We start from the raw sequence: 144,179 nt of genomic DNA, 5'->3' as shown, positions 1-144,179 counted from the left end.
ACAAGCCCATCAGTTCCTGTCATTAGCTTTCTCAATGAGAACATTTAAGGTCTATTTACTGGATAAATGTAAAGCAGAGAGTTCATTGTCATTAACACTGTATTTTGCCACAGATCTTGAGAACTCTGTTACCTCATATCTGAATGAATACATGTGCCATTAGCACACAATTCTGATTTCTAAGCCTTCAGGCCCTTGTAGCAACTGCTTTGTGCTCTCTTTCTGTGTTTGAGCCTATGTAGAGTCATCACTTCTGTGAAAAGTAATACAGTATTTGTTTTCCTATCCCTGGCCTGTTTCATTTAGCACAATTTCCTCTCAGATAATCCATACTTCACATGTATGCATAGCCCTTCTTAACAGGATTGAACAGCTCACAGCATGTATATGCTTTTACATGCATGATGTGCACATGTGCACGTATGAAAAGTCATGTGGACCATTTCTTTGTTTGGGCTGTCTTTGGTAGATAGGTCTGCAGTATGGATGTCTTTTAGATATACTGACATCTCCTTTCTGCTGAGTGTATGCTCACCAATTGAGTTATATAGTACTTCTACTTTTAGCTTTCAAAAAGTATTAAAACTTCTTTACATAATGACAGCATTGATTTACATATAACAGTTTTCACTCCCTTTCCTCTGCATCCTCTCCAGTGTTTCTCATGCTTTGACTTTTTCCTCGTAGCCATCCTAAGGCAAGGGACGATAGGTCAGCATGGCTCTAATCTACATTTCCTTGGCAATTGAGGATGGTAGACATTTCTTTATGTATGTTACATTTTAAAATTTCAAACAAGTTTGAGTCCGTTGCCTGCCTTTTGTTCAGGCCTATAATTTTGCTATTGATTTATATGTTGTTTGCATGATTAGGATTTTAGCTGTCATCTGACAAATGACAGGTGAGTATTTCCTCAAATCTTCAAGACTGTCCTTGGATGCTGCTGGATTTGTTGCTTGTGCTTTTGCTGACCCTCTTTGGTCCCACTGGAGTTCTCTCACTCTCACTTTGTCATATAAATATCAGTTACTTCATCTGATGCCTGCAGTTGTTCTCTCAGGTTTCTCACAGGTTGATCATATGTTGCCTTAATGAAGATAATTTGTACATTGTAACCTTCAGATATCACAGAATGTGGTACTTCCTATACATACAGGAAATACCTGTTGCATAGGACAGTCTGTGCACAACTGAATTGAATGATATGCATTGATTTAAAATAGCTTATTGCAACAGCCAGCACACATGGGCTCTCATGCACACATACCTTCCTCCCACACACACACCCAAGTCAAACCTTTAAGAGACTCACCAAAACCACAGAGCAGAAACCACATGGAAAATACTTTAAAAAATTTGAAATATGCATTTAAAAATATACCTGTGTCATGGATTAGTGCCCCCAAATGTTGCAAATAATGAGTCCTAGGAAGTAAAGAGAAGTACCTGCAGGTGGTGGACTGATAAAGTAGGGAATTCAGGGGGCCAAAACTTTAGGGAGGAGTGGAATTCAATTATATAAGAACCCTGTGCTGAAGAGTTTTGCATCAACCTGACACAAGCTAAAGTTATCTGAGAGAAAGGAATCTCAACTGAGAAAATATATCCATAAGATTGACTTATAGGCAGATCTGTAAGGCATTTCCTTAATTAGTGATTGACGAAAAAGGGCCCAGCCCATTATAGGTACTTCCATCCACTGGCTGGTGGCCCTAATGCCATAAAAAAGCAGGCTGGAACAATCTTGAGAAGTAAGTCAGTAAGCAGCAAGCCTCTGTATCATCTCCTGCCTCCACGTTCCTGCCCAGGTAGAGAACCTGTCTTGGCTTCCCTCAGCAGACTGTGATTCAGGATGTAAACCAAATAGAATTTTTTCTCCCTCTGTTACTTTTGTCATGGTTTTTAATCACAGCAATAGGAAGCTTAAATAAGTAAAGTCCAGCATAGGAAAACACATCAGCTTCTAAAAGATTCATCATCACAGAGCACAGCTTGGACTCATTCTCTTGTGTAGGGTCTTTCCTATTCAACTGTACAGCTTGCACCTTCCAAGCTACACATCCCTGGAGCAAGCACTTCGCAGTGTTTCTATCCCAGAGTCATCTGTTATGTTGCAGATGCAGCAGTGACACCGACTTACAGAAACGTTGTGCTTCCATGGTCTGGGAAGGTGGCAATGAAATGAATAAATAGAGGTGGTGAAGAACAAACACTGAGTAGCTAGCGTGGGATGCTGTGAAGAAAACTTGGTTTTCTCTGAGAAGGCATTGATGTTCTAAATTGGTGGGAAGAAGACATTCATCTCAGGAAAGGAATGAACCCTGGGTGATGACAAGCAGGCCTGAATTTTGCCCTTCTTCAAGAGTGCAGATCGACGACTGTGGCAGGCACTAGATGAATGGCCGATGCATCCAATGAATCCAAGGCAGTGCCTCACCCTGCATGCCTAGGATGGAGTTAAGGAAAGACCTTTACATTCATAACCCAACTTGATTTTTATTTCAGCTAATGATTATGCAATTTTTGAGCTGGAAATTGTTAGGATTGTGTCTAAACTCCACCCCACAATTACCTGGCAACAGCCAGGTAGGCCTGGCCTACTATAAAGGAGGCTGCTCACCCCCTCCTCTCTCTCTTATCTCTCTCACCTCTCTCACTCACAGCTTCTCTCTTGCCCCCTCTTGAGCTCTCCTCCCCTCCCCCCTCTCTCCACATGGTCATGGCTGGCCTCTGCTTCTCTACTCTCTCCCTCTCTTTGCCTTTCTCTGCCTCCACTACCCCCCCCCCTTAACCCTCATCCCATGCCCTGAATAAACTTTATTATATACTATACCAGTGTGTGTCTGGTCCTTCAGTGGGAAGGGATGTCTTGGCATGGGCCCACTGAGGTGCCTCCTTCCTCCACAGCACCCCAGAACATATTCTCTAGCCTCTTTCTCTTTTTATGATCACAATATTAGTGCCTTATGAATCAGATCCAGAAACTGTAGGTTTGCATTTCAACCACAACCACACTCGCTAGCCCTGGACCAGTAAGCTCCCCACTCCACACTGGTCAGAGCGACCATCTGCATGGTCTAAGTATGTCTTGAGCTTGGAGCTACACCTGTATTATCCTTGAAAATGGGAGACATTCAATTTCTCACTGACCCTCATTTCTTTCTCGCAGCTGAAAACTTCAGGTTGGGCGAGGTTACCCTCAAGTGTCTCCCCGTGGGTCAATTTGTTATTTTTCCCTCTTTCCCTTCTCTCATTTGCAGCCTGCTGTTTCAACCGGTTTTCCTGAAATGAAGGTTTGGCTTCTGGCTCCACGATGCCTGTGGCTCTGCCTCCCTCTCCCCCACCCTACCCCAGTTCTCCTATTCTCTGGACAAGCAGTTTCTACTCTCTCAGCATGCGCGGCAGGGTTGTTCTACACAGCTGCAAGAGCATTGCTAGGATACTAAACAAGCTACTTTAGGGTCCTCCTTTCCCTTCCCCCCTCCTGCCCACTGTGAGCCTCAACTTCTGCAACTGGCAGAAAGTTCCGCCCTGCAGCCGTGTAGACCTGTGGTGCCAGCTCCCATGGGCAGGCATGCCACCTCTGTCAGACAGGTTCACATTTCTGCTACAAGACTGCAAATTTCTACAAACACTAAGATTCTTATTCCTATCCTATCTTGACTACTGCTATTCTATCTTGCACTCAATTTTGTTAGAAGTTTGTTGATTATTAAATTTATGACAGACACGATTCCCAAAGGCCTCTAACAGTTTCTCCCATGAGGTCTCAGAAGAAAGATGTGGACACCGCTACAGGATGCTGCCTATATTGTGTGTGATATGATGATCACTAAAGAACACAGTGGACAAGACTGGATACCTTGAGTTAAATGACTTAGCGAAACCAAGGTAAGCCATTTCTCATGTCATGCATATCCATTCCATAGAGAAAAAGTCCGCATCTCCTATGCTTGAAAACCAGATTGAAAATCCAAGTCCCCGTGGAGACCAGAGACCACAGAGAACTGCTGGCTACTGGAATCATTTATTTTTTAATATATCACTGCTAAATTATTGTTTATTCCTCAGACTTCTTGCTATATTGACAGTTAGACAGTTATCTCATTACCTAAACTCTATTTACATTCAATGCTTCATATTTCCTCTTCTTGCTATGTCACTGTCCTAACATTATCTGAGTTCCTATAAATTTGCCTAACTCTAATAATAAATATTGTACTATACAATCCAAAATTTTTATCCTGTTCCTTCTGCTCTACTAAAGACTCATCTTAAAGACTGTTCATGTGGTTAACTCATGTTGTTATCTCTTTAGTAAACTTGTTAGCTACAGGAAACCTACCCAGATCTACCTCTCATGGACCAAATAGGCTCCATTCAGGTAAGTAGATCTGCCCAAAGTTCCCACTTACTACCTATTCCAAAGGGTGGGATTCCTCTGAGTTTCAATTGTACATTTAAGAAGATTGTCTCCCAAATGTACTTAATCTTATTCCCTACCTATACTAATGTGTTTCAACATCTTTTCAAGTCCAGACACTTACTACATCCAGGACAGCTCCAGAGAAGCAACCTTCAGATCCTCCAATCTCCTCTCAGCTTCTCTAGACACAGACAGCTTCTACTGGACCCGTTCTTCTGACCTATCCTCAGAGGGCTCCATAGACCATAGACAGCAAGGAAGCAGCCAATTCCCCTGAGACTTGGAGGCACAAACATCCTCCATACCCATTTTTCTAGGCTCCCCAGAGACATGTCATCCCCAATGTCAGAATGAAGCAGCCAGTTATTACAATGACCCTATTTTTACTTCATCGTCACCTCTTTTTAATTTTTTTCTTTTTTTAACTAAACCAAAAAACTGGGGAATGTTAGGATTCTGTCTCAGATCCACACCACAATTACCTGGCTACAGTCAGGTAGGCCTGGCCTACTATAAAGGGGGTTGCTCACCCCCTCCTCTCTCTCTTTCTTCTCTTACTCTCAGCTTCTCTCTTGCCCCCTCTTGTGCTCTCCTTCCCTTGCCCCTCTCTCCACGTGGTCATGGCTGGCCTCTGCTTCTCTACTCTCTCCCTCTCTCTGCCTTTCTCTGCCTCTACTACCCCTCTTAACTCCCATCCAATGCCCTGAATAAACTTTATTCTATACTAAGCCAGTGTGTGTCTGGTCCCTCAGGGGAAAGGGATGCCTTGGCATGGGCCTGCTGATGTACCCTCTTCCCCCACACCACCGCAGAACATATTCTCTATCCTCTTTCTCTTTTTAAGATCACAACAGAAATAAAAGCAAATTTGTGAGAATAAAGGATTCTGGGAAGCTTTTGCATCTAGCAGTGGACTGTACTAGGCCAAACTTTATTAATGGCAATGGTAGATAAATGATGATAGATAAAACACCCTCACCCCAACCTAGACCACTCAAAATGCATGAACCTCCCTTCCATTCTGGAGACCCATCAGATACAGATTCCCCAAAGATTTCCCACAGCATTCATTCAAATCTGTCCCAATTCCTGCCATCCTTTCTTATTGTACACCTCTAGCCATTGTGACAATTGGCACTAAGTGGAGTTATTAATAAACACTGCCTCTAGTTTGGAGCAGATGCAGCTGAGCATCTTTTGCTATTATTTTAGGTGCAGAAGGCGCTGAGTAAGAGTCACTCCCACTGAATTAAAGTAACTGAGGTAAAGAGTAGAGAGCTCCAGTTGTTCCGCTTGGAGAAGCTCTCCTCGCCTAATGCTGATCACAATGATATTGATCCCAGCTACTGCTTATTAAACATGTAGGTTGAATGCTGTGCTGACTACCATAAGCAATCCAGACTTACAATACTGTGAAGCAAGCCTTGCTGCTCTTCCCATTTGATCATTCTTCAGCATCATTCAGAAGCTGAGAACCACAGAAGCCCAAGTATACTGCATTGCTTATGACATTGCACAAGAACTATAAAACCCTCACTTTGTCCCCATAATATCAACACATTAAGAAATAATTTGATTCATAGGTGAAACCTGCTCAGAGGGTCACACCAAACCTCTGGCGGAAGCCCCCCTGGTTTCTGTCACCAGCTTGGGTCCATCCTCTGGCTCAGCGTGTCATACCCAAGTGGCATAAAGAGGCAGCATAACCACCCAGGTGAGCAGAGAAACCGGCCTGCATAGGTGAAACCAAGCCTCTGCTCAAAGGTTTACACCTGGGAAACCTCTGGAGGAAGCACTCCTGGTTTCTGTCTCTGGCTTGGGTCCATCCTCTGGCACAGCACACCATACCCAGTTGGTGCAAAGAGGCAGCTCAAACCCCCAGGAATGCAGATAAACCAGCCTGAACAGGTAAAAGCGTGCCTGCTGCTCAGAGGTTCATGCCTGGAAAACTCTGGCAGAAGCTCCCTACCTGCGCCACCCCGTTCAGTCTCCAGCTTGGGTCCGTCCTTTGACATAGTGCACCATACCCAGGTGGCACAATGAGACAGCTTAACCACCCAGGATTGTGGAGAAACCAGCCTGCACAGGTAGAACCACTGTTGCCAGAGGATCACACCCAGAACCCTCTGGCAGAAATCCTCCAGTTTCCTTCTCCAGCTTGGGACCACCCTCTGCCACCACGTTTCATATCCAAGTGACACACAGAGGTAGCTAACCCCATGGGAGTGCAGACAGGCGGAGGAGCACAGGTAGGACCACCCCTGATGCCCAGAAGAAACAGCCGGAAACCCTGACGACACAGAGCCTAAGAACAGTATGGGACAGAAGTCTTCCAATTAGCGCCTGTACCCAGAGTTGATCAAGTTGTACATACCGAAATACAACCACAAGAGAATGGGTCTCACAGGAGTACCTACATACCAGTGTACACAGAAAGAACAGGTCTCCCAGGAGCACAGATAAGCCACAGTCAGAGACAGCAACACCAGCTAACACCAGAGATAACCAGATGGCAAAAGGCAAATGCAAGAACATCATCAACAAAAATTAAGGCAACATGGCACCATCTGACCCAAGTTCTCCCAAAACAGCAAGTCCTGGATACCCTAACAAACCAGAAAAGCACGACCTGGATTTAAAATCCCATCTCATGATGCTGATAGAGGATTTCAAGAAGGACATAAATAATTACCTTAAAGAAGTACAAGAGACCATGAGTCAACAGGTAGAAGCCCTTAAAAAAGAAACACAAAAATCGCTTAAAGAAATACAGAAGAACATGGGTCAACAGATAGGATCCCATAAAGAGGAAACACAAAAATCCCTTAAAGAATTAAAGGAAAATGCAAGCAAACAAGAGAATGAACTGAACAAAACCATCAAGGATGTAAAATTAGAAGTAGAATCAACTAAGAAATCACAAAGGGAGACAACCTTTGAGAAAGAAAACCTTGAAAAGAAACCAGGAGTCATAGATGCAAACTTCAATGATAGAATACAAGAGATAGAAGAAAGAATTACAGATGCTGAAGATACCATAGAAAGCATTGATTCAGCAGTCAAAGAAAATACAAAATGCAAAAAGCATTTACATTACAACATAAAGGGCCAGTAAATGTCTTCAATAAAATTATAAAAGAAAACTTCCTTACCTAAAGAAAGAGATGCCCATAAACAAACAAGAAGCCTACAGAATTCCAAACAGACTGGACCAGAACAGAAATACCTCGTCACTTAATAATCCAAACACCAAATGTACTAAACAAAGAAAGAATATTAAAAGCCGTAAGAGAAAAAGGCCAAGTAACATATAAAGGAAGACCTATCAAAATTACACCAGACTTCTCACCAGAAACCATGAAAGATAGAAGATCCTGTGCAGATCTCATGCAGACTCTAAGAGAAAACAAATGCCAGCCCAGACTACTATACCCAGCAGAAATCTCAATCACCATAGATGGAGACACCAAGATATTCCATGAATAAAACAAATTTACACAATATCTTTTGACAAATCCAGCCCTACAAAAGATAATAGATGGAAAACACCAATACAATGAGGGCAGTTACATCCTAGAAAAAGCAAGATATTAATCTTCAATCAACAAGCCCCAAAGAAGATAAAGACTCAAACATAAAAATAACATCAAAAATAACAGCAAACAACAATCACTATTACTTAATATCTCTTAACATCAATGGACTCAATTCCCCAATAAAAAGGCATAGACAACAAACTGGATACGTAAACAGGACCCAGTGTTTTGCTGCATACAGGAAATGTACCCCAGTGTCAAAGGCAAACACTACCTCAGAGTAAAAGGCTGGAAAAATTTTCTAAGCAAATGGTTCCAGGGAAAAAGCTGGAGTAGCTATTCTAATGTCGGATAAAATTGACTTTCAACCAAAAGTCATCAAAAAAGACACAGAAGTACACTTCATACTCATCAAACGAAAAATCCACCAAAAAGAATTCTCAATTCTGAACATCTATGCTCCAAATGCAAGGGCACCCTCATTTGAAAAAGAAATTTTACTAAAGCTCAAAGCACACATTGCGCCTCACAATAATTGTGGGTAACTTCAACACCCCACTTTCCTCAATGGACCAATCAAGGAAACACAAACTAAACAGAGACACTGAGAAACTAACTGAAGTTTTAGAACAAATGGAATATATATATATGTGTGTGTGTGTGTGTGTGTGTGTGTGTGTGTGTGTGTGTGTCTGTGTATAACATTTTATCCTAAATCAAAAGAATATATGTTCTTCTCAGCACCTCATGGTACTTCTCCAAAATTGACCATATAATTGGTCATAAAACAGACCTCAACAGATAGAGGATTGAAATAATACCATGTCTCCTATCAGATCACTATGCAGTAGTAAGGGTGGCCTTCAATCGCAGCAAAAACAACAGAAAGCCCACATACACATGGAAGCTGGACAATGCTCTACTCAATGATACCTTGGTCAAGTAAGCAATAAGGAAAGAAATCAAAGACTTTTTAGAATGTAATGAAAATGAAGGCACAACATACCCAATTTATAGGACACAATGAAAGCAGTGCTAAGAGAAAAACTCATAGGCCCGAGTGCCTCCAAAAAAACAAAACAAACAAACAAGAAAACTGGAGAGAACATAAACTAGCAGCTTAAAGGCACACCTGAAAGTGCTAGAACAGAAAGAAGCTAATACACCCAAGAGGAATAGAAGGCAGGAAATCATCAAATTCAGAGTTGAAATCAACCAAGTAGAAACAAAAAGAACCATACAAAGAATCAGCAAAACCAGAAGCTGTTTCTTTGAGAAAATTACAAGATAGATAGCCAGAGGGCACAAAGACAGTATCCAAATTAACAAAATCAGAAATGAAAAGGGAGATATAACAACAGAAATGAGGAAATTAAAAAAAAAAAAAAAACATTAGATCATACTACAAAAGCCTATACTCAACACAACTGGAAAATCTGGAGAAAATGGAGAATTTCCTAGACAGATACCAAATACCAAAATTAACTCAGGATCAAATAGACCATCTAAACAGTACCATAACCCCTAAAGAAATAGAAGCAGTCATTGAAAGTCTTCCAACCAAAAAAAGCACAGGACCAGATGGTTTTAGTGCAGAATTCTATCAGATCTTCAAAAAAGATGTAACAATACTTGTCAAAATATTCCACAAAATAAAAACAGAAAGGAACACTACCCAACTCATTCTATGAGGCCACAATTACGCTAATACCAAAACCACACAAAGATCAAAGAAAGAACGAGGACTTCAGACCAATTTCCCTTATGAATATTGATGCAAAAATACTCAATAAAATTCTTGCCAACAGAATCCAAGAACACATCAAAATGTCCATTCATCATGATCAATTAGGTTTCATCCCAGGGATGCAGGAATGGTTCAATATATGAAAATCCATTAATATAATCTACTACATAAACATACTCAAAGAAAAAAAACCACATGGTCATTTCATTAGATGCTGAAAAAGCATTTGACAAAATCCAGCATCCTTTCATACTAAAAGACTTGGGAAGATCAGGAATTCAAGGCCCATATCTAATAATAGTAAAAGCAATATAAAGCAAACCAATAGCCAACAGCAAACTAAATGGAGAGAAACTCCACATAAAATCAGAGGCACTGAAACTAAAAGAAAGAAACTGGGGAAGAGCCTTGAACACATGGGCACAGGGGGAAATTTCCTGAACAGAACACCAATAGCCTATGTCCTAAGATCAAGAAGTGACAAATAGTACCTCATAAAATTACAAAGTTTCTATACTGCAAAGAACTCTGTCAATAGGAAAAATGGCAACCAACAAATTAGGAAATAATCTTTATCAACCCTACATCTGACAGAGGGTTAATATCCAATATATACAAAGAACTCAAGAAGTTAGACTCCAGAGAACCAAATAACCCTATTAAAAATGGGGTACAGAGCTAAACAAAGAATTTTCACTTGAATATTAAATGGCTGAGAAGCACCTAAAGAAATGTTCAACATACTTAGTCATCAGGAAAATGCAAATCAAAACAACCCTGAGATTTCAGGGTTTACCCATGGATCCAGACTCATATGCAGCAGAGGATGGTCTTATTAGACACCCAAGAGGCCCTTGGTCCTAGAAAGACTTGTTGCTGTAGTGTAGAGGAATACCAGGTCAGGGAAGCAGGGGAGGGTTGATTGGGGAAGGGGAGATGGCTTATGGGATTTTCAGGGGATGGGAGAACTAGGAAAGGGGACAACATTTGAAATGTAAATAAAGAACATATCTAATAAAAAAGTCATTTGTTCCTGGGAATAAGTTTGCCTCTGCATATAAAGCACTAGAATGCAGGAAGTGACCTTACCTGCATCAGGCCACACAAAATAAGAGATCTCGGATATTCAAAAAACTGCAATCCTTCTCTGATGTGAGTCACACCCATCCCCCAATGACTAATGCTGCAACTTTCTGACAGACATCACCGGAACTCACAGTATGCAGCTACTCAGAGACATATTGCTAGGAACATACCCCAGATTTCCTCAGGGCCTTATAAGTAGACTTCTGTTATTTTCATGGTTATTCAACATTTGTTATAATCATGATACTTCTTAATCCAGCTTGCTTCTTTTTCTGTTTGGCATTGGCTTGACCTAATTAGGCAACTATGACAGAGCAAAAACTTGGTAGTTCATGAAGAAGATAATTTATTTCTCATAGTTATGGAAGATCAAGCCTCCATTAGGTTCAACATTTTGTCAGGACCACCTTCCTCACAGGCAGCCATCACATCTTTAGAACCTCAGTGTCCTACCCTTGTGGTCTAACTACCTCCTGATGCCACTACAGCGCCATCACCTCAGGTCTTATAGTTTCAGCCTGAGAATATGGAACATACACATTTAGTCCATCACAACTATTGATGGGATTTAGGATTGATTTTTTTCAGGAATCTTTATTTTGTCAGAATGTTCTGTCCCTTTATAGCAGAGCTCACAGTGGTCGATTGGTTGGTTAGGGAGTTTGAGACATAGATTTTTCAATCATGAGTGGGTTGGTGATGTCAATGTCACAGAAGTGGCTGAGAGTTACTGGAATAAACTTGTGGGGAAGAGGAAAGAGCATTTAGCACAGGCCCTGATACACAGACATAGTACCTACAAAGGTAAAGAGCTACAGAGTTGAACTAGTGAGCCAAGTGAGAGGAAGAATTTAGAAACCACAGAGGAAGGAAGTTTCTAGAAGGGGAATGTGGTTATAAATAGTTAAGGTCAGGTGTATTTGTTGGTAAAAGAAAGTGAGATTAAGAAATAGCTGCAGGTATCTGCTATTTAGTTATTGGCCTTTCAGTTAAAATTACAACCAGATGAGAAGACCCTTCAACTAGCTGAGGAAAAAAGATATCAGAGTTGCCTCACACTAAACTCAATAATACAGGATTATAGAAGCATTTTATTCAAACTTAAGGAAAACTGAGATTGAGGCAAGGTGAAGGAAGAGGACTCTTCTGGAAATCCTAAGCTGTCACTCTCAGATCCAGAACTTCTCAGTTCTTCTTCTTTTTTATTAATCATTTTATTTGTTTACATTTCAAATGGTATCCCCTTCTAGATTATCCCTCCACAAACCCCTCACATCCCATTCCTCTTCTCTCCCCTCTCCTTTGGATATACGAGGGTGCTCCTTCACCCACTCACCCACTCCTCCCTCACCATCCACATTCTATGGGGCATCAAGCCTCCAGAGGACCAATGGCCTCCCCTCCCATTGATGTCAGATAAGGCCATCCTCTGCTACATATGTATCTGAAGACATGGCTCCCTCCATGTATACTCTGCGGTTGTTGGATTAATCTTTGGGAGATCTGGGTGGTCCAGTTAATTGATAGTGTTCTTCCTATGGGGTTGTAATCTTCTTTAGCTCCTCACTCCTTCCCCTAGCTTTTCCATTGAGGTCCCTGGGCTAAGTCTGATGGTTGACTGTGAGTATCTGCATCTGTATTGGTCAGGTTCTGGTAGAGTGTTTCAGGGAACAGCCACACCAAGCTCTTCTCAGCAAGCACTTCTTGGCATCAGCAATAGTGTCAGGGTCTGGTGTCTGCAGATGGGATGGATCCCTAAGTGGGGTGGTCTCTGGAAGGCCTTTCCTTCAGTCTCTGTTCCATTTTTTGTTATTTTTTTCCTTTGGACAGGAGCATTTCTAGGTTAACTATTTTGAGATGCCATAGTCTAAGCATGTCTAAATACTATTCTCTAGAATTCACCCTTGCATTAGAATTCATCAACTGTGTAATTTCTGCATCTAGCCAGAGAATTGATTGCCTTGTCGTTTTTACAATTACTTGGCACACCTAATGGGATACCCACTTTTGTGTAAGCCAAGCTATTCAGACCACAGTGCCAAAATGAAACTTCATTGACTTGGCAACAGTGTCATCTAACTTCTGGCAAATTGCTGGGTTACAGCACTGTAACCAGTGTAAAAGCACTGTTACGAGAGAGATAACTGGTAGTGGAGTAGTTAGACACAGAAAACAAGATCCTAAACCATAAACTATCGACTGAAAACCAAATCTTGCCTGTTGCCTATTTTTGTGAATTTTTGTGAATATTTTGTAAAATTTTGTGAAATTTTATAGGGATGTAGCTATGTCAGTGTCTACAGTTACCTTTGAATCATAGTGGTAGATTTTTAGCAGAGACCTCATTGGGTAAAATGCCTAACATATTTTCCATCTGTGTAGCTTGTAGAAAAAGGTCATCCAACATCTCTTCCAGGGAAAGAATGCAGAACCTAGCAATAGAGTTGCCCACAACAGGTTCAAAGTAAAGACAGGATTTCCACTCTTGGCCATGAGCTATTCATTTTAGGATCAAGACCAAGGTCACTTATTCAGATACTTTCAAGAAGATGAAAGAATTCAGCATAATCTGCACCTCTATATAAGAGACAGAAGAAGATACATTTTTGAGCAACTATAATTTTGCTACTTCAGAAAAGTCTTCACAATATTAATGGTAAGAATAATACTGATCTTTCTTGTGATTTTGTAAATTGATTCAATGTTTTTCTGTGTCTTGATTTGAATTGCCCATGATATGAATGGGAAGACAGAGGTAACACCTTCCCCTCTATGATCAGTGTCTCCAAGGTTGTAGTTTAGCACAGGAAGAATTCTACATGCAGGAGTGGAAGGAAGACACTAGCCAGGAGTTTATGTTTTAGACTGGGATGCCATAGACAGCAAGGAAAAAGCTGGAAAAAGCTGAGGAGGAGGGTGACCCTGTAGGAAGACCAGTAGTCTCAATTACCCTGGATCCCCAAGATCTCTCAGACACTGGAGCAATAACCAGGCAGCATACACCAGCTGATATGAGGTCCCCAACACACATACATCAGAGGTTTGCTGTATTAGTCAGAGAAGATGCACATAACCCTCAAGAGACTGGTGTCCCCAGGGAGTGGAGAGGCCTGGAGGGGTGCAGGAGTGGGGACATCATTGTGGAGACAGGGGGTTTGGGGAAGAGGTATAGGTTGTGGAATAGTAGTAGGGTCTACCAGGATGGGAATGAAATCTAGAGTGTAAAAAATACTAAATAAAAAGAAGGAATATATAAAAATAAAATAATAATGCAAAAAAAGAAAACCTAATAAGGATACCATGATATTCACTAAAAAAAAAAAAAAGATAACTAAACATGGTCAAGATATAACTATGAACACCATTTGCAATCACCAGAAAGACCTTTAGCTTCTCAACCAAGATAAATTGAACTTCCAGAAGATGTTTGACAATGTAAGGGCAAAACAGGTGCATGGACCACTGAAAGCTACTTAAATACACTGCTAAATACCCTGCAATGCAAAGAACAGCTAAAAAAATTTTCAGCCTCAAACATGAATAAGCTGAGGTTGAAAAATACAGTGCAAGATCATGTTTCTTCAGAGAAATAAATAAAAAAATTAGTGAAAAATATATAAATGCAAATTAGATTTCAGAGGGATTTGCTGAAATGGCTTCATTTAATTATTATTCAAAGTTGGTAATAAAACAACATCTTCTCATCTTTAGATCAGATGTTTTATCATCTTTCTTGAGCCCTTCCACTGTTTCCTGAGACTTGTTAAAATGCTTCTTTACAAAGCACTCACAGCTTCAAGGAGAAAGAGTTATTTGGGAGTGCAAACGCTCTATATACATTGCCTTGTAGCACAAGAACTTTCTCAAAACAAATTCAGGATGCCAGCCATGATGTTCAAGGGACTGTAAATTACACTGTGCCAAGTAGCAACCCCTTTGAAAGATGATTGGGGTATTAAAAATGGCTGAAACTGTGATCCCTGAGGCTTTGAGATTGGTAAACCAGAGGAAATACTATAGGTGCCATGCCCTAGTCTCCCTCACCTGTGAAGGGGGAGCACATCACCACACCTCTACTGGTCAATATAGATTTCTGCAACCTCTGGTTGTTGTGCAACAGTATGGGATAGGAGCTTATTGCCTATGAGGTCATGGTGCATGTACATACTACTCTACCGAGCAAACAAAGGCAAGGACCTTTCCCTTTAGAAGGACAGTTCAGTGCCACACCTCATATTCCCAGATGGAAGACAGTTCAGTTAAGATTGCATCTCTACTTAGATTCCTTCTCTTTCCTGATTCTGCTTCCTACATTTCCCTTCTGAGAGCCACTCCTAACCAACTACTTTCATAAAACTTCCTGCTGTGGCCGCTGAGTCTGTGGAAGATGACTCACAAATTCATGGAGTTCACAGATACAAGTGCTATGCAGATGCTTGCGAGGTCATACAATGGTCCTTGTATTTCAGCTACATCTCCAGGGTGGATTCAGAAAGCAAGAGGAGGAGCAGGGACAGTCAGAGCTCAAAAAAGTGTAGAAAGAACTGACATCATATCCTTTCTGATTATCAAAAAGAGTGTGGTGAACCTTTTGAGCTATGTGGACTTCTGCATAGTGGGAGTAATTTGTCTCATTGGCTTGAAACCAGACTCCCAGGTCAGTAAGGTGCTGTCAGACTCCAAGAGTGCAACTCAGTTAACAGAAAGGAATTTTCTCTTCTTCACCATTCATGTTTAGTTTACGCACTTCATATTGTCAGTATCAAACAGTCTAATTGAGAGTCCCTTAATCAGACCATTAATTGTGTCTTACAAGAATAAAAACAATTAGAGACTTCTCCTTCTATACATGACTCAGAGAATTATCTTTACTTATAGGTCATGTTCAGGCCACAAAAATAGATGTTAATCCTTTTAAAGTATAATTTTGTAAGCAGTCTTTAGTGAACTTCGAAATTATTGGGAGACTACAATTCTAAGTCCATAGTCATCAAGTTAAAGGGGAATTTGGGTTTTCTATGTGGTCTGAGAACATTGTACACTTCCAATTTTAGACATAATCAGTTTGAAAATGAACCTAGCCAATCTCATCTCGATGTTGTGGGCTGTTCTTGGTACTAAACACAAAGGAGAAAAAAAATCCTGTTCCCTCAATGCTTTCTTTCTAATAAACATATGATGCCCTGATGTCAGATATTCATATACAAGAGTAAATATATCAGAATATTCCTCTCACCTATTAGGAGGTCAGAGTTTTCTTAAGACACAGTTTAGTCTAGTGAACTGATGATGTTTCTTGGATGATATCAATAGCTAGGTGAGACTGAAATGAAGTAAAGGAGCAAGATACAGGTGCTCAGTGTAGAACTTTCAGGTGAAATCAACTAGCTCCATGTTCTGGAATTTGAAACATGATGGATTGGCAGATCCTGGTCACCCTGGTCAGAGAATGGAACCCAGGGAGCACACAGAGGAGAAAGCATTTTCTGCACCCCAGCTCGGGAGCAGAAATAGCTTAGGTTAATCACCTTTACAATGTTTCAGCTGTAGAAAAATCATTCCCTTTTTCTCCAGATACCCAGCACCTGCAACATGCAACTGCATATATGTCCCCCACATGTCCTTTGTGCATTGGACAACTGAGAAAGGAAAGGGGACTGGGACTGAGAAGCAGAACATAGACTGTATGAGTATGGCGGTAAAAATAGAGAAGCCCAGACTGTAATTTAGTTGTTGGTATGCTTTCCTGCTATGCATGAAGCCCTGACTTTTATCCCGAGGGTTCCTTAAATCAGGAATGGCAGCACAATATACCCAGTCCCAAAACTCAGGCTTGGAAGCAGGAGCGTCAGAAGCCCAGGGTAACCAACCTGACATAAGGTAGAGTCTGTTGGGAAGAGGAACCTCAATTGAGACAATGCCTCCATCAGATGACCTCTGGGCAAGTATGTAGTGCATTTTCTTGATTCATAATTGATGTAAGAGGGAGCAGCCCACTGGGGACAGGACAGTGGCACCCCTGGACGGATGGCCCTGGGTGGTAGGAGAAAGGTTAAGTAAGCCATTAAGAAGCACAAGTCAGTAAACAGCATTTCTCCTTGTTTTCTGCTTCCATTCCTGCAGACTTCATTCAGTGATGGAATGTTATTTAGGAGTTGTAAGATAAAATAAAACCTTTTCTCCCCAAGTTGGTTTTGATAATGATATTTTATCACAGCAAAAGAAAATTCTGACAGAAAAACCAGTGTTGTTGGTGCTATCTCTAAGTATGTGAACTTGGGAAAACTGTTGAACCTCTCAGAGTTCCATGGCTTCTTGGGTCAGGAATATAAGACTGAGTCTTGAGTCTTGATCATGAATGTCAGATTCTGTTAACACACATTAGAAACTATAACTCAATTATCCATCTTTATGGATAATTTTCTTCTACTGAATTTCAAATGGCTAATGATTTCAAAACAACCTATTAATATTAACATAAAGTTGGTTTTTCTTCTAGCAATGCACCTGTTTCACAGGTTTCACAGGTTGAGGGTCCAGACTCCTACTGTATGGACATAATTTCTCTGAGGGCCTTTTTTGTTAGGCAGCATGGTTCCAGAGAGTTCCACTTGACATCAGGAGGTCGTTTGCACTGCTAGGGATGGTGTCACCATGGCACATCTGTTTCTCTGTACAATTAGAGCTGTGATACACAGAAATCCCCTTGTCACAGCAGTGATAGGCAGATCTGACAGCCAGCTTCTCTAAATGAGCTCATATAATTTCCAAGGCACTTTAACACCACTTTTTCTTGATCATTTGAGAATCTATGGTCTTCTTAACAGGGTCACTCCTAATGTGAAGTCAAAGCTTTTTCAGAGACATCAGTTCTCGAGGCTGACATGATGATGTGTCTTCACAGCTCCCAGTAGAATGGAATCTGGACTGAAGCCTTTTACAATTCTTTCAAGTTGAGTTTTACCATCACAGAGTCTAGACATAAGATATAGAAGATGTGGGCCAACACACAGTTATAAGCAAATTATTATAGCATATTTAGAAAAATATGAAAAATAGTATAGTAAGCCAAATGAAATTCCATACTTTGATGTAAATGTTATTAGATGACTAATCTCTCTCTCTCTCTCTCTCTCTCTCTCTCTCTCTCTCTCTCTCTCTCTCTCTCCATTTGTTATCACCCCTCCCCACCATGTCTGTATGTGTGTGTGGGTATATGTCCCCTTTATTTGAATGACCTATATTACATGCAGAGTTTCTACTTTATTAAATTTTTAGATGCTTTTTATTAAATAAAATAGTTAAATAAATTTTCTTTTTTCATCCTTGCATTCCAGCTTCTGTAGACTTGGCTCATGCCAGCACCTTTTAAGGAAGGCAGAGTCAGCTGGAAGGAAGCTTCCACTTTGGGGATTTCCTGAGTTCTATGAGACAAGGGATTTCCTTTCTGGTCTTATTCAGCAAACAGTGTTTGATGCTAAATCCTGAATTGATTTGTGGCATTGATTACTTTCAATTAAGCACTTTATATACAGAACAGTCCCCAGGGGGCTAGACCTTGTGGCTTTGACAGAAGTAACCTTGTAATGACTTTCATTATTCTACTGTGAAATAAGCAATTGAGCCTTAGGAAGACACCAGCTATGTGGAGCCCTGGAAAAGACCCCAAATCCATCAAACATATTAGGTCAGGGAGAACTCTTCCTGTAAAGATGGTTTCACAAGAATATAGAATATATTTGTAGCCCAAGGCAGGCAAGGAATAGCATACTTTAGAATCCTTTGTGCCTAGTTACTAGAAATTCTAATTTTTTTTCATTGGCCAAAGTAATAGGAAAATTTTTAGTGTTTACTGTTTTAATCATCCAACATTTAAATGTTTAATTTTTAAGTAATGTAAGTTTTTATGAAGCTTAATGATAGTTAAAAATGGACATGCAGCAGTAGACAGGATAATCCATGCAGGATAGAAGGATAGTCAATGGTGCTGCCTATCCTTCAGACATTCATGCAGCAGAGGGCTAGTTTCTATGGTGCTATGTATATAGTGTACCATAAGTGACAACATTATGTACGATTTGTGTTATAGAGGGTGGTCAGATAATATGGAATAACAAAATATACACACTAAAAATGATGATGATTTTAAAAAGAATGTCATCACAGGTTGAGTTCTTATTGGCCTCATCGTTTCCATCCCTCCTCAGACATCTTCCATCCACCCCAAGCTCAGAGGCAGAGATGTCCAGCGTGCAAGCATGAAGGAGACACACCCTGTCCAAACTCCATATTGAGATTCTCCCACAGTCTCCCTGACAAGCTTAGCTCCACCATGTACTTGTACATTGATTATAATTTTCTTTATATGTTTTCCCCAATCTTATATTCCATTCTTCCCCCCAATGAAAATGACAGTGACATTCTTCAATATTTAAGAGAATCAATAACACTTTTCTACAATCTGTGGATACAATTTCTTATTTAAAAATTCCTTTCAATATCTCTCCAGCTCATGGATTCCAGGATTCCCCTGCCTCATATGCAACACCTACATTTCCAGTCCAGTTCACCAGATAGATGCTTCATCAATATTGTCTTTAAATTAGTTTCTACACAGATCAGAGTTTTCCTGGCTTATTGACTTTTCAGTACGTATAATTTTTGTTACTAGTATATCTGTCCATTCTCTCATTGCTTTTATTATTCTTCCTGATTCATTGTGTAGATTATTCACTTTCTCATCTTCTAAATCCCAATATGAACCCTTTAGTGAAAACTACAAGTGCATACCCATTAATATACTTTAGTACTTCATAAGTACCTTTTTCAATTTCATTTTTAGGCATTTTGAACATCTGTATCTTAGTTAGTGTTTTACTGTTGTGGACAGACACTATAACCAAGTCAACTCTTCAAGGACAAATTTCATTAGGCCTGGCTTACAGGTTCAGAGGTCCATTATCATCAAGGCAGGAACATGGCAGCATCCAAGTATGCATGGTGCAGGAGGAGCTGAGAGTTCTACATAATCTGAAGGCTACTAGGAAAAGACTGGCTTCCAAACAGGTAGGATGAGGATCTTAATGCCTAAGTCTACAATTACACACTTCCTCCATAAAGGCCATAACTTATAACAGTGCCACTCCCTAGGGCAGGTATTTTCAAACCACCATAATCTGTTTTGATTATTGGGAGATAGAAGTGCAATGCATGGTCAATAGTTTCAGGTAATTATGTTAAAAATTAGCATGAAAACTCTATCTAGTCTCATGATTGCTATGTTGGAAGTATATAGATAGAACATTGATTATACAGACAATTCCATCTTTAGAGGTATAAAAACTAACTCAAGTCTAGGAACTGAACTGAAAAGGATGTTGGTAGGAAATGCCTAAAGGGGATAAGGAAGGTGCCTGTGTGAGGAGTTCCAACCCGAAAGCTTTCCCCTGAGAGATACTACTATGAACATCTGAATTTGACTGGATCACAGGTGAAGGAAGCCCAGCTATGAATGAAGCTAGTGGAACAGGTCAGTGCAGTTGTAATTCAACTTGTTGACTGATTAATGAAGTTAAAATTTTATCATGTGCCACTGAATATAATTTTGTACAAAGTATGTCAGTCATGCTGCAGGCTTACAGCTGATGTGCACAGAATAGGTGTGGCAGGCAAAAGAGGCCAAGATTAGGGAGGGACCTCTTATGGTAATGAAATGATGATGTTCAACTGAGGTAGGGTAATGTTGCCAATCAATAGCAATGTAGGAGGGGAGAAGATTAATGTGATGTGGATCAAGAACTTAATCTGGGTTCTAGTTTAGGGTGTGGAGTGAAGGGAAGAGTATAGAGAGAAAGAAAACTGGATCTTCTAGAGCTTTTGTCATGCATGAGAAAGTCCTTCTTTGTTCAAGTGCTTCCTTGGCTCCTAACATACAGAGTATGGGCCAGCCCTACTCAATAACCTGCGTCACAATAGCCCATCTCATTCTGACCAAGCCAGCCAGCTGCTTTTCCTGTTTAAACAATGTGGTATAAGGACAGTGGCTCATAGAAGCAGCATATTGTCCACATGTGACTATTGTGTTTTTTTCCTCTTGAAATATTATCTCAAATTTCATTGTACAGCTGTCAGTAGGCCATGCTGCATTGCTAGCAACTCCCTGAAAATAGAATGAAGGCAATTACCTCAGGAAAGATTATCGTGGAGTATGATTATGCTTATATAATACTCAGCCTCCAGGTACTGGGAAAACCTTGAGGAAGTCTCACCATAGCTGTGTGGGTATCAAATGGTGTAGGTAAACCTTACTGGAGGGGGTGTCTGTGTGGGAGTCTCCTCTTGCAGAATAGCATACAGGCCCACACTGGAAAGGATGTCTTTGGTGGTGTCTTCTAACAGTATAAAACCAGGCCCACACTTAAGAGGTAGCAGTGTAGGTGCCTTGAAACCTACCACATGGCCCATACTAGAGGGAATACCTGTGTGTGTACCCTGACACAACACACCATCTAAGCCTATGCTGGAGTGTTGTCTGTATAGGAATCTTCTGACACAGCAGACCACCCAGGCCCACAGTGCAGTGGGTATCTGTGTGGGTGTTCCACAGAATCGACTACCCAAGTCCATGCTGGACGAATATCTGTATAGGAGCATCCTGATAGAACATACTGTCCAGGCAAGGCTCAAGGAGGAATCTGTGGGTATACTCACAGAGTGCACCACTCTGGTCTACACTGGAGAAAGTGTCTGAGGGGACAAATCCTGACATAAAGCACTTCTGAGGCCCATGTTGGATAGACATCCTGACACAGCACTCTACCCAGGACCAGGCTGGATCGGTAATCTGTGTGAATATTTTGCCAGAACACACTACCAGGCCCACATTGGAGAGAATGTCTGTGTGAAATATCCTGGTAGAACATACCACCCAAACAGTGTCTGTCTAGACAGTACATCACTAAGGTTCATGTTTTGGGGTCCTTCACTGTAGCCCTCTGTTTATATGTTTGCTAACTCTCTTGGAAGAAACCAGAGCCACCTCAAGGGCTGATGTTCCACCAATACGCTATGCAGACGAGACTTCATTAGCCAACAAGACATAGGACACTATGCTATTGTCTTTGTCAGCTTCTCGCCTGCAAACTTAAACAGAGGCTTGTGTTTGAAGATCATTAAATCTGTTTGGGGATACCTACCCTAAAAGGAACTTTGGAGACATTGGCACAATTCTCTGCTTTTTAGCAAAGAAAACCAAAGTCTGGGAAGTCCTATGGCTTTGCTAGGGCTTCCTGTGTCCCTTCAGTTTACATAAAAGACTGAAACCCCATCCTGTAATATAGGGAGGGCTCTTCCCTCATGCCCTTGGGTTCTTACAATAAAATGTGATAGGCCAGAATGGTTTCCTGTCAGATCCTTCAAACACCCCCAGTGGGCGGAGAAAGCATTAGTACAAAAGAAGGAAATCAACCCCATAATTAAATACTGTACTGACTCCAGACCAACTAGCAGGAATATTGTGCTGGCTTCCCTAAGCATGACAGAGAGAGGAAGGGCCGCCTGCCTCAGCCAGTTACAGCTTACACAGAGGCATAGAGCAAAAGTGGTATGTCTGTAGTACCTTACTGAAGATGCAAACATCATTGATGGGATGCAGAAATATCAAGAAAAAATGACTGCTAGTGAGGACCTCTTCAGTGCCTTTCTTTAATGCCACTCTGCTTTCTTTGTTCCATTCCTTGAAAACCTCTGGCATTCTAACTGAGTTTGCTTGCTCTCCTAAATGATATTCTACTAAACAATACAGATATTAATTCATCACTGAAACTCCAAAAAGTCCTTGTACCCAGCCAAATCTCCATGTGAAGAATAACAAGGAGACATGGTGGATAAGAGAGACCTAAGGAAGAAATACTGAGGTGCTTTTAGGCTATGCTCTAAGATCCATATATAGTTTGAAAGAGAGAGAATATGAGTCTTCATCTGTCCAAATATTAACTTTGCCATCACATGAATTTAACCATCCACCTTAGCTTTGCTTTAATGGAACTCATATGCACATGTTTCTGTGACTTTTGGTGTACCGGCAGATCACTACAGGTGAAGCTCTTGGTGATCCTAAAACACAGCCATCCCTTCCCAAGAAACTTTATTCCAAGGACTAGCCCCTAACAACCACCAATGTACTTGTGGCTTTGCAGATCTCCCTGATATAGTTCTTTTATATGATGGAGTCATACAATATGCAATCTTTGTGAAGTAGTTTCCTTCACAGACAGCACTGCTTTCAAGGTTCATTCATGGGCTTCATATTTTAAAATATATTTCTATATTCAATAGACATACATAGTTGGGGTACAGTATGATAAAACACAGCTATACAATATGAGATGTTCAATCAAGGTAACTAGTACACTTCTCTTTCTAACCATACATCATTTCTTGGTATGGGAAAAATGATCACTGCTTTGGGCTACCCCAGAACTAAAAGGTAAGATTCTATAGATGAAGAGAATATACACTTTAGTTGTAATATACAAAGAAGCCTGCAGAAACTAAGCTGAAAACTTCCTTCAGAGTTGTTATATGGACAGTGGGGGCAGAAGGTCAGTGATAATTTTTGTCAGCTTTAGAGTCTGCATTTGATGATAACAACTTGCTAGGCGAGATAGGCCTTCTTGTTCAGTAGTGGCATAGTTGTTATGGAGATAATCAACTGATTTCCAATTGGATCTGAGGCCTGCCTTTTGGAAAGAAGAGTATACAAGATATAGTAGATCTGGTCAAAAGCCCATGACTGGGGAGGTCAAAAGCAATAGGTTATTGTATTATTGAAAGATCTTGTTATCAAACTGCCTTTTAAATATCAATTGTTTATAACCATAGAATAGCCTTATCATTAGCCTTAGTCATAGAAATGTCTCATTGTAGTGAATGCAGTTACTATGAAGACTGTGGCTAGTAAAGGTGATAAGCACAAGTGACTACTGAGTCAGACTTAAACAGAATACCCATATCATATTTCCAAAGTTCAGAGAACATCACAGAAGAGTGGATGGGAAAACATGAAACAGTGATAGAAAAGAGAAGTGTGAAACACTGTTTTATAGAAATGACGTAGCATTCATAAACAACTGTTGTGTGGACATTCAGTCATATATTGGAGAGAATATTCAGGCTCCATCTCATCCGGGTTAGCTAATAGCAGTTGAGGATGTGGGGAGTCTATAGAAAGTCATCTATAATCGCTGGCAAGCTACGCATGCTACCGCATATAGCATCATACCTATGCCCACAAAGGTAGCCCTGATAAAACCCAATGGGCCACAAAGAAAAGCAAAACAAAATGGTATGGAGTAGAGAGAGATTTGTTTGAGAGGGTTGGTGGGTATGAGAGGAGAATAATAGAGTGAGTGTTAATGAGTATAACCAGAATATATACATGTAAGACATTGTTAAAGAGTAAATCAAAATAAATAAAATACATTTAAGTGTTCCAGTCATATAAAAATACCAAATAGGAGAAGATTCAAAGGCTTAGAGGATGAAATAAATGAGTAAATGGATGAATAAATGAATGAATGAATTACAAATTCAGAGGCTTTAATTCAGAGAAAAGATGTGTTAATGATGGAAGAGGATTCTAGAAAAAAGAAAGAGCCTAGGTCCTTCAGAGACTTACAAGTCAAAGTGTAGAGGCCACTAAACAATCAGAGTCTAATTAAATTCCAGAGGAAGATAATTTTTATCATGAATAAAGTAGTACCATTTACTTTTTCAAACATCCTCTCTACCAGACAAATTGAAATAGTTAATTAACTTCAATCCTTCATCTGCCCAAACCATATTCTACTGTACAGATATATTTGGTCTTTCTCCCAGTTGGCCAGTATTGGGGTAGTTTCTACCTTTTCACCATTATGAGCCATGTGTACCAAAGCTTGACAGAGATTTTTAAAAAAATGCCCCTTCTAGTGTATTTGAGCCTTATAAAAAATGTAGTCTAGGATCTTTGAGGTAAGCTGACTTCTGTTCAGACACTAAGACATTCTTAGGAGGGAAGTCCAGCACACAGCCTGGGGCACTCCGAATCTTATGCTTTGTTTACTAGCCAATTCCTAAAAGGAGGAATCAAATTCATCAATATTGGCCTCTTCTTTAAAAACACATGACAATCTGACCCTTTCGATTGGGGATAAATAGACCAGAGAGATGCTCAGTTTATCTCGGCAGTAGAATGTTGGGTTAAGATTGTGGATTCCAGAGATTTGTTAAGTTCTTAGTTGGGTAGTGAGACACAGAATGGAAGAAAGCTAGCTCCTTTTTTTTTTTAATATTTTTATTTTCTATATTCTTTGTTTACATTCCAAATGATTTCCCCTTTCCAGGATACCCCCTCCCCATATGTCCCATAAACCTTCTTCTCTCTATCCCTTCTCCAATCACCTCCATCCTTTTTCTCTGTCCTTATATTCCCTTCCCATGCTAGATCAATCCTTTCCAGGATCAGGACCCTCTCCATACTTCTTCATGGGAGTCATTTTTTTTTTAATTTTTTTTTATTCGATATAATTTATTTACATTTCAAATGATTTCCCCTTTTCTAGCCCCCCACTCCCCGAAAGTCCCGTAAGCCCCCTTCTTTTCCCCTGTCCTCCCACCCACCCCTTCCCACTTCCCCATTCTGATTTTACCGAATACTGCTTTACTGAGTCTTTCCAGAACCAGGGGCCACTCCTCCTTTCTTCTTGTACCTTATTTGATGTGTGGATTATGTTTTGGGTATTCCAGTTTTCTAGGTTAATAACCACTTATTAGTGAGTGCATACCATAATTCACCTTTTGAGTCTGGGTTACCTCACTTAGTATGATGTTCTCTAGTTCCATCCATTTGCCTAAGAATTTCATGAATTCATTGTTTCTAATGGCTGAATAGTACTCCATTGTGTAGATATACCACATTTTTTGCATCCACTCTTCTGTTGAGGGATACCTGGGTTCTTTCCAGCATCTGGCAATTATAAATAGGGCTGCTATGAACATAGTAGAGCATGTATTCTTATTACATGGTGGGGAATCCTCTGGGTATATGCCCAGGAGTGGTATAGCAGGATCTTCTGGAAGTGAGGTGCCCAGTTTTCGGAGGAACCGCCAGACTGATTTCCAGAGTGTTTGTTCTGTGTAACTGATCCTCTCCAGACATAGCTTCTGGGCATTCTGGAAATGGACAACTACAGGTAATGTTCTCTTTCAACATTCATATATTTTATTGTCTGAGGAGAGAAATGTAATCTAATGAAGGGATTCAAGGCCCATACCTAAACATTAAAAAAACCAATATACAGCAAACCAGTAACAAAGATCAAACTAAATGGAGAAAAACTTGAAGTAATTCCACTAAAATCAGGGACAAGACAAGGCTGCCCTCTCTCTCCATATTTATTCAATGTAGTACTTGAAGTTCTAGCTAGAGCAATTAGACAAAAAAGGAGGTCAAAGGGATACAAATTTGAAAGGAAGAAGTCAAAATATCACTATTTGCAGATGATATGATAGTATACTTAAGTGACCCCAAAATTCCACCAGACAATTCCTACAGCTGATATGCAGCTTCAGCAAAGTGACTGGATATACATTTAACTCAAACAAATCAGCAGCCTTTCTCAACTTAAAAGCTAAACAGGAAGAGAAAGAAATTAGGGGAATGAAACTCTTCACAATAGTCACAAATAATATAAAATACCTTGCTGTGACTCTAACCAAGCAAGTGAAAGATCTGCATGATAAAAACTTTAAGTCTCTGAAGAAAGAAATCGAGGAAGTCCTCAGAAGATTGAAAGATCTCCCATGCTCATGGATTGGCAGGATTAATATAGTAAAAATAGCCATCTTGCCAAAAGCAATCTATAGATTCAAAGCAATCCCCACTAAAATCCCAACTCAATTTTTCATAGAGTTAGAAAGAGCAATTTTCAAATTCATCTGGAATAACAAAAATCCCAGGATAGCAAAAACTATTCTCAACAATAAAAGAATTTCTGGGGGAATCATAATCTATGACCTCAAGCTATATTACAGAGCAATCGTGATAAATTGTACTGTATGGTACTGATACAGGGACAGGCAGGAAGATCAATGGAATAGAATTGAAGACCCAGAAATGAACCCACACACCTATGGTCACTTGATCTTTGACAAAAGAGCTAAAGCCATCCAGTGGAAGAAAAGATAGCATTTTCCACTAATGGTGCTGGCTAATTTGCTAGTCAGCATGTAGAAGAATGCAAATCAACCCATTCTTATCTCCCTGTACAAAGCTCAAGTACAAGTGGATCAAGGACTGCCACATAAAACCAGATACACTGACACCAACAGAGGAAAAAGTAGAGAAAAGACTTGAATACATGGGCACTGGGGAAAATTTCCTAAACAGAACACCAATGGCTTATACTCTAAGATCAAGAATTGACAAATGAGACCTCATAAAATTACAAAATTTCTGTAAGGCAAAGGACAGTGTCAAAAGGACAAAATGGCAGCCAGCAAATCAGGAAAAGATCTTCACCAACCCTACATCCAACAGAGGGCTAATATCCAATATACACAAAGAACTCAAGAAGTTAGACCCCAGGGAACCAAATAACCCTATTAAAAATGGGGTACAGATCTAAACAAAGAATTTTCACCTGAAGAAATTCGGATGGCCTAGAAGCACCTTAAGAAATGCTCAACATCTTTAGTCATTAGGGAAATGCAAATCAAAACAACCCTGAGATTTCACCTCATACCAGTCAGAATGGCTTTAACAACTCAGGAGAGAGCAGGTGTTGATGAGGATGTGGAGAAAGAGGAACACTCCACCACTGCTGGTGGGATTGCAAGATGGTACAACCACTATGGAAATCAGTCTGGCGGTTCCTCAGAAAACTGGACATGACACTTCCGGAGGACCCTGCTATACCTCTCCTGGGCATATACCCAGAGGATTCCCCAGCACGCAATAAGGACACATGCTCCATTATGTTCATAGCTGTCTTATTTATAATAGCCAGAAGCTGGAAAGAACCCAGATGTCCCTCAATGGAGGAATGTATACAGAAAATGTGGTATATTTACACAATGGAATACTACTCAGCAATTAAAAACAATGAATTCAGGAATATTTTAGGCAAATGGTTGGAACTGGAAAATATCATCCTAAGTGAGGTAACCCAATCACAAAAGAATACACATGGAATGTAATCACTGATCAGTGGATATTAATTAGCCCAGAAGCTCTGAATATCCAAGACACAATTAGCATAACAAAATGACTCCCATGAAGAAGTAAGGAGAGGGCCCTGATTTGGGAAAGGCTTGATCTAGCATTGTAGGGGAAGATGAGGACAGAGAAAAAGGAGGGAGGTGATTGGAGAATGGGTGCAGAGAAGAGGCTTATGGGACATATGGGGAGGGGGGAACAGAGAAAGGGGAAATCATTTGAAATGTAAACAAAGAATATGGAAAATAAAAGAAGAGAAAAGAAAAGAATTGACAAATGGGACCTCATAAAATTTCAAAGCTTCTGTAAGGCAAAGGACACTGCCAATAGGACCAAATGGCAACAAAGAGATTGGGAGGAATTTCTTAAATCTTTCCTCAGTGCTGTGCAATCTACAGATCCACCTGTTCATGCTTTTGCTGCTTGGTGACAGAAATATGAAGTACTTTGAGAAGTAAGGTAAATTTGTTTAACCAAGAAGATGAATAAAATGCAGAAAAATGGTTTCAATGGCTTGGGCAGGGTAGAAGGTCATCCAGAGAGCCCCTGCCTCTGACATCATCCCAGCTTTACAGTTAAGAGTCATCCGGTAGATGGTGTGTATGTCATGGCGGGTTTGCGCATGGTAGATTCAGCTGCCATAGGCTCACCCCAATCTCACAGTTTACTCTTCAATTTCTTCCCAGAAAAAATCAGTGAGACTAAGATCTCTCGTGGACTGTGTAAGTTGGGAGCAAAATAACAGTTTATGGCCAGAGCACTTCAAGCACCTATAGATACTCATACTGCCTAAAAAGGCAGAACCATAGATGGCCGATGTCATGGCCACCCTTCTGACAGGAAAGCCACATAAATGGAAGTTCTCAACACTGAAGACATGAGCAAACAGTAGAGTGAGAAGAAACCACATCTTGTTCAGCCCACATAAGGGTTCCCTAAAGAAATGAGCCAGCAATACATTAATGTGCATTGTAGAATCAGTTGAGTATATTCAAAAAAAGACATTAATAGGAAATTACTTGCCATTTATATGCCAGCGAAGTAATAATACTGCTTTTATTGCACATGCTAGTGTTCTTGAGTGCTTTTAAAGTACCTTGGAACTTCAAAATATTTCCCAGTTTCGGAGGATTAATTAGCTTCCCTATGGAGTAGCTCAGAAATGATGTTGCTGTTTTGGAGATGAGAAAGGCAAGGGGGTTTGAATTATTCATCCTTTCAATAAGTTTGCAGCAAGCGTATACTTTCTACATGGATCTGGCCATGGGGCAGTGAACTGATTGGCACAAAACAAGAGGTATTTGTGAGACAACAGGCAGAGAAGTAAATTTCAGAGGCACTTAAAACCATGCTAAGGAATTCAGTCTTTGCCATCTAAAATCATTATTAAAATCAAATATATAATATTGTCAATATATTTAACTAGCTCTCCAATTCTTCACAAATTTAGCCCCATACTTGGGGAAAAATAAAGATGACTCACTTGTCAACATCATTCAAATGATTACGTTGTTCTCTTGTTTGTGTGTTGATACTTTCTGGATTAAAATGTATGGTGTTGTATAAAGATTGGATATGCCCATACCACTGGAATTCTGGAACCGTTATTCTAGAACTGTTCATCAGATGTTCATTATTAAGGAAAAGTTTGACTTGCGTTTGGGACTCCCTTTTCATTCGAACCAAGCCACCAGCCATGAGAAATACAAAGAAATCCTGGAGAAATCCATGTATGGGATAACCACCAGGCCCCCAGCTCCCATAGCATTCAAGGCTAGGCACAGGCCAGACTTCCTTCAATTGAGGGTAAGTCCAGTGGTGAGGATGCTCTATAGGGGCCTCCTTGCCCAAATTCCAGCTTTACCCTCATTGGCAGAGGCTTTCTATTACCTGGTTTTGTGGGATCAACATCTTCATATCTTGATTTTTAAATATTCTATAGATTATAGGGCTTCAGGCACCAATCTGAATTTGAGAAATGCAGCCCTACTTGAAAGGAAGGCATCACACTATTGTTTCATTCAGAGATGTTTCAATTGGGAATGCAGGGCAGAACTGAAGGAACTTCTACATGCAAAGGTTTCTGTGACATACTGACTGTGAAACAATTCACTCCGTTTCTAAAGGAAGTTATACAGAAAACGTCAATAAATCCCATTTCCCCTTATATCTTTGTAACATTTCTTGTATGTGTAGACAACGTTTACAAATGACCCACCTCTGAAGCAGAAGGGCTGTGAAGGTGACCATGAAGGTCAGAGAGTCTCATGACCTCTCATGCTAAGTTCCTTCTCTGGTTCACTAATTAAGTTATAGGTAGGGCTTCCAAGAAGCTGTCTTTCTCTGGTTTCATTTTTTTAATTGGATGTCAGCACAAGCAGAGGAAACAACCAATCAGCTTCTCATATTAAAGAACATACTCTGCTAAGCTGGACTTGATTTCTGGTTGCTACAAAACAAATCTAAGTTTGTATCAGAGGTGACAAACTCCATGGCCTGTCATTTATCCTTTTTATAGCATGGGTGATACCAACAGCCAGCAAGTTGACAACTTGATAAACCAAGCAAACCAGAAAGCCACCATAAAGGTTATCTGAGCCATTCTTACACATTTTTCTTTTTAAGTTTAACTGAATTTAAGTATCATGGATATTACTAAGAGGTGAGTCCTCCACAAACGTTATTTCATTTAAAACACAGCACCAACTCAAATGTAGTATAGCATAGTCAACAGTTGGAAAGGCTTGGATGTGAGCCAGGTCTGTGAAGAGTGGATTGTGAACTCCATTATGCCCTGTGTCATCCTGTGCTCTGGAACTCTTTAGCTAAACTTGCACCCACTACCCACAATGGCAGTCATCTATAACAATTCAATATGTGATGTTTTATCGCATATTCCTATGAAATGTTTCACTATTCATCTTGTACTCTCTTCCAACTTTCCATTGCTTATACAGCAGTCTAGTGAGCATCTCTACAGATAGATTTTGGGTATGTTCTTGGTTTTTTTCCTGACTTGTGAGAAGTAGACTCATTGGCACAGTATCCGAGACAAATATTATACTTTCAATGAGAATGCCAAGTTTTCCTTTGAATAATTAGACCAAATTACATACCTGCTATTCATGTATATTTATTTCTAGGTCCTAAATTCTCAGTTTAAAAGTGTTAAAAATTGATGATAATCCAAATCCAGACTAATAAACTCATGTTGTGAAATGTTAGAAACACTAGTCATAGAATATAACGGTGTATAATGTGGAGCTGTTGAGCAGATCACAGCTGCTGGGGGTCGGGGGTGCACATGTTTGTAATGTGGCCTGATCCAGCATACTTCCAAAACTGTATAAAAAAGCATCATTGCAAATGGGGAGATGGTACAAGGTTTAACATGCTTGATACGGGTCACCAAATGATAAAGACTTTCTGGTAAGTCACCCTCTGGAATGGGTTTGCTCCAGCTGTGAGCTGCCGTGTGCCTGACTCTTGCCCTGTGTGCCGTGAGCTCAGTAGCATGGCTTTCTGGCCTGTGGGAGTTCAGCAGAGAAGTGAGATGGGCACTGGGAGCAAATGAGCTAGGAACAGAGAGAAAGGCAGTAGTTATGTACTGTCAGCAGAAGGGCCTGTGAAAATCACTGTGTGGCGTTCCATTCCTCCATAATCGTGGCGTTCCATTCCAAGAATCCCCTAGTCCAGGCACGCTGGAATTCACTAATTACAGGGCATTGATCTTCGAATAGATAAGCATTCCTTGTATCCAATGGACTCAGTAGATACAACTCTGTTGAATGCTTGGTGGGGTCTCACAGACGAGACGAGTGAAATGGTAAAATCTATGATTATGTCAGTCCTAGAGACAGATGAAAAGTTGGCAATAGCATATAGACTGAGAGAAAAACGAATCCAGCCTGGAGTGGAGTCGAGAAAGAAATTTGGAAAGACTAGTGTTTGGGAGTCTGGAAAGACAAGTTGCTCAGTCCTAAAAAGGTTTCTGGTGCTGATCTTATAATTAATGTCATGAAATAAAAATATTACTAAAACCAGTAATTCTGTCTCTCTTTAGCGCACGCGCACGCGCACACACACTCACACACACTCACACACACACATACACACACACACACCTTTCTACTGCACCCACATTTCTACTGCACATTCAAAGCCTTCCTTGGGACAAACGGAATCCTGGAGAAGTGGAAGAAGTTTGCGACCAAGAATTAGTGCATAAATGTTAAGCATACAGGGCAGACATCTCTTAAAATCTGAAAACGGAGCCTTGGGTTGGGGTATGGAGCCCTGACTCCTGTTTCACCCTTTAAAATAGTATTTGGCACACTATAAGCCATTTGTTGAGGTATTTTTAAATGTTTGTTTTTTTTCCCTGTTGACAGCAATGGACCTGGGCTAAACAGTTCCCTCTGGTCTCAGTAGTCAGGAAACGGAAGAAAGAATGGGGCCATAGCAACATGTCCTGGAACTGGGCAAGGCGATGCAAGAGCAGAGGAGGCTAACTAAGGTTCCTACCTCAGCTCTGCTGCTTCAGCAAAGGCTGAATGAAGCCCCTCCCCTCCTCATTCAGGATCTCTAGCTACAAGGCAGAGCAGTGCCAGCTAGGTGATAGCCAGCTCTGCCAGTCACGTTCACTCGCTCTAGCTCGTCTAGTCCCAGAAGCCTCGCCCCTCCTCCATTCCTAGTCCAGGTTTGGAGGCGAGTCCCCTCTAGTGACTGAGCCGCCTGCACGTTGGCGAGTGGCTTTCTGCCTCCCTCGCATCTTTGTCTCCTCCTCCAGCGAGGCTCCGGCGCCCCGCACAGGGTCCGCAGCGGCCGCCGCAGCAGCGAAAGCCAAGTCGTGCCCCACTCGGCAGCCCGGGGCCGCACCCTCGCTCGGTGGCGGCGCGCAAAGACGCCAGTCGCGCCACGCACCGCCTGCGTCCTGCGCCCGGGCCACAGCGCATCCACGCCGCCGCGGCGGTCGCTCCGGGAGCGGAGCCCGGCCGGCGGGCCGGGTCGGGGTGGGTAGCCCAGTTTGCAGTGGGCTGGAGCTGGCGGCCGCTGCAGCCCTAGCAGCGCGCACACCCCTAGGCTTACGCACCGAACGCCTCCTCCCTGCGCCACGAGGATGGAGCAGCCATCCCAACCCAGGACTGGCGCAAGGTAAGGTGCAGCCGCCTGTTGCTTTACGCAGAGCGCGGGATCAGCTCCCAGTCAGGGTGCTTAGGCCATCTCTCTGGGAAGCAGAGAAGGGTCACCGCAGTCCTGAGCCGTGTGGATCCAAACCTCCAGGTCCCTTTGACACAGATCTTTGGAGAGACCCTGCCTGGAGATGGGAAGTCGACCCTTTTCGCTCTTGTGCAACCAGGTGCCTTGCAGCAGTCTGCAAACTTTTGTGACCCTCCCGGTGTGGTTCTCACCTGGTACGGGGTCTGTTCAGTTCTCGCGTGCGCCCTTCCCCCAGCTCCCCTAGCCTTAACGCATCTGCCCATTTCTCTCACTGTATTCTTGCAGTTCGACTTTTTGCTCCCTGCAGCTCCAGATCCAGAGGCAAGGGCTTGGGATCTAGTAGTGCTTCTCTTGCCTGTCGCAGCTGGGTAGGGGCAGAGAGGGCTAACCAGGAGAGGTGGGACTTAATGCCACCCAGGGTCTTCATCCGGAGCGGTGCGAGTCAGACCGCTCGATCCTGCCACCCCCAAGTCGATAATGAAAATCCTCGGAGTGGCTTTCGGTTATGGTTATGTGCCATGGAAAATGCAAGTGCTGGTCTGGGTAGGTGAAGTAAGTGGTTCTGGGAGGAAAGGATCCCTCTTGAGGATGCGGGAGGCAGCGGAGGATGAGATCTGCCCAAGGGTGAGGGGAGCGGAAAGGCTCTGCTAATGTAGGCAAAGGGGCACCTCAGCGTGGCCACTGAAGAGGATTTGGAAAAAGAGATTGAAGTCCGTTGGGGGTGGGGAGCGCCGGCCTGGGTGTGTAAATACAGGGAGAGGGTCTAGGTACCTGGGAGGACCGCAGGTGGGAAGCAGCCCTGGAATTCCTGACCCGGGTATTTCAGGGTATTTCCGAAGGCTGGTGCTTCTGCCTAGGTTAGAAAGAGCTCCCTCCCCAGGAACAAACAAACCTCTCGGCTATATTCTGAATGCGTTGGCATCTTGGGCGGTGACTGAAGGTTCAGATCATGGACCCAGGACGTTGTCCCTGGCTCCAAGAGGATCACAGCCCCTCTTCTCTCCAGCAACCGCTTGCTTCTACACCCCTTCATTTCCACCACCGGGTCGGTAGATCGACGCCCACCTTCTCTGACAGTACTAGGGCATCAAGGATGTCTCCACATTCCTGAATGGGAAGGAGACTCTTGGCCTAATCCCTAGGGGTATATGTGTGGGAAACTAAGGGGAGTCCCCAGAAGTCAGCAAGTAGGCTGGGGTCCTAACAATCCAGAGAAGACTCTAAGGCGGAGGCTGCTCTGGGAGACTCCTTCCCCTGGATGCTTCAAGGTTTGCACCTGGGCGGAGCAAAGAAGGGAGTGGGGGAGCCCTTAGCTGGCTTAGGAAAGATTCTTAGCTTAAAGCTGGAGGATGTGTGGAGAGACACAGAAGAAGGGGGTGTGCACAGCTTCTCCAGTGAGGGAAGACCTAGCTTCGCGACCTGGTATCTGGAATCAGAGGTGGGTCTATCCACTTTCCAACCCCCCAGATATATCATCCTGGTTGTTTCTGATGGTTTGGAGGTTGCGGAGATCCACCTTTGCACCTTGGCCATCTGGCCTTCAAGACCACTTGTGGGAAAGGGCGTAGTGTGCTCATTGTAAAGAAAGGGTGTCCTCTCTTTTCTTTTTATCTCTAAACTCCTCCCCTTTTCCCTGGTGGGGAACACATCACCATGTGTGGGGGAGGAGGCCAGTAGCCCTCTTCACCTGTCTCCAGGGACACTCTTGATGGAGAGTCCTGCCTGTCTCTAGTCCCTACCTAGTGCAGTGGGGGAGCGTTTGGAGGCTGTGCTGGTGTAGGGCTGTGGACAGCTCTCAGGTTCTCCTCGCATGAACTTCTCATGTTCTGGCTTTTAACAGAACAACCTTCCCTAGGCTGCCCTGTGATTGCCTCCCTATTCTGCTCTGTCTGGGGAAAAGCAGAATTGGAGTCACTTGATTTGGCTATTTGGCCAGAGCCTTCTAGAAGAGAGGTGGACTATCTAGGCCCTTGGAGAAATTCTATCATGGTCACTCCCGTACCCAGGGATACCTGGGGCAGCTAGCTCCTGCTTCAAAACAGAAAGCTGTACAGCCCTACGACCAAGAATGGGGATTCCCTCCACACAAGCTTCTGATGCATTTCTGGGGCACAAAAGGTGACCACGCCTTCCCCAGCCATACCTCACTGGTGACAGCACACAGCAGCTTCTTCTGATATACCTGGATGTCTGAGGTAGGACCCCAGACTTCAACGGCTCTGACAAGTTTCTGGCAGCTTCTCACCTGGATTTGTGCTCTCCCGCTTTTTGAGGAAATAGGGTGGAATCTCGTGGGAATTTGAGAGAAGGCTTCAAAACCTCTCTGAATGGCTTGGGCCAGTGGTTGAGACTGGAGTGATAGCAGTGCCTCATAACATTGGTCAGGTTGGTTCTGCATGCAGGGCCAGATGCTATTATGGGTATTGTATGTGCTTGTGTTACTTTTAATTTACACAATAGCTGTGAACGCTAGGTGAAGTGATCTTATATGATTGTGTAAGTGGGAACAAAAATATCACGGAAAAACAGTTTGGTCTTTTTCACCTAGCCAGTACATAGTAGGGCTGGTTCCCCCTGTGGGCAAGCTAGGTGTCCCAAATTCATAAGCAGATTTTGTAGTAAATGCTGTCCACGGGGGAGAGGTGATGAACGAGGCCCCTTCAGCTTCAGTCTAAGCCCAGGGGCACATGCCAGTAGAATCTAGGGTACGGGGACTGATGCTGTGTGTCTCCAGAGTGCAGTCTCTTGGTGTGCACCTGAACCGTGTTTAATAAAGCCACTGCTGTTGTTGAGCATTTCCTTTCAACCTGTTAGGAAATTGTTTTTTAATTTGGGGAGAAACAGACCTGGAAATCTATGTGTGATCTGCTTTGTGCACAAAAGGCACTTTGGGGTATAAAAGTGCTACACAGAAGAGTGTCCTGGAGGATGGGTGGGAACATAGCACTGGCTGTAAAGGCAGAGCCTGCTGCCTCTCCTGGGAGGCCCTTTGGCACAGAGTACTGCCCAGCAGTGAGGTAGCAGATAAGCAATGTGGGAACCATCGCCTTGGATGTCTGGGTCCATGGAAATTTGATTATGCACAAATACATGCTTATTTCTGATATTATTTAGCATCTTAAAAATACTGAAGGAAAATGACTTCCTTATATTTAAAAAAAAGGTAGTTTTTCTTACTTTTCCATAAAAATCCCTTTAATCAGCATTACTTGATTAAGTAAGTAACAGAAAATGAACAAGTCACCACAAACCTGGCTCTTCGGGAACCCAAATGCAGTAGACTATTTATAAGCCTTCAAAGCAACAAAAATTAACTAACCATGCAAACCTTTAATGATTCTAAATAAGATTGAATGGATTACCAGCCATTCTGAAAACTCTTATCAAGTTTGAATAGTTTTGTTTTATTCTGCTCACAATCATTTGCAGAAGTTGATAAAATGCAGAATACAGAATACAAGAGGAAGACCTTATTTACTCAGCCAAATGCATTGCTGAGCTTCTCCTTGATGTCCACTGCATTGGACCTCAGCGCTGATGTAATTCCACGGTTGGTGATGCGCCTAGGGATCAAATACTTCTCCACTCCTTCCACAGAGAGCACTTCCCAGTCACTAGAGACTCTGTGGCCCTGTAAGAAGTTTTGTGGAGTGGGCTTCTGGGTGTTGAGGATAGTTTATCTCTTTGCTCTGAGGTCATTTGCTCTAAGGTTGACATTCTCTTGAAGACAAAGTAAGAAAAAAAAGCCAACTACTCTGTGGCCCTCTAAGAAGTTTTGTGGAGTGGGCTTCTGGGTGTTGAGGATAGTTTATCTCTTTGCTCTGAGGTCATTTGCTCTAAGGTTGACATCCTCTTGAAGACAAAGTAAGAAAAAAAAGCCAACTGTAGAGTGGGAAAAGACTTACTCCTCTCCACCAGGGTGGCAGTGATTACAAGTGAACTTGGACACCTTGTGACTCGTATGTCAACTCCAATTTGGTTTCATACCAGCACAGAGTTTCTGGGTAGTCACTGGTGGAGAGGAAGAAGGTAAGGCCTGCGGGAGCAGCTCCTGCTGACAGCAACTGCAGAGGCAAGGCTATGTCAGGGACTGCTCCTGCTCAGCCTTTCTATCCATCCACGGTCACCTGCTTGGCCTGTGTCTGCTTGGAAAATCACAGGGTCCCAAGGTCCTCAAGGGTTGCACTCACATTTTAGAGAGTTCATCAGAGTGAATCATAATTTTATGTAAGTAGGAAAATTCATACACCTGCCACATTCTTCATGGAGGACCATAAGCAATGAGTGTGTCTCCAAAATGGGACTGGATCAAGGTGGGAACGCTGGTTTTGTTAAGACACAGCAGGTAAAGACTAGAATAAGATGTGCCCTTGAACTCCACTGTGACAATGTGACAATGTGACGAAAAATGTTCTCTGTGCTGAGCCACAGAATCTGGGTGGACAGTCTCATCTTAGATTTCAGGCTTTTCACAGCAGGTGGGAGGTATCTGCTCTCTCTCACCCTGTCGTCCATATCCAATCTCCTTACTCAATGGGCACCTATGTAGTATCCTATTAAGTGGACACAGGATGCTGTTACAATTCTCCAAGCACCTTTAAATCCTACAAACATAAGTTTATAAATGTAGACAAGAGAAAAACTAAGCACCTATGAGAGTAATCACAAGGAAAAATGAAGATTTCTTTTAGACTACCTTGACAGTATATATTTATGTTCTACACAGTTTGATAACACATTATTTTCACTTTAGGTTGATATTTTAATTAAATTCCAGAGCACCCAACTAAGATGGAGCAAGAGAAGTCAAAGCAGATGCTAAAGTGTGGTGGTGGTGGTACACTGGAGGCAAAGGCAGGTGAATCTCTGAGTTCAAGGCCAGCCAGGTCTATGAAGGAAGCTCCAGGACAGTCAGAGCTACAAAGAGAAACCTTGTCTAAAAAAAAAAGGAAGAATAGAAGGAAGGAAGGAAGGGAGAAAGAAAGAAAGAAAGAGAAACAGATGAGAGAATTCATTAGTGAAACGAATAAACCAAACAATATGAAAATATCAAAGAACCAACGAAGCTCTCTCCTCATAAATTCTGCCTTAAACCATTGTGTTCTATCTTAAAACATGTCCTCATTTGAATTCTCTATGTGACTAAACATTAACACCCGATTTTATGTGTATATTGTGGCTCTAAACACTTTTTTTGATAATGCAGGATGGATCAGGCTTTTAGATTGGAGATGGCCATGAACTTTTGAGTACTCTTTACAAAATCCTAGCTATTGATGCATCTCAGTTCAGCATGTGACAAGGCCATTTCCTGTGACAGTGAAATCTGAGGTCTTTTCTTGAGCCAAGTAACACAGTCATTTTCTGTGAGAGTGAAGTCTGGAGTCTTCTTTTGATCAGTGGTATTTCCCCAAAGTGGTAAATTAATAGAAACACCCTTACAATTCGTCATGAACAAATGATAAGGCCTGGAAACAGAACTGGCATTATAAGAATATACTTTCTTTTTAGAGGGATAAGCACATTAGTAAAGGTTACAGCATGTATCATTTAATTCCAAGCTAAACTTTTAAACTATTGATACTTTCCTCCTGCAAATATCACTACACTCATTTTTAAAACATGTTTTTGTGCCTTTTATTAAGAAAAAAGGGAACAAATATTATTAAAATGTCTCTGAAACAATTTCCAATAAAATGAAGCAAACTTGATAGTGCATTGTGTGTCCAAATATAGGCCAGCATTGTGTTTTACTTTCCTTTCTACTTATTCTCTCCCTCATTCTCTCCCTCACTTTCCCCCTCAGCCCCCTCTTTCCTGCCCTTTCTTCCTTGGGTTACTGACCGGATAGGTATTCTTAACACTATGTTACCGGGAGAAACTTTCACAAGACATGTCTGGTGACAAGGACAGGGCAGCCGGACAGTGCACTATGTGTTTTTTTAAGCTAAAGGCTTCTCCCTGGCTCTCAGTCAGGATTCTAACCACATTTCTGACTTAGAGGACCAGGCTTCATCTGGGCCTGCTCCCAGGATTCCCTGCCCACAGTGACTAAGCAATGTGTTTGGCTGGGAATTCGGGCAGGAAGAAGGTCCTGGTCAGGCCTCTGGGATGCACTACATCAGGCCATTGCTGGGGATTAACCAGCAGGGTGGCTTTCACTCATCTCACAAGTTAAACCTATCATTGTGAGGCTTTCATCTTCCTGTGAAGAGTGGTATCCAGACATTTATTTGCATGGCCTATCCGTTCTCCCAAGTGTGCCATAGAAACACCTCCCATCAGCAGTCAGTAGAATGAATATTGTTCCTAAATGAAGTAATGGAGGCTTCTACTGCACACCCTAAAGAGGGTAAGTGGCCATCAGTTGAAGGAAGGCCAGGTAGAGGCAAGGTCAGTAAAGAAGGTATGTTGGAGAGAAATTGAAAGAGAGAACACAGGCAACTGAAATCAGGCAAAAGAAAGGAGTCTTACAACAAGAGGGTGACATCTAGTATCATTCCCAAATCCAAAGACAAAAGGAAAAGCAAGGAGACAAAAGGAGTGTGATGTTTGTGTCCTGAAGTGTTGGACATTACAGAAAGTAGAGCTATGGGGCTCCTAAGTGTCTTCATCCACACAGAGCACCATGTCTCTTTCTCACATGCTGAAAAACTCATTACTGCCCCCTCTCCTGTCTCTAGTCCTGGCCTCTTACTGCTAATTGTGCCACAGTGCCTTTGGCAACCAGAAGAAGCTGTAGGGCCCGGGAATAATATGTTTCAATGTATTACATATCTGTAAGATTATATATCATATTCTCTTCCAGATGCTTTTGCTCTCATCTCTGGTTCCTATAGAATCTATACATTAACGCAGCCTCAGTGGTTAGACTTGGTGCTGCTATTTCCAGGTAGCAGTGAGTATAGGTGCTGCTTTGGGATAATCGTACTGCAATCTGAACATGTCTTACCTGTGCTGGGGACAGAACGGAGCTCTGCCAGTTCCCATGGGCACTCTACATTGGCATGAGAATGGAATGTTACATTATGATGGAAAGTTAACAACAAGAATTGTGACTTCTGTGTATTAAAATTCATGGACTGGCCACAGGGATTTTGTTGGTCGATGTCTTGCAAGTCTATGGCCACCTAAGAAAGTTGGAGTAGGGTAACCACTGTGTTTGTGGGGAATCCTTGGAAAATGAGGACTGTGCTTGTTTCTCTAAGCCATCAGGTATAAGTTGAGGTGAACTTTGGTGAGTTGTGATACAGAGGCCTCATAGCTGCTTTAGCTAGCAAACTGTGCTCCTTAGGCCAATTTTCACTTCTCCACACCAAGCGAATGATTTTTCTTTCTTATCCATAGGCATTAAGAATGTTGGAAAATGAAGAAGACTGTTATCTAAAAGAATGTCCCATATTAGAGCCATTGCCAGGCTATGGGATACTGTACTAAGGACTAGAATAGAAGATCTTCTGGAAGCAGCTACCCCCACGTCACCTGTGGTCATGCTGGGATGCACCCGGGTTGCACTTTGGCTCACAGCATTAGCCCTTTTGGATAGAATGCCCATGGCCCTGGCCAGTATGACTTTAAGTGAGACTACACTGCCTCTCAGCAGAGTTAACTTCCTTTCCAGCATGTTTCTCTTGCAGGAAAACTGTCAGGGGTTCTGAAAAGCTTACTTCCATTCCTTAAGCACCTTCTATCAGGAAACGTCCAGAATGTAGGCATGCGCTTAGAGGCCCATGGAAAAAGTCCAGGCTCTAAAGAATTCTCAAGCTAAGGAATAGACAGTAGACTGCAGTCATGGTGTCTTTCTTTTTCTTTCTTTCTTTCTTTCTTTCTTTCTTTCTTTCTTTCTTTCTTTCTTTCTTTCTTTCTTTCTTTCTTTCTTTCTTTCTTTCTTTCTTCCTTCCTTCCTTCCTTCCTTCCTTTCTTTCTTTCTTTCTTTCTTTCTTTCTTTCTTTCTTTCTTTCTTTCTTCCATCCTTCCTTCCTTCCTTCCTTCCTTCCTTCCTACCTTCCTTCCTTTCTTTCTTTCTATTTACATTTTAAGTACTATCCCTTTACCTGGTTTCCCCTTCTCCTGGAAACTCCCATCCCATTCCCTGTCCCCATCTTTCTAGGAGGGTGTTCCTCCACCCACCCACCCACTCCTGCCTCCCAGCCCTCAATTCTCCTACACTGGGGCATCTATCAAACCTTAATAGGACCAGGGACCTCTCCTTCCATTGATGCCTGACAAGGCCATTCTCTGCTATATATGCAGCTGGAGCCAAGTTCTGCCTTGGTTGGTGGTTTAGTCCCTGGGAGCTCTGGGGGGTCTGGTTGGTTGATATTGTTGTTCTTTCTGTGGGGTTGCAAACCCCTTCAGTTCCTTAGGTCCGTTCTCTAACTCCTCCATTGGGGACTCCACACTCAGTGTAATGGTTGGCTGCACGCATCTGAGTCGGTATTTGTAAGGTTCTAGCAGGACCTCTCAGGAGATAGCTATATCAGGCTCCTTTCAGCAAGTCTTTCTTAGCATTCACAATGGTGTCGGAGTTTGGTGAGTGTATCTGGGATGAATCCCCAGGTGGGACAGTCTCTGGATGGCCTTTCCTTCAGTCTCTGCTCTGCACTTTGTCCCCATATTTGCTCCCATGAGTATTTTGTTCCCCTTTTCTAAGAAGGACTAAAGCACTCACACACCATCTGATAAGTGGATATTAGCCCACAAGCTCCAAATACCCAAGATACGATTCATAGACCACATGAAGCTCAAGAAGAAGGAAGACCAAAATGTAGGTGTTTCGGTCCTTCTTAGAAAAGGGAACAAAATACTCATTGTGTTTCTTAAGCAGATGACTCTCATTATTGTGCACTGGTGAAAATGACTGAATGTGGCACTACTGAGATGCACAGTTTTGTTTGTTTTGGCTGGTGAAACAGAACCTGTTTAGTAAAAAACCAAGTAATTTGAGGAAACATTTGGCTTAGAGAGCAGTGGCCATATCTCAGAAAACAAAAGTCTTCATGGGTATATAGGTTCATTTTTCCTGATTGTGTGCTGGCATTAGGCTAGCTGTATGAATTGCTTAGTGAGAGGACACTGGGGGCTCACATCCTAAAAAGACCTCAACAGCATGGACTGTAATGGATATGGGTGAATATTAGTATTTATAATCTATTATAATATAAATATTTCATCTCAATCAGGGCTCTCTTCCCTACATTTGGTTGTTTGGTTCCCACATAAAAGGCACAACGCCTTTATATTTACAATCAGCCTTAATCAGCATTTGAGCTGGGCTGATATCTACCCTCTATGCTATTTTGTCTATATCCCTACCAACAACCATGAGATATAACTTGTCATGTTCTGCTTAGGCCACTCTTACTCTGACTGGCCAACCCTCTTGGCCATGTTCTCATAATTCACCTACCTCATGGTGTCTTGTTGTCTTCTTTCTCTTCATCTCCCTGTTCTCTCTCTCTCTCTCTCTCTCTCTCTCTCTCTCTCTCTCTCTCTCTCTCTTTCTCTCTCTCTCTCTCGCTCTCTCTCCTCTCTTCTTATGGTCCTGTCTCAGACCCCAATCCCAGGAACCAACATTTTGGCTACCTCTCTTCTGCCCAGCTATAGGCTATAGACATCTTTATTTTACCAATAGTTTTAAATTAAGGAGCAAGATGACATAGCATCACTTGTTGCATGTGAGGATTTCCTTGTCCCTGTAGGCAACCAGACCTTGAGGGCTAGTACTTAACATTGCAATACATAGCAGAAGGCCAAATCTCTACAATAACCCATATACTAACTTCCTATGTGAGTTGCTTCACACTCACATATTTGCTAAGGCACAAATCCAATCATTGTAGGCAAATATCCTAGAATCTTGATAGCCAATAAACCTGGAACATTTTTGCAAGCCTGGAATTAGCAGAAGGGAGTAGAAGCTGCAGAGGTACAAGAGCTGGGTGGCAAAGGAGCAGGATGGGGGAGGGCATGGTGATGAGGAAGGGTGTAACAGGTCACCATTCCTCGTAGACTGTCTGTGCAGGCAAGACGTAGCAGAGACAAGGGTTTCCTGAAATTGGATTGTGTGAGAACACATCTTGTGGCTACCTCTTTCACTCTCTACAAAAACCATTAGATTAGATGTTGTACACAGGAGGATTTCATCTCTAGGATGGCCCCTCAGTCCTTCATTGGCTGTTCCCTGTTGCTTTAGCTAAGATGGTCCTTGGCATGCTGTAAGCCCCTGAGGCCCAGGCCTTATCTGTACTGACAGTTGTTCCCATTCTTCTCCCCAGTTCTGTGCTGTATTTTAAAGTCAATGGGGTGAGTATTTAGACTACCAAGGAGTCACTTGCCCAGGAATCTAGTTATGAAATTTCCCTGAAAACACCACAGCCCTGCTCCACTTTGACCATCTCAATCTCAAAGGTTTGCTGATCTTTACATCCCTCCCTCTCATCCTCCTGTTGTCTCAACCTGGGGCTATATGTATGTCCATCAATCTAGAGCTAACCAGACCAAGTACCTCTTCTGACACTTAACAGCCAATTGAGTGGCTTGGACATATTCCTTCTTCAGTTTTCTCTATGTGAGATGGATAGAAAAATAGACAGTTAAGAAGCTTGAGAGAATTATGTATATAATATGTTTTCTACAGTGTCTAGCACTTGCCAATAACACTTCAGACACTGTTATTGACATCAATCAAAGCGTGGTATTGATAGCTGATTGTATGCTCAGCACTGAACATTACCTGTGAAAAGAGATTAATGGGGCTGAAGAGGTGGCTTCTCCAAGGTGATTAAGGGCACTTGTTGCACGTGACCTGGGTTCAGTTCTTAGCACTCACATTGTAGCTCAGAACTATCCATATGTTCAGTTCTAGAGGATCCATTACCCTCTTCAGAACCCCATGGGTACTGCATGTCCACACACACACACACACACACAGCACAGCACACCTGTAAGCATGAAATAAAAACAGATAAGCTGATGAAACAAGCACAAGAAAATGTTCCAGAGCTCTGAACAAAGCTTGTTATTTCTTTCAAGGTTATCAAAATTGACGTCCTAGAACCCGAGGCAGTTAGACTGACTTCAAAAGATGACCATAGGAGCCCATCCAGCAGGAAAGACAGATGAGGTAACACCTTAGTAGAGGCATAGTGGGGAGCAGATGAATGCCTATGAGGATTTTGTAGATCTTGTGGTTCTAGAGGAGGAAGATTCAGTCTGCTTGGGGCTTTGAGGCTCCAGTAAGGAAACTGCTGCCTGTTGACTGCACCCAGCCAGGGCAGGGCTTCAACTTTTCCAAGCACAATCAGAAACCAAGGCTGTGTGTGAGCTCTTCAGTGCAGTAGTTGGATTCAATCAGCTAAAGTGGACATGAAAGCCTGCATGGCAGTATGTGATTTTCAGCATTGGGAAGCTGAGCTAGGAGGATCTTGAGCTTAAGGATGGCTTGAGACCTTTTGTTACTGCAAACAATAAAAATGCAAGAGAAAAAACACATTCAGGCTGTATTCAGCCCCCTCCCCCCACCCCCAGAGGGGAAGCTAAGTTCTAAACCTGTTTAAAGGTGCTAAGATATGCAACTGAGATTCCTCCTTTTGAATGTGATTCTGTCAGTATTTGTAAGCACCGGTGCAGCCTGTAAGCTCTGAGCATTGTTTTTCTGCCAAATGTTTACCATATTTCTTGCCCTATGAGAAGTCTCTGGATGATGAAAGTTAAGCCTATGCAAATCAGACGAGTGTTGGTATAATCCACAGGTCCCTGTGTGCTGTGACAGCTGCAGACCCAGAATATACTCAAAAGGGCTCAGTCATTCCAGGATTTCTAAATGCTTGCACATACCTCCTAAATTCCAACAGTGAAGAGATCCATAGTTGTGTTTCCTGCTTCCTTCTGGGTATAACACTCCACAGAATCTGACTTTGCATGTTGGAAGTCTTTGTGCTAGAGATACAACCAGGAGGTGAAGGAGGAGCTCCTTTCTGTTCAGGACTCATTTGCACCAAGTATCAGTCCAGGTGATGTCAGTCTGAATTTGGCTTTGTCATTCCTCCATCTTGATCTCTTTCCATTCCAGTCTAGTTTTAATGATGCAAGATTTCAAGGAGATGATCAAAGCCTGCAAGAGCCTAGTCATTCCTGGTTGAGGTGCTAAGCTCAGTGGATACTGGCTTTGACATTGTCAGGAGACAGATGCCTACACCCCACCCATCATCACTTGACCCAGGCCACATCACTAAGTTAGAAGAAATCCACTATTGTGGCTTTGCGAGAAATCCAGGTTTATTATACCATCAGCCATGCTCTTATCCTTATTTATTTATGTGTTTATGTGTTGCCCAATTCAGCTTAGTCACAGGCAGTTTCAAAGAATCAGGCAAGCCTTGAAACAGGGATAGCTGACCAACAAGAGCTCCATTGTTGAATGTTTTAATCCCATTGCTTCCAGGGCTCACCTGAGCCTGAACTCTAGACACACAAATCTTAAGCTATCTGGATCCTAAGGACTGGAGTATCCTTTGTCTTTGTAGGTCTTCCTTAATGTCCCTATGGCCATTGTAAAGTCCTGATCCTCAAGGGAGCCCACACATCCTTTTTCTGAGTAGATATATATCATGCATGACATATAGCCTCCATAGTACTGGCAATACTGAATGTGTTAGACACAGAGATGGAATAGCAAATTCTGCATTAAATATTCAGAATAATTCAAATCTCTGGTGTGGTGATATTTGGAGCCTTTGAGACACGTCTAGGATCACAGGAGGCCATGAAGGTGACTCTTGAAATGGGATTGCTTCCACAGCAGAAGAGATGCCAAAAGGTTGCTTCCTCTCTCACATGCAAGGAAAACCATGTGAAGACACAAGAAGAAAACATCCACTGACATCCAATCAAAGCCCATGGACTATTCCGTGCCTGCTGCACTTTCTTCAGAAAGATAAGAGAAAAATCCTATTGTTGAAGCCATACTGCTCAATATCTCCCTGCAAGGAAGTCACTGCAGGCTAACTTTGGAACTCATCTGCCTGTAGATGAGTAAGAAGGTACCTGTTTCTTTATCTAGGATAAGCCACATATAGTCCGACCTATGGTAGATCTTCAATAGCTATGTACTAATTGAATGTGTGATCTTTGGTGAAGAGAATAACACATATCCTACTTGGATAATTTGATGTCAATTCAAGCACTGTTAAAGAATTTCTGCAAAGGTAATTTAAAATAAAGATAAATTGGATTTTCTTAGGAATGAGCACACACACACACACACACCATGCCCCAAGATGTTAATGAGCTTTGCTTTTCTTACTGGTCACCCCATGGAGACATAATGATAGTCTCCTATTTATTTATGCAGCATGCAGTGAGGAACTGTCTCTAAAGCATTAGCGATTTCATCAAGGTCTCCTGGAACTGACTTTTCTCAAAAACAGAGCTTTCAAGTTTGGATGATGGGTTGTCAAATCCTGGTCTTCTTGAGCTTACAGAAATAAAAATATCTGATCCTTCCTTTCACAAAGACTTAGAACCCTGGTATCAGCAGGCCCTGTCTCAGGTACAGTGATTGGGCTGCAACAGCAAGTAGGATTTTCTGAGAAAATCGTAGATGTAGAATTATCTCTTGCTATAAGAAATGACTCAGAAACTATAGGGAATTCATTCCACAGAGTTTGCTACTTGACAGCAAAGATGTGGTTTCCTCAAGGGCTGCTTCCTCTTTAATCACTTTGGGTGCAACTGAGTTCTGCATGTGTGGGTGTGTGGTTAGAGGAGTCTGACATGCTTAGGTAACAGCATTCCAGTTGTGGAATAGAGAAACATACAGACAATATTAAATAGTAGGCAGAATCTATCTTCTTCCTCTTTCTCTCCTTCTCTATCTGTCTTGGTTCTTAAATAAGAAAATAATTCTAAAGTCAGCAGTGCTGGTTTTAGTCAGGGCTGTTTCTATCTAGTGGACAATAGTGTTCTACTGTGCAGGTCTCCAGTATCCACTTCTGTATCTTGAACCGTTCAAGCTTCACTTTGCTGTCTGCCAGGAGGGCACTGCAGAGGTGCATTCAGTAGCTGAGGGAAGTCATTTTAGGTACAACAGGGAAGATGAATTCATTTTTCTTGTTGAAGGTAGAAGAGTCACTTATTTGTTGGATAAACCTTCCTGATTTATTGAGCTAGTAGGAAATTGGTGTTAGCTTCCCACTCTCTAACATCTCCCAGTCCACATCAGCACCAGATTATCTTCTAATGAGACTTTCTTTTAAAAGTTCAGTTCCTTCCTTCTTTTTCCTCTGTACAGATAGTCAAGATAAATTCATTCCACCAGTTTAAGTGGAATAGAAAGCTTTGGCGTGACTGAGACTAGGGTCAGGTGGAGGATTGACTGTATAGACTGCAGATGTTTACATAGATTATCTAGTGTAGGGATCCCAGCCATAGTTCTTCCTCTTGGGAAATCTGCTTGAACCTCTACATAACATGTCTGTGTGTAGAAGAAAATGTCCAATTCCAGTTAGAGGTCAATGGGGAAAAAATTAGCAAATATTTGAGATTATTGTCAACCAGCACTGACTCCATATAGGTAAGACCTGTACACAGATTCAATAAAAGCATCTATGCTTGTTACTTTTTTAAAATTTACACACCATAATTCAGCCTAAAAATGTTAGCTCATAACTGGTCCTATAGGGGACCTTTTTATTTATTCAGAACAATCTTAGTTTATCTTTAACAATAGTGGAATGTTTTAAATATCCTTACCACTGCTTTCTGCTTCTTTTTCCTAGTATTGGGAAGCCTCATGACTTTGCACATGTGAGGCCATTGTTGTGCTGAGAAGCACCTACCCACCAATATCTATTCTTCAGTTTCTATGGAATAAAGGTGGTGCCAATACTATTTGTGATAAGTATGTTGACTATGGAAGTGACTAGTGTATTAGAGTGGGAAATGAAGCTCTCAGATTCTTTTCCAAATGACTCATACGCGGATTCAGGTTCTCTGTAATAAGTAGGGTCAGGTGGACAAAGTTCATCTAGGTTTTCTTTTGCAGAAGATGGTATCTTTGGAGTCAGCTGACTCCAGAGTGACTACTATAGAGAAGGATACTCATTGCCCTCTGGCATGATGGACTACTATTTCTTCAAAATAATAATAACATTGAATACTCCTACATTTGTATGTTTTTGATTTACAAGACAAGGTCTTTCTGTGTAACCCAAGCTGGCTTTGAACTCATGAGCGTCCCATCTCAGCCTCCTAAGAGCTAGGTTTATAACTATGTGACATCATGCCCAGCCTTCAATATTCACATTCCATGTGGTCTTGGATAGTGTTGAATTATTTAACAGAAGTTTATTATCACTATCCATTTGCATAATTCAACATTTTCTTACTTAGGATTTCTTTGACTCTGATAAACCCTTTAACCCATTAGCCACTTGGGAAAGAAAGGGTTTATTTCAACATACAGGTCCTGATCACAGTCCATCAAGAGGGGAAGATAAGGGAGCAGCTGGAGGCTGAAGCCAAGACTCAGAAACTGAGCAGGCTAAGGTGGAGTGTTGCTTTCTGGTTCCAGCCTCATGGACTGCTCAGCCTGCTTTTGTGTATAACTCAGTACAACCTGCTTAGAGTTGTTCTACTTACAATGTCCTTCAGCCTCCTACATCAATCATTATTTAAGAAAATGCTCAGCAAACTTACATATAGGCATCTGAAGACCATCTTCTGAGTTGAGAGTCCCTTTGTCTCTATCTTGTGTAAAGTTGACAAAAACTAAGCGGTACAGCACACTAAGCCAGTAAGAAAAATATGTAATTAATTTCAATAATATATTTATCTCAATATATTAAAATAAATCAACAAATAAACAAATTAAACTTTATTGAGTTTTATTCACATTAAATCTCTAAGAGGTAGTCTACATTTTTGCCTTTATATAATACTGAGTGTTCTAAATTTTTATTAGAAATATTTGGCTTCTTTTTATACTTCATAAAATGTATGGGTCATATTGTCTCCTACATAATTAAACATATTCCAATGGTGAAAAACTATTTTTAATTTAATTTAATCGCAGTTATATAAAATTAAGCATTTTTCTCCATTTACACTAGCCACATTGTAAGTGCTCAGTAGTCCAGCACAGCCAGCAGACAGCAGAGCTCTATGTCCTATGTGGGAGCTATTGGGGAAGGCCCACAGGCACAATGGGAATGCTAGTGCTTCCGAATCAGGGCACAGCTTCCCTGGGTCTTATCCACACTTTGAATTTCTTTTTTATCTTCTTGTAAGCCAAGTCTTTTCCCTAAACCTTCCATCATCTCTCTTTTATATGGCCCCTGAAGGACATTTCCTCATGACTATTCATTATTTGTATCCTGGGTACCTAGTGCTCTCTGCTGCATGGGCAGAAAATTCAGGAACAAGTTTAGATAGAGATAGATCCAGGAAGAAAAAGCATGCTTTTTCTCCTGTTATGAAGAAAAAATAATCATTTTCCTTCTGTGCATTGCCCTAAAGTGCTTATACTCCAGACACCATTGATTCTGAAGATGTGTGCTAGAAATAAAAGCTCAAGTTTTTATGTTCTCTCTCCAGTCCACACTCTCCCTTAAAGTGACCTAGAAGATTTTCATTTAAGAACTCTGTCTTTAAGCACTACCGCCCTTGCAGTTCTATGGCAGTGTCTCTTAAGAAGTGTTCTGAAGACCTTGTTCATGATTTGCCCCTATCCAACTAAGTATGAATGTTGCAAGTGCCTTTTCTTGAGCAAACTCCCTCAGTATTTCTTATACTTAACCACCTCAAAGTTGATCACTTTGCGTAAATTTTCAACTTGGAATGATGGGTTTTGTTGTGTTGATGTTGTTCCGGGGAGGGGCTCTATACTTCACATGGGCTAGCCTCCATTAAACATCCTTTTGCGTCAACTTTTGGAAAAATGACAGAGCTGGAATTACATATGTGTACCATATCTGACCTGAATTCACCATTCCTAGTTTTCATCTTCTCTCTCCATTCCTGGAATGTGCTTCATCCTGAAGTACCCACAATATGGTGTTTACTATACTTCCTCTGTGTTCAGGTCATACATCTGTGGTACTGGAGTACCAACATATAGGGCTTATGAGAGGTTTTCATGCACACAAAACAGAGGTCTGTGGAAAACGAAGACTAAGATCATTGTAGATGAAGAACCACGTGACTATGCTGTATGTCTTGGGAATAAGAAGAAGATATGAGTCATATTCAGTTGGGTTGGAAGCTGAGTAAAAAAGCACAAATGGCTGAAAGGGCTCTGAGGTGGTTCAGAAAAGATACATTTGGTGTTCTGCCAAACATAGATCTGAGAAAGAACACTGAAGACTTGAGACAAATTAAGGTCTGAGCAGGGGAACAGAGCCTTGTGAATGATAGGGAATAATGTAATAATTGTTGAGTCAAATACTTCACAAGTGTGGGAGATAAACAGAGTGCAAAGGCCTAGAAGGGGATAGCTTGGGGATTAAGGACAAGATCTGCAACCATAATTGTACATCAAGAGGCCCATGAGCAACGTAGCCTATGATGAGTGATAAGCCTAAATTTTTTTCTAGACTAGCTCAGTTCAGAGAATAAGTCAGAAGATTCAGAAGGAGAAGCCAAGGCTGTTGGGAAGCTGAGAATGAAAACTAAGTCCTGCTTTTTAGCTGCCAAGAGGGCAAAAGGAAACGCAAGATCTTAGCCTTGGAGTTGTGTGCACTGACTCAGGCACTGAGGATACAGGCTTAGGAGGATCTGGAGAGTCGTGGGACCACTTCTGTGCTCACTGAAAAAAACAGCTATGAAGGATTGGCAGTATGTGCTCCACAGAGACTGCCTTCCTAGTGAAACACTTCCAAGACTCAGCAGGCTTATCTTACCTAGAACTCATGGTCCATGTGGTAAGGTCAACAGAAGAGTCACCGTTCCATGTGCCTCAGTCAATGAAGAGCCGCCTTTCATGGGTAGATCCACACAGAACCACTCATCACGTACTCAGATGAGTACACTGTCTTTGGTCCATCTATCCAGGCCACCATATAGAGCCACCCATCCATGGAGCTGTGTCCGTACAATGCAGAGCCCAGCTGTTCTCCTGGAGCTGAGCAGAAAAGAGCATGAAAAATATCGAGGAGAGAAGAAATAAAGTGGTAAGCTAGGTGTTGTTCTCAGTAATGCACATTACTCAGGGCCTTGCCAAATACTGTGTCCACTGCCTTAAGCATGCGGATGGTTTATAATAGAGGAGTAACTTGATACATTAAGTGTTCTCTTTAAAAATTATTCTTACACTTGTGTAAGTGGGGATTCTCTTAGTTTTTTAAATCAGAAACCCAGATATTCAATTTTTACAGAGTAGAGGTCCCAAAAGAGTCTTGATTTATGTGGTTAACCATGGTAATCATAATAATAATTAATACTAAGAAATGTTTATTAATTTAAGTTAATAATATAAAATATTTATTAAAATCATGTGAAAAGAATTATATTTTTCAAAAAAAAAATACTGTGTGGAGGATCTGGGCATGGCTGTGTACATTTTACTCCGGCCTCGGGTATCAAAGGATGACTGGAGACACGTATGCTTCTGAGATCACCATGTTTTTAAAGATTTATTTATCTTATGTATCTGCGTAAGGCAACATACACAAATGTGCATGTATCTGCAGAAGCCAGAGACATAGGATAGGAGCTGGACTTATAGGCAGTTATACGCCACCTGACATGGGTGATATCCTTGGGCCTGCCAGCAGGGACCTTTCACTCACTGCGTCATCTCTCTAGCTCCAGTGTTCATACTTTATGGATGGCCATTTTGCCTGCTAAGATTCACACCTGTTCATACACCTCACCTAAGAAATATAACCATCTTCCATTCAGTGTCCCCTTGCATACCACTGTTTGAAGGGATTGATGGGTAAGCTTTTGTGCATATTTATAAGTACTTTCATGGTCATAAGAAAAACACAGCAAGCACTGAAAAATAATTTATGTTAACCTTATTTTCTCGGCTAATAATGTAAGAGAGCGGAATTTTAGAAAGAGAGCTTATTAGCAATAATACAGGTGGAATGTGACACAGTAAAGTACTTGTGTGGAGTGCTTGTGTAGAGTAACTGATGTGTGGGAAGCACTGACTTAACCATGTGGATGAGGCTTTTGTTCAGCGAGTTCAGAAGAGACCACTTTCCCAGGTGACATCTGACACCTGTCAAGCATCTGTAATCCTCATTGGTTTGATAACTTATTCTAAAATGTCCTTTTGGGAGCCTGACTTACTTCACACTTACTTTTGATGAATTGTTTTGGGTACTTAGAATATTAGATTTTAACCTGGGTATAATTAGAGGAAACAAGCAGGCAAATTAAAATGAAAAGGAGTTATATAAAGCAATAGGCACTGGATTTTACAGAGATGTCAGTGTCACAAACTACATGAAAAAATAGGGCTGGACCAATTCAAATGAAAGGAGACAGAAGAGACATAGGCACAGAGTCAGCGTGTGATCCTTCATGGTGCACCTGCAGATAAAGAGCCATGGGGCCCATTTTAGAAGTCTTAAGGAGATTTGAGGATTGAATCGTTTACTGGAAAACAGGATAGTTATAAACGTCAGTCTTCCCTCATGTAATAATATCACTGTAGATCATATTCTCAGCTTCCGTGCTTCATGCTACAAGTACAAAGTATACCCATGAACCCATCTAAAATTCCAGTAGTGCTGTCAAAGTATGTATAGCCTCATTAATTCTCACACATATTTTGCCCATCTATATGTCCATGTGTAAATAATGTGCACATGATCCACAGATACATTTCTATATAGGCATAGATACAGTCATAGACATATATGCACACACTGTAGCAACATATATGCATTTATAGTCTACACAAAATGCATACAGACTTGCACGTTTAAGCATATATCTAGACTCATATATATAAACATATATACATACATATATAAATATATACATACATACACTTAGAAGACAGAATGTGATAGGATATAAAGAGCCAATTTGGAGCATTCTTTTTCCATTATTGCATTCTTTAGACTTAGACTTAAGACATTTCAAAAAGAAGTGAAAACTATCAGATCATTTTGAGTTTGGAATGTCTTAGACATAAATCCAAAAGTCTAAAAACAGTATAGAGCAAGGAGCAGGTGCTGAGATGCATAAAATAAAATGAGCTCCAGAAGAGCGTGTCTCTACCATTCTGAGGCCTGCCAAGGCTTTGAGCTAGCTACTCTACAGACAAGATCTCACTACCAAGGAGTCATTGGCTGCCAAGGTGGACTCTGGTCTTGTAGCTGAGGACAGTTTTGACTGTTTCAGTTTCAGTGGGTGAAGGCATTGCTTGTTACCACTAATCACAGGATGCCAACATCACAACTCAGACTTTGCTGTTGTCTTCTTGGGTTTGTGAATTTGGTATTCCTTCCATGAATCTTTAGAATGGTCACTGTGCACAAGTCCTGTTCTCAGCGCTGGGGTAAGGCAGTTCATATTCAACCTGTAGTAATCTGCATTTTTTAGTTTGAGCGAGAGAAAGTAGCCGGACACATCAGTAAGTAGATGAGAGACGTCAAACACTTCTAAGCATTTTAAAGAAAACAAAACTGAGTAAAGATCAGAGCAAGCCCATCTTCTGAGGAAATCCCAGTCGCTGTCTTGAGACCCTCTTGCTTTCATGCCTTTTTCCTGAGTTCACCCTAGAGCCAAACCTCCCCTCATCTACATGATCCTGTAATGCTGGATCGGCATAGTCTGTGTTTTGGGCATGTGTCACATGACCACAGGTTGGACCAAACTGAAAACTACACACTTGTTCCCTTTTCCTCGGACAGAAGCACGTGTTGTCCTTGCTCCTTAGCACTTGCAGTACAGGCCTGCATGTCTCCACAGATGCTGATCCCTGACCCACCAGGAATCCCATCTCATACTGACAAGTAGAAGAATGAGTTAGAGCCCCTGGAAGAAGCTTCAGGCCACCACTGCAGTCCTCGGCACTGCCACCCTGGCATGCCTCTGAATTGCTTTCTGCTTTTGCTAATTCAATGTGACAGGTTTCTAAAGCAATTTCAGTTTGTGTCCAAGCAGGGTGGGGGAAAACTGACATTTCATCCTCCTTGTGATGCCCGTCAAATCCATTTGGACTCCTTCCCTTTCCTAGAGGCATTAGATGGGTCTTATCTTTTCTTCGGTCACCTTTCCAGTTTGTTCCAGTAATTATATTCTATCTGCAGTGTTCGTGTTTCCCTCAGAGTGTGGAGCCCGTGATCGGGATCCAGCCAGGAGGCCACCAAGGATAAAGAAGAGAAGCAATGCCTCTTTGTGGTGAAAAAAATCCCAGCTTTGAAACCCTGGCAAACTGCTTGCCCCTTGTGTGGAGTTTGGGAAGGAGACAGACTGTACGATTCACAGTGTCCCTCTTGTTCCATGTCCCCTGTGTCTAGCTGGGTGAACAGTGCGGGCTCCAGATGGCAGGGCTTAGAAGTTGTATGCAGTATCATAGGACCATCAGGCCATGCACCTGGCTGAAGGCCAGACCCACAGCAGCCCTTTCACACATATGTGTTGACACCCTTCTCCTCCATCCTGGTTTTTTGTCCTCAATTGCCCCTTCTGCCCTCTCCTCCCCTGAAGTGGGCTAGCTCTCTAGCCTGTACTGCCTCTCTGATGTACAGCTCCTAAGTTCATGCTTCCTCCTTATTCGCCATGCCCCTGTCTCTGATGGACCACCCCAGCCTTGTTCTTTAATGGCCTCAGTTTTAGCTCAGAAGTCACTACAACAACAGCACCATCCCACAGTTCTTAAGTATTAGCACTTCTGCCTTGTGGATTTTCTTCGTAGCCTCTCTGATTATCTGTGTTTGGTGCTCGTTGTCTTTTTTGTGTCTACCCTCAGTCCCAGCAGAGGAAAGGCCTTGTGCCACCCACACCCCACTATACTAAACACATATAATAAATGCTGCATATTATAAACACTCAAGAAAGAACTTACTCAGATTCTGTTAGGAATAGGACAGCCCACATGAACACTGTTGGGATCAAATAGCACAAGGTTTCTGTGAGCACTTTGCACATTTTAAATATGAACACTGCACTCTCTTAACCCCTGCCACATTGCTGTAAATAACCTTTTCCTTGGAATAGTCCTGTGGAATACGCAGCATTTAAACAGTGTCCACAGCTATGTAGAGCCTCTGTTCAGAGTTAGGTGATGAGGTGCCGCTTAAGTGCAGCAAGACTGGCTTCAGGAAAATAACATCATGTCGCAGAATTTAGAAGCATAGAGGCTTGCATGGTGGCATCTTGGAGTCTTTGGTTTATTGTACCTCTGCAAGACAATGATGCTGTGATGAATGGCACTTGATGGTGAACACATCTAACTCGCGCATGGCCTATGTAATTTTCTTCATCTGCTTACCTTTGTGGGAAGCTTTCAACCTTTCCTATTTATAACCTTTTCATCCTTCAATCAATATGGAGAGTGTGTTGGCTCTGAAAGAGGCTTGATTTAAATTGTGGAGGAAGAGATAGGGGGTTTCAGAAATCTCAATTCATTATTCATGATGTTTCGAAAGAGGTGGATTTTTAGATGTGTGAAACTATCCTGGTGGAAACTGAATTAGGCAGAGAGCTTGATGTCAGGTGTTAGGAAGCCCTTGTTCCCTGACACCTTGTAGATAAGGTGCAAATATTGTCTACCCACCCCATCTTTCCCCATTTTCATAAGGATTGTAAAGAGGTTCTCTCATTTCAGAGGAAACAACCATACCCAGCTTAGGAAAATGGAATCAGGCTTTGAATCTGGGAAAATTATTTTGAGTTTTAAAACTGTGTTCTCCCCTTTCCCTGAGACTAAGACTCTGCTTCTAGCCATTTTTCTGCTCTTCCTTGTTGAGAGAACCGGAATCCTGCAGACGTGGACAAGGATATGGGGTGTCTCTGAGACTGCCCCAGAAGGCACCCTCCAGGGAATGCTCTTACCCACTGAGAAAGTGCATAGATCACAAATACTTTTAGTCATAATATTATAACTGAGGCATTCATTTTTCAGTTTTAATTTGTCTTAATGTGCAACACCAAGTTTGTCCTGTGATCTATGCCTTTGGGTAGACCAATCTAGGACAGAGATAATGAATAACTGACTGTCTCAGATTCCAAGAGCATGCATTGCTCCATTAAAGCATCTTATGGATAAAAATGGAGATGCTTTGAGAGAAAGCACTGTTTCTTGAGAAGAAGACTATTAGCATCACAGATAGAGGACAGCCAGAAAATATCCTTCTCCCAAAGGACGGATTAGCACACAGTTTTCAGGAATGTTTCTGATGGGAGCCACTTATATAATCATGAAGAACAACCAGAAGGAGAGGCCGGGGTTCAGGTTGTCCAGGGCAGTGCCTTTGTTCTGTACAATATGATGCAATGCTGGGCAGTTGCAGAGGGAAAAATCATCTCTCAGAATCTTAGAATGGCCTGAGCAATCCTTTCCATCGTGTGGAGGCTTGGGAAGCTTCCCTTGTTCTCATGGAGAAGCCAACATTTGCGTTCTGATGCTGACAGCAGTGCCTTGCCCCTCCTGATCTTTTCTGTGTACTGTTTCTTGGGGAGACTTTAACGCAGAATCTTTTAACAAGCAAAGCCACATGAATGAACGGAAGAGAACATTCCTAGATGCCAACTGAGTGCCTATTTTTACCGGACCCTTCTTGTTATGTTTCTCAAAATAAAAATAGATGCAAGCTCCAGAGTTTCAGATTTATGACAGGAGACCCTGGTGGACATGCTTTTCTGTCACATGGGAAAACTAGCTTCCTCAGTCAGTCGGGCCCTTCATCATTCATGCCAGCATTCAAAACTCCTCCTTCGTGGTCCCTCCTCTTGCCTCACCCCTCCCATTACCACCAGATCCACTTTCTGAAGATGCCACTTTAAGTCAATCACCTTCTTGTTTAGAGTTAGGTAACTCAGCTATCTGTGATGCCACAAGCGTGGATATGATAGCATGCCTATGCTTGTGATGGCCATGGTCAGCATGAAGCCTTTACGTCATGATGCTTTCCTTGTGCTTCCCTATACCTCTGGTGTGGCTTCTGCTCAGACCGTTCTCCTCTCTTGGCCCCAAGTATGCCATACTATTCCATCCTTTTGTGGCCTAGGATAGCAGCTAATATAGATGTTTCTGAAAGCCATGCCTGGAGACTATAACCCCCTGCCTTTCACATTCAGCAGTATTTTCTGCCTTACTTAGTAGTTCTTATATTGGTGCTTTCTATTTCAATGTTGGTTTAAAAATAGACACATGTCTAAGATAATGTCTCACACCCCGTGCATCCCTCTCATCATCCAGCTGATCACTGGGCTCTGAGGGTCACGTGACATCATCATCCAGCTGATCACTGAACTCTGAGGGTCACGTGACATGCTATATCTGCTCTGTTCTTCAACAGCCACAAAAGTGCGTGGCTTGAAGGCAGTGTTCAGTCAGTATGACATGAGAGAAGTAACTGAGAGGTTAGAGAAGGGTCACTAGGCCCTGACGAGACCTGGGCTTAAACTGGAGTGGGGAGCATACGATGAGCTCTTTGTGGACCATAGCATGACCGTGATCCTACAGGAGGGGCCCATTTATCTGTTGACAGAACAGCAATTTTATTCAGCCTCAGAGAAGGATGAAACTATGATCATTATGTTAAGTGAAATCGGCTATAGATAAATAAATATCACTTTTCTCATATAGGAATTGTGTGTGTGTGTGTGTGTGTGGTGTGTGTGTGTGTATGTGTGTGTGTGTGTGTGTGTATTCATGTGTGCTGTATATATGTAGGCTATGGAAATAGTAAAAGGGGCTGACTTGATTTTTGTTCTTCAGATTAAACCATAACCAGGAAAGGGTTTGTTTTAGCTTACATGCTATTATCCATCCTCAGAGAAAGAAACAAGTTCAAGGTAGGTAGGGAGGCGATAGAAGTATGTAGGAACGCTGCTCAGTGGGTTGCTCTTACCTGCTTCTTCAGCCTGCCTTTAGCTTTTTTTTTTTTTAAATCTAACCTCAGATCACCTGCCCAGGGGAGGCATAACCTGTAGCGGGCTTGGCTCTCCCACCTCAAACATTAGTCAGGAAACTGCCAGGCCATACCTCTTACAGGTCAGTCTGATGGAGACAAATCCTTAATTAAGGTTTCCTCCTTTCAGGTGACAAGTTGACAAAAATTAGCCATCACAGGCATCCTAAGAGGAGATACAAAATCCTTAATGGTGAGGAAGAGAAAAACATGGGGTAATGGAGCACAAGGGACATGAAAGCAAAAAGAAGTTCAGCAAGAGAGGAGCTGCAAGGAAGGAAGAAGGCAGTGGGGGAGGGGAGGCAAGCAGGAACCAAGCAGTAAGAATTAACTACAGTTAGAGCGGTCCATTTGCACTCTGTCAGTGTCATGCTACCATGCTTTAAGGTACTTAGGCCCTGTTTCCAACAAGTACCAGGGGTTGGGGGCTGAACCTAGGTCTGGCTTCAGAGCGCGCTTTGACCCTCACAGGCCTTTAGGGTGTGGTCTGCTGCCTCGAGGTGAGCAGAGCCAGGGATGCTGGGAACGATATGTGGTCCTGAAGCACCTCCTGGACTATGAGAAGAAAACAGCCAGCTGAGGTAGCCGAAGCCCAGAGAAAGCTGCATATACCCTTGGAACCCCAGTAGTATGGCCAGCTGAGACTGACAGGAGAGCCCACCCTCTGTGGCAGCCTCTCCTTTTCTCACAGTCTCTGCTTTGGCACCTGTTCTTGGCATCATATGCTGCTGAGAAACGCTAGGTGCCACCTCATAGCTGTGAAGCTGGGTGGGAGACAGAAGCCAAGAAACCCTGGATCTGGGAGAGAAAATGCAGGCTGAGGAGAGGTGGGAGAGCTTATGTAGGCTGAAGAGAGGTAGGAGGGCAGCAGTAGCTGCCTTGTCTGGGAGGTAAGCTTCAGCAGGAACACACTGGAACCCCTCAGTCTACACAGCCAGCTCTAGGGGACAAGATGGGCATCCCTCTGTGTTCAGTGTTAGGTCACCCCTGGAGAAAGTTCCTAGTGTCATGATCCTGTCTTACTCTTTAGATCACACCCCCCAAAACTTACTTCAGATTTAAAAACAAACTAACGAAAAGCACAGATATTTCGGGGACTACATTTAATTTTTTCAGTATGCGCTTTTAAATTCAAAGTTCTACTCACAGTGCTATGGCGGCACTGAACAGAATAAGCAATGCAGTTCTCTGAGCAGCAGCCGCCTGTTAAAGACATGGTCACTTTTTGTTTTGTTTTTTTTTCCATTTGAGGCTCTTCTCTCTGATGTGCTGGAATCACTTTCCAGAGAGGACAGGCAAGTATGCAGCACCACCTGGGGCAAGGCTAGGGGTTGGAAAGGCAACATCCCCAGTGACCCTACATGTAGGCAGAGGTGGCCCCCACACCCAAGATGGAGTGTGTGCATTGAAAAGACAATAAACGATCAGTCAGGGGAAATGCTCAAGGTCAGAGGATAACAATACCAGAAAGTTGGCAAAGTACCTCATAGACAGAGCTGTGGAACCAGCAAAGTAGGCAACGGAAGATTCATGAGGTAATCAGTGAAAAGATATGGCTGCACTCTCCCTGACCATCAGCCCAGATGCCTGTCATAGCCAGGGCTCAATTCTGAATAGTTTCTCCTGAAATCTAGAATTCCTGTCATTTTTCCCCAGACTGAAGTATAAAGGTGAAGAAAGAAAGACTGGATATACACATGGGTTCAGATGGTGCAGAAACAGGCTTGTCATCAGTAATGGTTTAGAAGCGGCTGACCTGTCAATTCACACAGACCTGAGCCTCAGGGAGGCAGATAGAGGACCATAACACAAAATCTTGTGAACTGTCAAAGGTAGAGGGCACAGCATGAAAGGTCACAGTAACGTCCTCAACACCAAAGAACATAACCTGAGGTTCTTAGACCCCTTTGCTGTGATGTCTGCTTCATGGTCTGAAGTGATTTCTCTGATACCAGCTCAAAACCAGGTTCTAGGCTGTTAACCCTCTAAGGACTATCTATTGTAAAGAGCTAACTGTACCCATCCGGTACTGAGGTATGTAAAGCTACAAAGAGATGCCACATTGAAGTCACCACATTTAGTTTCTAAAGAGATGAGTCATTATATGGGCAGTGGAGAGAATTCTTATGCTTATAGTGTCCATACCTGGTGGCACCAGATGGCTCTATTTTTTTCCATGACTAATTAACAACCTAAAATAGCCCGCATGATACATTTCCTAGATGGGGGGAGTAGTCCAGAGCCTGGCAGAAGTTCTGGGGTGCTCTTCTGTTCCCAGGCTGTTTCTAATAACCTGCACAATAATAGAATGCAGTAATGATTTAAAATCACTTTAAGATTGGGTGTCCTTGAACAATACCAGGATGGATTTATAAAGAATCCTGAAGTGGATACTTCTGTATTTCCCGGCTGCTGTGTCATCTGAAGCAAGTCAGACAAGCAGAGGCCAACAGCAAGTCAGACAAGCAGAGGCCAACAGCGATAGCACGGGTTTAGGGAATAATGTAGTGTGGATAGCAAGGCACTCACACTTTCCTCAAAAATTTAATATATTTGAGTTCCATGCGACAATCCATACAAATTAAGTCAGAATTTCCAAGCAGGGAATATGGCATTGGTGGTTTAAAGCTTTTCCAGGTGGTTCAGATGCTTGGCTACAAACAAGGTGTGGTACAGCAAACCTTGATGAGAGATGCCAGATATCACAGAAACACTACAGAGAAAAGAGGAATAGCAAAGCGCTGCAGGGAATAAGCTGGACACTGTAGGCAGAGAAAACAGTAGATACAAAAGCGATGAAAAGAGAGGTACAATCTCATTATAACTGTGGCCTGGGGGCCTGAGGGAGAGCCACAGGGAATGTCAGAAGGCAGCCGGATGCCCCTTAAGCATCCTGGAATACCCAGACACTCAGCTCTCTCAGGCATTTTCCTAGGGTATCTGAACAGGAAAGGAGCAATTGTGTGTTTAGTGTTCATAGTAAACAATCCCAGAAAGAGAGCAGGAAGTGTAAGCTTGCTATCTTGAGCCTTTATGCTGCCCTCTGGGGGTGGGGGTGGGGCTTTGTGTAGCATTCCCTGGTAGTTTCTTTAAATGGACATTTCCTAACTAGAGTCATTATGCTGCTATCTCCAAAGGTTTGTATAGTGTTCCTGGGATATATCTTTAAATGGACTTGCTGATTTTTACTTAAATGTATCTATGCAAAGCCCCCTGTCTCTATATCCATCTTTCTATATACTAAGTATCTCCTTAGACAGAAAGCCATAGCCTTTTTCATAAGTAGAAGTTCAATTTTGAAACCAATACCAGGGTGAAACAAGTTAGAGTGGTTCTTTGAATAATTGCCAATCATCCTGTGTCTGAGGCACTGTCCTTGTGTAGAAAAGGGAAGTCAGGAAATGGTGTTGAAACAAGACAGCAGCAATGGGAATGCTCCTGAAGGTGAAGAAGAGGGGGCAGCAACGGTGTCTCATAGGCAGGCATGGCGCAGGCCCTGTCAGATCCCTGAGTGACGATGATGGGCATTTTGTTGGAGTTGCCCTGAGAATGTGAGCAGAGTTGGCCTCCTGTCAACCTGAATGCTAACATAATGCAGGAGGTGTGATTGCAGAACCTGACAAAAATCATAATGGTTCATCTCCAAAATGCTTTCAGATGGAGCAATCTCTTTTTATTCTGCCTACAGAAAAGGGCAGCCCCTCTTGGCTTGATGGATTGTACTTGCTTTGAATGTAAATAAACCTAACTTTGTACCTTACAGATGAAGAGACCATGACTTAGAGAGACTGGAGGAGTGGCCAAGGTTTGTGTAACCGTGTCACAATGGAGCCGGATCTCAAGCTTAGCTTTGCTTGACTGTAAAGGCCTCATCTCCTCTTATACATCCTCCTCCACAGTACTGTGCCTGGCTCTCCATTTCCCCAGATGATTCTGGCTCAATGATTTATGAGCACCCTAAAGAATCACTGCAGGGATGGAACTGATAGTCTCCGTAAAGCAATGCAAGAGGCATATTGCTGCTGCTGCTGCTGCTGCTGCTGCTGCTGCTGCTGCTGCTGCTGCTGCTGCTCCTGTCCCAAAAAGTGGCACGAGGACTGGGCATGCGTTATAGCTAATAGTTTAATGTTACATTAGTGCAAACACTGAATGGCTCAGTACAGTATAAATGTTGGTGACCTGATTATCTGAGGATGTTTCAGGCAGGCGATGTTTGAGGGAATTGTTGCAGACACTTTGCTCTGCTGGGGAAGGGAGGATTTATTTTGGCTTATAGTTCCAAGAGATATGGTCACGGCAGGGAAAGAACAATGTAGGAGCAGGAGTTAGTCACATTGCAACCACAGTCAAGAAAGATCAATGAATGTCCGTGCTAAGCTCATTTTCTCCTTTCTGTCTCATCTGGGAGAGACACCAGACGTCGCGTGATACTGTCCATAACCTATTAACCTAATCTAGATATTCCCTCTTAGAAATACCCCAAAACTTGTTGCTCTGGGGATTCTAAATCCCCTCAAGGCACCAATCAAGATTACCTATCACTGTAATTTAGGAACTCAAGTGACTGCAGGTTAGCTGTCATCAGTACACAGCTGCTAAGATTGCTATTGTTTCTCTCCTTAACATCCACTGATGGAGGCTCCAGGCTATGGGACTCCCAGGAACCAAGTCTCAGAGGAGACATTGACATCTGCTCCTTCAATTATCATTTCATTGTCCAGAATTCAGTCACATAGTTACAAGTATTTATAAGGCAAGCCAAAAGAAAAGAAATGAAGAAAAGAAAAAATGGATTCTTGAAAGCATCTCTACCAGAGAAGTAAAAGAAAGGCACTATGTTTAGAAATCTAAAGCTGGAATATCAAACTCTAATTAGAAGAACCATTTTGTGCCGGGCAGTGGTGGGGCATGCCTTTAATCCCAGCACTCAGGAGGCAGAGGCAGGCAGATTTCTGAGTTCATGGCCATCCTGGTCTAAAGAGTGAGTTCCAGGACAGCCAGAGCCACACAGAGAAACCCTGTCTCGAAGGCAAAAAAAAAAAAAAAGCCATTTTGCCTGTTTGCCCATCTGAAATCACAATCAAGAGGGCCTGCTGCTTTCTATTCCAGAGTAATGTAAGATCAAAATTGAAGTGAAATGTCCTGTGCTTGGTAAAGCAACCACGCTCTTAGTATGGCAGACATATAATCAGAGACCAGGAGAGAGAAGCTAAGCTTAGATTCTAACTTCTGCCATTGTGTAGCTGTGTAAATCAGCTCACTCATCCAAGCCCTGGGAACTGAACAGCTTTTAATTTGAGAACAAAAGTGTTGGTGGTACCTTCTTCATGGGGTCTTGTGTGTAAGAAACAGAGGCCTGTAAGAAACAATGAAAACCAGAGATGTCAAACAGATATCCAAGTCTTTTTTCTATCTGTAGGTCAATTAAGTTCAATATGTAAATCTGCTCTCTGGCTACTTGCAGGGTGTGGTGACTGCAGCGCACTAAGGTGTGGACAGCCCTCCAGTGTCTCCCTCCTTCCAGTGAGGCTTACCCTCAGCTGTCTCAGTCCACCTCCATATTTGCTAAGTCACTTCTCTGAATTGATGGTATTAGTCATTTAAACACTCGTTCCTGCTTCATGCCTTGAGGAGCTCCAGAATTAGAGTGATTCATTAAACTAGCTTCTTTTGCCCGTTTTCCTGTGGCTAGTGTCACTAGGTGCTTCTCAGTTCTAGCCAGGGCCTATATCAGCTTTGAGGTTGCCTTCTGAGCTGCTCATTAGAGGATGGTTGCCCAGCCTTGGTTTTCTGTATGTTGCTCTGCCTTTACAGTTGTGAGTTGACAGGCAGATAGTAGAGCAGAATGACACCATATTTCGGTTGTTTCAGGTGAGGGTGTGTCTGCCTTTTTAAGCTTTAGTAAGTAGATAAGAGAGATTAGAGAAAGTTGGGAGGAGACTTGCTATGTTGATTACACTATCTCCTGCATTGCACCTGGAGCAGATCAGATCAAAGTAATCTTGACTACCTCCTAATCAAGGAACTGACAGTGTCTTCATTTGCAAGATTAACTCAATGAAACACAATTCACAACCAAAATGCCCGCACAGAAATAATTGCGTTGTTTACAAGCTTTCATGTGCACAGGACTTACTTGAGACTTTAAAAAAGAGGCACTGATGACTCCACCCAGGTTCCTGGGACTGTTGGTAGTCTAGCCTCCCATATCCTGGGTTTCGCGGAGCTTCTGAGGTAGATACCAATTTTACCAATCACTTATCTTTATACAAAACACTTTCAGATAATATATGTCTGGAGGAAATAACCAAGCTGCACTCACAAGAATAATCAAAAGTTGCAATCAGGAGAGAACATTTTGTTTTTCCAGTCTATAGTACTTTGACCTAGTGCCTCCTCTAGGTCATTGGGAATAAGTGTACCTTAAGTAGTCTCATATCCAAGACTGTATCTTCCCTGACCATGGAAAGGTTGAATGGGAAGAATCAGAAGCTTTTCCTCTTGTGGTGGTTCAAGCTTCCCAAGCAGTTGGAATTTCATGCCTAGGCCACATTGCAAAGACATTACTACTAGTACATGGACTATGCCAGTTGTTCACCAGCTTTGTGCCAGTGTTAGTTCCCTTAGATGCTCACAGAAATCGTATAAAGCAGATCCTCTTGTGGTCTCCTCTGCAGATGAGAAATGCAGTTACACAGAGGCTAAATATAATCCCCCAAATCAACCTCAGGGATACATTCTCAGGGGTCAAGTTAGCATGCTAGCTCGCTCTGTTATGTGATGTGTCTTCCCTGGTCTGACATAGGCAACTCTCATATTCACCTACATCCAATTTTTGAGGGATCCTTCCACTAGTCTTTGTCTTTTAGTAAATCATTTGGTCTTCATTTATCAACTGAGAAATGGGATTTGCACTGCTCTGAAAACCTCTCAAAATGGTTGAGGAGTTGAAATAACACAATCCATGAGAAATTCTATAAAAAGCATACAAAAGTACAGAGATAGCCCAGGTTCAAGATAGAAGTCTGTGGCTAACACACTGGATTAATGCTGAGATAATTTGAATAGCAATGGCTAAGTAGCCAATGAATGCTGTGTTAGTCTCTGTTTCCAAATTTTTGTGGCATTTTCAGGGAGAATTTTTTAACCTGGAATCTTATTTAAATGACCAAACCAAAGAAAACCTGTTTGAATTGGTTTTGAATTTAGTCTAAAGATAGGAAGTTTTGCAGAGCCTTAACTTTAATAAAAGGTCCATCAGCTGGTTGTATTCATTCATGTATCGTGAAGGAGTAGTTGCTCTACTTTGTTCTGGGAAGTGTTCTCATCTGGATTGAAATGAATCTCCACACTCCTGTATTTAGATCCTAGGGGTTTCATCATGAAAGCCATTTTACCCTAGCATTTCACACTCACATTTAGACCACGATTCTACTGTTTCTCATCCCCACAAGTATTCTTTCTGCAAAAGCTCTCACATTTGTAAGAGTGTCAGGCTTGTAGATTCACACACTCCCTCTACCCCCTGTGAATTTTAGCAGAAGGTAAAATACAGATTTCCTTGCCAATGAATACTCTGTCCAGTGGAAGAACTCAGGAACCTGTGGCTCGGTGCGGGGGCAACCACCTGTAATTCCAGCTCTTGGAAGGCAGGAGTAATCAAGAACACAAGGTCATTCTCAGGTAAATAATAATGAGTAAGAATTTCCAATCAGTCTCAGCTACATGAGACACCACTTAACCCCATCCCAACCCTCATCCTAAACCTACCAAGATCTTCCTTCTCCTAGCAGCTTTCAAACTGCCAAGATTTTCTCAATAATGGATGAGATGGGACATAGGACTGCCTCCTCTCTGTGCTGGTAGATTCTATATGCTCAGCACATCTCCCACACCATACACATATGAGCATCTCTAATGGGACTTGAGGTACAGAGATGAGAGAGAGAGAGAGAGAGAGAGAGAGAGAGAGAGAGAGAGAGAGAGAGAGAGAGAGAGAGAGAGAGAGAGAGAAGAAAGAAGGAAGGAAGGAAGGAAGGAAGGAAGGAAGGAAGGAAGGAAGGAAGGAAGGCAGGCAGGCATGGGGTTGGGAGGGGCCTATTGTAAGAAAGTTCATGGGAGTGGAGGGGGAAATAGAGGATAAATATAATCGTCTTTCGTATGTATATACATATGATCTCAAGAGTAAAGAAAAAAAATACAGTAAAAATACAAAACTAAACTAACAAATTGAGGTCATAGAGCCTCCTGATCACAGAATGATCTTTCTCTCTGTCAGAAAGTCACTGGAAAAAAAAACAAAAGACTTTTAAACTAAGCCTTTGTTCTGTTTCATTTGATTTAAGTAGATCACAATTTGTTTTCTTTGGATCATAGACCACCATCATTCTTATGTAAATGTTACTGTAAGGTATGACTAGATCTCTTAGGTAAATTATTGAATACAAAACAGAATGAGATTGGAATGGGTTTTTGTATGTAACTCAGAAACATTTTTTAAAAAATGGTTTTGAGAGAGGAGAGTGCTAGTTGATTGTACTTGGCTTCCATAATAGCATTGCTCACTTAGCCTTTTGAAGTGGCCTCTGTCAGACAGAGTGGTAAAAATGTACACTGTGTCTTCCAAACCATGGGCGACTTCTCTGGAATTGTTATAGAAAAAAAGCTAAATAAAGTAGGAGGGTCTCTGAGGTTTTGGTTACAGGGTGCTTTTGTGTAGAACATACAGACATCAATAAGAGGCATGGACACCAATGGGAGATGATGCTGTCAAGGATGCCTGTGACTGACCTCGGCCGTGTGGAAATTGCTAGCCTCCTTTTCTTCCTCAGTCCTCTACATTTTAACTTTGCATTGTAGATACAAAGAGTATCTATTTCAGGAGCCTTTGATGGAGAAGACAATCATAGAATGACACATAGAAAATATCCTTGCAACACAGAACCTGGAAATGTAAGAATTAACTTTTCAGTAAGAAAAGTTTCATCTTGGATTTACCATTAATCTACAAGGCACTACAAACACTCCAGCAATTTTCTTTAGAAAATGCAACAATTTGAAAACATTCCAAGTAGATTATTAGTGTTTTTCAAACCAGTGAATAGAAATAAGAGGTGTGTGTGACTAAAATCTCTTTAATGTGCACAAGAGCTAGACCAAGGGTCTTGTGCACGGGAAATATATCTCTTGGTGTAGACCTACGCGGTTCCTCTTAAGACCATATTTGCACCAAGCTTGTAAATATCATCCTTGTAATCATAATACTTACGAAGGCAGAGTCTGGGCTAAAAAATGAGATTCTGTCTCAGAATAATAAATGAGTGTGTGTCGGTTTTTATTATCAGCAGGGATCTACAGGCAGCCTAAGTACCCAGGCCCTCTCCGAAACTCACTTCAGTTTTCTGCTCCATCCTGTTATTATAGCATGCTTATTTATAGTAAATAGGAAACATTCTAAAGGTAAGATGTGGGCAACCATCCAACCTGTCATTCTCCACACCTGTGAATTCCATGCCTTTGGCTCTTCTGTCCTCGGTCTTGATCATCCTTGCAAAGGTAATTTATGTCCTCTTTTTCACATTTGAAGTATCCCTGTAATGACTGCTTGATCTCACATCTAGTGAATCATGGCAGGTAGCCTAACCAGCCTCAGCTCAAAGCATTTCTGTATCCAAGATCTTCACTATTCAGGTGATGCAGCCATGACTGTCTGTGCACAGAGTGTTAGGCACTTATGGTGATAGACCCATGTATACTTCAAGATCAGAAAACCTATAATATTGCTTGAGCTACCTTGCCATTAATACCACTGTCCTAGATTTCTGATGCATATTTCATGATCTTGTTTGATTATTTCAGCTCAAGTTCAGTGGCCAAGTTGGTATCTCTTACAGGCTTTTAAAGCATGGAGTTTCAGGAAACCCATAATGGCTCAAATGGACAATACTCAGAAAACCTGAAAGATGGCTATATTCTCAGAATCCTTAGAAACTTCTAGAAAGCCTGTGGATAGAGGATCCTAATTTTTTTCCAGGAATGTGGTTGACCTTAACAATATGTCCTTAGCAGTCACTCATCTGTTCCAAAATTCAGTCTTATTAGCCTTACCATTAAAGAAATATGAATTTTAGACCTTTTAGTGAAAGTTGCCTTCACCTTTCTCTGATTGGGTCATTTTTTTATTTCTAGCTATTAATGTTAGCCCGCTCTGTTACTTTTTCTTACACACCATTACAGACAATTACCTTCATTTACTGTCCTTAGATGTGGACATGCCCCACTTGTGCTCCAAATTCAGAAATCTGAATACTTTAATACAAAGTCCATGTTTGCTAACTTCATCTGGTCTGTTATACACGGAAGTAAAAAAGTAAAATGGTTTCTAGGTTTCATAATGAGCAGCTGTTTCTACAACTCTGTCTCATCATGTACCCACACTCACCCAGTAGCTGCTTCTCATTCCTGATATGCTTCATAGTTTCTAGTCCAAACTCTGTAATCTTTAACAAACAAATCTTACGCTACCTAGTTCACATGGTTTATCCCTGCTTCTTTTCTATCTACGACAGTGATATACAGACAATAGATGATAGATGGATACATAGTTGATGGATAACTTATGTATGGAAATAACAGATACATACACAGACACATACATATAGATGCATTTACATTGCCTTAGTTAGGGTTTTACTGCTGTGAACAGGCACCATGACCAAGGCAAGTCTTAAAAGGACAACATTTAATTGGGGCTGGCTTACAGGTTCAGAGGTTCAGTCCATTAGCATCAAGGCAGGAGCATGGCAGCATCCAGGCAAGGATCCTGTAGGAGGATCGAGTGTTCTACATCTTGTTCCATAGGCAAACAGAAGACTGGCTTCTAGCTGGGAAAAAGGTATTAAAGCCTACACCCATAGGGACATACCCACTCCAAAAAGACCACACCTCTTAATAGTGCCATTTCCTGGGCCAAGCATATACAAACACGTATATATACATATATGCTAACACACACACATATATAGACACATATATGTGTGTATGTGTTTGTATGTGCTTATATATGTATATATAACATATATATGAGTATATATACATAGATACATATATATATACACACATACACACACACACACACACACATATATATATATACATATGTACATATGTAGATATATGTATATATATGCTACTTTCACAGACAAAGTTATCTTTCCTCAGGGTAATGAACAAATGGAAGGCCCAGTGCTTAGCTCCCTTGCTCTTCTGAAAGCTAAGCACCAGCTGAATCTTCACTGGTTGTCACTTCTCTTATCTAGAGTTCTAAACCTAAGAAGTTAAATGGGGCAGGAGGATGCCAGCAAGAAAAGGTGTGCATCTTCTGTGTTTGGTCCTTCTTTGGCTGAAGAGACTGAATACTTAGCATCTTCTGTGTTTGGTCTTTCTTTGGCTGAGGAGACTGAATGCTGTTGAGTAGCTGCTCTAGTTGGGCCTAGCTGGGCCATCTCCCAGTGTAACAAGCTTAGACAGTCAGAGTTTTCTGAGTTGTGCTTCTAGCCATATGATAAGGAAAGGCATCAGATAAAACATTTTGCAAGCCTTTTTCATGGGATTGCCCATTTCCCACCAGCCTTTGGCTTTGATTGAGTGCTGCTTTTGAGAAATGTGAATGTTTCAGAATATTATTTCTGAGCTGGAGGTGTCATATCTGCTGTAACTGAACAGTGAAGTTGGTACTATTTGCCTTACCATTATGTTTTCATCAACCTACCCAAACAAAAATACATTTGAATTTTAATTTTAATGTTTATACTTCTGGTAAACATATGTCTCTACATCTAGTTCTCTTACAACTTAGAATTTTATTAAGTAGCTTAAGCAGCACTGAAAAAAATCAGAAAGTTTCATTTAAAATAATTATACATGAGTTGTGATTAACTGAAAGGACTTGGGTATTAATTGCACCTGGGGAGTTTGTTGATTGAGTAGTCTAGATTAGTGCTAATTGGAGCTCTGTGAAGTTTGCAGCATGGATGCAGTTTTCCATGGACATTTTAAATTTAGGATATCAGTGTTTAGTTTTGTAAAGTGGTTCAGTGGTTCTCAGCAACATGCACGGGTTAATGACTCTGAGCATTGGTCAGTCTAGAGCCTCCACTCACCTTTTCTCCTGCCTTTCTGGGTATGCATCCCAATATTCTGTCAACACTAACACCGTGCTTGCCTCCTTCATTCTGTGACTTGAGTGAATAGCTCAGGTTCTTGAGAGCAAAGTGGATACTTTTGTGCTGCGGATTCTCTTGGTTCTTGCTAGTTTCTCTACTCCTTGGAGTTCCTGCTCTTGTCAGTGGGACCCTATGGTGTCCAGTTGGCACTGTCACCATACCTTTTACCTGACATTCATGCTTTACCAAACTAAAAGGCCTCCTTCCTTCCTTTTCTCTCTTCTTACTCCTCTGCTCTTTATGATGTTGGGGATAGACTGGGGACTTCACGCATCAGAGCCTTTTGCCTAAGCTGTACCCCTAGTACTTGATTTGGGGGAAGGGGCAACAGGATTGGTTTTGCTTGAAGACCAGGTTTGTATCTATGAGATTCAGGCTGGACTCAATCTCTGTGTCCTTCTACCTCTATCATTTCTTAAGTGGTAAGATTACAAGCATGCACCATCACATCCAGCACAGAGGGTTTTTCTAAGAGCACAGTCAGATAGGCTATGTTTAAAACTTGTCAGTGCATACCCACTGCCCAAGGAAGAAAGCATCTCTACTAAAAGTACAGAGCTTTTCATTTACTGTGGATTTTCAGTTTTTCATCTGCCTTCTTCCGCTGGAGCCTGGTATTGTATCAAAGCCAAACCCATCCTGGGTCTCCTCTGTTCCTCACTCCCATACCATATGTTCTAGCTTTGGTTCTTGTTGCTGTGATAAAACAATGACCCAAAAGCAACTTGGGTACGTAAAGGGTTTATTTGGCTACAGGTTACAGTTCAGCATTAAAGGAAGTCAATATAAGAATTCAAGACTGGAGTCTGGAGGCAGAACTTGAAGAATGCTGATTACTGGCTTGCTTCCTGCTGACTTGCTCAGCTTGCTTTCTTGGATGATTCCAGGCCTATCTGTTTGGAGGGGAGGGTAACACTGGGCCTTCTCCTGTCAATTGTGGTCAAGGAAATGTTCCACAGATATACCTACAGGCCTGTCTACTGGAGGAAATTTCTCAACTGTGATTTCCTCTTCTTGGAAATCTAACTTTGTATTTAAGTTTGTGTTGTTAACAAACCCTAAACAGCACATTCTATGGACATCAAATTCCTTCCGGGTTTTCTCTGTTTCTTACTCCCATATTTTAGGGGTTTCTTGCTGGCATATTTGGTTTGCTTTTCATACACTGATTAACCTTTATCCATGCTTGGGACTTAGCTTGACCTATGCCTCTTCCTAGAAACTAGGGCACATGCTTTCATACCACTGTTGAGAATTGCAAACCCATGTGCATGCCGTCGCATTACTGTGTCTGATCCTGGCTGTGACTTCGCTGAGGGCACAGGGGATCCTCTTGGCTGTCCTGTTCTCAGCCTCTCCTGCAGTGCTGTGTGTCTAGCAGTAATTACTAGAAGAATGGCAAATCACCAGCAAGTTTCCAACAAAGGAGATATTTTTAGTATAGTCTCCTAGAAGAAAACCCTGAGCTGAAGATATGTATGAGATGCCATGACTGGGAAGTGGTCCTGTGAACTGGAAATGGCATAAGGAGTGAGACAAAGGGAAGGAAACCCAACGGAGGGTTGGCACTGAGACTCCAAGAAGGTAATTTTGGCCCATCTTTTCAGAGAATGTTGGATCTACTTTAGAGGCCACCTTTGGCAGTCTGCTGTGGGAAGCAGCTAGGGCGTTAATATTCTAGATTTATCAGCATTGATATGATGGTGCCCCACCCCTCAGTTTGTACAACCAGTCCCATGACTTTCACATGTAAGTGTCTTTGGGTATCAAAGTCCAGCTGATACTGGACATAAAAGGCATAAATAACATCAGACTATTGGGCATCCTTTTCATTCCATTCTGCAACAAACACCTTGACCAGAAGCAACCTTAGAGAAGAAAGCATTTACTTCAGTTTTTAGGTTATAAGTCTAAATCTAAGGGAAATCAGGACAAGAACTCCCCGAGTTAGAAGGAAAGAGTTTATTTGGCTACAGTTTACATGGAGGAGCACTCATATATAGCTAAATCTCTTATATGGCTCAGAACCACCTGCCTAAGGAATGGTGACCCATAAAGGGTTAAGCCATTTTACCTCAAATAGCAACCAATACAACCCCAAATAGACACAATCCCAGGCTAGTGTAATCAGACTAATCCTGCAATTATGGCTACATTTTAGAGCTCCATGTTGTGTCCAGTTAATAGTTAGAGTTAATTAGGACAGTCCTCTCAGCCCCAGAGAGTGAAAGAGATCCAGAACAGAGTTCATGCAATTGTACTGCTAACAAATTTGCTAGTGAGGCTAATCTTGCTATCTATGGCTTATTCCCTTTGAAGATGTGATTTAAGGAGAAAGGACATGGCTATTGAGGACCACCCTGTGATAAATACCTGGGTGTAGGCAGCTGGGACTAAAGTCGCACCAGAATGCCCTTTATTTAGATGTCATCAAGGTGGTGGAAAGAGTATAACAGCACCTGTCAGTCCCGCTTTCTATTACATGGCTAGATTCCAATTTGAAGGACTGGCTTATCTTTAGCTACAACTTCTAAATCAAACTTCACTTTGTTGAGATTGAAATCGCACACACCAAAGCATCCCTTCTTATCATTCTTGCAACCTTCCTCTCTATTCTGCTAAAAATACTTCCTGGTGGCTCTGTTGCTGTGTCTTGCGGGTAAGTTTTTCTTCCCAACTGACACCTCCTGTGTTCTCTTCTATTGTAGCCTACTAAAACAAACTTCAAAATCTACCTCAGAAAGGAGGTGAATTTAGTATTTACAAGTATAGAGAGAATGGCTGAGGCATAAAAATATACAGAAAAAGAAAGCAAGCAGACACAAAATTTACTGAATGAACAGAAAAGAACTGAAATAGAAAATAAGTTTGTTGATTTAGAAAGCATTATTTGCAAAGAAAGGAGATGTTACCCCTGACGATCATGGGGATATAGTCAGTCCTGAAGCATTTTAGAATAAATAAACATAATTTAAATAAACATAAAAGAGTGTTTCTCTGTCTCTCCCTCTCCCCCTCCCCCCCTCTCTCTCAAGACAGTTTCTTCCTGTGCTGGCAGTTGTATGAAAGTGGGCCTGGTGCCCCTAGGAGCATCCACCATTCGCCAAAGTAGCTCGTGTACTAGAAAAACTGTCTGATTTAGTGCCTTGACCTAAAAGTGGGTAAGCAAAACCTTAGTATAGTGATTAAGTCTGACGTCACACTGGAGCATTTCCAAATGTCATAAATCATTCAAAGCTCATGAAAAAGCTTTTTACTTACTCCTTGCTTCTTAATTCAAAATCAACACACAGAGAGCTCCTGAGAAGCGAATATGTGGAAAGCACGGGAAGGAGAACCGTGAAGAAGCCAGGGCCTCTGTCCTTAGCCACCAGCTGCTTCTCGGGGACAGAAGCATCATTTGGGTCTCCCATTTCATAAAATTGTGAGAAAACAATTAAACTGCTTCTAGGAAGAAAATAGAGCAACTGAGGAATAGCTGACCACCAACCAATAGACAGTTGTTGGTGGAGGATAAAGGGACTTAGAAACAGCACTTCCAGTTTATGAACATTCATTACAGAGGAATGGATTTCTTCCTACTGAGATATAAGTACACATGCACACAAGGGCTTCTCTAAAAGAATAAGAAGTTGGTGGGATGGAGAAAGTTCCATTTGAAAGAAGGATATTGCAGTTTACCTCATTCCCACTGTTGGATCAGAGCTCCATTCCTCACACACATAACAACAATCCTCCCAGCAATCTGGCAGTACATACTACATTCTCCCCTTTTATTTACAATTCACTTTACATTTACAATGATGTTGTGAAGATGGAGCCAAGAGCTTTTCTGTCTCCTTGTTCATCCCCTGTGGCTCAGGCACACTGTAGTCAGGTTGCTTGCCACAGTTTAGACTTCAGTGCTAGCTAATTACCATCAGCTGAATGCCAAACACTATTCAGCTAAGCGACACCCCCCACTGATGTGGCTTTCTTTTCAGGGATTCTGTTACATTAGTGCATATACATCCCCAACCCTGTCTCTACATCTTCTGATCTGTCAACATCACTGGTATCATGATGTTAACAGGTTTTAGAAACACTAGTCAGATATTCTGTAGAACAGAAATTGCTGTTTTAAAAGTAATATACCAACTTTAGTATTTTCATTAAAAATTGGAATTGGGCTGAAAAGAGAGATTGTATTTATTAACCATTTCTGCTAACACAATTAAGCATAAGAACTCATTGTTATATAGTAAAAGCCTAGGCTTTCTAAGTTCTGGGAAATTGTCTCTCAATGATTTTTTTTTCACTCTTAAAGATCCACTGCTGAGAAAACTGGTTAGGCTGGTTTGCCCAAACCCATAGTTTTACATCCCTGATGAAAGATTAGATGTGATTCAGATGGAACCTTCTAAATGGATTATTAAGTATCACTAATACTTCATAGATATGGACTCAAATGGTATGTGAAGTTTAGTAAGGGTTCTAATGAAGTATCCTGCTAAATTCTCTGGCAGTTTCCAAAGTTCTACATATCTCTTAAGATTGGTTGGCTGCAAGTAGAAAGTTGGAAAAAAAAATCTTCCCTGCATCTGCAAATTCAAAGCAGGAACTATTGAAGCTTTACAGCATTAATTTAAGAGCTACAGACATGGTTGAAGGACCTGGAACTCTCAATCTCACTGTTCTACCATGCCTGAACTATGACTCTCACCATCCTTACGACCTGGAGAAGCTGCTGAATCTCTAGGCATCTTCTCTGTATTCCAATAACCAGAGGGAACAAGAGAAGAACATGCCTTTTCTTTTATGAAAAAAATTCCTGCAAGTGCAACCTATTTTTTTTCTCTTTCAAAGACCAAACCTTTGTTCTAGGACACTTCCAAGTTCAAAGGGAACTGCATAGCATAATGGACAATGTTGATGGTGATGTTCCTGGCAGTGATCGAGCCCCTCTTATCAGACAGAGACACTGTGTACTCTGGCAATGTTGTTCAACAACTCCTTAAGCATGCAGGCAGAGATTAGTGGATTGTATAAAACCATTAATTTTGGCTTATTTTTAACTATCTTTAAGTTTTGCATAAGCTATCCTCTACATATAATAATGAGAGCATGTCTACATTACAGTTAAGTATTTTGAATAACAGTTTTGCACTTTTGTATAGTCTATTTTATGAGTGCTGTTTGTCCTTGAAATAAATGAACTATTTGAAAACTATAGAAGCTTCTCCTATAGGGTGTGTTCTGAGAATACATGGATCTTTTCAAATAATCCATAATGATAAGATCTATAAAGGCCAAGGTAGAGCAAAGAAAGTTACTAAAAGAGTAGGTGGGTGCCATAAAACCAGGGATGCTGGTAGGCAGATGTAGAAAGCTCTGAGATCACTAGGTGGCTCAGTAGGGAAGACATCTGGGATTGTGCCAGGAATTTCTGCATTTGAAATGCTGTTATCCTGGCCCATGTGAAGGAACACTTATAGAAAGAAGAAACATCTTCATTGGACCTTCTTCAAGGTTGACTAGAACTTGAGGGATTTGACGTGGTTGGAATATTGTAGGTCTGGAGCCTAATAATAATTCTTCTTAGACTGTATTTAGCCCACTAAGCTTTTCTTTGCTTACATCTATGTCTGGCCTAACTTCCTTATGACTATTCTGTGGAACATTGGGGTGCATTATTAGACCACTAACTAATCAATTGACGTAATCAATACTGAAGAATACAATCACCATCTGAGGCCTATAGCAAAGGTTTCTCTGCTTTGCTCTAACTTACATACCTGATGTTCCCAACAATGTATTTGAAATTTCCTTAATGTATGACTTTCTATGTTCTGTTATTATTAAAACTTCATTGAATTCTTACCTCATTGAAAAATGGTGTTAGGGCTAACATAAATGTTTTCTCAAGCAATAGTCACTCATATCTAGCTCTTGAATAAATACTCTTTTGCTCCCTCCATGGTGAATGCTATGCTCTGTATCAACATCTGAAACTTATCTTTTATATAGTCTCATTTATACAAATGCACAGTTAGTCTTCATCAGTCCACAGGAAAAGGTCCTCAGGAAGACGTGAAAACATTTAGCAAGAGCCTAGAAGTTTAGATTTACAGAAAACTAAAATTTCCTGATCCAGGGGTGTTGGAACAGTCTATTAAGTCCTTTGTGATTTTTTTTTCTTTTCGAAATGAATAAATTGTCATCATAGAAAATTTGAGTAACACAGAAAACAAATAACCCAAAATGTTATGACCAGTGGTAAACAATTGCTGTCTTGATGCATGATTCTTCCCCCCCCCCGATATATTTTTTATTTACGTTTCAAATGATTTCCCCTTTCCTGGCTCCCCACTCCTCAAAAGTGCCATAAGCTCTCTTCCCTCCCCCCTGTTCCCCCATCCACCCCTTCCCACTTCCCCTTTCTGGTATTTCCATATCCAGCTGCACTGAGCCTTTCCAGAACCAGGGTCCACTCCTTTGTTCTTCTTGGACATCATTTGGCATGTGGATTATGCCTTGGATATTCCAAGTTTCTAGGCTAATATCAGCTTATCAGTGAGTGATTGATCTTTTGAGATTGGGTTACCTCACTTAGTATGATGTTCTCCAGTTCCATCCATTTGTCTAAAAATTTCATGAATTCATTGTTTCTAATGGCTGAATAGTACTCCATTGTTTATATATACCACATCCATTCCTCCGTTGAGGGACACCTGAGTCCTTTCCAGCTTCTGGCTATTATAAATAGGGCTGCTATGAACATAGTGGAGCATGTATCCTTATTATGTGCTGAGGAATCCTCTGAGTATATGCTCAGGAGTGGTATAGCAGAGTCCTCCAGAAGTGATGTGCCCAGTTTTCTGAGGGATCCACCAGACTGATTTTCAGAGTAGTTGTACCAATTTTCAACCCCACCAGCAGTGGAGGAGTGTTCCTCTTTCTCCACATCCTCACCAGCACCTGTTTTCTCCTGAATTTTTTATCTTAGCCATTCTGACTGGTGTGAGGTGAAATCTCAGGGTTGTTTGATTTGCATTTCCCTAATGACTAATGATGTTGAACATTTCTTAAAGTGCTTCTCAGCCATCTGAAGTTCTTCAGGTGAAAATTCTTTGTTTAGCTCTGTGCTTCATTTTTAATAGGGTTATTTGGTTTTCTGGGGTCTAACTTCTTGAGTTCTTTATATATATTGGATATTAGCCCTCTGTCAGATGTAGGGTTGGTGAAGATCTTTTCCCAATTTGTTGGTTGCCGATTTGTTCTTTTGATGGTATCCTTTGCCTTACAGAAGATTTGTGAGAAATTTTATGAGGTCCCATTTGTCAATTATTGATCTTAGAGCATAAGCTATTGGTGTTCTGTTCAGGAACTTTTCCCCTGTGCCCATGTCCTCAAGGATCTTTCCCAGATTTTTTTCTATTAGTTTCAGTGTTTCTCGTTTTATGTGGAGGTCCTTGATTCACTTGGAGTCGAGCTTAGTACAAGGAGATAAGGATGGATTAATTCACAGTTTTCTGCATGCTGACCTCCAGTTCAACCAGCACCATTTGTTGAAAAGGTTATTTTTTTTCCACTGGATGTTTTCAACCCCTTTATTGAAGATCAAGTGGCCATAGGTGTGTGGGTTCATTTCTGGATCTTCAATTCTATTCCATTGATCCTCCTGCCTGTCACTCTACCAAAGCCATGCAGTTTTTAACACTATTGATCTGTAGTATTGCTTGGGTTCCGGGATACTGATTCCCCCAGAATTTGTTTTGTTGTTGAGAATAGTTTTAGCTATCCTGGGTTTTTTTTTATTCCAGATAAATTTGAGAATTGCTGTTTCTAACTCTATGAAGAACTGAGTTGGGATTTTGATGGGTATTGTGTTGAATCTGTAGATTGCTTTTGGCAAGATGGCCGTTTTAACTATATTAAGCCTTCCAATCCATGAGAATGGCAGATTTTTCCATTTTCTGAGGTCTTCTTCCATTTCCTTCTTCAGAGACTTGAAGTTCTTGTCATACAGACCTTTCACTTGTTTGGTCAGAGTCACACCAATGTACTTTATATTGTTTGTGGCTATTGTGAAGGGTGTCATTTCCCTAACTTCTTTCTCATCCTGCTTTTCCTTTGAGTATAGGAAGGCAACTGATTTGCTTGAGTTGATTTTATAACCTGCCACTTTGCTGAAGTTGTTTATCAGCTGTAGGAGTTCTCTGGTTGAGTTTTTTGGGTTATTATCATACACTATCATATCATCTGCAAATAGTGAAAGTTTGACTTCTTCCTTTCCAATTTGTATCCCTTTGACCTCCTTATGTTGTCTAATTGCCCTATCTAGTACCTCAAGTATAATATTGGAAAGATATGAAGAGAGGGGGCAGCCTTGTCTAGTCCCTGATTTTAGTGGCATTGCTTCAAGTTTCTTTCCATTTAGTTTGATGTTGGCTACCAACTTGCAGTATATTGCTTTTACTATGTTTAGGTATGGGCCTTGAATTCCTGTTCTTTCCAAGACTTTAAGCATGAAAGGATGCTGAATTTTGTCAAATGCTTTTTCAGCATCCAATGAAATGACCATGTGGTTTTTATCTTTGAGTTTCTTTATGTAGAGGATTGCATTGATGGATTTCCATATATTGAACCATCCCTGCATCCCTGGGGTGAAGCCTACTTGATCATGATGAATGATCATTTTGATGTGTTCTTGAATCTGGTTGGTAAGAATTTTGAGTATTTTTACATCGATATTCATAAGGGAAATTGGTCTGAAGTTCTGATTCTTTGTTGGATCTTTGTGTGGTTTTGGTATCAGCGTAATTGTGGCTTCGTAGAACATTTCATCCTAAAGCAAAAGAATATACCTTTTTCTCAGCACCTTATGGTACCTTCTCCAAGATTGACCATATAGTTGGTCACAAGACAGACCTCAACAAATATAAGAAGATCGAACTAATCCCATGCCTTACTATGGAGTAAATGTGTTCTTCAATAGCAACAAAAACAACAGAAAGCCTACATACACATGCGGTTGATGTGTGATTCTTTTACTCTTTTCAAGTGCACAGGGACTGCAAATATATTCAGGATGACATACTGAAGTTTTTTTCTGAAACTACTTGTTGTAGGTTGTATACTGCGAGTGGAAGCCTGTTTTTCCCTTCCAGCAGTTAAAACTCACTAAAGAGTTATGGTCCAAAATGAAGGCCCACATGCACACTAGACTTTATTTACATAGTAATTGTGCCAGGGTGTCCCAAACATAGTCAGCATTAGGTAGACATACAAAAGTGTGTTGATATTAGTAAGTATAAATTCATTTGAAAAGAAAGTCCTGAATGTTGTGTAGCTTATACCACTGGTTGTTTTTCTTTTAACTGATGAACACTGGGTGGATTCCAATCACTCATGGTAGACATGAAGATCCACTGAGAAACTAAAGATTCCTCAGGAATCACTCTCTCCATGTTTCTTTCATTACTGTTCTATTGCTGGCAAGTGACACCATGATCAAGACAGCTTATAAAAGAAAACATTGAATTTGCTTACAGTTTCAGAGAGTTAGTCCATGATCATCATGGCATTGGGCATGGCAGTAGACAGGTAACCATGGCACTTGGAAATAGCTGAAAACTTACATCCTAGTTCAAATGCAGGAGGCAAATAAAAAAAAGCGAGACTTGGCAGGTTTGGGGCTTTGAAACCATCAAGTCTGCCCCCAATAGCACAGAACATCCAACAAGGCCATACCGTCTGATCTCTCCTATAGAGTTTAAACAACTGGGGACCAAGTGTTCAAGCATCTGTGCCTGTGGCAACCATTCTCATTCAAACCACCACCCCATGTCCTTCTTGCTGTATGTCAGCTTCTTAAGAAAACATGGTTTCCTTGGGCTTTCCCCCCTAACTCCTTTGCTGAGTAGAGCAAATTGCTTCGGTCAAGGGGTGTTCTTCCTTCCACAGTTGGGTTAAGAAACCTGAACTGGCATCACTATATTAGGACATAAAGATTCTCTGAATTTGTGAACATTTCTAAGGTGATGAGTATGTATTTTTATCCCCAAATAGCACTGAGAACCATGTAGCTGAGTCCTAGTATTCCTAATCTCTTTTTTCTTCTCTTTGAGGTTTACTCTTTTGGTAAAAAAAAAAAAAAAAGTTCTGTTGTGTTAAGAGAACAAGCCAGCAACTTTGAAAATAAGAGACTTCCTATCTGCCACTAAAATCAGACTATTTCACACTTCATTACATCTTCCCTAGAGTTGAATCTTTCTTAATGTTCATATAGTAAAAGATGACTTCTTTACATAATTGGGTGAGTAAAGGAAGGCTGTCCCACGGTGATTGTTCCAGGTTATTTTGATGTGATGTGGTTTAGCTTGGTTAGGTTTAGTTGCAATCTGTGGTAAAGAACTATTCTTACCCATCCCATTCTTTCCAATCTTAATGACATTTCCACTAACTTCATATTCCTTCCCTCTCTGTCCTGTTCTAAGAAACATTTTAAGCTTTGTTTGCATTTAAGCACATGGATTCTTTGCCAGTGTGCATGTGCGTACAGTGCACACAAAGGTCAGAAGCATGCTCGTCCTCTGGAAGGGACTTCAGAGCAGTGTGAGCCCCATTTTGGCTGCTGGCAGTCCAACCCAGATCCTCTGAGATGGCACTTGCTTTATTTTTAAGTTATTTGAATTACTGTCCATAGTGTTTTCTTTACCAAACTGAGTTGAGAGCCACACACTTTTTTAATTACATGTTTCCTTTATTTAAATTTCAAATGGTATCCCCTTTCCAGGTTACCGCTCCAAAAATCTCATTTCCCATCCTCTCTCCCCCCTGCTCACCCTCATCCTAATTTCCTGACTTGCATTCCCCTATTCTGGGGAATCAAGCCTTTACAGCACCCATGGTTTCTCCTATTATTGATGTCTGAAATGGTCATCTTCTACTACATATGTAGTTGGAACCATGGGTCCCTCCGTGTGTACTCTTTGGTTGGTGGTTTAGCCCCTGGGAGGTCTGTGAGGGTATTGGTTAGTATGTATTATTGTTCCACCTGCAGGTCTGCAAACATCTTCAGCTCCTTGGGTCCTTTCTCTAGCTATTACATTGGGGGCCCTATGTTCATTCTACTGGTTGGATGTGAGCCATGGATATTTTGATCCACTTTCCAATAAGGATCAAAGTATCAACACTTTGGTCTTCCTTCTTCTTGAGCTTCATGTGGTATGTGACTTGAATCTTGAGTGCTCTGAGCTTTTGGACTAATAGCCACTTATCATTGAGTACATATTGTATGTGTTCTTTTGTGATTGGGTTACCTCACTCAGGATATTTTGAAGCTGCATCCATTTGGCTAAGAATTTCATGAATTGTTTTTAATAGCTGAGTAATACTCCATTAATGTTACATTAATAATGAAGATACATTAGTGTAAATGCTACAGAAAAATTACACACATTTTCTGTATCCATTCCTCTGCTGAGGGACATCTGGGTTCTTTCCAGCATCTGGCTATTATAGCTTCTAGCTAGTGGAGCTTGTGCCCATATTACAAGTTGGAGTTTCTTCTGGGTATATGTCCAGGAGTGGTATAGCTGAGTCCTTAGGTAGTGTTATGTCCCATTTTCTGAGGAACCACCAAACTGATTTCTAGAGTGGTTTTACCAGCTTGCAATACCACCAGCAATGGAGGAGTGTTCTCTTTCTCTACATTCTCTCCAGCATTTTCTGTCCCTAGAGTTTTTGATCCTGGCCATTCTGACTGGTGTGAGGTAGAATCTCAGGATTGTTTTGATTTGCATTTCCCTGATAATTAAGGGTGTTGAACATTTCTTTAGGTGTTTCTCAGCCATCTGGTTTTCCTCAGTTGAGAATTCTTTGTTTAGTTCTATACCCCATTTTTAATAGGGTCATTTGATTCTCCGGAATCTAACTTCTTGAGTTCTTTGTATATATTGGATATTAGCCCTCTACCAGATGTAGGATCGGTAAAGATCTTTTCTCACTCTGTGGGTTGTCATTTTGTCCTATTGACAGTGTCCTTTGCCTTACAGAATCTTTGGCATTTTATGAGGTCCTGTTTGTCAATTCTTGATCTTAGAGCATAAGCTATTGATGTTCTATTAAGGAAATTTCCCACTGAGTCCATGTGCTCCAGCTTCTTCCCCACTTTCTCTTCTATTAGATTCAGTGTATCTGGTTTTATGTGGAGGTTCTTGATCCACTTGGTCTTGAGCTTTGTACAGGGAGATAAGAATGGATCAACTTGCACACTTTCTCTATGATGACTGCCAGTAGACTCAGCACCATTTGTTGAAAATGTTGCCTTTTTTCCACTGGATGGTGTTAGCACCTTTGTCAAAGATCAAGTGACCATAGGTGTGTGGGTTCATTTCTGCATCTACAATTCTAATCCATTCATATTCCTGACAGTCTCTGTACCAGTATCATACAGTTTTTATCAATATTGTTCTGTAATAGAGTTTGAGGTCAGGGATAGTGATTCTGCCAGATTTTTTTTTTTTTTAATTAGGAATAGTTTACACTATCCTGGGTTTTTTTGTTACTCCAGATAAATTTGGAAATTGCACTTTCTAGATCTATGAAGAATTAATTTGGGAATTTGATCGGGATTGCATTGAATATGTAGATTGCTTTTGGAAAGATGGCCATTTTTACTATGTTGATCCTGCCAATCCATGAACATGGGAGATCTTTCCATCTTCTAAGATCATTAATTTCTTTCTTCAGAGGCTTGAAGGTTTTGTCAGACAGAACTTTCATTTGCTTTGTTAGAGTCACTCCTAGGTATGAAATATTATTTGTGACTATTGTGAAGGGTGTCATTTCCCTAATTTCTTTCTCAACCTCTTTATCCTTTGAGTATAGGAAGGCTACTGATTTCTCTGAATTAATTTATATCCAGCCACTTTGCTGAAGTTGTTTCTTATGTTTAGGAGTTCTCTGGTGGAATTTTGGGGCCACTTATGTATACTTTCATATCATCTACAAATAGTGATACTTTGACTTCTTCCTTTCCAATTGGAATCCCTTTGACCTCCTTTTGTTGTCTAATTGCTCTGGCTGGGGCTTTGAGTACTATATTGAACAGGTAGGGAAAGAGTGGACAGCCTTGTCTAGTCCCTGATTTCAGTCAGATTGCTTCAAGTTTCTCTCCATTTAGTTTAAGGTTGGCTACTGGTTTGTTGTATATTGCTTTTACTGTATTGAGATATGGGCCTTGAAGTCCTGATCTTTCCAAGACTTTATCATTGAGAGGTACTGGATTTTCACAAATGCTTTTTTAGCATCTATTGAAATGATCATGTGGCTTTTCTCTTTGAGTTTGTTTATATAGTAGATTAAATTGATGGATTTCTTTATGTTGAGCTATCACTGCGTCCTTGGGATGAATCCTACCTGATCATGGTGGATGATTGTTTTGATGTGTTCTTGGATTCAAGTGGCAAGAATTTTAATGAGTATTTTTGCAACCATATTCATAAGGGAAATTGGTATAAAGTTCTCTTTCTTTGTTGGGTCTTGGTGTGGTTTAGTATCAGAGTAATTTTGGCTTGATAAAATGAGTTGGGTACTGTTCCTTCCCTTTCTAGTTGTCGATTAATTTGAAGAGAATTGGTGTTAAGTCTTCTTTGAAGATCTGGTAGAACTTTGTATTGAACCCATTTGGTCCTTGGCTTTTTTATTTTTTATTTTTTTTATTTTTTGGTTGGGAGATTATTAATGACAACTTCTATTTTTTAGGGATTATGGGATTGTTTAGATCATTTATCTGATCCCGGTTTAAATTTAGTACCTGGTATCTGTCTAGAAAATTGTCCATTTCATCTAGATTTTTCACATTTGTTGAGTATAGGCTTTTGTAGTAGGATCTGATGACTTTTTTGGATTCCCTCAGTATTCGTTGTTATGTCTCCCTTTTCATTTCTGATTTTACTGATTTAGATACGCTCTCTGTGCCCTCTGGTTAGTCTGGCTAAGGGTTTATCTACTTTCTTGTTTTTTTCAAAGACCCGGATCCCGGTTTGGCTTATTCTTCATATAGTTCTTCTTGTTTCTACTTGGTTGATTTCAGCTCTGAGTTTTATTATTTCTTGCCATCTACTCTTTTTGTGTGTATTTGCTTCTTTTTGTTCTAGAGCCTTTAGCTTTGCTGTTAAACTGTTAGTGTATCCTCTTATCAGTTTTTTTTTATTGTTTTTAGGCACTCAGAACTATGAGTTTTCCTCTTAGCACTGCTTTCACTGTGTCCCATAATTTTGGGTATGTTTTGCCTTCATTTTCATTAAATTCTAAAAAGTCTTTAATTTCTTTCTTTATTTCTTCCTTGACCAAGTTAATGTTGAGTAGAGTGTTGTTCAGTTTCCATGTGTATGTTGGCTTTCTGTTGTTTTTGTTGTTATTGAAGATGAGCCTTAGTCTATGGTGATCTGATGGGGTGCATGGAATTATTTGAATCTTCTTGTATGTGCTGAGGTCTGTTTTGTGACTGATTATATGGTCAGTTTTGGAAAAGGTACCATGAGGTCATGAAAAGAAGGTATATTCTTTTGTTTTAGGATAAATTTTTTTTATTTGATATAATTTTTTTATTTACATTTCAAATGATTTCCCCTTTTCTAGCCCCCCACTCCCTGAAAGTCCCATAAGCCTCTTTCTCTTCCCCTGTCCTCCCACCCACCCCTTCCCACTTCCCTGTTCTGGTTTTGCCGAATACTGCTTCACTGAGTCTTTCCAGAACAAGGGACCACTCCTCCTTTCTTCTTGTACCTCATTTGATGTGTGGGTTATGTTTTGGGTATTCCAGTTTTCTAGGTTAATATCCACTTATTAGTGAGTGCATACCATGATTCACCTTTTGAGTCTGAGTTACCTCACTTAGTATGATGTTCTCTAGCTCCATCCATTTGCCTAAGAATTTCATGAATTCATTGTTTCTAATGGCTAAATAGTACTCCATTGTGTAGATATACCACATTTTTTGCATCCACTCTTCTGTTGAGGGATACCTGGGTTCTTTCCAGCATCTGGCAATTATAAATAGGGCTGCTATGAACATAGTAGAGCATGTATCCTTATTACATGGTGGGGAATCCGCTGGATATATGCCCAGGAGTGGTATAGCAGGATCTTCTGGAAGTGAGGTGCCCAGTTTTCGGAGGAACCGTTAGACTGATTTCCAGAGTGGTTGTACCAATTTGCAACTCCACCAGCAGTGGAGGAGTGTTCCTCTTTCTCCACACCCTCTCCAACACCTGCTGTCTCCTGAATTTTTAATCTTAGCCATTCTGACTGGTGTAAGATGAAATCTCAGGGTTGTTTTGATTTGCATTTCCCTAATGACTAATGAAGGTGAGCATTTTTTAAGATGCTTCTCGGCCATCCGAAGTTCTTCAGGTGAGAATTCTTTGTTTAACTCTGTACCCCATTTATTAAATAGGGTTGTTTGGTTTTCTGGAGTCTAACTTCTTGAGTTCTTTATATATATTGGATATTAGCCCTCTATCTGATGTAGGATTGGTGAAGATCTTTTCCCAATTTGTTGGTTGCCAATTTGTCCTCTTGATGGTGGCCTTTGCCTTACAGAAACTTTGTAATTTTATGAGGTCCCATTTGTCAATTCTTGCTCTTAGAGCATACACTATTGGTGTTCTGTTCAGAAACTTTCTCCCTGTACCGATGTCCTCAAGGGTCTTCCCCAGTTTCTTTTCTATTAGCTTCAGAGTGTCTGGCTTTATGTGGAGGTCCTTGATCCATTTGGATTTGAGCTTAGTACAAGGAGACAAGGATGGATCAATTCGCATTCTTCTGCATGCTGACCTCCAGTTGAACCAGCACCATTTGTTGAAAAGGCTATCTTTTTTCCATTGGATGTTTTCAGCCTCTTTGTCGAGGATCAAGTGGCCATAGGTGTGTGGGTTCATTTCTGGATCTTCAATCCTGTTCCATTGATCCTCCTGCCTGTCACTGTACCAATACCATGCAGTTTTTAACACTATTGCTCTGTAGTATTGCTTGAGGTCAGGGATACTGATTCCCCCAGATTTTCTTTTGTTGCTGAGAATAGTTTTAGCTATCCTGGGTTTTTTGTAGTTCCAGATCAATTTGATAATTGCTCTTTCTAACTCTGTGAAGAATTGAGTTGGGATTTTGATGGGTATTGCATTGAATCTGTATATTGCTTTTGGCAAAATAGCCATTTTAACTATATTGATTCTACCGATCCATGAGCATGGGAGGTTTTCCCATTTTTTGAGGTCTTCTTCCATTTCCTTCTTCAGAGTCTTGAAGTTCTTGTCATACAGATCTTTCACATGTTTGGTAAGAGTCACCCCAAGATACTTTATACTGTTTGTGGCTATTGTGAAGGGGGTCATTTCCCTAATTTCTTTCTCAGCCTGCTTATTCTTTGGGTATAGGAAGGCCACTGATTTGCTTGAGTTGATTTTTTTTAATGTTTTTTTTTATTCGATATATTTTTATTTACATTTCAAATGATATCCCCTTTTCTAGCCCCCCACTCCCCGAAAGTCCCATAAGCCCCCTTTTCTCCCCCTGTCCTCCCACCCACCCCTTCCCACTTCCCCGTTCTGGTTTTGCCCTATACTTCTTCACTGAGTCTTTCTAGAACAAGGGCCCACTCCTCCTTTCTTCTTGTACCTCATTTGATGTATGGATTATGTTTGGGGTATTCCAGTTTTCTAGGTTAATATCCACTTATTAGTGAGTGCATACCATGAGTCACCTTTTGAGTCTGGGTTACCTCACTTAGTATGATGTTTTCTAGCTCCATCCATTTGCCTAAGAATTTCATGAATTCATTGTTTCTAATGGCTAAATAGTACTCCATTGTGTAGATATACCACATTTTTTGCATCCACTCTTCTGTTGAGGGATACCTGGGTTCTTTCCAGCATCTGGCAATTATAAATAGGGCTGCTATAAACATAGTAGAGCATGTATCCTTATTACATGGTGGGGAATCCTCTGGGTATATGCCCAGAAGTGGTATAGCAGGATCTTCTGGAAGTGAGGTGCCCTTGAGTTGATTTTATAACCTGCCACTTTGCTGAAGTTGTTTATCAGCTGTAGGAGCTCTCTAGTGGAGTTTTTTGGGTCACTTAGGTAGACTATCATGTCGTCTGCAAATAATGATAGTTTGACTTCTTACTTTCCAATTTGTATCCTTTTGACCTCCTTATGTTGTCTAATTGCCCGAGCTAGTACCTCAAGTACAATATTGAAAAGATAAGGAGAAAGGGGGCAGCCTTGTCTGGTCCCTGATTTCAGTGGGATTGCTTCAAGTTTCTCTCCATTTAGTTTGATGCTGGCTACCAGTTTGCTGTATATTGCTTTTACTATGTTTAGGTATGGGCCTTGGATTCCTGTTCTCTCCAAGACTTTAAGCATGAAAGGATGCTGAATTTTGTCAAATGCTTTTTCAGCATCCAATGAAATGACCATGTGGTTTTGTTCTTTGAGTTTGTTTTTGTAGTGGATTGCATTGATGGATTTCCGTATATTGAACCAACCCTGCATTCCCGGGATAAAGCCTACTTGATCATGGTGGATGATCACTTTGATGTGTTCTTGGATTCGGTTGTCAAGAATTTTATTGAGTATTTTTGCATCGATGTTCATCAGGGAAATTGGTCTGAAGTTCTCTTTCTTTGTTGGATCTTTGTGTGGTTTTGGTATCAGCGTAATTGTGGCTTCGTAGAAGGAATTGGGTAGTGTTCCTTCTGTTTCTATTTTGTGGAATAGTTTGAAGAGTATTGGTGTTAACTCTTCTTTGAAGGTCTGATAGAATTCTGAACTGAAACCATCTGGTCCTGTGCTATTTTTGGTTGGAAGACTTTCTATGACTCCTTCTATTTCTTTAGGCATTATGGGACATTTTAGATGGTCTAGTTGGTCCTGATTTAATTTTGGTATTTGGTATCTGTCAAGGAAATTGTCCATTTCCTCTAGATTCTCCAGTTGTGTTGAGTATAGGCTCTTGTAGTAGGATCTGATGATTTTTTGGATTTTCTCAGTTTCCGTTGTTATATCTCCCTTTTCATTTCTAAGTTTGTTAATTTGGATACTTTCTCTGTGCCCTTTGGTCAGTCTGGCTAAGGGTTTATCTATCTTGTTGATTTTCTCAAAGAACCAGCTCCTGGTTTTGTTGATTCTTTGTATGGTTCTCTTTGTTTCTACTTGATTGATTTCGGCCCTGAGTCTGATGATTTCCTGCCTTCTACTCCTCCTGGGTGAAATAGCTTCTTTTTATTCCAGGGCTTTCAGGTGTGTCATTAAGCTGGTAATGTATGCTAGGTTAAAATATTCTATAGATAACTGCTAAATCCATTTTGTTCATAACTTCTGTTAGTTTCACTATTTCTCTGTTTAGTTTGTGTTTCCCTGTTCATGGGCATCTGTTTCATTAAGTTAGAGAAGTTTTCTATAATTTAGTTGAAGACATTTACTGGCTATATTAATTTGGAAATCTTTGCTCTCTTCTATACCTATAATCCTTAGGATTGTCTTCTCATTTTTCCTGGATTTCTTGAATTTTTTGGGTCAGAAGGATTTTGCATTGTGCATTTTCTTTGACTGTTGTGTCAATACTTTCTATGGTATCTTCTGCATCTCATATTCTCTCTTCTAGCTCTTGTAATCTGTTGTTGATGCTTTGATCCATGTCTTCTTGCCTAGGTTTTATATGTCCAGAGTTGTTTTCCTTTGTGACTTTATTGTTTCTACATCTATTTTTAGAACCTGGATGATTTTGTTCAATTCTCCTACCTGTTTGGTTTTGCTTTTCTCTAATTCTTTAAGGGCTTCTACCTGTTTACCTGTGTTCTCCTGTATTTCTTTAAGGTAGTTATTTATGTCCTTCTTGAAGCCCTCTATCAGCATCATGAGCTGTTACGTTAACTCCAAATCTTTCTTTTCTAGTGTGTCAGGGTGCTCAAGACTTGCTGTTGTGGGAGAATTTGGTTTGGATGGTGCCACGTTGCTTTGATTTCTGTTGGTAACATTTTTACATTTGCCTTTTGCCATCTGGTTATCTTTGGTGTTAGTTGGTCCTCCTATCTCTGGTCAGTGCTTGTCCCCCCTGTGGGCCTGCAAGCCTGTCTCAGCACCTCTGGGTGTCTGGCTCTCCCCTGGCACAGGGTGCTGTTGCACTGCCCAGCTCCTGGGTTCAGGTCTGGACTTGCTGGACCTTGTCCCAGCTGCCTGGAAATCTGGTGTTTCCTGTGCTCCTGGATGTACCTGCCTGCTCAGTTGCTGGAGAGAAGATGATGGCCTCACCTCCAAAACCAGGAACCAAATCACTGCCTGCAGAGCAGTTCTTCCCTGTCAGGATAGGTGCACAGATGACTGTTGTTCTTCTCAGCTTCTGGGTGTAGGTAGGGTGCTGACAGACCCTGTCCCAGCTTTTCTGATACTAGGGCATTCCCTGTGCTCTTGGCTGTACCCATCCACTCAGTCTCTGGAGAGAAGATGGCAGCCTCACCTCTAAAGGTGGGCAGCCACACACTTTTTTATTTCTCTCCTTTTGTCCATTTGCTTTTATCCTGTGTGCTCAGCTAGTGAATTTGGACTTCGATCCCAGAAAATGCTAGGGTCACTTAAGAAAAGCTGTATGATTCCCAGTAGGCATCTAGATGTGAAGAAAATACATTTAATTCATTGCTTTTCAACCACAAGGGGCTGGAAGCACGTCCCTGAACAGTGCACTTGACCTTTCCCACCCATGGCTTCCATGCAAGGCCCTGCAGTGAGAAATACAGTATTTTGTGGCTCTGAGGACATCTTCTTCATCATCCTCTTACATCATACTGAATCACTGGAAGACTCTTTTTCCCCTGATTTTTGTGTTTTAACCCAATAGAGCAAATGATAGTACCAAGTTGTTGGTAAGCCCATGGTGTGCAGCATTTGTTATAAAAATATCAAGAATCATTACCATGTTTAGGGTTTAATTGACCATCTAAATGCAAAAGCCATTGTTCCCTTACTGTCTAGTGTGGAAATAATCCAGATATGCATCTGGGTTTTGTTGTATGTCTCTGCTATCAGGGTAGGGAGACAATCTTAGGACTAGAGAGTGAGAGGCAACAAGCATCTGCAGGCGGGGAGAGGGAGAGGCAGGAGAGGCAACAATGGCATGCTCTGTGTGACAGCAGCACACAGTGAGAGCTCAGAAACCATCAACAATTTAATTGTTTCATGTAAAAAGCTTCCACTGAGCATCTTGGCGGCTAGTTATTTGAGTCACTGTGCTCCCACAGACATTCCATTTGTATGATGCTGTGGTCAGCACTGGGAGAGATGGACGTAACTCATTGTCTTATACGTCTTAGAAAATTAATCTTTTACAGATGGAGTGGACAAGTCTAGACTCATTTCTCAGATTAAGATGTTGAAGCTCATAGGTGCAATATACTCAAGAGTATTTGGTAGATCTGACTGAGGCCTCTGTACTCTCACATCAGTCCTACATCTGAAGCCTGGCATTGGCTTCCTTCTTCAGCAGCAAGCTGCCAGGAAAGCTGACAATAAAAGTGCTACATATTTTAATATGCCATCTATTTAACTGAAGATCTTAAAAACCTGGAGAAGTTATCAAGGACTCATTGCTAAGCCTATTTTAAATCCCTTCATTAATAGAGGTTTGTTTGTCCTACTTCCTCCTGATTCCAGCATCAATTAGATAAGCACATTGTTGTCTGCCATTGATCTAACCTGTTTGTTCTGGTGAAGCAAGCCAGCCATTTTTTATCTGGGTTTAAACTCACAAAGAGAATCTTCTATAAATATCAAATACACATATACATAAATAAATATATTGCATAACATATTATATTATAAATATTGACTATATATTTACTTATATAAATACATATATAAGTATGTGTGTGTCTGTGTATGTGTGTGTGAATGTGTGTGTGTGCCTGCTGTGTGTGGACATGCCCAGACACATATCTCCTAAGGCAATGTTAAAAGCATCCTTTAAGATTAGCATTAAATGCAAAGAGCAGTGATATACACCTGTTGGCCTTGCAGTTATGAGGCTAAGCCTCCTCATTAATTTTGAATCATTAAATTTGAAGCCACTCTGGATTACACAGTATCAAAAACAAATAAAAACAACAACAAAAATTAAAACTGAGTAAATTTGTTTTGTGGATGAAATTATTCTGAAGAGAGTATTTATTTGTGTGGTGTGTACGGATGCACTCACCTGTGGTGGCCAGAGATTGACCCTGGGCATCTCCCTCAAGTGTTCTCCACCTTATTGTTTGAGACAGAGCCTGTAGCTTACCCAGTTGGCTAGCTATCAACCCCTGAGACACACACATGTCTCTATGGCCAGCTTTTACACGGATGCTGCAAATCTGAACTCAGGCTCCCATGTTTCCAGGGAAATTGTTTGCCCATTATGTTGTTTTCCCAGATCAAGAATAGCTTTTTCAGAAGGTAATGAGTCAGAGGGAAAGGTCAAAGAAGAGGGGTAGGGAGGGGAGGATCACTCTTTTAATGATAGCAGATGTAGTTCCCTGTGGACTGCAGGCAGTGCCATCTTCTACAGTGGGGTGGCAAGCTGTTTATGACATGCTGGCCTAAATTTTTCTTAATCCCAGAGCCTATATCAGTTTTTAACTGCTTTAAAATAGCTGAGATATGAGCACTGTTTCTAGTAATTTTAAGATAATTAATTGTGAGTTATCGAGAGCAGCAGGCCCGTCAGTTTGCTGTCAGCACTGTGTGAGCCACCAAATTTGAGAAGGACCATTTGTTAGCTACTTCCTAACAAATTGTATTCAAACCGTGTTCCATGCAGTACCATTTTTGTTACAAAATACAAAAATATCAAATTTATTATAGGCAATTTTAGTCGAGACTCCAAATCTATTGCTAAAACCAGAGTAGCTGTCAAAGTAATTGCTAGAGATTTGGGGAATTAATGTATTTGATTGTTTTTCCCGTCTTGAAAGAATTTCTAGTAAAATGTATCTACCTCTTTCTGGAACATCTCCATTCACACACAACTCTGTAGCACACCCTTTGGGGCACAGGGAAAATTTGGGGGTACAACAGACCTTTCAGAATTTTGCCAGAGCAGCTGTATGTGATCGTTTGTGGAGGTGTATGTGAGGCCAGGTGGTGAACTAGGCGTTTGCACTATTTAAAGTCCATCCTCATCCCTTGGTAGTCCGTGCTCACAGCATCTGGGACTCAAAACTGGCTTTGGCAAATGTCAGCACTGCTCTATGAGACTACTCTTAAGGATTACTTAACATAATCCAAACAGAGCTCTGCTGTCTAGGTGAGTGATCATGGTTTGCACAAATGTCAAATTTAAAAAAAATTCAAAGTTTTCAGACTTTCTTATTACTATTTTTCTACAAATTGTATCCTTTTTCTTAGTTGAAAATGGAGTTTTTCCATACAATACATTCTGATCACAGTTGCTCTGACTCCAGCTCATCCCAGATCATTCCCGGTTGTCCGTCTACCCAAATCCACACCCTTTCTTTTTCACTCTCATTAGAATGCAAATGGGCATATAATAATAATAATAATAATAATAATAATAATAATAATAATAAAATACCAAACTCAAATAGAGAAAACAAACAGGGACAAAAAGAGCCTAAAGGGAATAAAAATTACGTATAGATGCTGAGACACACATATTTGCACACACCAAAAACACATTAAAAACAAAATATGTAAACATAATATATAAGCAAAGGACCTATAAGAAAAAAGAATTGCCCAGCCAAACACAGAGACAAAAGACAAAACTAAAACCAATAAAAAAATTCTTCAAAATTACCATAAGTTAATATTTGTTGGCCTTCTACTATTAGCCATATGACCTAAATTTAAATGTTGTTTGTATACCTAGAGAAACTCAGTTGGAAATACTAATTTTTCCTTTGTGGATGGTTATCAATTGAAGGGAGTTAGAGATGGTGGAGGTGTGGACTTCCCTTCTCTGTGTTGGGGCCTTGATTGTATTAGACTTGTGCAGGCCCTGTACATTCTGACACAACATCAAACTTGCCGTGTCCAGAAATACTGCTTAGGTGGCATCTTCCATCCCCTCTTGGTCTTACAATATTTTTGCCTCCTCTTCTGCAGAGTCCATGAGTCTTGAAAGGGGGAATTTTATAGAACACCTTATCTTGGACTGGGTATTCCAGTGTCTTTCAATTTCCACACATTGTCGATCACAGGGTTATTGGGAGTCATTTTACTGTTATATTCCTTTTGAAAAGTAGTATCTTGTTTTTGCTTTGGTCTCTTGTTCATCTAGGCTCAGGTTCTAGGCTACCAGGGCAGGGTCACCACCTCATTGACTAGACCTTAATTCCAATCCAACAGTGCTTCGTTAGTCCCACAAATTCTGTGACACTATTATACTTTGCAGGCAGGTCACCATTTTAAATTGAAGAGTGGGTATCTGGGTTGGTGTTTACCTCTCTCCTCTGGAAGTATAAACAGAACCTTCCAGTACCATGAACACTAGTCAGTAGAAGTGAAGGCTTTCTGTGTTCAGTGAGTCATGTAGGTGTTGTTCTCAATGAGAGAGCCTTACTATCAGTTTATATAGGACACCCAGTAGCATAGCCAACAGCCTGGCTTGTTTGGGTGCATCTGTTGCCATCAATTCAAACAGCTTTCTGGTAAGTATCAAGATGAAATTACTGGACCCAGAATATAACACATTCCTTCTCCATTTCACTCTTCTGAGCTTCTTGGCTGTGGAATTGAAGAATGCAGGTTAGTCAGGGAATCAGAGATGTAGTCTTAGAAGTGGGTTCAGACATCATCCCCACCTATAGTTAATCAGTAGAGACCATCCCTCTCCAGTCTGTGGGAGGTCACAGCATCTTCAAGTTGACAGATGAATTATAACATTTGATAAATATTTTTGTCATATTGATGTGGGACAAAAGGAAAACATGAATATGAAAATGAAATTGAATATACTCAAGTAAAAATAAGCTTTTGACTAAAGTAGCTATACCCAAATAAAGAGAACTATGGGATTATGCAAATGACTGAGTGCCTGGCTCTGATTTTTTTTTTATAAAAACGAATGACCGATGCTCTTTAAATCTTCTATGTGTTATATTTCAGGGCAACCTTTCTGAAAGAATCAAAGTATTATAATAGTTATCACAGGTGTTGTTACTATTAAAATACAGATTCTATGTGGAAGCAGGGCCCACAGTCTTCCTTCCTCTTCACACTTAGCAGAGTATATATCTATCATGAATAATGTAGATGATTGTATGGATTTAGAAACACCTACAAGAAATCACAGCCTAAAAAATATCCCACAAGTTCCTCAACCCTGTTAGAGCTTCTCAAGAAGATTTCTCAAGAATGGATCTTTTCTTTTCCTCTTTGTCTTCCCTCACTCATAAACTGTTCCTCCGGGGTCTCCCTTCTCAGTCTGTAGTTTCCATGAGACTGTTCTGCCTAAGTTCCCACTTCTTGGATGTTTTTCAAATGGAAGGTGCTTAAATATGTTGAAAAACAGAGAGATGTTTTTCACAGTGTTCTTCCTATGTTGGGTCCTAGGACTGAACCATCAGAATTTCTCCAAAGCACACACTCAGAAAGAATAATACATCACCAGACCATAGCTAGTTTGGAGTTTTATCTGTGAAGCAAAGTAGTGTTTCCCCCTTGGGTATTCTGACCTTATTTTAACTCCATAAGTCTAGATGTCTGTACTAAGAACTCAGAGCTGAGGACTGACAGTCTTTCTCCCAAAACATTAAAATCAAAACATTGAGACACAGCAGCTCATAGTCTGTGGTTCTTAATTTAGAAAATGTTTTACTTTCTAAATTGAACTTATTTATTTGTGTGTGTATACATGCACAAGTGTGGACTGTTATCCTGTGACCTCCACACTTAGGAGGTCACAGGATAACAGTCTACCTTTGCATGGGTTCTAGAGTTCAAACTCTGGTTGTCAGCCTTAAGCTGCAAGCATTGTAATCCACTCAACAATTTCTCCTGCTTTATAGAATGTGTATTTGTATGTATGTGTATATGTATATACATATATTAGGGATTGAACCTTAGGCAACTACTCTAACCTGAGCCACACCCCTAGCCTATGTCTGTGGTTCTAAAACTGGGTTAGCATGTCAATGTCTGGAATTCTTTTAAGAGATGCCTCCAGCTGGTGGACTGGGTCAGGCTTGTGACATCAGCCCTGGTCCCATCAGTGACTTTCAGTGCCACAATTCCCTGCCTAGCGAACTCCTTCCCTTCAGCCAGACACAGTCTGCCAGCTACCCACGGTCTCCCTGGAGCTCCAGAAAGAGGGTGGGAAATCCGCTGGTGGCATGGAAACAATTAATTCTCAACTTCTTCAGTTTGCTCAGAATATTCCGAACTGTGTGAAAAAGCCCCAGCTAGTGTTATTTCCATTTTTGCTAAATGGTGTGATACTGGAGGTTTGACAATGTTATTGATAAAAAGGGAGATTAGCTGGCATAACTGCTTTTTTTTTACATTGTTGAACACACATGCAATTGAACATATGTATATATACATACTTGAATGTCAGGCTTTTATAAGTTAAGTAATTGCATACAAAATCATAATAATGACGTACCCCTCCAGCTTTTTTGTTTCTCAAATGTAAGATGATATAAGATGCTTTGATGCTTCTTCTTCATGGAAAACCAGCTATTTTTAAATGACTTTATTTCTATTGTTTGTGATGAAACATGTCTCTGATTTCATGAAATAACAGTGGCCTTTGGCAATGTATAATGTGACTGTCCCTCTGTTCTTTGTTTATTTTTTTTAATGCCTAGTGCTCAGGACAGAGTCCAAAACTATGCTTTGGAAGGTCAGAGTCCAGAAGTTTATTGATCATACTCAGTGGATGGCAGTGAACCCAGGAATAATTAGGCTTCAAAACCACAATACAGTGCCTAAATTACAGAAGTCTGGTGAGGTTTCACTGCTAAAGAAAAGTGGCACTGGACCAAGGGTCATACACTAGCCTCGGGGTCAGAGAGCAAGCTTTTCTGATCTAGTGCTCTGAGGAGAATCACAGAGATGACTCATCAGTGCTCTCCAGTTCCCCAGGGAGATGAAAGCCATGCTGCTTTCCTCAGGGGAACCCTGATCTGTCAGCAAAAACAATGTACATCAAGTACTTGAAAACTGGATCACTACACAACAATACACAAAAGCATACGGAGGTCATACTTGCCTCTGGTGGGAGTGGGGCAGGAAATAGGTGATATGAAAAATATTTCACCCCTAGGGCTGTGAGCTATACAGAAACAAATACTGACCTCAAGGAGAGTCCAGCCAGTGGCCACTGTTCTGGGTAAGCATTTACCTACCATGGAATTGGCATGACTGGGGTGCAGGCCTTCTCACTTCTATCCTACCCCTAGGGGGTGACTGTAATAAAGAGCAGCTATATAAATCACAGCAGACCAGTAGTTGGGTGATGTCAGGAGCAGCCCTGTTTCAATGATACAGCAATCAGAGCAGAGATAAGGTCTAAATTCCAGAGCACTGGCTTATGAGCCATCTTCTCATTCATGATAGACACTGAACTGCTGATAGAGTTGGTGGCTAAGCAAAGATTCTAACAAGTGATCATAGATTCATAGGAAAAGCCTTCCTGGGGAAATTTGCAAACATCTGGCAAAGACAGCATTTTTGATCACGAGGAATCAGAATCTGCTTCCTGAGGACCATCTCCATTCAAGAGAGCAGGGACTGCCCAGAGCCACAGGAGAAGCTGTCTCTGGAGAAGGATAGGAAGCACACCACTGTGGGCCATGAAATCATAGAAGCATATGACCAGACATCAAATAGCCTTTGAAGGCTGTGCAGTTCCCAATTTATATTCTGTTGGAGGTAAGGACAAAAGCCTGTGAGATCAAAGAGGAAATAAAGGCTTTCTGGAAAGAAGAGTTAGGTTTTCTTCCTGGCAGAAAAATGAAGTATTGAAGAGAAAGTGAAAATTTATGTGGAAAAGTCAGATCATCAATAATGAGTGGTTTCTCCTCCTACCCAGGCTGCTATCCTACACCGAGAATGGCAGCGATAAAATGGTTCACCAGTCACAGCAGAGGTTATTTTGCTGTGGGTACCCATAGTTGAGACTGCTGGTACCCTCCCCTTTATAATTAAATTGTTAAGGTAACAGTGAAGGGAGCTGTAAGATCTCAGTCAGCTTCTAGTAGTTGGGAAATTGGGATTTGCATATATTGACTGAACTTATTTTAAAAAATAAATCTTGACCCAGCCTTTGTTTCACATCTTACGTGGTAGAAAGGTCTATCCTAGACACTTCTCCCATGTATAACCACCCAATTACATCTTTCATGTGACTGTCTTTAACCATAGTACTAAAAAAGAAAAAAAGGCTGTCAAGGTAGCTAGACGCTGGTCATCCAGTTTAGTGACTTGAGTCTGAGCCCAAGGACACACATAAAGGAGAAAAAATGGCTCCTCAAAACTGTCCTCTGACCTCCATATGTGTACCATGACAGGTGGGTTCAGAGGTACACACACATGTGCATGCACACACACACATGCACACACGCATACACACAAACATACACACAAACATACACACACACACACACACAAGAGCTAAAGAACATAGGAGTTTTTTAATTCACATAGCATCTTAATGGAGTTTAACATCAGCCCACCCAACAAGAGCATGTGAATGGACACCTAGGGGACATCATGTGACTAAGGTAAGACTGACACAGTGACAGGGCATGTCACTGCCACTTAGCCACAGACATAGATCTCTGCAGTGTAGAGAAATGAGATAGAATCTTCACCTGAGCAAACATTAGTGGCTCCATTCATCCAGCCAACTTCATTCATTGAGATTTGGAGATGTATGCCTGTGGCTAAGTGACAGTGGCATGCCCTGTCACTTTCTCAGGTGCTTCAGTTCTACCTTAGTTACGTGGTGTAGCTTCCTGTCCTCTAGGTCTCTATCCGCATAATCTTGTCCCTACCCAGCCTCCTACTCAATTGGACAACATCAGCTTTGGGGGCCATCATCTAAAGTGCATTACTTAAGACAAAGAGCAGCAAGACTGTCTGTCAGCACATGTCCTATGCCAGGCACCTGAAGGAGAACCAAGGCCCAGCCCTAAGGGTTCAGGACCCAAATAACAGTTTAGATGTTCCTGACAATCCAGCATGCAAACCAGTACTTCATCTTTCCACTCTGAGTTACAACATACAGTGGGCAGCTTCACACCATTGAGTCTAGCTGTTTTCAGCGAAGAGGAGTTGCCTTGAGGACCTATCAGTCCTGGCTGTGTTCTGCTCTCTGAGAGGATAGTCTTCCTTTGTATTGGAATTTCCAGGTACCATAGATCCCTTGTCTAGTCTACTCAGCCTAGATCCGCTGTCCTGACTGCTGTACCTATGGCAAACAGAAAATATTGTGAACCTCAAGGAAGGAACCACTACTGTCCTGGATTGCATGTAAAATGGCTGAGCAACAGACAGAAAATAACTTGCTGGAAATGGCACTGGTGTAAAACCAGCAGTAGCAGGCCCACAAGGTCAATTTTGTTCTTATAGAAAAGAATGTCAAATGTGATTGATAATTAAACCTATCTTATTATTTATTTTTTAACTAAGAGAGGGAAACAAATCCTCTGCTGTTAACTAGAATTAATCCTCAGAAAATGTCACAAGGGTATGGATCTCCTGGGTCCTGCCCCAGCCAGCATTTTACTACTCTGTGAACCCAAAGAAAATAACTTTTGCTTATTTTCTCAAAGCCTCTGGCATTGATTTCCTCCTTGACAATATTCATTGAGGAAGAAAATATTAAGTATAGAATTCAAGTCTCTCTGTATGCTTGGGAGTCCTGCTAAGCTCTACGTTTGAGCCGCATGTGACTATGCACCCAGGAAGGAACCTTTACTTTAGCTTCACAAGTCCACTGGAAGTTAATTCTACTCCATTTCCCTTGTATCTGGTTTGTGCCAAGTCAGGAATTGGAAACTCCTTGATGGGCTCTGGAAATGCGATTTAAAAAAATATATAAAAAATAAATCATGGTATTGCCTACCTCACTGGGGGGAATTTTTTGACATGTCCTCAAATACAGATTTATGAGTATTTTAAGGAACCACTTTTGTCTAGGTGTGACTTTCTTTCCTATTTTGTTGTTAGCCCCTAAATTTCATTTTTGAAGCTAAAGACTAAAGGTGATATTGGACAGAGAAGAAGAAACATGTTTGTTTTCTCCAATATTTATTTAGTTGCTTATATGCTAAAAAAAAAAAAAAAAAAAAAAAAAAAAAAAAAAAAAAAAAGACAGTTGTGCTGGCTAATTTTACATCAACTTGACACACTCTGGATCCTCTCAAAGAAAGAAACCTCAACTGAGGAAATGGCTCAATAAGATCCAGCTATAGGGCATTCTCTTAGTAATTTCTGGGGGAGGACCCAGCCCATGTGGGTGGTGCCACCCCTGGGCTGGTGTCCTGAGTTTCAGAGGAAAGTAGGCTGAATACACTACAGGTAACAGGTAACAAGCACCCTTCCATGACTTGAGTATCTGCTTCTGCCTCCAGTTTTCTGCCCTGCTTGATTTCCTATCTTGACTTATTGCAATAGTGGACTAAGATATGGAAGTTTAAGCCAAATAAATCCTTTCCTCCACAACTTGCTTATAGTCATGGTGTTTTATCACAGCAACAGAAACTCTAACCAGGACAACAGTTCCTGGGAGAATGAGAAAGGCAAGAAGGGAGGGAGGTGAGACCATTCTTTCCCCATTGATGTATGCTTGATAGTTTTTAATTTATCTTTTGTTTTTATGAAAGTCTTTTTAACTAACCATGATGCCAATTCTGTGGGAACACACAGTATTTCATTAACAAACTAATATAAGTATAGATTTTGTAAGAGAAATGTTGTATTGACTATGGAGTTTTAATAGGGCAATTGATTGGAAAACTAAGACTAAATTACATTTTTCAATGGCATCATAGTAATGACATATGAAACCCCTTTTCCTCCCAGCTTCCTGGGGCATACCAGTTGTGTCTCCTGTGCAAGAGGCAACAGTGTATTCTTATTAGGAATCCTAGCTCTTGAGTTGGAAGATCAAGACCAGGCTTTGCAACTGATGTCAGGAGGCTTTTCTGAACCTTGATTTCCTTAGCTACTAAAAGGGCTGAGGTTAGTGGCTTGGACTTTTGTGGTATCTCTGAAGGTATAATAGGTAGATGTGTCAGCAAAGAACACAAAGTCATGAATAACACTCAGTCAACATTAGCCACAATAGTTACAATAGTTTTTAATGCTGTGTTAGCTTTAGTGTCATGCTGGGTAGGAGAAGCACCAGATGGTTGATGGTCTTGGTATACATAGAAGTGTTTATGAAATGAATGAAGGTTCTTGAATGTTTAAATAAAGTGATTTGCTTAATCTATCCATATATGTAGTGCATTTACCAGATTAATGGTTAACTAGATCCATCCTACACTATAGCCAAAAACAAAATCTCACTCTACTTTATTCCAGTCCTTTGTCTTGCCTTTGTTTTCTGACACCTTGCCTAGGATGGGAGCCCTTTGTTTACAGCCAGCACCTGACTGCCACTACTCTGTCCTAGCAGATGCTCAGGCTCACTGAAGTCCTCCTCCCATCCCACGCAAATCACAGTGTCTCCTGTGAAAAATCTCTAGTACTTCCTATTACTTCTCCTGGTTACTTGAAAAATCACATTTCCTTTTGCCTTTCTCTTCATGGGAAGAGCTATTTATTTCCATCCAGGAAGTCCTACTAGGGGCTAAGGCACTATTTTCTAGCCAAATGCTATTGGAAAGACAGTTGCCACCTGGACAAACAGGAACAAATATTTGAAGATACTGTCCTTCACCATGACATAGCACTGCCAATAGAAGTGTCCTTGTCTTCAGAGCATCACATGGTGATGCTGTACCCCAGAGGAGGGTCCCTTTCTTGCCATTCATTGAATATCACACGCTGCAGCACTGCGATGTCAGAGCACTGGCTTCCCTCTACCTATGTTAGCTTTGTGTTTCCTATTTCACGTTTCCAGTGTATTTATACAAAACAAAGAAAGAACTGAGATATTGGTGGCCATATCTCTCTACTCAAGAAAGTGCAGCATAAAAGACTGACAGGCAGTTGTCTATTTAGGTCTGTAACCCTGGCAGCGAAATTTGAAGAATTTTTTTTTTTTATCTTTTTCTTTTCTTCTATGATAGTTCTTATTATGCAGCTCAAGCTGTCCTAGAACTCATGAATCTGTGGGTACCACTTCATCAAACATTGAGAACTTTTTCTAGACATAATTAGGACATGCTATTACTTCCAGGATACTATTTTGGAAGCAGAGACAGAAATCATAGCAGAAAGGCAATGCTAGGAAAGTATGTAGGGTTTACTTTGTTTTGTTTTGTCTTGTTTTGTCTTGATTTGTCTTGATTTGTTTTGTTTTGTGTTGAGCTGTGTGTCTCCCTTTGGGAAGTAGCCTGCCCCCTAACTTCAAAAGTCAAGTGAAGGAACCCAAGTGTTTTGTGAACATGACACACTTCATGATGATGTTTCAACAGCATGGCTTCCAATCTTTTGAACACTCTGTGATGAGGGCTTTCAAGATACTGACAAACCTTGTATCCTATAATTGCACTATGATGGTCCAGACCTATCAGCCAGGCCTAAGCTCCTTCATGGTCTTTGGAACTGTGCATAGGGTCTTAGAGAATGCACATGTAGTCTAGCCACCAAGATTCCTGAATGCATCAGCAGATTTTCAATGTTTGCGTCCAATGTGGAGTAGGAGGGTCATGGATGAGTAAACTTACAGTGTTTAAGGATGGCTGACTTTCCTATAAAGAAGTTAGTCTAATCCAAGTCTCCAACCCTGAAATCCTCCCTGCTAAAAAAAAAAACCAGCTACCCCACCACCCTGTCCAGCCCACTGGCCATCTGTCTTTTCAGGTCCAAGATAACAGCCTAGTCTGATTTCCACTCCACACTGTTCTTTTGCCTGCTGGGGCAGAGCTGTGCTGTGGCATGCCACCAGATTCTTTCAGGAATAAACGTCTGTTCTCACTTCAGTGCATTTTGTCTGATGAATCTTGGTGTGAGGCAGAGTCTGACCCTCAGTCCACAGATCATTCTTCTCAATATTTTCTTGAATCCTTCCAGCTGACTACTGTGCCATGGATCCGTGTGATTTCTGTTTGGTGAATCAGCCAATTTAGATGATTTGCTCAAGTTATTCACTCACGACCATGGCTGGCTGAACAATTTCTTGGAAGCATCCCCTGTCTTGAAAACAAAGTTGAGAACATTGTAGGTTTGTCTGCAAAGATTTTTTCGATACTATGAATGGCCAAGCAGATTATAAGGAGCTGCTGTGCCCAGCTGGTTCTCAGGAAATTAAGTCATTTTTAATCTATGGGAGCATCAAAGGATCCCACACTATTGGGTATCTGGAAGATAGGAAGACACTGTTACCACCTTGACTGTTAACTCAATGCGTGTCACCACCTCTCTTCTGTCTCTTGATGGCACTGTCTGGACTATTGTTTCCAAATCTGGCAGTCTTACTGAAAAGTCCCTCTCTTGGCAGTACGTTTTATGTAGCTGTAATGGAATTACCAAATGGTATATTGTAAACAGAGATTTCCTTCACAAAACCCTGAAGGCTGAGAAGTCCAAGACTCCCATGTCTGCTGAGTGCCTTTAGTGCGGCACCATTAGATGGCAGGAGACTTCGGTGCTCCAGAGTCCCTCATCTTTATGCCAACGAAACAGAAATTGTACTTTAACAATGATTTTTCAGATGATGACATTGAAGCCATAGCTTTTCCTCTGGGAAGATCCAGGATCAGAATTAGCTTTTCTTATGCTGCATTCCAGACAGCTCCCCAGGGGTGGTTTTGCTACCCTGTCCCCACACATATGAGGATACTTTAAAAGCTCTAATTCACCTCTCTTCGCCTTGAGTCTTGTTTCCTTCAGTGAGGACTCCACCCACATTGCTTTTGAAAGTGATGTCCATCTTATTAGCCTATGACATGGACAAAGCCTGGAACAGCTCTGAGTCTCTGTCCATTTATTTGCAGAAGGAGGTTACAGGATTGTAAAGTGAAAGTAGATTTCATAGTGCAGTGGCAATAATGAGCTCCAAATTGCGGTTTCTCCAAGGAGAGAACTTCATTTGTCATTCCTGTAATTTCCCAGTAAGGAGACCTGCACTTCTCAGTGGCAACCTGACTTAGGGAGATTGGGGAAAGTATATGTTAATTTGAGGGAGGGCTTAAAGCTGACACTGTTATAGTCAGAGCTCATTAGACCAGGGGTTTACATGGTTATAGCAAAAAGAGTAGAGATGGATGGTTCTCCAGTGTCCTAGGAGAATCGTACTGAATGGTGCTTACATCTTCTTAAAGGAGTATGGTGGTGCTAGAACACCATCCACATGGGAGATGCTCTCAGGATCCTTCTTTCCAAGAGCTGAAATACAGACAGTGTGCATCAAGCCAGATGTACCTCTGTTTGTTGTATTTAACAGCACCTTACTGCATATACTATTTCAAGCCAGCCCTCTCTCTACTTAGGCATTTCAACTGGTGAAGTTTTCTACAAAGTTAATTCAGAAAGGCATTGTGTTCACACTTTTTGTTGTTGTTGTTTTGAATCTGGAATCTAAACATGGTTCCATTCAAGTGATACAGTGCAGTATGCTCAGACTTAGTAGGCTCAACGAGGCAAGTCAGCTTCTCAGTTACAATGTCTTTCTCTGCTGGCAAGCATTTATTTGTATATTACCAATAGCTGCCTTATCATGTTCTTAGGCTTAGACAAAATGAATAGTTTCCAGCTCACTGACAGAATAGGGTCTCCCGAGATCATACACATCCCCTGCTCTCACCTTTCCCCAATACTCTGTCCTACTACAGGTTCCATTTTGCATCAATGATGATATAGCTGTTGTGTCTTAATGATATAGTTTCTTTTCTTAAGATAATTTTGGATTTGTTTTTTTTTTATTACTAAAAGCTCAAAATGCTTACTCATTCCCCTTCTCCATCACTCCTAGCCTGCCTCCTGTCCTGAGTCCATCCCATTCCTACTTAACATGGTTCTTTTTGATGTGTAGCAGAGTCTTTCTTTCTTTGGCAAATACTGTTTTAATATAATATAATATAATATAATATAATATAATATAATATAATATAATATAATATAATATAATATAATATAATATAATATATAATATAATATAATATAATATAATATAATATAATATAATATAATATAATATAATAATCTTAAACTAAGAAGAAACTCATGAGCTGGATTCATTGCAGCATGGTGTACAAATGAACAGTTGCCTGTTTAGAATATAGATCATCTGAATTATTTTTGTTAAGGAAGTTTACTGGGAGCACCCTGAAGACTGACGCTTGTGGTGGATAGGACTGGAGAGAGAGAGGCAGTGGCTTTGATACAACCACACGACATTCCCAGCCCAATTCATAACAGCTCAAGACTGAAAATAGTCCACCAGGGCTGAGATGGCCAGGCCTTTTTCCCTTTGATTGCCATTCATTGACTGTAGCTGTTCCTGGAGGCTCAACAAAGCCAACAAGACAGAACAATCTGTTTCCAGCCCTTCCAGAGTTGTCAAGCCCTCATTGCAGGGGTGCCCACCTATGCAAGTGGTTCCCTACATTGGCCCCCATGAAAGAGCAAGCAGAATACTGACCATCTATTTTTGCCCCATACACCAATCCTGAGGAAAAGAAAGTAGTTTTGTCTTCCCCAGGTTGTTTCCCAGCAGTCCACATGTATAAGTGACAGTACAGTGGTTTGAAATCTTACCACATCTTCTCTCATTTTCCAACTTTGTAATGATTTAACATGGTCTTACTTGCTTCTGCCCTCAAGGTCCTTGGTTTGGTCTTTGTGGACACTTCACTAACTTCTTGCTGCTATGATAATCAGGGCTTTGCGTGCATTTCCCTCTCCTCTAGTATTGATGAGTTTGTGTGCGTCCAAACATGGATTCCTTTAATACGACTCCAATGGCTGTTCTTTTGACAAGCTGCTCAGAGCATAACACCACTTTCCTTCTTTGAAGAAGCCTTTGAGGGAGAGAACTCCCTCTTTCTTCTTTCATCCTACAGATCATTTCCATACAGCCCACTCAAGATTGCCTGGCAGCAGCACAGGAGACGGATGGGAATAACAGAGACTAGAAACCATAGCAGCCCTGACTGCAGCCTCCTCCCTGTGTGTACTGGGAGCGGAGCAGCTTACCAGTGACTGAACTGACTCATTTGAATCTCATCACTCTTCATTTCCTTGGCCTTCCCTCTGGTACTCATGATAATGACTGAGGAAAATGGCCAGGGACCACCAAGGAGACAGATGGGAAAGGATGAGGCAATCCACAGTGAAACAGTCAAAAAACTGGCCTTGATATTACCACCCCAGGCAGCCTTAGCTCATCCATCCCGAGTTACTGAGCAGAGCAGCCACACAAGCGGATAGCTTCTCTGCAACCTCCACAAAGATACTTGGCAACTTCTTTCTTGCTTTGTTTCTATAAAGATATCTCATTGAAGCTTTCTCGGTAGCCATTTCAAAAATGACTCACTCAGGTATTGCTGTCACCCCTGTAAGGATGACATGGATGTTCTAAGTCTGTGAGGCAAGATAGGGCAGTGGAGGTGAATATGATCAACATATGTTATATGTTTCGATGAAGCTAACTCATGCATATTTAATATATGCTAATGAACATTTAAATAATTGAAGATTAATAATAATGGACTGAATGTCCTAGTTAGCTTCAGCTGCATATTTGACACAGCCTAGAGTCATGTGAGGGAGTCTCAGTTGGGGGAAGGTCTAGGTCAGAATTTGTTTTGATGATTGGTTTAGAGGGCTCAGCCTAAGGTGGGCAGTGCCATTCCTAGCAGCTGTTCCTGGGCCTTATATAAGGAAGCTAGCTGAACATGATTTTGAGAACAAGCCAGAGTGAGTCAGAATATAGCCTTTGCCCCATGGTCCTTGCTTCCTGGTTCCTGCCTTGAGTTCCTGCCCTGACTTCTCTTAATGATGTATTGTGACTTGGCAGCGTAAGCCAAATAAACTTTTCCCTCCTCTAAAACTTTTGGTCATGATGTTTGTCACAACAATAGAATGAATCTAAGACATTGAATGTTCAAAACTATTCCCACATCTTCCAACCATCATAATATCACCACTTTTCTGGCCAGCCAAGAAATATCCACTGGAGAGGGGAGCAGGCACATATTTTAAATAGGAGATCACAGAAAAATAGTGACGTTCCTTTGTGCTGGGGAAAAGCTCATCCGTGGAATGAACAACTTGCCAGGACCGGCAGAAGGCAATGGCTGTCCCCAGCTCACCCCCATAATCACTGCCTGGAGTATCCTTTCCAGCTTCTGTGAGCTTCTGGCAATGGAGCTGCAAGTGTGGCTTCTGCTGCCACTCATGCTTGTCTGTTGTGAATTGATTCTTCTGCTTGGCAAGCATCAGCTGCACATGTGACCAGAGCCCCAGTTTTCCTGTCACAGGCAAGTGCCAGATATTTTAGCTTGCTGGGAGACGCAGACCTTAGGGGACCCAGCAGCTGTCCATGGGAACCCTGTAGATACAGTTGCTCCACATGCCCAGGGTCCAGGTGTTTCTCTCTAAACACAGTGAAAAAGAAAGCATTCCCTTTATAGACCCATCTCTCCTTGCCTTTCATTCCCTGTGAGTGTTTTGCCTTCACATTTCAAGTGTGTATTCCTGGAACTTGTAGGCAAGGCCTGAAGGCAAAGATTGGGGACAGTGTATACAGACACCAGAATCAGTCCTGATGTGTTGAATAATGGTCACACTATTATCACCTGGCTTCCTGCTGAACAGGGGAATCTTGAGTAGCTTCTTATCTGTCTACTTTAATAAACTCCCTTTCCCAGTGACTTGAGTCTTCTGTTTCTATTTTGAATCTAAGTTTATGAGGAACCATTCTCAATTAGTGACTCTCTATTCTTCCCATCTTCACTTGTTTCCCTGTGGACTGCACACAGCTCAGAGGAGGCAGAAGTCAGCCTTGAGTATCATTGAAGACCAATTCTTCCCATGAGCACTTGAGGTTCAAGAGATGTTCTGCTCTGTTTTCAACTACTCCATCCTTCACTGAGCAGCTCTACTTGAGCATATGCTGTGCTCTCAGCCCCTGGTAGTCCTGGGGAAACCCACGTCTGTGATATTCAGATTGTCTGCTATCTGGACCGTGCATGGGTGTCTTGCTCTAATCTCTCCAAACCTCCCATCTGTGACTTTAGGAATTGTTGTGCTCAAAACAATGAAAGGAAAAGAGGCACTCAGTGAGCTGTGCTCCTCAGCCCTGTGTTTGTAATGAGGGGATCTGGGAGACCATGCCAGGTGGATCCTTCTGGCTCTCACAAGCTGTGACTCGGGGTAAAAATAAGATACCTGTCCAAACCTATGTGCAGGCTGACTGCATATAAAAATTGGCTTTGCAAGATAGCTGTTGGCATGGGAACCCTGTAGATATAGTTGCTCTGCAGGCCCAGCGTCCATGGCAAAGTCTTTCTCTCTAAACACAATGAAAAAGAAAGCAATCCCTTTATAGACCCATCGCTCCTTGCCTTTCACTACATGTGAGTGTTTTGCTTTCACATTTCAAGTGTGTATTCCTGAAACTTGTAGGCAAGGCCTACATCCTTATGTTGACTGACCCCGTGTGAGCCAGTCAACAGGTAAGGCAGCAAAGGAGTCTGACCTGAAGGAGCAGAGAGGCCATCAGAGAGAAGATGACTATTCCAGAGCAAGGTGCTGCAAATCCCCATCTGACCAGATATCAGCCTCCATGCACTAGACCCCACCTCCTTCATTTCCTTGTGGACTAGTCACTCTGTTTTTGTTTTGAACATAATTGCATGAGGGATAGCTCTCAATTAGTAACCCTCTGGCCTTCCCTTCCTCTGTTATTTCTGTGAAACTACCCCAAGCAATGAAATTTAGAACAGGTTGTCAAAATAACTGTTCTGTTAGTTCTGAAAAGAAGACAGGGAACATCTTTCTGCTTCTTGGAGGCATTAAAGGACCTTGGAAAGTTTTATTTGGTGTGTTGTTGATAAAGCTCAGTCCCATGGTGGCTGTTAATTTTTCCGGGTGCTTCCCAGAGGAGAATTATGCCAACTCAGGGCCTTGTGCTCCCCAGTACAGCTTTCAGGCACTGCACAGGACACAGAAGACAGTAATCTCAGATAACATTGGCTTGTTTGATTTGGGGAATTTCTCTCTAGTGAAAGACTGCTTGGAGTGGGAAAATAGTGTGATATGTTTAACTGAGTAAATAAAGGTGCAGCATGGAGAGAAAAAGAGTATTCTAAACTAGATCCAAGCCACTGACCTAAACACTGCTGGCTTCGTGGGCCCACTGCAATCATAGGTAAGAAGATGCTGCTGTCTGGGACTCACCCTTTACACCAAAACCCCAAAGACAGCACCTGTGCTGTGTCAAAGCCCTGTCTGAGACTGTTAGTCAGAGGGTTTACACACTGGATTCTCCTTAAGGACAGTCAGCTTCTTTGAAAATATAGACTATAAGGTGGAACCTATGAGGTCAGCTTTGACCTCCTATGATCCTGCATGCAATCATGGAGAAGGTGAGGTTTTAAAAAGCACTTTGCAGGTGCTTAAGAAAAAGAAAATGAATGTGAAATCAAAGGGTCATTACAGGGATAGTGGTGACAGTTCTGTGCCAGTTACTTCTGCTGGCAGATCTGAGGTTGTCAGTTCAATGTGATAAGAAGTGACTCTGTGAAGGACAAGCAAACAGGGCTGCGTTGGGTATGAGATGGTCCTGGATTCTTCTGGTTTTCCTTTTTACTCACCACTAATGTAACTCGCCTCTATGCCTGGCCCTCACCCACAGGGGCCTCGTCCCAGTTTTGAGTTCCTGGTTAGGAAGAGTAGTAGGTGGCATATGGATAAGCTGAGAAGTGGGAGTTCCCTCCACATCCCCAATTGAGGTCAGGAACAGGTTTCTGTCTCAGTGTATCGTTTGGGTGATTCAGGAAAAATCTAGCAAAGGCCATAGTTCTAGATAAGGCTCATGGAAAGGAAATGACTGAAGTCCAATAGGGAGAGCACTGCATGGGTTTTCAGGGCAGTGGAGACAGAGAGCTCTGGTTAGTGCCAGATGGGACTTCATACAAGACACATGGTAACAGAGTGTTCTGAAATGATAAATTGTTATTTATTGCACTTGTGTACCATAGAATCACCAAGGCATAATGGTTAAGTTTCCACTGAATTTCTATAGCCTTTGCTTCCTTTGACATTAGTCTGTTTTGAGGGTGCTTCTGGGAACTGGAAAGAAACATAGGCTTTTTTTTCCAAGATCGAACTGGAAATAAAAACAGCTCAACAAAGGCACATAATTCAGATTCGTTGTCTACAGACTAGAGCCAGGTTCTGTTCAGGTGTCTTACCTAAATAATCTTGCTTTATCCTTATAAAAGGTCAAAGCTGTAAGGGCTTCTGGGCGCTCTGTTCACACACAGGGGAACCAAGGTAAGTACTGTGAAGCATCTGGGGTTTAGACTCAGTATGATTTCCAAATCCCTGCTCTCAGCTCCAGGCCCACACAAGGTGCATATATCCACATCCCCCATTGTTCTAGACATCAGGGAAACATGAGCAAACAGTATTTCAATTTGTTATTCAAGTCTGACCTTCAGATTGCATGAATATCTTTCATCTATGTGTCAGGTTTTCTGGACTGTTCAGAGGTTACCATAACAACCCAGAATATCATTGACTGTGATGGTCAGCAAATAGCATTAAGTAATTTGCTTTCTAATGACAGTGGAACTGCTGGTGTCCTTCAGCATGGAGCAATGACAGCACTTATGAATGAGCCCTCTGTCCCACTTTGTTAAGGAGCTTAGGAGTTGATGTTAAACAAGTACCAGTCAAGCATGGGGTAAGGACCAAATATATTAAGCTTTTTAATTGGTAAAATCACGTGTCTCTATCATCTACATAATAAAGTATCCACAAGGCACTTGTCATTTTCACAGGTGTGTGTAGATAGATCACTTCTTTCAGTCTCATTGGCTCACTAAGAGTGGTCAGCTAAAGATTAAATAATTGCCTTTGACAAGCATTTGCTCATATGTATGGAGCGCAGCTGGCTCAAGTTTGAAGTACCGCAGGTGGAACAGTTGGCTTCCATATTGTGTGGCCTCCCATCGTCTAGCAGGTCCCATGGAGTATGTTAATGTGTGTTGGCCTGGTCCTGTCAGAGGGACTCAAACCAGACCTGTTACCTTCTCACTGCTGCCTACTGGTGTAGCCAAAGCAAGTCTAGCCAGGTAGATTCATGACTCTCCCTCTAGACAGAAGAGACTTAAAGTCATATAAGAATCATGGCTATTGCAGTAGGAGGGATATGCATTAAAAATGAGTGTTTTGCAACTCATTTCCCAGAAGGAAATGCTGAATTGATTTGTTAAATAGGGCACCCTAACAATCACAAAACTATTAACTAGCACAGTACTGTAGATCACTAATAACTGCTGTCATTGGACAAAACGGTTAGACGTGAAGCCATTCTAACTCCAATGCTCTTTCTGACTTTAACATATTTTATCAGCTGATTAGTTGGCTGAATAATGAATGATGCCGAGTGCTAGGCAAGCACTCTGAGCTATGTGCACAGCTCTATTTTTACCTTCTAATTTGAGAGTCTCTCTAACTTTCCCAGACTGGCCTTAGACTTGTTGTATAGCCTGAGGTGACCTTAAACTTGTGACTTTTCTGCCTTGGCATCCAGGAGTAATTGAGATTGCAGGCCTGCATTCATATGTCCATCCAGCCCAGCCAAAGGTCATTGCTTTGTTCTGTTTTTAAACAGGTTTTGTAGCAGGGCCACTTCAACATCACAACGTAGGTAAGATGGGCATCTTGAACTCTTCTTTTGCCAAAACATTAGGGTTTTAAGTACACAAAGAACGTGGTGTGCAAAGATGAGACGGTAGTGGAAGCTTAAAATGTAAAAGACTGGAAGTTACGTGTCCTGTCTTCCTGTTGCTATCGCGGTGGTTTCCTCTTGTGTTGTTCTGTGCTTGTTCTCCTTCTGTATCCATTCACTCTACAACGCCCCCAGTCCGAAGCAGGGTGATTCTCTCATCTCAGTTGAAGCCAGGTCATGAGTTTGTCTGACATGAATCCCTTGTCAAAATGAGGCAAAAGCCATTTCCTTTACCTATAAGAAAATAATTTAAATTCTTCCATAAAAGTATTTGATATTTTTGGTAACATCTACTGCAAATCAAGCTTTTACTGACCAAAAGCTTCTGGAAATATAATTCCCTTGAATTTAGTTCAATATCCTGAGAACTATGACAGCACTAGGGGTATGTTATTGATGATTTGATTTATCCTTGGTATATTGGGATGAGCCTAAACATCTGAAGTGTAAAAGTGTGTGACTTGCTAAAACCCTGGACACTGCTCCTTGTGAAGCTGAGATTTGAATCCAATGTATAGACCTTGGTTTGTCTCAATCTGGTGCTTTCCCGCTCAAGCCATTGACTATTATCAATTTGATATAAAATAGATATGGGAGAGGGTTAAGAAGGATAAAGTGTTTTTTAGAAAGTAACAATCTGTCATGGACACAGAGCTAAATCTGAATCCAGTGTAAGTTAGAGCTTTGTAAAGATGACCTTCAAGCAATCTGCAAGCTGGTGATACTTGGAGAGCTGAATTTATGGAGGTTATATTTTAAAAGTTTCCAATGCTCTCAGTTCTGTAAATGTATACGCACATGCTGAGAGATAATAACAGAGAAGCAGAGAGAAGCCAAGGTGGATGGTTCCCACTTAATCTCAGAAACTTATGGCATGCTCTATAATAATTATGGATATTAGTCAAGATATGAAAATATCTTTACCCTGTGCACTGAACCCACAGCAGGAAAAGTTTTTGGCTGAAAACTAGAAGAATCTTGGAGTCTCTTGATTTGTTTTTTTCAGTGAATTTATGGACAAGAAGAATTCTGAAATCCTTTGGGGGCATTGTGACCATTCGATCATGTAGGACTGTGAGAAAATGATCAGAAACAACATTTATTGCCTAGTACCTCAAGTGTTCACTTAGAAATATGTCCTAGTTGGGGTCTCTGTCACTGTGTAGAAACTGTGACTAATAGCAATTTGGGAAGAAAAGGGTTTATTTGGCTTATAGATCTGCATCTCACTCCATTATTGAAGGATGTCAGGACAGTAACTCGAGCAAGGCAGGAACTTGGAGACAGGGGCTGAAGCAGAGACCATGGAGGAGGCAAGGCTTATTGGCTTGCTCATTATGGCTTGATCAGTCTGCTTTCAAATAGAACCCAGGACTACGAGCCCAGCAATGGCATCATTCAAAGTGGGCTGGGCCCTCCCCCATCCATCACTAATGAAGAAAATGCCCTACAGCTGGATCTTATGGAGGCATTTTTTTTCAATTGAGGCTCCCTCAGTTGAGGCTCCCTCAATCTCTGATGACTATCAAGTAGACGTAAGACCAGCCAGGAAAAGATGCATTCTGTGATGTAGGTTTTAAGCAGGAAAAAAAGAAAACCTGTACTTCAGCTAACTGGAATGGGAACAAATGGGTCTCATGCCTTTTAAAAATAAACTCTCAGTACCGGAAGTGAAAGGGAAAGAGAAGAACAGAGCAAGTGCATATGAAAACTCTCTTAGGGTCATCTGGAGTCCAGATGTGTCCTGGAGATATCTGAGGCTAGAGTTCTGTCCTGGCACAACATTTTGGACCCAGGTTCTGTCCTGAGAACATCTGGAGTCTAAATTCTTACCTGTGAACAAACACCTTGGATTCCAGGTTTTATCTGGAGGCCATTAAGGATCCTTGGGGACATCTAAGATCCAGATTCTATCAGGGGAAATTAGGTACCCAGTTCTTTCCTTCCTGTTTCCTGGATCCAGGTTTTGATCCGGGGAATTTAGGGGCCTGAGTTCTGTGCTGAGAGTGTCTGTGATGTAAGGTCCTGGGTCATATTTGTGGTTTGACTTCTGTCCTCAAAGCCTCCTTTTCTCCTCCTAGACTGCCATCATTTTTACAACACACAGAAGTTTGTGTTATGACAATGCATCTAGGCTGGTGTTCCCATTTTAGTGGAGTTACATGAGAAGGAAACAGGACGTTGATTATTAGTAGTAAAGTATGCTAAGTGTTGTGCTTCACTAAGCCTAAAAAGCTGGACTTAAGATTCTGCTTCTGACCCTGAGCAGGTGTACCATGAAAAGGCTGTAGCCAATGAAGCCTTAGTCTATTCTCACCAGTGTCTCAACTGCTCCTTGAGTGTTGGGAGGATGTTTTTGCCTCTCTGACAAAATATAGTTCCTTTTTCTTCCTCAGCATCCTCTTAATCTTTATTTCTTTGACTGTCCCGGGTCTTTTAATGAGTACACCATTCAGACCCATAGTTTCATGATTAGCCTAAGGTAAGATTATCATATTAAGTAAAAAACTTAATTTAAATCAAAGTACAAATTTATTCCAAAAGAGTATTCATAACATTGAATGCCAGATTCAATTTTCCCCTACATTCTTTTGTTTCAGGCTAAAAGAGAAAGTGGGAATTGTTTTCTCCTCTCTGGCCTGTCCACTTCAGTCCCACAGGTGAGATGTCAGCTTCCCTTCGAAGTAAAAATAGATGGGAAGATTCATGGTCGCTTGACCTAAAGATTCTTCCATGACACAGTCCCTGTCTATGGTTCCATTAGTTTAGGGCCATATTAATTCCAGATATTCCTACATCTAAAGCTAAGACACTCCTTGGTTAGCATTCAGCATTCTCCCTTATTTTCTTGTGGGTGGTAATTTCACATTAGAAACTAAATATTACCTATTATAGTTCAGAGAATATCTTTGCCTTTAGTGACCATATCTGACCCATAGGAACCAGTTTCTCATCCATGTTTACACACTGAAGGACATCTTACTCAACCTCCAAATATGAAGATGGCCTCCAAACAACACATTAGCTGGCTATGATTCTAGATGACTCACTTTACCCCCACTCCAAGGGTCATGTAATAAACCCCCCTTGGGGAAGATGATGAAAAGTACCTTTTGACCTCTTTCATTCTGAAATTATGTTAGAAGATGTTAGACTACAATACCATGTTCCAGTCAAGTACCATATAGTAATTTAACTCCTTATTTGGGAATTCTATATCCACTTTACCAGAACAAGTTTAGAACTTCAGTTTTACCACCCTGTTACATGGGTGCATCTCTAAACAATTGCTAGGTATGTGATAAATCTGAAATATTAGCTCTGCAATGATGAAATGAAAACAGATCGAAATTTCATTCAATAATTTTATACTAATGTGACTAATTTGAAAATGGGCCAGACAGTAAGTATCCACTGGATTAATGTAGTCTAGTAACTGCTGTAGTTAAGTGGCCCTGATGGCAGAATGTGATAATGAGTGGCTGTTAGGATACTACAGGAGTCTCTTCGGTCCCAGGGAGCATTGGTGCCTTTTGTGGAAAGATCAGTCCCAGCTGTCGTTATTGATGGACTCTTGGCTTGTCCTCAGACCACAGCTTCATTGAAATCAGGGAGTCACCTCCACACTGTAGAGATCTTCAGCCTCTATGGATTCTGGTAGCTTCTTTCTCTGTAACCATGCACTGTTGGTTGAATATGTAGTGGTCTATGATTGTGAAACTCATGTTTTGTCTGTATACTGAGTATAGTGGCTGATGATGGGGAAAGGAGGCTGTAGAAACAGAAAGGAATCACCTCTTATTAATGGGATGGCCTGGATTGGGTCACGTTAACCTGGCTTGGCAAGAGTAGGAGCAAGGAAAATATGGGACCAGGCCACTGACAATGATGACTTTGCTCTGTTTCAAAAAAGGTAGTCATGTGACCTAAGGTAAAAGCACCATGGAAACACAACTTACCTCAATCATGGAGGAGGTCAGGGTGCAGGTGATATCAACAGAAAGAATGGTGATGTGTGCTAGATCTGGAAGGGCACTGGATGAAGCTTAAGGCTGAAAATTACAATTTTATTTTCATATTCTTCAGCTGAGGCCTTCATAGAACCTTCCTGTGGTTGTGAATCAGATGAAAGTAAAATTCATAGGACTCACTGATGAAAATGATCTGCAAATATGATCCCAGTAATGCAAAATAAGGCCATGAAGAAATCCATTCATTGACTATAATTTTCTTATCCAAAAATTAAATAGGAAAACTAACACAGAACATCTCTTTCTTTCAGAGATGTTGGCTATATATATTATCTATACTCCCTTTAAAATTGAATATCCAGCCATATTGATCATGGCTATACAAAAATAAGAGCACATTTTAGAAATCTAGCCTTGAAAACACCAAGTTGTTCAACTTTAGACTAGGTAAATAAAAGCCATGTGAAGAAGAATAAGTGAAGATTCTTTATTTGGTATTTTTTTCCATAGCCATCAAGCCAGCCTGGCATTTGGCAGACACTCAAAGGCAAGTGTACATGTGTGGAGACAATAAAGGACTCTACCTGTGTCTTCACAGAGGCCACCGGACCTGATGGTGGGCTGAATGAACCTGGCCATCCTCTGGAGCTGGTGGGTCAGGTGCACATGTAGCTTTCTGTCCCCGGCCCTGAACAGGCACTAAAATTAGAGAAACTGCCCTTCTGCATAAAGTCCTTGCTGAACTATCTGTCTTTCACAGAGCTGAGGTGTGCTTCAGGTTGGCTGCTGCAGGGTGTGGCTCACACTTCTGTTTTTTATATTATTCATTTATGTTTCAATCCCTAACCCTGATATGTGATTTGCCATTGACCCTGGGCTGCCATAGTTAAGCCCTTGTCTTGGGAGAACAATTACTTGCTGAATAGCCCAACTGGGTTGGTTTTCTAGCTACTCCACAGTGCCCTTGTATTACTATCTTTTCAGTGTTTATAACAGTGGTTTTATGCCATAAGAATTTAAGTCTATACAGAAGTAGGCACTGTACCATCTTTCCTTCTAGCAGTCTCTCTGCCCAACTACTTGCTTCAAGTTATTATCCCTTTTGGAAATTGCCTGTGCCTGTGTACGCAGTGCAAATGTGTGCCCCCTTTAAAAACACTGTATATACATATGATTCCACTATAAGGAGCTTCTTTACCAAGTTACTTTAGGTGGTGATCTTTTGCTATCATTACATTAGCAAAGTTTGCCTCTAAATTTGGAGTGATACTACTCGTGGAAAATGTTTACTGCTCTCTACATTCTTGGGGCTGAGAACATGTTGCGCTTTTCATGAATGTTGACATTAAATGTTATTCCTAATTTTAGAAAAGGTCATAGATCTTTCAACTTAAACTTGTTTTACTGGTATTGATATCCTGTGGTTTAAATGGCATATCATGGTATATTTTATGTATGTGTGTACATACACACATATATATATATATGAATGTTATATATGTATATATACACATATATTATATACTATATATTTGTATATATAATATATATTATATGTAGGCTCTTACTTTCAGAAACATAAAAATTATCAATGTATATAATTATGAGATTTTTCCCCAGTGTTTTGATCTAGATTCTGAGTTTAGAATTTTCTTGTTTTGCAATGTTTTACCTTTTAAACAAATCCTTCTGGGTTGTAGCTGATATATTCAGAATGCAGTTATATGTCTGTCTTTTCTACAATGGTCCATTCTGTGACCCACGGAGTTACTAATACCTGACTTATCACCTCTCAATAGTCCTGATTATTACTCAATCACAAAAAGAAAGAAATAGAGAACAAGACAGGGGCTGTCATTCGGCTGCTGAGTGAACTGTCTCTGTCTCCTAAGATGACTTAGTTTTTAATCATTCTGGAAAGAGTGTTTGATGGCCATCATCGAACCTCTGCATTCAATTTGTAGCTCAGCAATGTATGTGACCAAAAAAAATGTGAGCAAGGCAAGAATCTTGGGGATAAAGTGATCTTTAGGAGAGCAGGTCACACCTACACACATTTGGAAATATTATGGGTACCTGTTTGAAATGAACAAGGGGTGATGCCAATAAAGACAATGGAGTCCAATGAATTGGGGCATTCAGAGGAGGAGTTTTGAGCTAGGAATGGTGCTTCTGGACTTGCCCTGCGCTGTTAGTGAATCCGGGTCTATATCATAGACACAGTTGGTGCCTGGTGTTGCTGGCTCTGCTATCCCTCTGTGACCCCAACCCTTCTCTTATGAACTTTCATTGTGATGGCAGTCTGGTACCCTTGTCTCCAGCACTGCAGCTTATTTTCTCTTTGGCTTTATATGCAAAGCTCATTCAAAACCGACTGGAGGTGGGGTCATGTTTCTATGCTCCTGTTAACATTGTTCTTTGTAGGTGATAACCAATGAGAGAATATCTTCCTCTTTCTTGGAGCATTGTCTCCTCATCAGTTGTTGTCTATTTGCACACTACATTAAGGCTAGGCCATGCTGCTAATCACTCTGAAGTAGTTAATCAGCATCACAGCCCTTCCATCACCACTTGTGCAAATTATCTGATCTTGATTGAATTGGGGGGCTGTGCTGTGTGTCTCCTGGATAGTATACTAGCCTATTTGTTCTCCTGATGTAGCAGACATTGACTTCTAATGGTTCTGGAAAATCTAAGATCAAGGTCTCAAAAGAATTTGCATATAGTAGAGATTCATCTCTTGCTTCAAAGATGGTACTCTGTGTGTGTGTGTCCTTGTGTAATGCAGAGACAAGAATTTCTCTAGTCATACTTACACAGGTGCAATGAGAGATCCCTTTTCTACAGACATATTTATGTTACCCTCTGTTAGCATTAGATTTCAACACATGAATTATCAGAGTCTGTAAATTTTCAGGCTATAGCAGCTCTCCACATCCTGAATCTCTTGTCACTATATCCCAGATGGGGGTAATAAACCAAATCACAGTAGCTGATACATTTAGTCAATCTCAAAAAGCTTTGTTCTTCAGTTTTTAAATATCACAGTTAGAAAGTGAGACACTTATTTAGAGCCAACATTTCAGAAAGAAAGAGGTGCTCTGTGTCAGTTTTCCTAGGGGATGTTCCATCCATGGCCAGTTCATTAGGAGGCAAAGGATCCCATCTCAAGATGAACTGCAACCTTCTGCTGAAACATCAGTGTGTTTCAGAATTGTTTCTTATGTATGACCATGAATTTTGGAATGGTAATTCTAGAGAAACCATGACAAAGTCTAGAGGAGTCTATTGAGAAAAGATCCATTCTTCCATCTCCTTAGGTGCCTATAGTCAGTGTTTCCAAGGTCACATTAGCATGTGGAACCAGTAGACATTTAAGGAGATGGTTTTTAAGTTAAAAATCACCTTGCTTCACTCACTGCCAGTATTTGTGTCTTCCCATGTGCCAGTCACTATGTAGATGGTGGGCACACATCCAAGAAGGGTGATATTAACTATAACTGACAAGCACTGTTCTCTTCCTGCCGATTGATTACCTCATATAATTCTCAAATCAACTTCATAATTAAGTGCCTTTGTAATATTGAATCAATGACAAAGGAATGATATTTAAAGAGATCAAATAATGCTAACAAAGACTAAAGCTGAGCCACACAGTTCTTGTACATACTGTTATTCACACATGAGACAGACACATACCCTCAAGAAACTTAGACTCTGAACTAAGGAATACATATAGTCAGAAAGCAATCAACTTAAATAAATATTCAAAGTATGAAGGCCCTGCAGAGTTTGCCACGTTTCAGTTTATCTGTGTCTCAGACACTGGGTTGATGGAAGTCTCCTGGTTGATATGGACTTATTCTAATTACACCCAATGAACCCTTATCTTTTCCCCTCCATCATTCCCAGTCTGTAATTCTCCCCCCTCTGTTTTATGTGCATGCCCCTCCCTTCCCTGTTCTTTTTTTCTTATTGGCTATTTCTTTATTTACATTTCAGATGTTATCCCCTTTCCTTGTTTCCCCCTACCTCCTGGAAACCCTCTATCCCATCGCCCTCCTCTGCTTCTATGAGGTTGTTTCTCTACCCACCCACACATTCCCACCTCCCTGCCCTCGATTTCCCTTCACTGGGGCATCTATAAAGCCTTCTCTCCCAAACATATAGTTACTAGACACTAACAAATGTCACAGTGTAGTTTCAAAGGTGTACATAGGAGGGAGGGAGGATTCCTGACCACAAATGAAACCTGTTATTGACAGAGTGATTTGTGCATCTGAGTAGCCTTCCTTTATGTTTTCTGGTGTTTGATGTATTCAAGGAAAGCAGGAACTTGCTCATTGCCCTGTGTGTCTGGACTCCTTCCTTCTTGCTGTCTGGCAATGTAGGCATGCAGGACTCCAAAAGCACATCCACACCATTCTGCTGTTGTTAATCGAATGTTCCCATGAATAACAACTCAGTTCATTATGCTTCCAGATCACATTAATCATCTTCTCCGGGAGTTTGGTAACATTTGGAGTCATTTCCCTATAAATTTATCCATCTGGGATCTTTATAAAATATATGTTCACACAAAGTCATTTGGTGCTCACTCAAGAAGTCATTTGCTGCTCTCTGCTGAGATTTGAGGTCCTTATTGTTCCCTGAATCCTGAAAGGAAACTTCTGAAGTCAAAGGTGGCTTCTTCATCATTCAGGGACCCCTCGGTTGAGTTCAGTGAGATTTCCAACAAGGAGAAAGATCCAGAACATAGAAGTCTTAGTTGCGACATAATAGTGGTGAGAAGTTCAGAGTCAGTGCTCTGTGGAGCCTTCCTGCACTCCTAGAGCAGATGGGGTGGAGGAAGCTGTGGGGGCTGTGGAAAGAGAGGTGAGATGGATGAGGCAGAGCAAAGGTCCTGGTGGGATTCCTGGCTTTACTCCTACAAGCTGTTTGATCTCAGTCAAGTCACATAATCTCAGTACGATCCATTCACCCCACTGTAAACTACTCATAGGGTAATTCTATAAGCTGAATTTTATTGTCTCATCTGCTCCCTGCTGTTGAGGAAACTGTATAACACTGTTAATAGCACTTAATTTTGCAATTCTCACACCTCTTTTCAAGACCAACATTGTGTGTGTTTGTGTGTTGGTGTGTGTGTGTTTGTGTGTGTGCATATAAAATATATAATACATATAAGAAAGAAAATCATCTATTGGGTAATTCCATGGCTGTTACTAACAATAAAATGTATATATTTGTGTGTTTATGCACACACAGCACATAATACTATATATAAACATATATGACATGTATATGTACAAGCATGTGTGTGTGCATGTGTGTGGGTGGGTGTGCATCTGTGAAAGAATATATAGCTTATTGTGGATGTCCTAGAAGCCAGTATTTCTTAATTATCTTGTTTTATATAAAAAGCCTTAGAGCCATGCACCCTGTTTAAATTGGGCTGAAGGTGTGTTGTTTAGGAAACAGAGAATCCTTTGGGATACACTGTGAGCATCCTCCCAGGCACAGAGTTGTCTTGGGAGCTTGGGAAGTAAGCAATTCCTATAGAGGCTTTTGTTGGTTTGCCTCAAGCAATATTGTGCAGGGAGCTCAGAGGCACTGCCCACTTCTTAAGTCAGATGTTTCTTTAGAGACAATATTCTACATTAAGTATCTCTTGAAAGCCCATGACAGACATTTCTGTCTGTGGTCATTAGCCTTGAAATACAGTTATCAGTTCTGTTTCTGCCCACATGCAGGACTGAATTGCATAATGCCTCTGGTACTGTAGGAAGCATAAAAGGCACAATTAAATGTTATTGCCTTAGAAGGGTCCAGGAGAGGAGGAGAAGAGATGGTAGAAGTTTGTTCTAATTCTGCCCTGGCTGAAAACAAGGTGAAGGGATGTGGAAATGTTGACCTCTGTTGAGTCCTCTCCCCAGCCTTGGGTATTTCCATAGGAGATTCCCATTACACAGGAAATTCTCAGGGGCTTTGATGGAAATTACCTGCCTAGCTCGCTCGCCTTCCTGCCCCTGTATGAGGCAGACACCTGAGGGATTTTTTAATTGCAATGTACCTCTCCTCACCAAAGAGCTAATTGCGTCTGCTTCCCTTTCCTTTAGGTTCTCAACCAAGGATGGTAATAATGAAGCAGGCGGTGTGCTAGCTGCATCCTTTTGAACCACCCAGGAAGGAAATCCAGAGTGTGGTCAGAGGCAGAGCCCACACAACACTTGGAGTGAATGAGGAGTGGACTCGTGATTATGCAGAGGTTCCAGGATGAATCTGGTCGACCTGTGGCTGTCCCGCTCCCTCTCCATGTGTCTCCTCCTCCAAAGTTTTGTCCTGATGATACTGTGTTTTCATTCTGCCAGTATGTGTCCCAAGGGCTGCCTTTGCTCTTCCTCTGGGGGTTTAAATGTCACCTGTAGCAATGCAAATCTCAAGGAAATACCCAGAGATCTCCCTCCTGAAACAGTTTTGCTGTATCTGGACTCCAATCAGATCACATCCATCCCCAATGAGATTTTTAAGGACCTCCATCAACTAAGAGTTCTCAACCTATCCAAAAATGGCATTGAGTTTATTGACGAGCATGCATTCAAAGGAGTAGCAGAAACCCTGCAGACTCTGGACTTGTCTGACAACAGGATTCAAAGCGTGCACAAAAATGCCTTCAATAATCTGAAGGCCAGAGCTAGGATTGCCAACAACCCATGGCATTGTGATTGTACTCTCCAGCAAGTTCTCAGGAGCATGGCATCCAATCATGAGACAGCTCACAATGTCATTTGCAAGACTTCAGTGTTGGATGAGCATGCTGGGAGACCATTCCTCAATGCTGCCAATGACGCTGACCTTTGTAACCTCCCTAAAAAGACTACTGACTATGCCATGCTCGTCACCATGTTTGGCTGGTTCACCATGGTGATCTCTTATGTGGTGTACTACGTGAGGCAGAATCAGGAGGATGCCCGGAGACACCTTGAATACTTGAAATCCCTGCCAAGCAGGCAAAAGAAGGCAGACGAGCCTGATGACATTAGCACTGTGGTATAGCGACCACGCGGACTGACACTGGGAAGGCTTCTGGGTGTAGTAAAATAAGTGGTTCAGTTCTCCCTTCATTGTACACGTTTAAAACTTTGTATTTTAGTTTCTTTGGGATCATGCCACTGTTGAACTTTACACAAACAGTACAACACTAATAATTTTAGTTTAGATGATCTTCCCCCATTAATGGTGACCCCTGGTTCCTGACTAACAAACTCTCTGAACATTAGTTAGACCCATCTCACTATTTAATAATGAAATTTATTTTTTTAATTTAAAACTGAATAAAAGCTTAACTTTGAACCATGGAAAATAGTGTGCCTTATTGGTTAAGAAACAATATAGTCAGTCTACTTACCTTGAAGTAAAAGAGACAGTCCTGTGACTCTAAAAGACTATTGCATTGAAAGATGTGTCATTAGGGCTTATTGCAGTCTGGGGAACCAGAGCTAAATTATTGACCAGTTAAGTACCTGCCAGACTTTAGCTAGCCAAGATGTTGATACAGATGTGTTTCTCAAAGACTCGAGTGTGTTAGAATGTCTGATGACAAGCATCTGCTTTTCAAAATGGGTAGGCCTATCAATAAAAATCAAAACATGCTTCTACTGTGTGTTGGATGCAATGGGAAAGTCGAATATGACATGAATTTTCTGCTTCTGATTGTCTTTTGGTGGGCAGGAATGTGTGGTGAATACAATAATAGCTATGCTAGGGAAGGAGGCGAGCCCTGTTCTGGGGAAGCATTGTGTGGGGATGGTGATACCACTAATGTCCCTAACCCCTCACCACCAGAGAAGAAAGGGAAAACTGGCCTGTGCATATAAAACAGAGGTTTAGCCACCAGCCAGGTAGAGAGCATTAGAGCTTGAATTTGAACTAGGTCTTTTCTAAATAGATGCCTTTCATTGAAAATCTTTTCAAGTTGGTTTACAAATGCAGAGATTATATGATTAAAATGCCCAACATGAAGCTGAAAGAATTTTGTTACCATGTACTCCTGCTCATCTGCCACACAAAGGAACTATTATGTCCCAACTATGGGCAAAGATTGTGAAAGCACATTTGACTTCTGGAGTGGGAAGTGATGGCCTTGTTTGCTTGTTTGCTTGCTTGCTTGCTTGCTTGCTTGCTTGCTTGTTTTAGAATGAATGTGTCAAGTAAGCATGAAGGGTCAAAGCCAGAGGAGCATAGGGACAAAGATGTGGAATCATTCTCAGTGAAGGTAGAGAGTGAGATACAAGTCCCGACCCTATGGTGATTTTAGACTGTTATCCCATGCCACTTACAGAACACTTACTATGCACTGATAGTTTTCTAAGTTATCTTGATTTGAAGCTCTATGAGTTACTAGTGATAGACTCAGAACCCCAGTAGTTTTTAGAAGCACAGCATATGCACCAACATTAAGTTCTGAGAGTTTTGAAGATTGCATACTTCTGCACATGATGTACATACTGACACTCATGTCCTGCCATTCTGCCACAGGCTCAACTATATGAGGTGGCTGTTTCCTTGTGCACAGTGGTTCACAAAATCCTACATGACAATTCCATCTAAAACCAAAGGGAAATTTCTCTTTATAAGACTCCTATAGGAAAGAAGTTAGAGTGCCCCGAGTGAGGCACGGGGCCCTGTCTAACCTGCATGATACTGTCTCCAGGATGTCAAAACTGTGAGTTCCAGCCCCTGTAAGCCCTGTAATGCTGCCTGTAATACAGTCTGTTGAAAGGCCTGCTGAAGAAATCAACAAAACACTCAGAGCAGTGGTCACTGTGTGTTCACACCCACTTTAACCATGTCAAGAAGTCTAGACAAAACAAAAATAACTCTCAGATGTGAGAGTTGGGTTATAGGCCTAGAACTGCTGTATCCAGGGAGACTAGAGTTAGATAGATGGCCTGCATTGCCTTTGGTTTGGAGGGAGGAACCAGGTAGAGGAGTTAGACCCATACTGAGGAGACAGCGCCGCCTGGAGGATGATGATGCTAAAATACAGAGTAAGTACTAACTGGAAAGAGGTAGTAAAGGTTTAGCTCTGTCTTTTGAAAATTAAACAAAGTATGGTATGTTTATCTGCATGTTTGAGTCACATTCGTTATGGAAAATCTTCCAGAGGTGGGTAAGATAATCTATTCCAGGTCATTCCTTCCAAAATCATCTTCCTGCTCTTAGAAATGAAAGCGTATTTTCCTGTGGCAAATCCATTAGCCCAATAAAGGGTCTCATTAAAGGAAGGTCTCTGAGGACTTGGTGAGAAGAGTCACATAATATCCTTGATCTAACACAAAACAGTTAAATACTCACACACTTGGTTTGTAGTTCCTCATGTAGTATTGAGAGTTATGCCACAGGTTAACAGGAACTCCCCTCCCTGAGTTCTTTATGTAGATTGTCAGGTTATAATGTCTTCTGTACTCCAAAAAGGCAAACATTAATTTAGGTGTCCATGAATTGAATAGAGGATTAGTAGGTAATAAAAATGAAATAAAAACTAAAGTATAAGATTAGCATGTCTATTTGTGACAGAACACAAGGAAAATGACCTCATTGCCAGTGTTGCGTGTGACTGCCCACCCACTAGGCCAACAGTGTGTGGAGGTGATAGGTGAAAGAGTTGCTACCCAAGAGGCTGCAGTCTTGACTCTAGATCTGTCTCATTTACCACTGATCTCCAGGCGTTCCTGTTCACAGTAAACCACAGGAAGACTTTTGAAATTCACTTCCATATTATTGTCCTAGGCACAGAACATTTGAAGTTCTAATACTTAATATTAAGGTACTTTTTCCAGTCTGTGATTTTTCTCAACCTCCACCTTTTAAATAATAAAAAAAAAAATGCCCCTGGAATTTTAATCTAATCTTTGACAATGTGCTTATCTCTGAAGCAAAGCAAATCATAAAACATGCCAACTCAACTAGAACACATTTAAAAGTGATAAAAACTTACATAATGCAAGATAGACCTTTCAGTACTACTTGGACAAATTATAATCACTGCTGTACAGTCTGCAGGGTGAACACTGTTCTTTTTTATGTCTGTCTCTGATTGCTCACCGTAATTCTTGCTCTGATATCACCAAGCATACAGCAGATTGGAGTGTCATGCATTTTCCTTAATGTCATGTCCTTTAGACAGTCAGTCTCTCAGCTTACTGGCAGAGGGATGGAATGAAAGATTCTACTTATAACTGCTCAGATTTTGAAGGCAGATCATTCCTACAGTGTTGAGGTTGAGAGTCCTAGGAAGAGTCTCATCTGCCCACTTCACAGATACAGAAATTGAAAGCCTTGGAGATTTGGGAATTCATATCTATCTCTTACATTTCCTGTAGGTCACTAAGTGCCTTCCTGGTAAGTTCTATCTTGGACATTAAAAACAAGTCATGAACATAACATAACATAACAATACACATGGGAAAAATATCACTGGGTATTAGCAAATTTCTTTGAGGATTACAATTCTGTTGCTATCCAAAGACTACATCAGTTCTAAAAATGAATTGTTCTTTCAAGATCAGATTCCAGGATCTGCTTGCTGTTATGAGTAGGCCCTGAATAACATGTTTAAATGTGTGCATGATCTGGCCTCCTAAACTGGAAATTGATGATGGTACTGTGTCCCAAAAAGAGAAATAGGAGACTCATTTATTTCCTTGAGCAAAACCACAAGAGATCAACACAGCCACAGTGGCAAGACGTTAATGATGCTCCCTCCATCTCCAGGGCACTTGTCTCCCTAGCTTCGTGAAGTGGGGTCTATTATTTATTCAATTTTCTAGTTCTGACCCAGAAAATGGAAACAAGAATTATGTTGGTTAGTTTGGGTTTAAATTTTGTTTGTTTGTTTTTGTTTTTTGTCACCTTGACGTAAACTAGGGTCATCTGAGAGGAAGTCTTGTGAAAGTGCTGCCTGCAGCAATGTTCTAGGGAGAAACTGAAAAATGCCTTTAGATTGACCTGTGAACAGCCTTTGGAGAAACCTTTAGATTAATGATTGATGCCTGATACTGTGGACAGTGCCATTGTGGGAAGGTGATCCTGCATTGTAAGGACCAGGTCCATACAATGTATTGACCAGGTCAAGCTGGTCAGGCTCTAAAGAGGAAGCAGCATGTTCTTCATGGCTTCTGCTACAGTTCCTACTTCTGGGCTGCTGCTTGAATTCCTACCCTGATTTATTTCTATGACAGAATATGACTTGGGATCAGTCAGTCTTTAAACTCTTTCTTCCCCAAGGTCCTTCTGCACACGTTGTTTTAGTGAACAACAATAAAAATAAATAATACAAAGCAAACTAATACAGGGGCAAGCTCAACTCCCACACATCTGTTATGAAACAGAACCCAAGAAAGGAAGATCTGTGTGCTGCAGTATGCATAGGCCCACAGCCGCATGATGATCCAGAATGCACTCAAAGAACCAGCCAGCATTTTTTTTATTTTTAAAACCCCACTTCACGAAGCCACAATATTTTTATTTTAGCTCAAGAAGATTATCTTTTGAGTCTTTCAAGTCTACAAAATGGACAGTTCCATTTTCTTCTGAGTAGTTACAGTGAAGAGAGAACTTTAATATGTTTTGATAATATATTGATGGAACTTCTTCAGCATCAAAGAAACCAGGAGTTGCTCTCTTCCCCACCGTCCATCTCTCTCTCTCTCTCTCTCTCTCTCTCTCTCTCTCTCTCTCTCTCTCTCTCTCTCTCTCTCCCTTTCCCCTCTCTCCCTTCCTCTCTTGGGTTCTCTTTCTATCTCCATATTTATATTACAACTGAGTTCTAAAAGCCAGGAAAAGAATTGGTGAAGCACTAGAGAATAATCACATTGAACAGCAGTTCTGCTGAGTAGTGCTCTAAGTTTGAGATTGGAATTTCTAAGAAAATTTGTAATTGTTTTTTTTAATCTGTCCCCAAGTTCAGTGCTTGCAGTGAGTTATTCAACTTCATTATGTATGTTCCTTTGAAATCTGAAACTTATTAGTTAAAAAAAAAAGTCAGTGCATTTGTTTTCTTCTTGCACCGTGCAGACACTGAATGACAGCCTGTCTCCAGATCTTACTTATAAAGCTCCCTTGAACTGCACACTGTAGCTTTCCCTAGGGCTCAAACCAAACCTTTATACTCTCTTGTGCATATTTCTTAAGCATCTATAAAACAGAAGACAATCAGAAACATGGGGGCTGACTAAGCCATTACTAAGATGTCCTTTGAGCTAATGCCATTAATTGTAGGAAATACCGTGGTTCCTGGGAGTCAGATAGGTTTACTCAGAGATTCCTTGTGATCATCTGCATTCCCTCTGTGGGTAAACATAAGAAAGATGCAGGTCTTCTGTCATAGCCTTTCATCCCACAGGCAGGACTGCCTGGTAGCAGAATGTCTGAGGAGTCAGAATGTAAAATAGAAAGAAAGATGATGTCAGGAAAGGAGTGCCTGCAGGACAGTTCTAGGGAGACAAACCAGGTTGACATTTCACCACTTTGCCATCAGAAATCCATGGATAAGTCACAAATAAAGACAACTCATTCACATATTCTCTATAAGACATTTCTTGTGCCTAGTGCAAAGTCTTGTTTCTTTTGACGTTAATTCTTACATTTACTACTGAGTATATTGTGTGTATGTTGGGGTGACAGTATCGTCAAACATCAGAGCCCACAGGATAGTGATCTGCTTGAGGCAAGAAGGAAAGCACATTTCAGCACAACTCAATAGTTAGTGTTGGTTTACACTTCAAGGGTCTGACACTGAGCAGAGAATTTTAGGTATATTTAAGCATAAATTTGAGAAAAGTTTCCCCGTGATAATTAACTCAGTACTCATGTGTGCCCAGTAAACTTTGTACATGACTACATTGAAACTCTTTGTAAAGTACATGTGACCTCCTCCCAAAATATGGGTTCTAAGGATTGACTGTATGCAACATCTTAAGGGTCTGGGAGAAAAGCCAAGGTGGTCTTCCTCATGTAGATAGTGCAAAGGTTTCCAGGCTATTAACTACTACTGCTTCCTGCCTGCAGGAAGCAAAACAGGTTATGTATCTCTTCCTTTGAAGAGACAACGCTGCATATTTAATATTTTTGCTTTCAATATGGTTTATCTATGAGGACAAGGACCTGTATACCCTCCATAGTATATAGTATGTCTTGGCCCATTTTATAGATGAATACAATAAGAGCCACAAAACATCCCAGGAGATCAGGAGGGAGCATGCAATGGTGGAGTCTGGCCAGCTGTATGCAAATAGCTTTGCTCTATCAATGTCATAGAACCTACTTAAGGCATTTTAGTTTTATTAATTTTCACAGTTTAACCTATACTAAAAAGTAGTGGCAGTTTTAAAAAGATATTTTTTTAACTCTAAGCTGTGAGAGTGATAACCCTGTCTTCGCAGGTTTTATCTAGAATATCAGCAAAGGTAGAATCAAAATATTGCTTGGAAGCAGCCAGGCAAGTCCCCACTGAGGACATTTCCAGGTGTGGTGGGCAATTGCCAGCATCACCCTCTGGATGCCTGGTGTTTTCTCTGGGAATGGCAGCACATGTTGTCTCTTACATAGTGGGATGCCAGGGCATGCTTACCCTCTAGTAACAGTTCCCCCTGATAATAACTGAGCTGGCTGTGTCTAATTTACTGTGTGTTCACTACTGGTCTAAGTAGATAAACCACTCAAGCTTGTTTCATAACTTCAGAAGGGGCAGTGTATATTTATTCTTCACCTTTAATTTTTTTTCTGATTTAAGGATTGCCCCAGACCTTGTTCAGCATTTTACATTAAGTTCTGATTTCCTATCAATTAGTTGCCACACTTATTTTCATGTCCCAAATATGTTTGAGAGCCCGTCCTGAAACTGTTGCAGAGTCACCAATTTTTCTTAAGTATCTCATACAAAAGACCATGATCATGATCCATCACCCTCCTCCTTTTCCCCCTTCTTCTGCTAGTTCCTTTTTATTGCCATGTAACTTCCTTTCTGTTTTCTTGTATTCTGTGTACACATGCATATGCGTAACCTATGTATCAAATCTGAGAGAAAGCTTCCTGGGTCTGACCTCTGTTACTAACAACTAACATGACCCAGTTTAGCTTTCCTGTCTTGAATTCTTAGAAGCAACATATCTTCCTTGACATTCGAGATTTTTTTTGAAGAGTTCCAAAGTGGGATGGGTGTATGCCCAGCTTCTGCTTTCTAAAAGCTCCCTGACAGCACTTCTAAAAGTGAGGCCCTGGCCTAGAGAACCAGGCACTTTCTTTTCTAATCTTGACAAAAGCCAGTGGCTTACACTGGAGGCAAGTTACAGAAGTGTCTGAGTGCTGCCCTAAGATACTGAGAGTCAGTAGTCAACATCTCCTTGTTGCTGCTGTTACCATTTTAGATGTCATTATTTTGTTGCATTCTGCCCCTTAAGTTTAATATTTATAAAACTGATGGTAAAATACATGGAAGCAATGAGCTGTCATAAACCCAATGTAATTATACTGCTGAGCTCAAGCTGACATAATCAAGATTAGATTTGATTCAAACTGAACCATAGATTAAATGGTATGAAACCTCTAGTGACTATCTGAAACTGATTGATAGTTTTAGCTAAAGACTTCATTTAATGATAGGTTTAATTGTAACTGCTTGTCAATTCACAGAAAATTGACCGAGCTCATGTTTTGTAGTTGACAAAACTTTCTGATCAATCTTTAACCAATAGATGCCATCTAGAATCTCTATCTTTCTAGTTTTTCCCACATGCCCACACACTCAGGGGCACACCAGTCAACCTCAAATTAATCATGCTGTTTGTTCAAAAAGAGGGGTTGGAATGTTCTTTCTCATTTTCAAACCAGAGATGTCTTTTAGGGATGGACAGAAACAACAGGATACTCTTTCTAAAGCCACATGAGTATTACAGAACTGCTGCAGTGTAAAGGAATAATGTCTAGTTTTCAAAATAAGATGAAGTGCATTGTTTTTCAGACTCAATATGATAAAATGCTCTTCAGCATTCCACAGTGTTATATAAATACACACATAATACAAAACAATAAAAAAACAATCCTCCCTATGTGTCAAGCACCAAGCTGTCCCTCAACATACCAACTCTCTGGCATTCATATTACACTAATCCATCTCCTGATGGTTAAATAAAGCAAAGCACAGGAAAGAGATTAAAGCTACCTAAGATTCCACCTTCTTTAGGTGGTAGAGGACAAGCCTAGGTCCATCTGGATGGAGAGGCCACATCAACCAGCTCCATGCCCTGGTTGCTTGGAGAACACAAGTCACATGTGACACATTATAGCTATTAGCACTTAGATCAATTCACTGAATCCTTAAACAGTCCTATGTACATTTAATGATATCTGTACCTTCTATGTCTGATGTCTTCCAGGTTCTCCATGTTCATAAGACAGAGAAGGAACCATACCTGCAATCACCTGCTGCATGGTGCAACCTATTCCTTCTTGGGTCAGTGTCACAAAACCTCAGTATTGTCCTGACTGCAGCCACCTTCTGTCACAGGGAAAAGTTGGTATTTAATGAATTACGATGTATCAGTCAATCTGCACCCAAGAGCTGGGGCTGTTCCCCAACCCTTGGTACATGGTTCCTGCTAGGAGAGCTGGTTTCCAGGGAGTGCTCTGGCTTCCAGGCTTGGAGTGACTATCTAAGGCTGGACCAGCTAGGCACACACAGGGCACAGGAGTGGTGGAGTAGCTGGAATAGGGTCCTTCCAGTCTCCATCTGGACCTAGGATCTGGGACTGTTCCACAGCCCTCTGTGTATGGGTCCTGCGAGGGGAAAGCTGGTCTTGCAGGAGTGCTGACATAGGCTTAGAGGCCCACAGGAGGGACAAGCTCAAACCAGAAACAGCAAAACAAAGACCAGAGATAGCCAGATGGAGAAAGGCAAGCATAAGAAACTTACCAACAGAAACCAAGGCTACATGGCATCAGAACCCAATTCTCCCATAATCCTGGTTACCCCAACACACCAGGAAAGCAAGATTTGGATTAAAATTACATCTCATGATGGTGATAGAGGTCTTTAAGAAGGACATAAATAACTCTCTTAAATAAATAATAGAGAACACAGGTAAATAACCTCCCTTAAAGAGGAAGCACAAATATCCCTTAAAGAATTAGAGGAAAACACAACCAAACAGGTGAAGGAATTGAACAAAATCTAAAATTGGAAGTAGAAACAATAAAGAAATCACAAAGGGAGACAACTCTGGAGATAGAAAACCTAGGAAAGAGATCAGGAGTCAAAGATGCAAGCATCACCAACAGAATACAAGAGATAGAAGAGAGAATCTCAGGTACAGAAGATACTATAGAAAATGTTGACACAACAGTTAAAGAAAATGCAAATGCAAAAAGCTCCTGACCCAAAATATCCAGGAAATCCAGGACACAATGAGAAGACCAAACCTAAGGAAAATAGGTATAGAAGACAGTGAAGATTTCCAGCTTAAAGGGCCAATAAATATCTTCTACAATATTATAGAAGAAAACTTCCCAAACCTAATGAAAGAGATGCCCATGAATACACAAGAAGCCTACAGAACTCCACAAAAATTGGACCAGAAATGAAATTCCCCCCATCACATAATAATCAAAACACCAAATGCACAAAACAAAGAAAGAATAGTAAGAGTAGTAAGGGAAAAAGGTCAAGTAGCATATAAAGGCAGACCTATCAGAATTACACCAGACTTCTCACCAGAGACTATGAAAGCCATAAGCTCATGGACAGATGTCATATAGACCCTAAGGGAACACAAATGCCAGCCCAGGTTGCTATACCCAGCAAAACTTTCAGTTACCATAGATGGAGAAACCAATGTATTCAATGATAAAAACACATTTATACAACATCTTTCCACAAATCCAGCCCTCAAAGGATAATAAATGGAAAGCTCTAACAAAAGGAGGGAAACTATACCATAGAAATATTAAGAAATTAATCTTCTTTTAACAAACCCAAAAGAAGATAGCCACATAAACTTAATTCTACCTCTAACAACAACAACATAAAAAAAAAAAAAAACAGGAAGTGACAATCACTTTTCCTTAATACCACTTAATATCAATGGACTCAATTCTCCAATAAAAAGACATAGACTAATGAACTGGATACATAAACAGGACCCAGCATTTTGCTGCATATAGGAAACCCACCTCAGTGACAAAGAGAGAAACTACCCCAGAGTAAAATGCTGGAAAACAACTTTCCAAGCAAATGGTCCTAAGAAACAAGCTGGAGTAACCATTCTAATATGGAATAAAATCAACATTCAACCTAAATTTATCAAAAAGATAAAAAGAGACACCTCATACTTATCAAAGGTAAAATCTACCAAGAAAAACTCTCAATTCTGAACAGCTTTGCCTGAAATACAAGAGTACCCGCATTCATAGAAGAAACTTTGCTAAAATTCAAAGCACACATTGTATTCCACACAATAATTGTGGGAGACTTCAACACTCACTCTCAATTAATGGTCAGATCATGGAAACAGAAACTAAACAGAGATAGAATGAAACAAATAGAAAATATAAACCAAATGGATTTAACAGATATCTATAGAACATTTTATCCTAAAACAAAAGAATATACCTTTTTCTCAGCACCTCACAGTACTTTCTCCAAAACTGACCATATAATTGGTTGCAAAACAGGCCTCAACAGATAGAAAATGACTGAAATAATCCCATGCATCCTATCAAATCATCATGGACTAAGGCAGGTCTTCAACAACAACAAATATAATAGAAAGCCCACATATATGTGGAAGCTGAAATAAGCTCTACTCAATGATAGCTTGGTTAAGGGAGAAATAAAGAAATTAAAGACTTTTTGGAATTTAATGAAAATCAAGCCACAACATACCCAGACTTAAGGGACACAATGAAAGCAGTGCTAAGAGGAAAACTGATGCCTCTGAGCGCCTCCAAAAAGAAACTAGAGAGAGCTTACACTAGTAGCTTGACAGCACACCTGAAAGCTGTAGAAAAAAAGAAGCAACTACAACCAAGAGGAGTAAACTGCAGGGAATAATCAAACTCAGGGATGAAATCAATGAAGTAGAAACAAAAAGAACTAAACAAAGAGAATCAACCAAACCAGGAGCTGGTTCTTTGAGAAAACCAACAAGACAGATAAACCCTTAGGCAAAGCTGTCTACTCTCTCCCTGTCTGTTCAATATAGTACTTGATGTCCTAGCCAGAGCAATTAGACAACAAATGGATGCCAAACAGACAAAAATTGGAAAGAAGTCAAAATACCACCATTTGCAAATGATGTGATAGTATACTTAAGTGACCACAAAAATTACACCAGAGAACTCCTAAACTTGATAGACAACTTTGGCAAAGTGACTGGTTATAAAGTTAACTCAAACACATCTGTGGCCTTTATCAAAGGATAAACAAGCTGAAAAAGAAATTAGGAAAACAGCACCCTTCACAATAGTTACAAACAATATAAAATATCTTGGTGTGACTCTAAGCAAGTGAAAGATCTGTATGACAAGAACTTCAAGTCTCTGAAGAAAGAAACCAAAGAAGATTTCAGAAGATGGAAAGATCTCCCATGCATATATTGGCAAGATTAATATAGTAAAAATGGCTATCTTGCCAAAAGCAATATAGTGAGTCAATGCAATCCCCATCAAAATCCTCACTTCATAGAGTAAGAAAGAGCAATTCTCAAATTCATCTGGAATAACAAAAAACCCAGGATAGCAAAAACTATGCTCAACAACAAAAGAACTTCTGAGAGAATCAGCATCCCAGACCTCAAGCTATACTATAAAGCAATAGTGATTTAAAAAAAAAAAAAAAACCTGCATGGTATTGGTACAGTGACAGTGACAGGCAGGTAGATAAATGGAATAGAATTGGAGACCCAGAAATGAATACACACACCTATGGTCACTTGATCTTTGACAAAGGAGCTACAATTATACAGTGTAAAAAAAAGACGGCATTTCAATAAATGGTGCTGGTTCAATTGATGATTAGCATGTACAAGAATCCAAATGGATGCATTCTTTTTTTTTTTTTGAATCTCCATGTTTATTTTTATTTAAATTCACATTAAGCAAAATGCACAGTCTCTTAAGACTACTATTATTTTTTTTATTTGATGTATTCTTTATTTACATTTCAAATGATTTCCCCTTTTCTGGGACCCCACTCCCCACAAGTCCCATAAGCCCTCTTCCTGCCCCCTGTTCCTCCTCCTCCATCTACTCCTTCCCACTTCCCTGTTCTGGAATTCCCCTATACTGTTGCATTGAGTCTTTCCAGAACCAGGGGCCACTCCTCCATTCTTTTTTGGACATCATTTAATATGTGGATTATGTCTTGGGTATTCCAAGTTTCTAGGTTAATATCCACTTATCATTGAGTGCATACCATGATTGATCTTTTGAGACTGGGTTACCTCACTTAGTATGATGTTCTCCAGCTCCATCCATTTGTCTGAGAATTTCATGAATTCATTGTTTCTAATGGCTGAATAATACTCCATTGTGTATATATTCCACATTTTTAGTATCCATTCCTCCGTTGAGGGACATCTGAGTTCTTTCCAGCTTCTATCTATTACAAATAGGACTGCTATGAACATAGTGGAGATTGTGTCCTTATTGCATGTCGGGGAATCCTCTGGGCATATGCCCAGGAGTGGTATAGCAGGGTCCTCTGGTAGTGACATGTCCAGGTTTCTGAGGAACTGCCAGACTGATTTTCAGAGTGGTTGTACCAACTTAGAACCCCACCAACAGTGGAGGAATGTTCCTTTTTCTCCACATCCTTGCCAACACCTGCTGTCTCCTGAGATTTTAATCTGAGCCATTCTGTCTGGTGTGAGGTGAAATCTCAAGGTTGTTTTGATTTGCATTTCCCTAATGACTAATGATGTCAAACATTTTTTAAGATGTTTCTCAGCCATCCAAAGTTCTTCAGGTGAAAATTCTTTGTTAAGCTCTGTACTTCATTTTTAATAGGGTTATTTGGTTCCCTGGGGTCTAACTTCTTGAGTTCTTTGTATATATTGGATATTAGCCCTCTATCAGATGTAGGGTTGGTGAATATCCTTTCCCAATTTGATGGTTGCCATTTTGTCCTTTTAACAGTGTCCTTTGCCTTACAGAAACTTTGTAATTTTATGAGGTCCCATTTGTCAATTCTTGATCTTAGAGCATAAGCTATTGGTGTTCTGTTCAGGAACTGTTCCCCTGTGCCCATATCCTCAAGGGTCTTCCCCATTTTCTTTTCTATTAGTTTCAGTGTGTCTGACTTTACTTGGAGGTCCTTCATCCACTTGGAGTTGAGCTTAGTACAAGGAGATAAGGATGGATCAATTCGCATTCTTCTGCATGCTGACCTCTAATTGAAAAAGCACCATTTGTTGAAAAGTCTATCTTTTTTTCCAGTGGATGTTTTCAGCTCCTTTGTTGAAGATTAAGTGGCCAGAGGTGTGTGGGTTCATTTCTGGATTTTCAATCCTATTCAATTGATCTGCCCGCCTGTCACTGTACCGATACCATGCAGTTTTTAGACCAATTTCCCTTATGAGCATCAAGGCAAAAATACTCAATAAAATTCTTGCCAACTGAATCCAAGAAAACATCAAAATGATCATTCACCATGATCAAATAGGCTTCATCTCAGGGATGCAGGGATGGTTCAATATACAAAATTCCATCAATGCAATCCACTACATAAACAAACTCAAAGAAAAAAACCACATGGTCATTTTTTTAGATGCTAAAAAAGCATTTGGCAAAATTCACCACCCTTTCATGCTAAAAGTCTTGGAAAGAACAGGAATTCAAGGCCCATACCAAAACATAGTAAAAACAATATACAGCAAACCAGTTGCCAACATCAAACTAAATGGAGAGAAACTTGAAGCAATCCCACTAAAATCAGGGACTAGACAAGGCTGCCCCCTCTCTCTATATCTTTCCAATATTGTACTTGAGTTACTAGCTAGAGCAATTAGACAGCATCAGAAGGTCCAAGGGATACAAATCGGAAAGGAAGAAGTCAAACTATCACTATTTGCAGATGATATGATAGTATACTTAAATGACCCAAAAAACTCCACCAGAGAACTCCTACAGCTGATAACTTCAGCAAAGTGGCTGGTTATAAAATCAACTCAAGCAAATCACTAGCCTTCCTATACTCAAAGAATAAGCAGGATGAGAAATAAATTAGAGGAATGACACCCTTGACAATAGCCACAAACAATATAAAGTACCTTGGTGTGATTCTGACCAAACAAGTGAAAGGTCTGTATGACAAGAACTTCAAGTCTCTGAAGAAGACCTCAGAAAATGGAAAAATCTACCATGCTCATGGATTGACAGGATTAATATAGTTAAAATGGCCATCTTGCCAAAAGCAATCTACAGATTCATTGCAATACCCATCAAAATCCCAGCTCAGTTCTTCATAGAGTTAGAAAGAGTAATTCTCAAATTCATCTGGAATAACAAAAAAACCCCAGGATAGCTAAAACTATTCTCAGTAGCAAAAGAACTTCTGGGGGAATCAATAACCCGGATTTCAAGCAATACTACAGAGCAATAGTGTCAAATGGATCCATTCTTATCTCCTTGTAAAAAGCTCATGTCCAAGGCGATCAAAGGCCTCCACATAAAACCATATAAACTGAAATTAATAGAAAAGAAAGTGGGGAAGAGCCTTGAGCACACGGGCATACGGAAATTTTTCCTGAATTGAACACCAATCGCTTATGCTCTAATATCATGAATTGACAAATGGAACCTCATAAAATTGCAAAGCTTATGTAAGGCAGAGGACACTGTCAATAGGACAAAAGAGCAAACAACAGATTGGGAAAAGATTGTTATCCATACCACATCTGATGGAGGTCTAATATCCAACATATACAAAGGACTCAAGAAGTTAGACTCCAGAGAACCAAATAACCCTATTAAAAATGGAGTACATAGCTAAACAAAGAATTCTCAAATGAGGAATACAAAATGGCTGAGAAGCACCTAGAGAAATATTCAACATCCTTACTCAGAGAGAAATCCAAATCAAAACAACCCTGAGATTCTATCTCACACCAATCAGAATGGCTAAGATCAAAAATCAGATCAGATGCTAGTGAGGATGTGGAGAAAGATAAACACTCCTATATTGCTGGTGAGATTGCAAGCTGGTACAACCATTCTGGAAATCAGTTTGGAGGTTCCTCAGAAAAGTGGACATATTACTACCTGAAGACCCAGTTATGCTAGAAGATGCTCCAACAGGTAATACAGACACATTCTCCACTATGTTCATAGCAGCCTCATTTATAATAGCCAGAAGCTTGAAAGAATTCAGGTGTCCCTCAAGAGAGGAATAGAGAAAGAAAATGTAGAGGTGAAAATAGAAACTTGATTCAGATTCACTTTGTCAAACTGTATCAACTTTGTGGAGTCTGATGTTAGGTGGTTTGTTGCCAGTATATTTGAACAGAATAGAATGTGGAGAAAGGTGTTGCACAGTCATGGGTCCACAGGAAAGATCATTACGTCAAAACACGACTCAGAACACAGCTCAGAACATGGCTCAGTACATGCCATTTTTTTCAAGAAGATGGTTCTAGAGATAAGATACATGGACATGCTTAAGGATCTAAGGAACAATCTGGCCTGGTCTCATCATACAGAGAGCATAGAGATCACTTGGGTTATCATTCACCTCTGGTCCTAATGGTGGGCACTTGGGGGACCAACAGCTATACAGGTAATGTAATTGGTTGTAGGAGCTTGATATGGCCTGGCCCAACATGTAATGTAGATCTCCAGTTCCCAGTTTTCTGGGAAACAAACAGGATTTTATATCATTCCTTTTGGAAGGACAATCATAGGTGTTTAACATTTCTGGTTTCCTTGGAGATCCATGGGCACAAGCACCTTCATGGTACTAACAGTCCCCATTCCTTTTCTTTGCCCAAGCAGGTTCTTTTTATTATATGTAGGCCCAAACCAAGTGTTATGTTGCAGTCTTGTTAATATGCTCTAATCTTGGAGACTTTATTCATATTTCTGTTGTTATTTTTAATGGCCTTGATCCATGACGAGCAGTGGGCAGATGTTTTGTAGAATGTAGTTCAATTTGACTTTTTCTAAGATCTTTGCATGATTAATTTAAAACTGGAGGAAACACATAGAGGCAGAATATTTTTGTCAAACTCAGAGCGCAGGGGATACTCCCTCATGACAACTCATGCGACATGACTTGCAATGATGATGGTAACTCTCATTAATCCATAAAGAGTCAGGCCAATTTCTCTCCTGTGCAGTTCTGAGTTCACCATTTCCATTCTCTCTGTTTATGGGAAACAAATCACCAGCTTCAGTCCATACCTAAAGAGAGTGAAATTGAGGATGAGAGTATCTGCACGGTGTTTGGAATTCAACAAAGGATCACATGGCCTCCCTGATATGTGTGGTTATGCAAGCATTTATTTATGCTGTTATAGATTCCTGAATATCTTACCTTTGATCTTCACTACTTAACAATCACTGCTACTTTGTTCCTTTAATGGTTCAGTTAATGTACTCATAATGATAGTTCTACCTACTCTTCCACCCTTATTCATTTTCTGTGCTTTGCGTTTTTATTTATAACATTTTTAATTAGCAAACAAAATAATGTCTTTTATTATGGTGTTTTCATATACACATATCATTGTATTGCCTTCAGTTGGCTCTCTTTTGTTCATGTTCCCACATCCTCCTGCTTCCCTTATTTATATTCTGCACAAGAGACAAAGTTTGCAAGACTTTGTCTTTATTTTCCCCACATTACTAACTCCTGTTTCCACCTTTCCACTACTCCAGAGAATACCCTTTCTATTTTAAGGATACACACACACACACACACACACACACACATGATTCCAAGTGCAATTCTTATCCTTATAAGCCTGGTTTATTCTCTCTCTCTCTCTCTCTCTCTCTCTCTCTCTCTCTCTCTCTCTCTCTCTCTCTCTCTCTCTCCCTCTGTGTGTGTGTGTGTGTGTGTATGTGCACACGTGCATGTGCTTGGTATTTATCTACTCACTTTTTGAAGGACCTCTAATATTTTTCTGAGAGATTAGGGAGTTACAAAGACTCCCTTGTAGGCAGCCAGGGAGATGGGTCATGGCTAGGTAATAAAAGTGTTGTAATTCTAAGATGACACACTTCTTTCTTACTCTCTTGACATGAGAAAAAAAAAGCCTTGCAGCTTAAAGCAAGGCATTTTTTGCATTTACTTTCATAAGTAGGGATCCTGCCAATGCACTGGCTAAACAAGTTCAAGACCTGCCCAGGATGACACACAACAATTTTAGATGGTTCAACCATCCTAGCTGTCTTCAAACTGGTCAACCCTAAGCTAAGGGAGGTAGGTTCTTCAGAGGCTCTAGTCCCCAGCACCTGAGGAGAGGATGAATTTTTCAGATTTTCAAGTCCCCGTCTCCTCTGATTTACATAGGGTCTTTGCTCTTTGTGTCTGCTGCACGTGTGTGTTTCCTCATCCTCAATACACATATTTCTTCAACTGCTGATTCTGTGTGTGGTGCAAGAGACCTCTCTGCTGCTTGTTGAGTTTTGTTTTGCTTTATGAATTTTAATTCTTTAGGTGGCATAGGAAATGAAATGAATTTGATCAAGATGACCTAGACTGTGTCAGTTTCTTGACTCTTATGAATAGTGCAGCATTAGATATGGATGTGCAGCCATCTCTGTAGTGAGCTGGCTTGAATTTCTTTAATTCAGGAAAGGAATAGCAAAATAGTATTGAAGTTTCAGTTTTGGGATAAGCCTCCTTTCCAATTTCAGAATGATATAAAATAATTTACCTTTCTGCACTTCCTGGGTATAAAGGCTCTATTAACTCACATCATTTCCAGAATGTTATTGTTCTCTGGATATTTGGTAACAGCCATGAGGTGAAATGGAACCTCAGCATATTTGTAATTTACATTCCCTTGATGGTTAACAATGGTGACCAGTGTTTTCAGGTATTTACTGCTTTTTTTTTTCTTTTAAAAACAGGTTTGATGATTTGGTTTGGGTGCTTAAACCTATAAGTTCCCTACTTACTGTAGAGAGTAATCTCCTATCAGATGACTAGCTAGGAAAGATCTCCCATTCTCTAAGCTATCTCTTCACTCTGCTATTTTTTTTCTGTATGTAAGCTACTTAATGTCATAGGATACCACTTGTCAATCAATGCTAGAATTCTCTATTCTATTGGAAATTCTTCTCTGAAGTGATTTTTCTTCATCTATATCTCAAAGTGTCCTACCTAAGTTTTTCTAGCAGTTTTAAAATTCCTGTCTAAGATTGATCTCTTAAATATTTTTCATAAAAGATAAGAGGTATGGATCTCCTTCCATCCTTTAACATGTAGAACTCCCCTACTCCAAGCACTATCCTCAGAGACATTCCACTCCTATCAGTGTATATATTTGACACCTGAATCAAGATTAGGTAGCTATAGGTCCATAGTTTTTATTTCTGGATCTTCCTTTCCATTCTACTGGTCTCTGTGTCTGCTTTATGCCAGTATTATGTGGTTTCCCATATTTGGGTTGTACAATATACCTGGAAATCAGGTACTTTGACACCCCACCAGCAATGCTCTCTCTGCTCAGGGTGGCTTTGGCTAGTCAGGGTCTTTAATATGCTGTACCAGTGGTTCTCAGCTTTCTTAATGCTTCAACTCTTTAATACAATTAGTCAATTCCTCATGTTGTGATAACCCAATCATAAAATTATATTGATATTTTATAACTGTAATTTTGCTCTTGTTAAGAATTATAATGTAAATATCTGTGTTTTCTGAGGGTTTTAGGCAACCTCTGTGAAAGTATTGATCAACTCTTAAGGGGGAATCAAGACCCACAGGTTGAGAAACAATACTCTATATGAATTCTAAGTTGTTTTGTTTTAGTCTTGAAGACTGAGTTAGGAATTTGGTGGTGATTGCACTGATGTTTAATGTGCTTCTGGTGATAAAGTCATATTCTCAGTAATGTCTCTGTCAATCGACCACATGGAAAGTCTCTCTTTTTTTATTTTTTATTTTCTATATTCTTTGTTTACATTCCAAATGATTTTCCCTTTCCTGGTTACCCCCTCCCCAAAAGTCCCATAAGCCCTCTTCCCTCCACCCGTTCTCTCTGATCTACACCCTCCTACTTCTCTGTCCTGGTACTCCCCTATAATGCTGGATCAAGCCTTTCCAGGACTTTGACAAAGAAGCTGAAAACATCCAGTGGAAAAAAGATAACCTTTTCAACAAATGGTGCTGGCTGAACTGGATGTCAGCATGCAGAAAAATGCGAATTGATGTATTCTTATCTCAATTCCAAGTGGATCAAGGACCTCCACATAAAACTAGACACACTGAAACTAATAGAAAAGAAACTGGGGAAGAGCATTGAGTACATGGGCACAGGGGAAAAACTCCTGAAGAGAACACCAATAGCTTATGCTCTAAGATCAAGAAAGTCTCTTATCTTCTAGCATCTTCTTCAATTTCTTTTCTGTAAAATTCCCTTGTTTTGCTTTTGCTGTAGAGGTCATTCATCTTCTTACTTAGTTTATTCCTATACCTTGTTTTGTACCTGTTGTGAATGGAATTTGGTTCTAGTTTAAGCATTACTTACCAGTTTAAAGAAGAACTACTAATTTTTGTATGGTGACATTGTATCCTGACAACCTGATGAGATGGTACAGCAGATGGAAAATTTTTCTGGTGATGTGTAGCATCTTTGAAGTATAGGGATTATGTTATCTGTTAACAGTGGTAATTTGACTACTTGTTGGTATCACTTTTAGTATTTCAATTCTTGTTATTTTTTCAAACTTCTTGTTCTCTCTGAGATGCCAGGCATGATAATGAATGACAACAGATATGTTATATCATGTCTTATACTAGAGGATATACTTTCTAGTTTTTTCACTTGGTATATTTTTGGTTAGAGATGTATCATCTATATCCTTAATTATTTTGTGGTATGTTCTATCAAGAAGATATTTTGGACTCTGTTAGAGGACTTTTCTGAATCTATTGAGTGGGTCATGTGACTTCTGTTATTGAGTATATTCAGAAGCATTATTAAATTTATAGATCTGAAATGTTGAACTGTCCTTACATCCTTATAATCAAACCAACTTTTTTGATGTCTGATTTCTTTAATTCATTTTTGAATTTAGTTTTTAAGTATTTATAGTGCGCATTTTGTTTCTATGTTTAAGAAAATTTGTCTATCAGTTTTGTTTTATTGCTTTTGTTTGTTTATCTGGTTTTGGCACCAGAGTGATTTGGTTTCAAAGAAATCATTTGGTAGTACTCCTTCTCCTGCTGTTGTGGAACAGTTGAAAAACATTACATTCTTTCTTCTTCAAATGCATGGTAGGAAGTGATTGAATCTGTCTGATCCTGGTCTTTTATGGTGTGCAGCTCCATTGATGCTTCAAACTTGGTGCTTGTCATAGATCTGTTTATGTTATTGACATCTCTCTATGTAGGACTACTTGCTTTTATTAGTCTATTTGTACATTCTTTCTCAATTTTCTAGCTTTTTGAATATAGGTTCTCAAATTCCTACTTCGTCATTCTCTAGATTCCACTGGCATATGTTATAATGTACCTTTTGTATCTTCAGTGTTTTAGCCTAGACTCTTGCTGATCTTTTTTACCATTCTCAAGAAATGTAAATGGAATTGTTTCCCTTTTTCTCTGCATTGTTCTCTTGGTTTCCAATTTTTTATTTCTAACATTTTGTTTATCATTTCATTTTATCTATTGATACTATTTTTCTTTCCTCGTTTTTTGAAGACACGGAGGTGCATCATTATGGTATTTATTTGAGATCTCTATTTTTTGTTTGTTTGTTTGCTTGTTTGTTTAAATTAAGGATTCAAATCAAACTTTCCTCATAGAAATGAACTTGCTGTGACCCAGAGATCTGATAAGTTGTTCTTTCATTTCCATTCTATTCTAAGGATTTCCTATGTGATTTGTTCATTCAAGAGTATATTTATTTATTCAAGAGTATATTTTTTCTATCTCTAGATATATTTTTCTACTAATATTTATTTATAGTTTTATTCTACTATTCCATGATACAATAAATTATTTTAATTTTCACTTGCTAAGATCTTTAGATGAAAACTTCTACTTTAGAGTAAGCTCCATGAACTGCTATAAAGAATGTGTACTCTCAAGATTTTGAACTGAATATTTATAAATGTCCTTAAAATCCCTTTGATCTCTAGCACAGTTACCTCTGAAGTTTCTTTGCCGATCTGTTTTTATCAGATTTCGTTTGGATCAATTGGTTGTTGAAATTAACAGCTGTAATTTTCTCATTAAATACTCTGACTAGTTTTGACTTTCAGTA

The 144,179-nt window shown here is 40.9% G+C and overlaps 1 protein-coding gene across 1 annotated transcript; it reads left to right on the top strand.

Annotated features, from left to right (window-relative positions):
* The first annotated feature begins 32,681 nt into the window (after positions 1-32,681).
* On the top strand, positions 32,682-123,018 carry Lrrc3b (leucine rich repeat containing 3B). The gene is made up of 2 exons (XM_052190709.1): positions 32,682-33,206; positions 121,809-123,018. Exon 2 carries the CDS (start codon positions 121,966-121,968, stop codon positions 122,743-122,745), a length of 780 nt encoding a protein of 259 aa, XP_052046669.1. The 5' UTR covers positions 32,682-33,206; positions 121,809-121,965; the 3' UTR covers positions 122,746-123,018.
* Positions 123,019-144,179: the final 21,161 nt, after the last annotated feature.

Source organism: Apodemus sylvaticus, chromosome 8 (assembly GCF_947179515.1).
Source record: "Apodemus sylvaticus chromosome 8, mApoSyl1.1, whole genome shotgun sequence".
Taxonomy (NCBI): Eukaryota; Metazoa; Chordata; class Mammalia; order Rodentia; family Muridae; genus Apodemus; species Apodemus sylvaticus.
This window is presented reverse-complemented; position numbering and strand designations above follow the sequence as displayed.

What these genes read in the sequence shown, in the direction of transcription:
- Lrrc3b (XM_052190709.1), top strand. Translation starts at nt 121,966, where the DNA reads ATGAATCTGGTCGACCTGTGGCTGTCCCGCTCCCTCTCCATGTGTCTC.